We start from the raw sequence: 144,179 nt of genomic DNA, 5'->3' as shown, positions 1-144,179 counted from the left end.
CCGCACGAGGGGAAGCCGAGGCCGTGTGGGGCCTCCTGGAGGAGATGCGGAGCGCCGGCGTCGAGCCGAACGTGATCACCCGATCGTATCGTTCGGAGAGAGCTCAAACCTTTGCATCCTTGCATCATCTTTCTTGGTTGTTATTTGGATCTTATCCATGTGATGTTTTAGAGCGTGTGCTTATTCTCATGACAAGCTCTAGTTCATCGAAAACGGATTTCGCATAGATCACTTGTTGAGTTTTCGAGTTTGGTTCATCATCATCTTTCTTGGTTGTTATTTGGATCTTATCCATGAGGTGAGTTAGAGCTTGTGGTTATTCTCATGACAAGCTCGAGTTCATCGAAAACGGATTCCGCATGAATCACTTGTTGCGTTTTCGATATTGGAGTTTTTCTCGGTTTCTCGTATTGAGAGGTTTCATTCTAAAATACATAGAAAAACCTACCCCACTTGTTCTTACGCTTTTCACTCTTTGTGGGATAGCTCTTGTCATCTTCTTTACAACAAAATTGGTTTCACCTAAATCCGAGTTTCCTAACTCAAGTTGTTGCATTTTCGAGGATGGAGGAGAGCTCGAGCGCCCCTTTCCGGCGAAACACCATCGTCGTTGGTCACCTTGAAGCCCTCAGGGACGAACCACTTGGCGGCATCGAGGCGCCGAGCTCCAACAAACAAGACGGAGAGAGGTGAAAGTGCATGGAGCCCCCATGTGTGGTTTTGGTAATTAATGACAATCCCTATGGATTAATGTTTGCCTTGAGTTACATTTGTAGGTGTTGTCCATAGGCAATGCTTGAACCATATGTTGGCTTCAAGATTGCAAGAAGAAGAAATTGATGAAGGATATCAAGTGTCAAGTATGTCTTGAAGATGAAGATGAAGTGAGCTCTCAAGGTTAACTTCAAGACATCAACGAAATGAAGTGCAAGTTCAAGATGAGCCATCTCGAAAGATATCCTTTGCTTGAGTCTTGCCATCCTTATGGTGATCATGGATATGTGAAGATGCGTCGAAGAAGAAGCTCTCTCATGGTGGATTATGGGGGAGCAATGATCCTTATGGTGATCATGGATATGTGAAGATGCGCCGAAGAAGAAGCTCTCCCATGGTGGATTATGGGGGAGCAATCCACAAGACTTCGTTATGCAAGCACAATCAAGAAAGGCGTTCCATCTTGTTGAGGTCAAGATCGTCGTCATCGAGCTCAAGTGGAATGCGCAAGTATAATGTTTGCTCTTGATAGGGTTTCTTTCTCACCGGTCTCATAGTGTAGCGCGCAACAGAACTATGTCGGTATGCAGACTCCTCCACCAGAGCCCACACAGGAGACGCAGTACGGCCCCGAGTCCGGGTCCTGGATCCCTGCTTGCATCACCAGGGCCCCGGACAGGTTCGGTTGGACACCCCGTGTTACACCGCCTCCACGAAACCCCAGACGCCATCCATAGTCTCAGACATTTATGTATCTATGTATCAGACATTTATGTATGCATCACCTATGTATCAGACATTATGTATGAACTATGTATCAGTATGTTCTAGCGTTTAAATGTGCTGCAAACAAAACAAAACGCATGCATGCAAATAATCGGATGACCCTAGGCCGGTCGGACTGTAGGAGCCCAATTGGTCTCTAGCTGTCCAGTTGGTCAGCTATCGACCAACGAGTTTGGGTCAGCCATCCAGCCGACACCCTATCGGTCTGCCCATGTCTGATCGGACTACTACAGTCCGACCGAGTCACACTTTTGTAAATATTTCAAAACACGTGATAGTCCTGGAATTAAATAATTAATTCGTATTATTTTAAAAAAATCACTCATATACTAGGCCGTATATGGGGCGACACTTGGACTTTGCTTGGTAGGGCATATTTGAAATTAGTAATCGTGACTAGATTGAACATATTGCATGTAATATCTTCTGCTATTTGTATGTCGGCCCCGGCGAGGCATGGCCCGCACTCAGACGTTGAAAATATCTAGCAACATATCCATGGTCAAAAAATCATTAGAATGTCATTTATTGAACCTTACGCCAGGCTAATTTGAACATCTAATGTTTGTATGAACCATCCTATTTTGCAAATTGTTTTGGGGGGCCATGCCCCCACTCCCACCACACACTAGCTTAGTCGATCCGTCTTTGTATGGATTTATGGGGTCGCCGCCTCCTCCCTACCTGTCGACCTATTCGTTTATCACAAGCAGGATTTGTTGTTCTCCTTCGGATTTTGGCCACATATGAAGGTGGCAAATTAGGAATTTTTCGCGTCTTTGGAACCTTCCATGGACCTGTGGCGGCAACATATGTTTTCCTATTTCCAGAGCAAGTACGTCGTGAGTCCTAGCCATGCCATAGTGTGAGGCGGCACACTTCCTTCTCCCAACACAACCAGTATTGTATGATCGTTGATGAGTCCATCATGTGTATGTGTTCATGAAACACGATAGTGCATGCTAACAAACTAACTTAACCAAAATAAGTCATATTTGGGCTACATTTAGAATTTATGGGGATTCCGACAATCAAGTTTTTTAAATCATATATTTTTCCTATTTTAAAATTTGGTAACTAAGTTTTTATGTGCCTTTACTCCTGGCAGATTGTGTTATCTTTACGAGTGATCTAAGTTTTTTTTCTTAAGTGAGAGCATAGTTATAAAAATATATTAATTACTGAAAATAGAGTTGGTGTTTTAAGTTTTGATAGACTAAACTAAACATATATAACTTAGATGCAAGTAGTAATTTCTTCGAAAATTGTCCATTCGGCTATCAAGTCTGTGGAAGTCATTCAAAAAATATAATTAAGAGGATTTTTTGTTTACTTAGTTATCTATTAGATAATGATTTATATAGATGTTAGATTATATTAAACTAGTGATATAATGCATCTCTCAATATATAATCCTCGACAACTGCACCAATTTGTCTCTAACAAATATATATTTCTCTTATTGTTCTTCCACAAAGATCAAATTAGTAGCATCCACGCTTTCTAACCGCTAGATCAACAAAAGAGGGGAATTTTCTTGCGAAATCTCAGGATTTTCTTACCACAAACAAACTTTGCAATTCACTGGATTTTGCCTAAAACTCCTCCAAGCATAGATATTGCATGTAGGGAAAAGAAAATACACCAAACTAAGATTAAGTCAAGAAATCGGTGTTACTGCTGCTTAAACAAACATGCAAACCACAAGTTTAACCCAAACATCATTCATAGTCACAAGATTTAGCCTACAAGAAAATAAATAGCTAGGAGACCGGGAAAGTGACAAGTGAAAGTGCATAGAGCCCCCGTGTGTGGTTTTGGTAATTGATGATAATCATATGGACTAATGGTTGCATTGAGTTATATTTGTAGGAGTTGTCCATAGGCAATGCTTGAACCATATGTTGGCTTCAAGGTTGCAATAAGATGAAACGAGGTGCGAGTTCTAGATAAGCTAACTTGGAGAGATCATATGCTTGAAGCTTGCCATTTGTATCGTGCTCATGGATATGTGAAGATGTACCAAAGAAGGAACTTTCCCATAGTGAAGTGTGGGGGAGCAATCCGCAAGACTTCATCAAGCAAGCACAATCAAGAAAGGTGTTCCTTCTTATTGCGGTCCAGGTCGTCATCATCAAGCTCAAGTTGAATGCGCACGGTTAAGTTTTGGTCTTGATAGGGTTTCTTTCTTACCGGTATTGTGGTTTAGTTGGGAGATCGGGTTATAGGTTAGTTGCCGCTCTATCAAGGGGCTCTCGAGTGAGTAACTCGGTCGTATCATTCGGAGAGGGAGGTTAAACCTTTGCATCCTTGCTTCGTCTTTTCTGGTTGTTATTTAGATCTTATCCATATGGGGTTTTGGAGCTTGTGCTTATTCTCATGACAAGCTTTAGTTCATCGAAAACGGATTCCACATGAAATACTTGTTGCGTTTTCGATATTGGAGTTTTTCCTGGTTCTTTGTATTGAGAGGTTTCACCTCTGAATTCATGGAAAAATCTATCCCACCTATTCTTAAGATTTTATCTTCTTGTGGGTTATCTCTTGTCATCCTCTTTCCAACAAAATTGGTTTCACCTAAATCCAAGTTTGCTAACTCAAGTTGTCGCACTTTCCCTATTGGAGGTGTGACCGATTTGGCTCTTATAGATAGGTTAAACATTTCCCCATTTTATATTATTCTACATGGTTGGAATATGATGGTTATCTGCATGATCTTGTATATCTCTTTACTGTGATTCCAACGAGTCCAAGTTCATCGAAATTGGAGTTCGTGTGTGAAAATGGCGACATTTTTGGTGTGCGGTGCGCTGCCGGCCGAGTGGTCCGACTACGGGCCAGACTCAGTCCGCCCGGATTACCGCGAGCACGAAAATTGTGCCCGAAATGGTCCAGACTTGGCCGGACAAGTCCGGCCAGCCAGAGTGGTCCGGCCAAGCCCGGAAGGTGCAGCTGGGGGCTGTTTTTAGGTGCGTTTTCAACGGTTAGATTCCATTTTGGAGGCCATATATAACCCCCTACTTCCCCATTGAGTTGGTTGCTTCTCCTACTCTCTCTATCTACTCCATTGTTGACTTTGAGAAGCTTCCTCTCCCTCTAATTCCTCTATGATTCTTGCTCATATTTGAGGAAAAGGTAGAGTAGATCTAGATCTACATCTTGACCAAACAAATTCCTCTCTTTGTGAGGGAAATCCACTAGATCTAGATCTTGGAGAAATTTGGTGTTCCTACCTCATATTTGTTCTTCCTCTCTTATTCCCCAGTAGCTTTTGTATCTTTGTTGGAATTTGAGAGATAAGGACTTAACCATCTTTGTGGTGTTCTTGTCATTGCATTTGGTGCATAGGTTTGACTTCTCCGCGGTGATACGTGGAGGTGAAAGTTCGTGAGATATACACTTCGGGAGCTTGTTCCCGGAGCTTGTTTCTCTTGGGTCTTTGGACTCTAGACGGCTTAGTGGTCTTTGTGGTGTTCTTGGGGCCTCCAATTAAGTTGTGGTGCCTCAAGCTTTGTGCTTTGTGGTTTAGTTGTGTTCTTGGGGCCTCCAATTAAGTTGTGGAGATTCCTCAAGGGCAGACCTTTGTGGCGATTTATTGGGAGCCTCCAATTAAGTTGTGGAGATAGCCTCAAGCTTTGTGCGGTCCGGTGACCACCATAATGGTCCATAGTGGATCGAGGTCTTCCCCTTTGGTGAGAAGGGTCGAGGAGAATACAGTGGACCTTCGTGTCGTTTGGAGTGACTTGTCCTACACACCGCTCCAAGGAGAGTAGCACTCGTAAGAGTGTGAACTTCGGGATACATCATCGTCTCCGCGTCACCTCGGTTATTCTTATACCCGAGCTATTTACTTATGCACTTTACTTTGTGATAGCCTTCGTGCTTGAAGTTATATATCTTGCTATCACATAGTTGCTTATCTTTCTTAGCATAAGTTGTTGGTGCGCATAGGTGAAACCCTAGTTATATAGATTTTGTGCTTGACAAATTAAATGCTAGTTTTATTCCGCATTTGTTAAGCCATATTCGTTAAAGTTTTAAACCGCCTATTCACCCCCTCTAGGTGGCATTCGTGTCCTTTCAACAAGGACCAACTTTTTTCATGTTGCTAATAAGTAGTTATCAAAGGGGAAGCAGACGAAGTAGAGGAGGTGGACTAGGACACAAGTTTAGAAGAACTGCTTATTGCTCTTCGTCTGTTAGATCTCGCAGCGTTGAAGAGGAACCCTCTAACTCTTCCTCATCTCTTCTTCTCCTAGCTTTGGTGTGTGGCGGTGGTTGTGAGATGCACACTGCCTCGTGTGTTCTCCTCTTTATCTCTACCCTCCTCTTGATGCCCCACACCCATCGTGTAACAATGCCTTTTTTTTCTTTAGACTTCAACTTCCTTTTGCATTGATGTCCATGTTTTTTCCTTATTTGTACGCAGCTGGCCTATTTGTGCACTCTATTTGAGTATTTTGACGCCTTGTCGCATTGATTATGTAAAATAATGGAGATCAAATGTAATTGATCCTTTATTGCAACCGACTGATATGAATCAGGTCAACAGTAATGTTAAGTTCATAAAGATTATGCAAACACACTCATGGTAAGTAGTCACAAATCATCTTCAGTAGGCACTCAATTTTTGCTCCGCACCACAATGGGATCTTGGCTTGCTTTATCCATGCATCACACAACAACATATCCTCCTTTTGCATGTATGCCGATCCTTTTATTTGGAAACTCGTCCTGTATGTGTGATCTCGACATCAACATCAACAATGTGCATGCCAATCATTACCGTTGTTGATCGCTTCCGTCATGCCCTCATTATGCCAGTCCTATATACATTCGGAAAGTTTTTCAATAAGAAGATATGCATCAAACAAAGCAACATTAACATTTAATCCAATATGCAAAATTCATCGAACAGGTACATTAACAATGATTCATCAAACACACTCATAATGGTTCATCAAGAAAGCGCAAACACATCCATAAAGAATCGCCAAAAAATTGTTTGAAAATATTTACAAAGCATAACTTGTTCCAACATGGAATTTCATCGAACATGTTTCGTTCCTCCGGAACACCGCTGGCCAGGAATGCCCGTGGATATCGTTGGTGCACCAACGACACTCGGCGGTGATGTATGCATGCATTGTTGAGGTCCATATCAATGACATAGCCACAATGATGGGAGTAGCCTGGAATGGCATTTTTTGAGATACACATGCCAATGGACGACATCCCAAACTGTAGCCAGGGGAAAAGCGCAAAGGCGGTATGGGTGCGGTGGACATGCCGAAATATAGGGAGAACATACGCACCGGCATACTCGAGGGCGCCATCGACATGCACCTTGGAGGGTGGCTCCTCAAGGCAGCCAAGCTTCCATGCTCGTCGAGGCCGCCCGTTACTTGCTCGCTCCCTTGTTGGTGATGGCCATTTCGACAGGGGGCGTTGCACACACCTCTTTGCGACGTAGCGAGAGCCCATGTCGCACCCTCAGGATTCGACTGTGCTTTCTCCTCGAGTGTCTATGGCTTCTCCTCCATCGTTGACAGCAGCGAACAAGAATAAACGCTCCGGATGAAAGGATTTTCTGATGAGTGACACGCTTTAATTAATAACTCCATTTTTGGTGGTAGTGTTGCCATAAAGGTCAATGATGACATCGGTAAATACTTTCAGATGAAAAAAGGGTTGAGGCAAGGTGGTCCATTATCCCCAATGCTTTTTAACATTGTGGCAGATATGCTTGCAATTATAATTGAGTGCGCTAAGTTCGATGGCCAAATTAAAGGTGTGGTTCCCCACTTAGTTAATGGGGGCTTGTCTATCCTTCAGTATGCCGATGATACAATTCTATTTATCGATCATGATTTGGCAAAGACACGTAATCTGAAATTAATTATTTCATCATTCGAGCAATTGTCAGGTCTTAAGATTAACTTCCATAAAAGCGAATTGTTTTTTTTTGGCGATGCCACAAACGACGCCAACCTTTATGCCGAGTTATTCGGACGTGGGATTGGTTGTTTTCCAATTAGCTATCTTGGTATCCCGATTCATCATCGGAAGAACGACTTCAAAAATGTCTTAGTAGCTGGAAAGGAAAGCTACTATCTCTTAGGAGGGAGATTAGTTCTCATAAATTTAGTACTCACAAACATGGTATTGTATATGATTTCGTTCTTCCAGTTACCCAAAGGAGTTTTGCACAGATTGGATTACTTCCAATCAAGATTCTTTTGGCAAGGAGATAGTGAGAAGAAAAAATATTGGTTGACAAAATGGAGTGTTGTACGCTGTCCAAAAGATCAAGGTGGACTTGGTGTTCACGATCTTGAAGTTAAAAACAGGGCCTTGCTAGGAAAATGGCTGACCAAGTTATTGACGAGGATGGTGTATGTCAACAACTACTGCGGAAAAAGTATGTAGGCTCGAAGGCGATCTCCCAGGTTATTTGGAAACCTGGTGACTCGCACTTCTAGGCTGGCATTATGGCAAAAAAAACATGTTTTCCCATTTGGTTCCTTCTCCATTAGGAATGTGTCGGAGATACGGTTTTGGGAGGATCGATGGTTGGGAACAACCACACTTCGTGAACAATATCTAGCCTTGTATAATATTGTTCGTTATAAGGGGTACACCTTGCAAAAGGTGATGGAATCTTCTCCACCCTTGGTAACATTCAAACATGACCTTATTGGTTCCCGACTAGACTCTTGGAACGAACTGCTTCAGTGGTTAGATTCAACACAGTTGGCTACAGGGACCGATGAATTCCAATGGAGTCTTACCAAGAATGGTCTATTCTCGGTAGCCTATATGTACAAAGCTCTCTGCATTCCTACTCAACCGATCTTAAATAAAAAATCCATCTGAAAGATGAAGATACCACTGAAAACAAAGGTCTTTACGTGGTATCTCCGTTGAGGTGTGATTCTTGCTAAAGATAATCTTGCAAAACGCAACTGGTAGAGTTGTAAGAAATGTGTGTTCTGTCACGAAGAAGAGACAATAGAACACATTTTTTCAATTGTCGGGTAGCTAGATCTATATGGTCAATCATTCAGATAGGATCTACCTTGTACCCATCCCGTAATATTGCTAATGTTTTTGGCAATTGGTTAATAGGGTGGATTCAAGGTATAAAACGATTATCCGAGTGGGAGCGATTGCAGTTGTATGGTCGCTTTGGTTGTGTAAAAATGAAAAGGTTTTTAATGACAAAAGATTACATGTGTATATCTATGCTCCGTTCATGGTCGCCGCTTCAACGCTTCGAGGACCGAGGCTTATTTATGGAGGTGTCTACACGGTTGAAGAATATAGCTAAGGACTTTATTACCCAACATGGGTGGCTGCATAGCCGTAGGATAGAAGCCAATGGAGCTATGAGTAGTTGGCTTTTTTCCATTTATTCTTTGTGTACTCCTTTTGGTTGGATACCGGATTCATAAACGGTTGTGTGCATCTTAGCTATGCATAGGCTGAATGTAATGCTTAAAACTTCAAGTAATAAAGCGCAATTTATCGAAAAAAGAAAAAAAAAGTGGGGAGAGAGACATAGTGGATAGGGTTTTCACCTATCCTAATGCCAAGCAAGTTTGGTGGGTAGCACTTCCTACGTGGTATGCATGCCTAGGTATGTACGAACAATTTCAACCTCCCGAAAATTGATGGAGCAATAGGGTGCCCGAAACAATTTCAGATAAAAAAAAGTGTTGGGAGACGGTTTTGTTCGAATCCCAAACAAACACTTGGGACATGGACGTGGGCTCCCTTCCACATTTGAAATACCCAAAGTCCCAAACCCAGCTACCTGCCTACTAGATTGGAAGCATGATTTCGTAGACTTTGCTGCAACATACGATTATCGTTCCTTTGGCTTTATATGTAGGAGGAGGCGTAAGGACATCTCCAACGGAGCGACGCTAATCTGACGCTGAAAGTGGCCATGCGCTTTTGTTTGCGTCAGCTAAAAGGTCGAATTCAACCGCGCGTCCGTTTGCGGCGAGGTGCCTCCAGCGGCACGACACATATTTTTTTTATGATTTTGCATTATTTCAACATAAACATAATTTACATAATAAATAAAAGAAAATAAGAAATATAATACTAAAAGGGCGCATGTTATACGTACACCTTTAGATAAATTTGCACGACACAGAGTATTTCAGATGGAGTAGTAGATTTCTCTCGTCTCCGTGTAGCTGGTTTGAGGAGCCGCGCCCGGCTCGACGTACGTTAATTGCGCAGACATCCGTGCTCTTCTGGCCATGATGATTCGCTATCATAATCGAAAGCATCGATGATCCTGTCATTTCACGTGTTGAATGGCTTCGATCCACCCGTAAAGATTCTCGCTCTCTCTTCTTCTCTTGTCCGGTGGGATATCATTTGTGCATACATTTCCTTTTTTTCAGTGACAAAACAATAGTCTTCGTGGATTCCGCACACAGTACACTCCAGCTAGCTATCGGAAATCTGATTTTAAGCCAGGAGTAATTAGTCGTGCGACTGTCGGCAGCCATCCTCCCCCGTTTCCAAAGTACATGCAGGTACCCTACGACGGTCCACGTACAATCCTACCTGAACTGCAAAAGATTCCTGGCAAGTCAGGTCGATGGATCCCTCTTGTCTCAACGGAACTAGCGATTATCGCGCGCGCTGCGTTAGTATTTTACACGTACGTTGCACGGCCTCCCTTGGATTCTTGAGCGACGACACAGCTTGGATTCGCGTCGATCTGGAGCCACCCGCGGCAATCAGTCGTGCCTCGGTGCATGGCATTGGCACTACACGCCGTGCAAGCAGGACGCCGCTACAGCAAGAGATTAAAACGTCGAGCTGGTACTCCACTGCTTGTCCCCGTGCAGTTTGTCTCAACCCTGCTCCCCTGATCTCTGCCGTCAAAAAGTATATATTGGTTTATTGTCAGTTACCACGAAGTTTTCCTGGTGATACCTAGGGGTCTAAGGGCCACTTCTTTTGGGCTTATGCTTATAGAGAAGCCGGCTTATGAATTTCGGTGGGGAGAAACACCGGTGGGGAGAAGCTCCGAGAAACTATCTTGGACACTTCTTTTCGGCTTATGAAAATTGAGCTATCTTTTGTGTAGTGTTGTGTAAAGACTATAAAGCCCCCAAAATTCAATTGTGCCTTTGTCAATACTTAATATTGTATCGTTGCTTGTTCTACACACATGTAAGCAAGAAAATGAGAACCAGACCATTCTTGTGATGCCATTCAATGTAAAATGGTCATAACAGAACAAAGTTGCAATGCTTACACTGTAGTTTGCAAAATAAAATTATCAAACAACGACATGTGCAGGTTTCTGAGTTTTATAACACAAGATCAAATTGTATGCATCAAAAATGTCACAAAATCACATCTCCACATCATCAAAACAGTGAGGCACCGGCCCAAATTTTGCACTCCACGCATCACAAATTTCACAAAATAAGAGTCGGAGTGACGATGTACTAGCAGGCAGAGGGATGCAGCTTGTGTGGTCGAGTTTACTGGAGGGCGGAGCTCCAAAGATGGACTAGCCGGCGGCAGCGGCGGCGGATGGAACTTGTCCTCGACAGCGGCACCAGTCCGTGCTGCAGGTGGAGATGCGGTCGCGAGCGGGTGGGGGACTGTAGCGGCGATATGCGGAGAGGCTGTGGGCGGCGCCGGCTAGGGCTCGTCATCAACTGGCCGAGGTGTCAACTGGCGGCGGCGGATCCTTGCTGCGGGAGGATGGCTCGCGGCGAGTAGCTGTGGGGCGGATCCGGTAGCGGCTAGTGCGGGGCTGGCTGCGGCCGTAGAGGACATCGGCGGGGCGGGTGCTGGTTGCGATGGCAGGGCCGGGCCGGCGGCGGCGGTGGTGGAACCCTAGCGAGCACGGGCACGGGCTCGTCCACGATTTGGGATATGAGCGATAGGGAGAGATTGTTCCGTTTTCTTTTTCTTTTTTTCCTTTTCGTTCGGTAACCAACAACCCCTTCGGGGTGGCATTTCATGTAAAATGAACTCAACTCCAGGGGGACATTGACATACCGGTTCAGCTAACATTCGGAGAAGCTCGGGAAACTGGTCCAGAGGAGTTTCTGGATTTGCACTATGGGCTGGCTTCTCGGCCAGAATAAGCAAGACAGAAGCTGGACACTTCTTTTGGGCTTCTCCGGTTTGGCACCTAGAAGCAGATTTAGAAGCCCAAAAGAAGTGGCCCTAAGAGGCGCACACAATTCCAAAGGTAACAGCGCGCTGCCACTTGGATCTTGAAGCTCTTGTAAAATTTCTCAAAAAAGTTATATCGAAGCACCACAAAACTTACTCCTATACACAGCAAACACGAGAGTGTTGGTAAATGGGGTACCGGAAGAGCGCATTGTGCATGGTAGGGGTCAGGGGGATCCTACCTCGCCCATGTTGTTTGTGGCCGCCATGGAGGTCTTGTCGGCAGTCATAAAAAAGGCGGTGGAGGGAGACATGTTCTCCAACTTGGCGGGTATCTCACCGCTACAGAGAATATCCATCTATGCGGATGATGTGGTGCTATTCTTCGGACCAGAGAGACGGGAGTTGTGGACAACAAAGCACATACTACAAATCTTTGGAGAGGCTTCTGGACTCAAGGTCAACTTCAGAAAGACCACGACGACGCTCATTAGAGGGAGCAAGGAGCAGGAGGAGGAGATTACTGCAATCCTGGGATGTGAGATGGCCCAGTTCCCCATTAAATACCTAGGGTTGCAGTTAGCTCTAAGGCCCCTCACAAAGGCGGAGTGACAACCTCTTCTAGACCAAGTTATCAAGTGTGTGCCAGCATGGCAAAGAGGGCTAATCAAGAAGGAAGGGAGGTTCGTCCTAATCAACTCCGTGGTATCGGCGAGGGCGGTACACCAGTTGGTAGTTGTGGAGGCTCCGCTGTGGTTACTTGAGGAGATCAATAGATGGATGCGAGCCTTCTTTTGGGCGGGAAAGGACAAAGTAAACGGAGGCCAGTGTTTAGTGGCTTGGAAGAATATTTGTAAACCCAAGGAGGCGGGCGGGCTAGGCATAAAGTGCCTACGGTTACAGTGTCTTGCCCTGCGTGTGAGATGGCATTGGCTGAGACGAACGGATCCCGAGAGACCTTGGCAATGGTTGTCGGGGCTGCTTGATAAGGAGGCGGAAGAGGTTTTCAGGAGTCTGGCAAGCTTTAGTATCGGAGACGGTCACAAAACACTTTTTTGGCGGGATCGGTGGATCAATGGGTTCACGGCAGAGGAGTTGGCCCCGGAAGTGACCGCCAAAGTACAGACAAGGCGGAAAAACACCAGGACAGTCGCGGAGGACATGGAGAACAACCAGTGGCTCAATGATATTAGGGGGTGATACGCGTACAGCACGCGTCCGTTGGGAACCCCAAGAGGAAGGTGTGATGCGTACATCGGCAAGTTTTCCCTCAGTAAGAAACCAAGGTTTATCGAACCAGTAGGAGCCAAGAAGCACGTTGAAGGTTGATGGCGGCGAGATGTAGTGCGGCGCAACACCAGGGATTCCGGCGCCAACGTGGAACCTGCACAACACAACCAAAGTACTTTGCCCCAACGAAACAGTGAGGTTGTCAATCTCACCGGCTTGCTGTAACAAATGATTAGATGTATAGTGTGGATGATGATTGTTTGCAGAGAACAGTAGAACAAGTATTGCAGTAGATTGTATTCGATTAAAAGAATGGACCGGGGTCCACAGTTCACTAGAGGTGTCTCTCCCATAAGATAAATAGCATGTTGGGTGAACAAATTACAGTTGGGCAATTGACAAATAGAGAGGGCATGACAATGCACATACATGATATGATGAGTATTGTGAGATTTAATTGGGCATTACAACAAAGTACATAGACCGCTATCCAGCATGCATCTATGCCTAAAAAGTCCACCTTCAGGTTATCATCCGAACCCCTTCCAGTATTAAGTTGAAAACAACAGACAATTGCATTAAGTATGGTGCGTAATGTAATCAATAACTACATCCTCGGACATAGCATCAATGTTTTATCCCTAGTGGCAACAGCACATCCACAACCTTAGAACTTTCTGTCACTGTCCCAGATTTAATGGAGGCATGAACCCACTATCGAGCATAAATACTCCCTCTTGGAGTTAAGAGTAAAAACTTGGCCAGAGCCTCTACTAATAACGGAGAGCATGCAAGATCATAAACAACACATAGGTAATAGATTGATAATCAACATAACATAGTATTCTCTATCCATCGGATCCCAACAAACACAACATATAGCATTACAGATAGATGATCTTGATCATGTTAGGCAGCTCACAAGACCCGACAATGAAGCATAATTAGGAGAAGACGACCATCTAGCTACTGCTATGGACCCATAGTCCAGGGGTGAACTACTCACTCATCACTCCGGAAGCGACCATGGCGGTGAAGAGTCCTCCGGGAGATGATTCCCCTCTCCGGCAGGTTGCCGGAGGCGATCTCCTGAATCTCCCGAGATGGGATTGGCGGCGGCGGCGTCTCTGGAAGGTTTTCCGTATCGTGGCTCTCGGTACTGGGGGTTTCGCGACAAAGGCTTTAAGTAGGCGGAGGAGATAGGTCAAGGGGGCACACGAGGGCCCCACACGCTAGGCCGGCGCGACCAGGGCTTGGGCCGCGCCGCCCTAGTGTGTCGCCAGCTCGTGGCCCCACTTCGTATCATCTTCGGTCTTCTGGAAGCTTCGTGTGAAAATAGGCCCCTGGGCGTTGATTTCGTCCAATTCCGAGAATATTTCCTTAGTAGGATTTCTGAAACCAAAAACAGCAGAAAACAACAACTGGCTCTTCGGCATCTCGTTAATAGGTTAGTGCCGAAAAATGCATAAATATGACATAAAGTATGCATAAAACATGTAGATATCATCAATAATGTGGCATGGAACATAAGAAATTATCGATACGTCGGAGACGTATCAGCATCCCCAAGCTTAGTTTCTGCTCGTCCCGAGCAGGTAAACGATAACAAAGATAATTTCTGGAGTGACATGCCATCATAACCTTGATCATACTATTGTAAGCATATGTAATGAATGCAGCGATCAAAACAATGGTAAATGACATGAGTAAACAAATGAATCATATATCAAAGACTTTTCATGAATAGTACTTCAAGACAAGCATCAATAAGTCTTGCATAAGAGTTAACTCATATAGCAATAATTCAAAGTAAAGGCATTGAAGCAACACAAAGGAAGATTAAGTTTCAGCGGTTGCTTTCAACTTATAACATGTATATCTCATAGATAGTTGTCAATGTAAAGTAATATAACAAGTGCAATATGCAAGTATGTAGGAATCAATGCACAGTTCACACAAGTGTTTGCTTCTTGAGGTAGAGAGAGATAGGTGAACTGACTCAACAATAAAAGTAAAAGAATGGCCCTTCGCAGAGGGAAGCATTGATTGCTATATTTGTGCTAGAGCTTTGATTTTGAAAACAAGAAACAATTTTGTCAACGGTAGTAATAAAGCATATGTGTTATGTAAATTATATCCTACAAGTTGCAAGCCTCATGCATAGTATACTAATAGTGCCCGCACCTTGTCCTAATTAGCTCGGATTACCTGGATTATCATTGCAATGCATATGTTTTAACCAAGTGTCACAAAGGGGTACCTCTATGCCGCCTGTACAAAGGTCTAAGGAGAAAGCTCGCATCGGATTTCTCGCTATTGATTATTCTCAACTTAGACATCCATACCGGGACAACATAGACAACAGATAATGGACTCCTCTTTTATGCATAAGCATTCAACAATTATTAATTTTCTCATATGAGATTGAGGATATTTGTCCAAAACTGAAACTTCCACCATGGATCATGGCTTAGTTAGCGGCCCAATGTTCTTCTCTAACATTATGCATGCTCTAACCATTCTAGCGCTAAATCTCCCTTACTTCAGACAAGACGGACATGCATAGCAACTCACATGATATTCAACAAAGAGTAGTTGATGGCGTCCCCAGGAACATGGTTATCGCACAACAAGCAACTTAATAAGAGATAAAGTGCATAAGTACATATTCAATACCACAATAGTTTTTAGGCTATTTGTCACATGAGCTATATATTGCAAAGGTAGAGGATAGAAATTTTAAAGGTAGCACTCAAGCAATTTACTTTGGAATGGCGGAGAAATACCATGTAGTAGGTAGGTATGGTGGACACAAATTGTAACACCCCAAATTTCAATAAAAAGAAAGTTAGAGAATTCCAGAAAGCAAAATTTCAAACCAACAAAAACTTTTTAATTTGCATATAGTACCATGCATAGGACTTGTGCATTTGAGTGATATGCCATGATGATTGTTATTACTTGTATTTGATATGCTCTAAAACCCTAATGTGATCATATTAAGATCACCAACCAAATAAATCAAAGAAGGAGAAAATCCATTAAATGAAAAACCCTAAAAACCCTCACATATGCCCTATGGCATTTTTATAAATGTTGACCCTAGACCTATTTGGTCTTCACCAATAGTTGAATAATGTTATTAAACACTTATTTAAACTTTTGGAATCAAAGAATCACAATTCAAATGAAATTCAAACACAAAACTAGCTCACATATGATAATGGTCAAAATTGACAATTATAGTCTGATCACTACTTTGAGCCATTGCCATTCAATTTTCCCAAACCAAATCTTGCTAACTCTTTGCACCATTTCAAAGTCAACATCAAGGTGAACAACTTTGGTAATGATCATCATGCCAAAATCATCTTGGATCATGAGCCATGCTCATCCAAAGTCACAACTTTTTAACATATGGAACATTCTCCACTTAGCCATTTTTGCCAATTCTTGAATTCTAACTTTCTACCACCACCTCTAATAACCTCTGGTCAAATACAACTTATATCAACACTCACATTTCAAAAAGATTCACCATTTGAATTATTTAAAATTTGGATATTTTTGCAATTTGCAAAATCGGGCACTATTTGCAACTATTGCAAATAGTGATCTACACAACCTAATCTACTCCAAATACAATCTACATGGTCCCCTGGTCCCCTTAAACCAAATTAATGTCAAATAGCATGCTAGGGAGAGAGAGGGCAAGCTAGGGCATGGTCATGCCGGCCATGCCACACACGTCGAGCTCTCCCCTCCCTTTCTTCTTCCCTGGCCGTGGCCACCTTGCCAAACCGCACCAGCACGCCACCCTAGCGCCGCCTACACTCGCCGTTGTCGAGGAGGACGACGACACACGCCGGACGACGCGCGCCCTAGACGCGCTCACCATGCCGATGACGTCGCGCATGGACATGCGCGCGGACGTCACAGTACACGCGCCGCGCCGCCACCTCGCTCTCGCCCTGGACCCGCTCTCGACGCATTGCGCATCACCACGACACCTGGACGCCGCCAGACAACGCCTCGACCATGACCCGCACCCACCGCCGCCGGAGAAGGAGACCCTGCTCCGCCGCGGGCGCGATAGACCTGGAAGCAATGCGACACAACCAGGCCCTCCCCGACCGAGCTGTCGCTGCCATTCGCCTCGCCTGGACACGAAGAACACCGCTACACCCTCGCCTAGCTCAACCAGCCACCGGAAGCGCCACGCCATGGTCGACCGCCACCCTGCCCCGCAGCACTCAAGCAACGCTATAAAAGGAGAGCTCCCCTTGCTGATCCAAGCACACCACCAGACTCCTCACCTCTCCCAACCACTCAACCACCCCACCGTTCATCTGATTCACGCCGGAGAAGGGCCAATTGCAAGATCGCCGCCGCGGAAGCCCTGCAGAAATCGATGGCGAACCAGACCACCTCGAGCTCCGCCACTGCTACCAGCCGCTTCGCCGTCGTCCACCACTTCCCCGAGCATATTGCCAACCCTAGCTGGAGCCACCGTAAGCCCTCCGACCCCCTACCTGAGCCGCCGGTGAACTCCTCTCTCGCCGGCGGGACGATGAACCACGGCCGTTAGATTTCGATCTAATCCAACGCACCACACTCGCCCATACCGATTCGGGTTTAGTGAGTCACTGACGCGCGGACCCCACCCTGTCAGCGCGCCGCGCGTCTGTGGACCGTGGTTGGGCTGGACTGGGTTGGTTTGGGCCGTTTTTAAATCTTGCAGCCCAATTAGTTTTCCCGTCGGCCTGTTAATTCAAATCCAGTTTAAATAATTACAAATGAATTTCAATACTGCTGCCACTTTGAAATTCAATAGATTTAAATTGGCTAAACCAAATTTGATGAACTTTATATTGTTGGAAAGCTAGAGAAATTATCTACAACATGCCACTGGTCCCATGACCAGATTCCTTGTAGAATTAATGTGATAAAAATAACAAGGCAGGGACTTTTCCCTATTCAAATAATTGTTAAAAATCAACCAAAATAGATATTAAGTTAATTCCAACTCTAATAGCTCACATTTGACTTACACTAGTTGATATTGTCCAAATAGATATTAAAATGGTGTGGTCACTTTGCATGATCATGCCCTGGTTTAATTAATGGATCATTTGACTAGTTTAACTAGTTGATATTGTCCAAAACTATTAAAGTAAATTATGTGGAGTCTTATACTTCATTTAAACTTGTCTCACATGAATTCATGAGATGTTTGGACCCCTGGTCCCAAACTCTCTTATATGAATTACTTGAGATTTAAATCATATGTAGTGATATTAAATGATATGAGGTGATCTACCTCATTTAAATCATTTTCCCAAACGATGATGATGAACATTTGACTTAGGTCAATATGAGTTCATACATGATTGTTTGAGAAATTAAATCTTAAGAAGATTTCAATGAGAGGAAATTATTTCTCAAAGAACCCTATGGAAACTATCATTTACATATTAAATACAAAGAAGTGAATTCAATTTAAACAACACAACCCATGCACCTAAGTAGATTTTTTTGTGTGCATAGAATAGTTGTGTGTTTATATGTGATGTATGGAATAGCCATTGAATTAGTGAGTAATTATACTCGTATTCAAATTTAGACGGTAGCACCGGAGAGTACGCCGAAGAAGAAGGTTGCTACCAAGAGGAGGAGGAGGAACAGTTTGAGAACTACCAAGGCAAGCTAATATTCTTGCAAAGTGCAAAGCCCCCTTGGGGCAAGGCACCATGACTCTTACCTTTTCTTACATGAGCCTATCCCAAGTTTTTACTTTACAAGTTTTACTTGTTTTCTAAATGAGTTACTTCTATAGTTAACTTTGGTCAAAGTACAAGTTGGTTACTAGAGTAGTGGAGTTAGTCTCTACCAAGCAAAGCAAGATAGCACCCCTCATGATTTAGAGCTAGTGCTAATGAAATAAAACTTGACTACTCTAGATGGGAACAAATGTGAATTTGAAATGAATTTGAAACCTTGGAATGAAGATGCATTCCATTGAATGATTTTTGAAGGTGAATATGACCAAGAGAAGATGGTGATTTTTGATAAACAATGATGTTGGTTTGAATGCGATACCTTTCCAATTATTAAGTACCCCACAATACCTGATTATGGGTAGGGCTTAACTGGAAGTTTATGCATCTTAGTATGGGTTCCCTCTGAACACAGGTCATAGGGGTTACGCTTGAGGCTGCCTCCGTGGTTGAGAAATGATGTGAAATTGAGGTGAATTGTACGGCCAAGCCTGTGCGGTTCCTGTTGCTGATTGGTCTTCACTGGGAGGCCAAGCTCATGGGGAGAGGTGCTCATACTAGGATTCGTAAGTGAAAGGTTATGGTTGATGATCCGCGTACTGTGTTACGATGATTCGGGGTAATCCCGACGGATGAAATCAAATGTTGTGGCACAAGTGTGCAACCTCTGCAGAGTGTAAACCTATTCGAATAGCCGCATCCACGGTTACGGACGGTTGGAAAGGCCATACAGTTTCCGATGTCATATCTTTGAAAATTGATGTTGAAAGGTGATGGTGAAATGACTTGTGGTGAATTGAATTGAAATCACCACTTGAATGGTGGGAATGACACTAATGTTCCCTCTTGAGTTAGTTAGCACTTGAATAAGCTTTTCTCAAATATTGTGAACTAAAACTAGCTTTATGCAAATAAACTAGAGCTTAGCGAACCATACTAGAATGTCTAGTACTTACATTAGTATTAGTTTGCGAGTACTTAAAGTACTCACGGCTTTGTCCCTGGCTATTCAAATGGCCAGAGTATGAAGATGAACAAGGAGACGACCAGCAGGACGCCTACGACAACTAGGAGTCTTCTGACGTCAAGCGTTGGCCTGTGGACTAGAGAGTCCTTGTATCTTACACTTCCGCTATGTTGAACTATGAACTTGTGATTGTTCGTTGATCAATAGATCAACTATTCGTGTAATATGGATCATGTGATTCCAAATTTGTAAGACCTATGGTTTGTAATGAATGATGACTGTGATACTTAACTATTATGCCTCGCAACAACAATATTCCTGGGATTGCGATGTATGACATAATAGGCATTCGGACTTAAAAATCCGGGTGTTGACAAGTTGGTATCAGAGCCATTGTTTGACCTTAGAAGACCTTAGTTAGAATGGGCGTTCTGAAAAACTTAACTTTGAAATCAAATGAAAGAAAATATTTGTGAAAATTTACTACACTCTTGTCTTTGAGACTTTGCCAAAATTTGATGAATCATGTTATATCTTATTTGAATCAACTTAAAATTTTGCCACACTTTGCACTCTCTAACTTACTCCTCCAATTCTCTTTCAGATGGAGCCGAATGAACCCATCAACACCAAGTTTTACCAGCTTGGGAACGGAGGGAGCTTGATCTTCGAGCACGACCTCAACGCCGTCTCTGACTTCCTTGGGCGCCCACACCCCGAGTTCCACGGGGTTCAGCTGGACGACACGCCCGGAGGAGAGTTGCAGTGGGTGATCACTGCCGACTTGAGGGGCAAGATGGAGCCTCCCACCTCGGAGAGGATCCTCTTCTCCTTCCGCGAGAGCAACTGGCTCGACGGACTCGCACGTGGCCTTCAGGAGGCACTTGCGCGCCTCTGTGGACAGAACGTGGTGCGCATCCTCGCCTCTCGCTACGCCCACCTGGTGAGGCGTGATGCTGCGGGAGTGCCCATGGAGTTGCAGCCGCACCCGGAGTTGAGGCACCATGCTGAGCACCTGGACTTCATGCTCTACCAGACTCAGAGGGACCTCGACGCCACTCGCGCTTACGCGAACCAGACCCATGCTCACATCACCGAGCAGGGTGAGGCGATCAAGCTACTCAACAACGACCGCAAGAGCCTTCGCCAGCAGCGTGCCAAGAAGGACGCTACGATTCGTCGCCTTCGCGCCCGGATCGCGTCACTTGAGGCCACTGTCAAGGTCCAGGAGGATCAGATTCGTTAGCTGGAGGATGACGACGGAGGCATCGACATTCAGGGAGGAGACGCCTTCCTGAGCGACGACAACGACTTTGAGGAGGACGAGAACACCGAGGAGGAGGACTACGAGTTCCTGGAGGCAGGACCCGACGACTACGTCCCGATCGATGTCGAGGATGAGGAGTAGTTGCACTAGTCTCACTTATGTAGGTCTGAGTTGTATCCCGTCCCTTGTATCGTAGCATGAGAATGGTTCTTAAAACCATTGGAGTATGTGTGTGTTAGTTTGTATCATGTGTTGAATGAATGAATGTTATGTTTGTCATGAAAAGATTACAAGTGTTCAAATAATTTTTCAAACTTAACCAAAATGAACCATAGAATGTTCCCTCTTATCTCATGATCTTCTATATCTTCAGATGGCCCCTCCAAATCGCACCAACGACGCGATGCTGCAACTGCTGCAAACCATGCTTGCCGACCGGGAAACCGAAAGAGCCGAACGCCAAGCCAACCTCATCGCCTTGCAAAACATCGCCAACCAAGGCCAAGGAAATCATGACCACCCCGGATCCAAGCTCAAGAACTTCCAAAACACCAATCCCCCGGTGTTTAGCAAGACCGAGGAGCCCCTCGACGCCGACGATTGGCTCCAGACTATGGAGAACAATCTGGAGGTAGCCGGAGTGGAAGCCAACGAGAAAGTTTTGTTCGCCACCCACTATCTCGCTGGACCAGCCCGCGCTTGGTGGACAAGCACCCGTGCCATGAACGGAGGTCAATTCATGACTTGGGAGGATTTCAAACTCAAGTTCAGCAAGTACCATGTACCCCCAGGTCTTATCAAGAAGATGAGGGATGAGTTCCGTGAACTGAAACAAGGTCGCATGACGGTGGTTGAATACCGCGACAAGTTTCTCACATTGTTGAGGTATGCCCCTGATGAGACCGACACCGTTGAGAAGAGGAAGGAGAGATTCCTGAACGGACTGCATGATGAGATGCAGACTGTCCTCGTCAACATCCCCTTCGCCGACCTCGAAGCCCTTGTTGACTCCGCTATCCAGATGGAGGGCAAGTTAAACCAAGCCAATGAGAACCGCAAGCGCCGCATGGCGAATCAGAGTGGATCAAGCCACCCCCAGAAGTTTCGCCCTAGCTCAAGCGGAGGTTTCACTCCGAGAAACAACAAACCCCAGATGCAGAACTCTCGCCCCGGTTATCAGAACCGGAGTGGAGGAAACTCCAAGCCAGGAGGCTACAACAACAACAACAACTACAACAACAACAATAACTACAACCGCGCTCCACCCCGAGCCCCTAACAACAACAACAACAACACCAACACCGCTCCCAGAACCGGAAGCAATGCCGTGCCTGTTGCGAACAAGCAGGACAAGACCACTATCACTTGTTATGAGTGTGGTGTAGTGGGGCACTACTCCAACGAGTGTCCCAAGCGTCTTGCCAAGCTCGCCGGCAACACCGCTGCACCTGCTCAGCAGCAACGCCGTGTCTCCACCGGCAAGAAGTTCGCCCCCAACAACCCCAATAACCGCAACGGCCGCCTCTACCACATGAACGCCGAAGAAGCCCAGGAAGCACCAGATGTTGTACTGGGTATGTTTTCTGTCAACCACATCCCTGCTAGAGTATTGTTTGATTCCGGAGCATCTCATTCTTTTGTCACGGAAGACTTTGCATCAACAAGTAAAATTCAACCCCTCAGTTTGAAGCATGTTATGATAGTTCAAATCCCCGGATCAACCACCAAAGCCAGAAAATTTTGCAAAAATGTACCAATCAAAATCCATGATGTAGATTTCTTTGCAAATCTAATCATACTTGGAACCAAAGGTTTGGAAGTTGTCCTAGGAATGGACTGGATGTCAAAACACAATGGATTGATAGACTGTGCCAAGAAAGCCATAACCATGACTAGCAGCACCGGTATAGTAGTAGAGCACGTCTCTGAAAAACTACCCAGAAAATTCACCTGCAACCAAAGTGTATCCAAGCCAACTCTGGATCAAATCAGGGTCGTTTGTCGCTACCCTGATGTGTTTCCAGATGATCTACCCGGTATGCCCCCGGATCGGGATATCGAGTTTATCATCGAGTTAATTCCCGGAACTGGACCCATAGCCCAGAGAGCCTACAACATGAACGCAACCGAGCTTGTGGAGCTGAAGAAGCAGACAGATGATATGTTGGCCAAAGGTCTGATTAGACCAAGTGCATCCCCCCGGAGATCACCCGTCTTGTTTGTGGACAAGAAGGATGGTGCAAATCATTTATGCACGGACTATCGTAAGCTTAACGATGTTACCATCAAAAACAAATACCCCCTATCCAAGATAGAAGACCTGTTCGATCAACTCACCGGATCCAGAGTTTTCTCCAAGATAGATCTTAGAACTGGATATCATCAGCTGAAGATCCGAGCCACCGACATTCCAAAAACTGCCTTTACCACCAGATATGGGTTGTATGAGTACAACGTCATGTCGTTTGGACTGACCAATGCCCCCGCTTATTTCATGAATCTCATGAATAAGATCTTCATGAACTTTTTGGACAAGTTTGTCGTTGTATTCATCGACGACATCCTCGTCTACTCCAAGTCCGAAGAGGAACATGAACAGCATTTGGAGATTGTCCTAGAAACCCTTAGACAGCACAAGTTGTATGCCAAGTTCAGCAAGTGTGAATTTTGGCTGGAAGAAGTTGGATTCCTGGGACACATCTTGTCTGCAGGAGGAATTGCCGTAGATCCCGCCAAAATCAAAACTGTTATGGAATGGCAAGCCCCAACCACCCAAACCGAGGTCCGCGCTTTTCTTGGATTAGCCGGATACTACCGCAGATTTGTAGAAGGTTTTTCGAGCATCGCTCGACCAATGACCCAACTGCTGAAAAAGGACAGAAAGTTTGAGTGGAACGACAAATGCGAAGAGAGCTTTCAACAGCTCAAGAGTAGACTGACAACAGCCCCAATCCTGATCATGCCAGATATCGCAAAGCCCTTTGACGTATATTGCGACGCCTCCAAGACTGGACTTGGATGCGTGCTTATGCAAGAAGGCAAGGTTGTATCCTACCTTTCAAGACAACTCAAGCAACATGAACAGAACTACCCAACCCATGACCTCGAGCTTGCAACCGTGGTCTTAGCCTTGAAAGTTTGGTGTCATTACCTCATGGGTAATCGATGCGAGATCTACTCCGACCACAAAAGCCTCAAATATATATTCACCCAGAAAGAGCTAAACATGCGACAACGCCGATGGATCGAATTGATCAAGGATTACGACATGGAGATTCACTACCACCCCGGCAAGGCCAATGTGGTAGCGGATGCTTTGAGTAGACTGCCGTGTCAGTTAAACTCCATGCTCGCAACTGAACAGCCCAGCTTGCATCAAGAGTTTGAACAGTTCAGACTTGAACTTGTTAGTGAAGGATTCCTAGCCAGCATCGAACTGCAACCCACCTTGGTTGGTCAAATCAAGGAAGCCCAGAAAGACAACGCTAGCATTGACGGAATCAAGAAACAGATAGCCGCAGGAAAAGCCCCCGGATTCACCGTAGACGAAGCCGGAGTTCTTTGGTACAAAGAACGTCTCTGTGTACCATCGGACTCTGACTTGAAACAAGTCATCCTGCAAGAAGCCCATGACACCCTTTATTCAATCCACCCCGGAGGTACCAAGATGTACCAAGACTTGAAGGAACAATTTTGGTGGCACGGAATGAAGAGAGAAATCGGTAGCTATATCGCCAAGTGTGACATCTGTCAGAGAGTCAAGGCAGAACATCAACGACCCGCCGGACTGTTACAACCCCTCCAGATTCCAGAATGGAAATGGGACTCCGTAGGAATGGACTTTATCACCGGACTGCCCAAATCCAGCAAAGGCAATGATTCAATATGGGTAGTGGTCGATAGATTGACCAAAGTCGCCCATTTCATCGCCGTCAAAACCACCTATCAAGGCCCAAAGTTAGCTGAACTTTACATCTCCAGAATAGTCGCCCTGCACGGAACCCCCAAATCGATAGTGTCAGATAGAGGATCACAGTTCACCTCAAGGTTCTGGCAGAAAGTGCATGAAGGACTAGGCACCCGCCTGAATTTCAGCACCGCCTATCACCCTCAGACCGACGGACAGACTGAGAGAGTAAACCAGATACTGGAAGACATGCTTAGAGCATGCGTACTGGAATACGGATCCAAATGGGAAGACTGCTTACCTTACGCAGAATTCTCTTACAACAATAGCTACCAAGCCAGCCTACAGATGGCCCCCTTTGAAGCCTTGTACGGAAGGAAATGCCGTACCCCCCTTAACTGGTCGGAAGTCGGAGAGAGCCAAGTTTTTGGCCCAGAGGTTCTTCGTGAAGCCAAAGAGAAAGTCCACAAGATCCGAGAGTACCTCAAGACGGCGCAATCGAGACAGAAGAGCTACGCCGACAAGAGACGTCGGGAGATGACCTTCGAGATCGGAGACTTCGTCTATCTCAAGGTATCCCCCTTGAAAGGAATGCAGAGATTCCAACTGAAAGGAAAGCTCGCACCCCGATATGTCGGACCTTTCAAAGTCCTCAGCCGCCGAGGAGAAGTATCTTATCAACTGGAGTTGCCAGAAGAGCTGTCAGCTGTGCATGACGTGTTTCACATCTCACTCCTCCGGAAGTGCCTTGAAGTCCCGGAGAAGACCGAAGTGTTGATACGTCCAATTTGCATCACTATTTTATATCATAATTTGCTGTTATTCATTGATATATTTCATATTGGAACACAATACTTATGTTATTTCATCTATTTTGCATGTTTCATCATTATTGGGAGATCAAGCACCGGAGCCAGGATTCTGCTGGAAAAAGCACCGTCAGAACGCAATATTTCGGAAGATCAACTCTGGAAGGAAATTATACCAAAAATCCTATTTTTCAAGATGACGGAGGAAGCCAGAAGGAGGAGCCGGGGAGGAGCCGGGTGGGCCCACACCATAGGGCGGCGCGGCCCAGGCCCTGGCCGCGCCGCCATGTGGTGTGGAGGGCCCACGGCCCCTTTCGCCTCCTTTTCTTCGCCAAACCCTTCGTCCCGAAGACCTAAGCCACAGGGGGTACCTCGCGAAGAGTTACAGCCGCCTCTGCGGGGCGGAGAACACCAGAGAGAAAAGAGCTCTCCGGCGGGCAGGAATCCGCCGGGGAAATTCCCTCCGGGAGGGGGAAATCGACGCCATCGTCACCGTCATCGAGCTGGACATCATCACCATCACCATCATCATCATCTCCACCATCATCACCGCCGTCATCACCGCTGGACACCGTCACCGCCGTAGCAATTTGGGTTTGATCTTGATTGTTTGATAGGGGAAACTCTCCCGGTATCGATTTCTACTTGTTGTTGATGCTATTGAGTGAAACCATTGAACCAAGTTTATGTTCAGATTGTTATTCATCATCATATCACCTCTGATCATGTTTCATATGATGTCTCGTGAGTAGTTCGTTTAGTTCTTGAGGACATGGGTGAAGTCTAAATGTTAGTAGTGAACTATGGTTGAGTAATATTCAATGGTGTGATATTTAAGTTGTGGTGTTATTCTTCTAGTGGTGTCATGTGAACGTCGACTACATGACACTTCACCATTTATGGGCCTAGGGGAATGCATCTTGTATTCGTTTGCTAATTGCGGGGTTGCCGGAGTGACAGAAACCTAAACCCCCGTTAGTATATCGATGCAGGAGGGATCGCAGGATCTCAGAGTTTAAGGCTGTGGTTAGATTTATTCTTAATTACTTTCTTGTAGTTGCGGATGCTTGCAAGGGGTATAATCACAAGTATGTATTAGTCCTAGGAAGGGCGGTACATTAGCATAGGTTCACCCACACAACACTTATCACAACAATGAAGATTATTTAGCCGTATGTAGCGAAAGCATTAGACTAAAATCCCGTGTGTCCTCGAGAACGTTTGGTCATTATAAGTAAACAAACCGGCTTGTCCTTTGTGCTAAAAAGGATTGGGCCACTCGCTGCAATTATTACTCTCGCACTTTACATACTCGTACTTTATTCATTGTTACATCAAAACCCCCTGAATACTTGTCTGTGAGCATTTACAGTGAATCCTTCATCGAAACTGCTTGTCAACACCTTCTGCTCCTCGTTGGGATCGACATTCTTAATTATCGAAGATACTACAATACACCCCCTATACTTGTGGGTCATCAAGACTATTTTCTGGCGCCGTTGCCGGGGAGTGAAGCGCTATTGGTAAGTGGAATTGGTAAGGAAAACCTTTACTGTTGTGCTGATTTTATTTACACCTTTCTGCTATAAGTCATTATGGAGAGATCTTCTCTTCAATTTCTATTTGGGAAATCTACTACTACTGCAACGGTAGTGGATGAAGCGCCGGTGAGGAAGTAATACCATATAAAATACCTATGAAAATTATTGAACGTGTTATGGATAACCGCTATGAAGGGGATGGAGCTGTCCACCCCGGTGATCATTCTTGTTTTTGCATGAATTATGCGGGTTATTCAAATGTGCAGGTAATGATATGGAAGAAGTTAGGAAGAAACTATACTCTTTATCGTTATGCAGGTAAAGCGGCGCATTGGTATAAATTACTGGATAATGGGGATTCTCTTGAATGGAATGATATTGTGCCCCGGTTTTATTCTAAGTTCTATCCTCCAAGTGAAATTCATAAAGATCGGAATCGCATATATAATTTTTGGCCTCATGATGGAGAGAGTATTGCCCAAGCTTGGGGGAGATTGAAGTCTTTAATGCTCAAATGCCCCATTCATGAGCTTCCTGGTAATGTTATTATTGATAATTTCTATGCAAGACTTTCTTTTCAAGACAAGACCTTGCTTTGGATACTTCTTGTTACGGATCATTTACACGCAACAAAGAAGAGTTTAAAAGGGACCTTCTTGATCGGATCCAAGAAAATACTGAAGGATGGGAGAATGACAAAGATCGAGAATCAGGTATAATTTATGATTATAAATGCATTGAAGCTTTTATGGATACTGATAAATTTCGTAATATGAGTGCTACATATGGTCTTGATTCTCAAGTTGCTGTAAATATTTATAAAGCTTTTGCCTCTCATTATGAATTGCCAAAGAAGAATTTTGATAAGTATCATGAACCGTATAAAGATAAAATTGATTCATCTATTAATAAATGCGTGGTAGTTGAGCTGCTGATCATGTTATTCCTGAAGCTTATATTGAAAAAACTCCTTTCCCTGCTAAAATGAAGGAGTACTCTGTTATAAATAGTGCGGTTCATAAAAGTGAAAAGAAACTGTAGAACACGAAGAACAAATAAAAGTTGAACCTGCTGTTGCAATAGTTAAAGATCTTGTGACTGAAAATGTGGAGGATGGTCATATTATTTTCTGTGAAGATGCTTCTAATATTGTTTCACATCCTAATAAACCCAAACAAGCTAGTGTTCCTATGCTATCTGTTAGAATTGGTGATCATTGCTATTATGGATTATGTGATATTGGTGCAAGTGTTAGTGCTATTCCGTATGAGCTTTACACGGAGATTATGCACGAAATTGATTCTTGTGAACTTGAAGATATTGATGTGGTTATTCAGCTGGCTAATAGAGAAACTATTTCTCCAATTGGTATTGTTCGAGATGTGGAAGTTTTATGCGGTAAGATTAAATATCCTGCTGACTTTTTGGTACTTGGTTCTGCTGCTAGCGATTATTGTCCTATTATTTTTGGTAGACCTTTTCTAAATACTTGTGGAGCTATTATAGATTGCAAGAAAGAGAAAATTTTGACTAAATTTGCTGGTGAATCTTATGAGTTTAACTTCTCTAAATTTACTAAAACTCCTTATAAAGCTGATTTGCCTAGTAATGATTTTAAAATGGAGCAATGTGCATCTATTGTTCTTGTTCCTAATAATCCTTTGCAGCAACATTTGGAGGATAGCGAGAGCGAAATTTTTAGGAAAGAAAGAGATGAGCTTGAGGAAATTTTTCTTCGCCAACCTATTCTCAAGCATGATTTACCGGTGGAAGATTTGGGTACAACACCGCCACCAAAGGAAGATCCTGTTTTTGATTTAAAGCCTTTACCTGATAATCTTAAATATGCTCATATTGATGATAAGAAAATATATCCTGTTATTATTAGTTCTAAGCTTTCAGAGATTGAGGAAGAAAGGTTATTGGAAATATTGAAGAAGCACCGAGGCGCCATTGGCTACACTCTTGATGATTTGAAAGGGATTTCTCCTTCTATTTGCCAACATGCTATTAATATGGAAGATGATGCAAAGCCTGTTGTTGAACCTCAGCGTCGTCTAATTCCAAAGATGAAGGAAGTGGTAAGGAATGAGGTATTACGACTCCTTGAAGCTGGTATTATATATCCTATTGCTGATAGTAGATGGGTTAGTCCTGCACCGTGTTCCCAAGAAAGGAGGTATGTTGTTGTGCCTAATGATAATGATGAGCTCATTCCTCAAAGAGTAGTTGTAGGGTATAGAATGTGCATTGATTTTCGAAAAGTTAACAAAGTTACTAAGAAAGATCATTACCCTTTACCATTTATTGATCAAATGCTAGAAAGATTGTCTAAAAATACTCATTTTTGCTTTCTTGATGGTTATTACGGGTTTTCACAAATTCCGTTAAAGCTAAAGATCAAGAGAAAACCACCTTTACTTGTCCTTATGGAACTTATGCTTATAGACGCATGCCTTTTGGTTTATGTAATGCTCCTGCTACTTTTCAAAGATGCATGTCTGCTATTTTTCATGGTTTTTGTGAAAGTATTGTAGAGGTATTCATGGATGATTTTTCCGTCTATGGGAATTCTTTTGATAGTTGCTTGCGAAACCTTGATAAAGTTTTGCGAGAGATGTGAAGAAACTAACCTTGTTCTTAATTGGGAGAAATGCCACTTTATGGTTAATGAAGGAATTGTATTGGGACATAAAATTTACGAGAGAGGTATTGAAGTTGATAGAGCTAAAGTTGAAGCAATTGAGAAGATGCCCTATCCGAGGGACGTTAAAGGTATTCGTAGTGTTCTTGGTCATCTTTGGGTTTTATAGGAGATTTATTAAAGATTTCTCCAAGATTTCAAAGCCTCTTACTAATCTTCTTCAAAAAGATGTACCATTTGTTTTTGATGATGATTGTAAGGAAGCTTTTGAAACTCTTAAGAAAGCCTTAACAAGCTGCTCCTATAGTTGAACCTCCTGATTGGAACTTACCCTTTGAAATTATGTGTGATGCTAGTGATTTTCTTGTAGGCGCTGTTCTTGGACAACGAGTAGATAAAAAACTGAATGTTATTCATTATGCTAGTAAAACTCTTGATCTTGCTCAAAGAAATTATGCTACAACTGAAAAGGAATTATTAGCTGTAGTCTTTGCTTGTGATAAATTTAGATCTTATATTGTTGATTCAAAAGTTACTATTCATACTGATCATCTTTGCAATTAGATACCTAATGACAAAGAAAGATGCTAAGCCAAGGCTTATTAGATGGGTACTTCTTTTGCAAGAATTTGGTTTACATATTGTAGATAGGAAAGGTCTTGATAATCCTGTTCTTTGATAATTTGTCTAGATTGGAAAATATTGCTTATGATCCTGTTCCTGTTAATGATAGTTTTCCAAATGAACAATTGGCTGTAATAAAGGTGAGCTCGCGAGACAGTTCTTGGTATGCCGATTATGCTAACTTTATTGTTTCCAAGTACTTGCCTCCAACCTTTTCAGCTCAGCAAAGGAGGAAATTCTTTTATGATTTGAGGCATTATTTCTGGGATGACCCACACTTATATAAAGAAGGAGTGGATGGTATTATGCGAAGATGTGTCCCCGAATATGAACAACAGGAGATATTGAGTAAATGTCATGGTAGTGCTTATGGAGGACATCACGCCGGAGAAAGAACCGCGCAAAAGGTTCTACAATCAGGTTTTTATTGGCCAACTCTCTTCAAGGATGCGAGAAAGTTTATTTTATCTTGTGATGAATGCCAAAGGGTTGGTAATATCTCCAGACGTAATGAAATGCCAATGAATTATACTCTTGTTATTGAACCGTTTGATTGTTGGGGATTTGACTTCATGGGACCTTTTCCGTCTTCGGAAGGTAACACTCATATACTTGTTGCTGTTGATTATGTTACTAAATGGGTGGAAGCTATACCTACAAAAAGTGCTGATGGTGAGACCTCTTTAAGAATGCTTTTAGATATTATTTTTCCTAGATTTGGAGTGCCTAGATATATTATGACTGATGGAGGTTCTCATTTTATTCATGGAGGTTTTAGAAAAACTCTTGCTAAGTATGGTATTAATCATAGAATTGCTTCCGCTTATCATCCTCAAACTAGTGGTCAAGTAGAACTATCAAATAGAGAGATTAAATCTATTTTGGGAAAGACCGTTAATAAAACTAGAAAGAATTGGGCTAGTAAATTGAAAGATGCACTTTGGGCTTATAGAACTGCTTATAAAAATCCCATGGGAATGTCACCGTATAAAATGGTTTATGGGAAAGCTTGTCATTTACCTTTAGAACTAGAGCACAAAGCTTATTGGGCTGTTAGAGAATTAAACAAAGATCCTAAACTTGCCGGTGATAAGAGGTTATTGCAATTGAGTTCTCTAGATGAATGGAGAAGTGAAGCTTATGAAAATGCTAAACTCTTTAAAGAGAAAGTTAAAAAATGGCATGATATGAGGATTATCAAAAGAGAATTTAATATTGGGGATAAAGTCCTATTGTATCGGTCTCGTCTCAGATTCTTTGCAGGGAAATTACTCTCGAAATGGGAAGGACCATATGTTGTCGAGGAGGTGTATCGTTCAGGAGCAATCAAAATTAGCTCTCTCCAAGGCAATGCTACGCAAGTGGTGAATGGACAAAGACTCAAGCATTATATCTCGGGTGATTCTTATAATGTTGATGTTGATATTATTCAAGTGGAAACACCGGAAGCTTTCATCAAAGGGCAAATTGACGATCCGCGAACTTCGACTTTGAATAGGTAACAGTACTGGTAATGAAAAGTACGCAATTTACTTTCCGAACAATATTTTTGCTGTTTTTGGAAAATATGAGAAATTACGAGTTCGAAACGGAGTGGAAAGGACGCACGAGGGGGCGCCACCATAGGCCGGCGCGGCCAAGCCTGGGCCCGCGCCGACCTATGGTTTGGCCGCCTCGTCGCCCCTTTCCGACTCTGGTTCGATCTGGTGCTTTCCTTTTGACGTGAAAATTTTTGCTATATAATCCCCCGGACCCCTGGAGGTCTGTATATCGTGTTTTCGACGTGTTTTGTTTCGAGCTGTTTCTGCCAGGATCTGTTTTCGGTCTAGAAGCACCATGGTCTCCAAGAACAAGGGCAAGGAGTTTCCGGATGAAGATGATCGAGATCTTGGGTGGAAAGAGGAAGACAAGGACGTCAAGAAAGAAGATGAAGAAGAGGTGGAGGAAGATTCGCGCGCACATCCGCGTGCTACCATCGCAAGCATCAAGGTGGTGGACAACCCTTTTAGTGCAAACAAGAGCGCAAGAATTCGCACTGGAGGAGCGGTTCCACGTCATTACCTAGCTCCGAGAACATCTCCATCAGGCACTCATCACCCCTTCCACAATCTAATTTTCAATAATCAAATTGAAGGGACTCCCAAGGCAGCATTGCCTAGCCAATGGGATATAGATCGCTCTAACACTGCAGGAGAGAAGGAGCCTGAGGCTGAAGAGTGGGGAAATAACTCCAAGAGCTGGGACTCGCCATCAGACAGACTCTTTAACCGCGTCGAGCACAACTCAGAGATGATTCGCAATCTCATATACAGGATTGACGAGCTTCAGGAGCTTATTGAGAAGCCTGTCAGGAATTCATCACCACCATCGCCGAAGGAGTAATTCATCATCGGTATTGGCATCCCCTTGGTTTGTTCCAAGCTTGGGGGAGTGCCGCGGTATCACATTATCACTACCTTTTACTTTTATTGTCAAGTAGTGTCATATCATGAGTAGGGAAGTTATCATATAAGATGGGTTGCGTTTGGAAGTATCTCTCCTTTAGTTGGTTATCTATGTATCCCTTGGTGTGAGTTATCGTTATGGAATATTAATGAGAAGTCTTATCATTTACATATTGCACATCTTATTTTAGTTTGCAATCTCTACTATATGATTCACCTTGTTGTTAGTATTGGTATCACTTTGGGAGCATTGAATAAATCTATTTGGTTTTGGCAAACTTAGCATTGGTCAATAGCAACAACACTTTGAGGTTTAAATAGAAAAGAGAAATACATGTAGATGTTTCATTGTCTTTCTTGTTAGCTCATAGCTTACTATTCTGAAGTTAAAATTGTTTGTGCTCACAAGGAAGATGCATGATTGTTTCTATCATATGTATATTTGTTTGTTTCCCTCGACTCTTATGCTTGCTAATTAACCTTGCTAGCCAAAGACCTGTACTGAGAGGGAATACTTCTCGTGCATCCAAACCTTAACCCAAACCTATGCCATTTGTGTCCACCATACCTACCTATTACATGGTATTTTCTGCCATTCCAAGTAAATACTTCATGTGCTACCTTTAAACAATTCAAAACTTAGTATCTCTTATTTGTGTCAATGTTTCATAGCTCATGAGGAAGTATGTGGTGTGTTATCTTTCAATCTTGTTGGGCAACTTCCACTAATGGACTAGTGGCTTCATCCGCTTATCCAATAATTTTGCAAAAGAGCCGGCAATGGGATTCCCAGTCCCAAATTAATTAAACTAAATAGACACTCCTCCATGGTATGTGATTGATGGACGGCACCCGAAGGATTCGGTTAGCCATGGCTTGTGTAAGCAAAGGTTGGGGGGAGTGTCATCATCATAATAAAGCTAAAATAAAAAGGCACTCCTTCATGGTATGAGATTGTTGGCAGGCACCCGAGGATTCGGTTAGCCATGGTTTGTGAAAGAAAGGTTGGAAGGAGTGCCACATAAAATGAAAATAATATAGGAGCCGCTCTTAGGAGGTTGTCTGGCAAGGGGGTGAGTACCACTTCTGATCGTTGACAACAACAAACACCTCTCAAAATGTTACTTTTATTCTCTTTATATGATTGCAAAATTGAAAAGCTCTAGCACATGATTTAATCCCTGCTTCCCTCTGCGAAGGGCCTGTCTTTTACTTTATGTTGAGTCAGTAAACCTATTTCTCTCCATCTCAAGCAAGCATTTGAGTAGTTGTGATCAAACCATTATATTGTGATTTGCTACATCATGTCTTTTATTCTTCCTTGTTTAGTACAAGTTTTATCTGAATGAATATAGCTTTGCAAGTTATCAATGATCATGAGAAGACCATTATGATTGAGTATGCAAGTTGTGCCTTGTAAACTTTAACATGAGAGCGCTGCTCAATGAGATAAATATAATCTGTTAATTGTTCTCTGACCAAGAACGACGTTTGCCATCACCAATTATGATTTCTCATGCACCTTTACTTGTGATTACCTTATACTTGTTTCAATATGAGTTATAAGAGGTTGTTTACTATAATGTCCTGTGTGAATGAATATGATGCTTCTTGTCCGTATTTTATTTATCGACTCTTCACTCCATAAACATGTGGTCATGTCTATCGAGTTCAGTTTCGCTTGGGGACAAGCGAAGTCTAAGCTTGGGGGGAGTTGATACGTCCAATTTGCATCACTATTTTATATCATAATTTGCTGTTATTCATTGATATATTTCATATTGGAACACAATACTTATGTTATTTCATCTATTTTGCATGTTTCATCATTATTGGGAGATCAAGCACCGGAGCCAGGATTCTGCTGGAAAAAGCACCGTCAGAACGCAATATTTCGGAAGATCAACTCTGGAAGGAAATTATACCAAAAATCCTATTTTTCAAGATGACGGAGGAAGCCAGAAGGAGGAGCCGGGGAGGAGCCAGGGTGGGCCCACACCCTAGGGCGGCGCGGCCCAGGCCCTGGCCGCGCCGCCATGTGGTGTGGAGGGCCCACGGCCCCTTTCGCCTCCTTTTCTTCGCCAAACCCTTCGTCCCGAAGACCTAAGCCACAGGGGGTACCTCGCGAAGAGTTACAGCCGCCTCTGCGGGGCGGAGAACACCAGAGAGAAAAGAGCTCTCCGGCGGGCAGGAATCCGCCGGGGAAATTCCCTCCGGGAGGGGGAAATCGACGCCATCGTCACCGTCATCGAGCTGGACATCATCGCCATCACCATCATCATCATCTCCACCATCATCACCGCTGTCATCACCGCTGGACACCGTCACCGCCGTAGCAATTTGGGTTTGATCTTGATTGTTTGATAGGGGAAACTCTCCCGGTATCGATTTCTACTTGTTGTTGATGCTATTGAGTGAAACCATTGAACCAAGTTTATGTTCAGATTGTTATTCATCATCATATCACCTCTGATCATGTTTCATATGATGTCTCGTGAGTAGTTCGTTTAGTTCTTGAGGACATGGGTGAAGTCTAAATGTTAGTAGTGAACTATGGTTGAGTAATATTCAATGGTGTGATATTTAAGTTGTGGTGTTATTCTTCTAGTGGTGTCATGTGAACGTCGACTACATGACACTTCACCATTTATGGGCCTAGGGGAATGCATCTTGTATTCGTTTGCTAATTGCGGGGTTGCCGGAGTGACAGAAACCTAAACCCCCGTTAGTATATCGATGCAGGAGGGATCGCAGGATCTCAGAGTTTAAGGCTGTGGTTAGATTTATTCTTAATTACTTTCTTGTAGTTGCGGATGCTTGCAAGGGGTATAATCACAAGTATGTATTAGTCCTAGGAAGGGCGGTACATTAGCATAGGTTCACCCACACAACACTTATCACAACAATGAAGATTATTTAGCCGTATGTAGCGAAAGCATTAGACTAAAATCCCGTGTGTCCTCGAGAACGTTTGGTCATTATAAGTAAACAAACCGGCTTGTCCTTTGTGCTGAAAAGGATTGGGCCACTCGCTGCAATTATTACTCTCGCACTTTACATACTCGTACTTTATTCAACTGTTACATCAAAACCCCCTGAATACTTGTCTGTGAGCATTTACAGTGAATCCTTCATCGAAACTGCTTGTCAACACCTTCTGCTCCTCGTTGGGATCGACATTCTTACTTATCGAAGATACTACGATACACCCCCTATACTTGTGGGTCATCAAGTGTTCAAGAACATCGATCACCGATCGGTGGATATAAACAAGGATCTGACTTACCGCGAAGTGCCGATTCGCATTCTGGAAGAAGCTTACCGAACCACCCGCACCTGAAGCATCAAGTTTCTGAAGATCCAATGGAGCAATCATACCGAGGATGAAGCCACATGGGAACGCGAAGACTTCATGAAGAAGGAGTACCCAGATCTCTTTAGTACCTAACTTTCTTTTCGATCTCGGGACGAGATCTTTTGTAAGGGGGAAGGGTTTGTAACACCCCAAATTTCAATAAAAAGAAAGTTAGAGAATTCCAGAAAGCAAAATTTCAAACCAACAAAAACTTTTTAATTTGCATATAGTACCATGCATAGGACTTGTGCATTTGAGTGATATGCCATGATGATTGTTATTACTTGTATTTGATATGCTCTAAAACCCTAATGTGATCATATTAAGATCACCAACCAAATAAATCAAAGAAGGAGAAAATCCATTAAATGAAAAACCCTAAAAACCCTCACATATGCCCTATGGCATTTTTATAAATGTTGACCCTAGACCTATTTGGTCTTCACCAATAGTTGAATAATGTTATTAAACACTTATTTCAACTTTTGGAATCAAAGAATCACAATTCAAATGAAATTCAAACACAAAACTAGCTCACATATGATAATGGTCAAAATTGACAATTATAGTCTGATCACTACTTTGAGCCATTGCCATTCAATTTTCCCAAACCAAATCTTGCTAACTCTTTGCACCATTTCAAATTCAACATCAAGGTGAACAACTTTGGTAAAGATCATCATGCCAAAATCATCTTGGATCATGAGCCATGCTCATCCAAAGTCACAACTTTTTAACATATGGAACATTCTCCACTTAGCCATTTTTGCCAATTCTTGAATTCTAACTTTCTACCACCACCTCTAATAACCTCTGGTCAAATACAACTTATATCAACACTCACATTTCAAAAAGATTCACCATTTGAATTATTTAAAATTTGGATATTTTTGCAATTTGCAAAATCGGGCACTATTTGCAACTATTGCAAATAGTGATCTACACAACCTAATCTACTCCAAATACAATATACATGGTCCCCTGGTCCCCTTAAACCAAATTAATGTCAAATAGCATGCTAGGGAGAGAGAGGGCAAGCTAGGGCATGGCCATGCCGGCCATGCCACACACGTCGAGCTCTCCCCTCCCTTTCTTCTTCCCTGGCCGTGGCCACCTTGCCAAACCGCACCAGCACGCCACCCTAGCGCCGCCTACACTCGCCGTTGTCGAGGAGGACGACGACACACGCCGGACGACGCGCGCCCTGGACGCGCTCACCATGCCGATGATGTCGCGCATGGACATGCGCGCGGACGTCAAAGTACACGCGCCGCGCCGCCACCTCGCTCTCGCCCTGGACCCGCTCTCGACGCCTTGAGCATCACCACGACCTGGACGCCGCCAGACAACGCCTCAACCACGACCCGCACCCACCGCCGCCGGAGAAGGAGACCCTGCTCCGCCGCGGGCGCGACAGACCTGGAAGCAATGCGACACAACCAGGCCCTCCCCGACCGAGCTGTCGCCGCCATTCGCCTCGCCTGGACACGTAGAACACCGCTACACCCTCGCCTAGCTCGACCAGCCACCGGAACCGCCACGCCATGGTCGACCGCCACCCTGCCCCGCAGCACTCAAGCAACGCTATAAAAGCAGAGCTCCCCTTGCTGATCCAAGCACACCACCAGACTCCTCACCTCTCCCAACCACTCAACCACCCCACCGTTCATCTGATTCACGCCGGAGAAGGGCCAATTGCAAGATCGCCGCCGCGGAAGCCCTGCAGAAATCGACGGCGAACCAGCACTACTGCAGAAACCCTCACTAGTGACAGGCACATTTTGCTCATCAGTGACATGCACATTGCCTGTCACTAGTGTGCTGTCACTGGTAACGCCTGTCACTACTGATGGAAAAATGCATGTCACTGGTAGGTAAACTAGTGACAGGCAGAAAAAATGCATGTCACTGGCATGATAAAAAGGCGCACCCATGTTGGGTTCTCTAGTGACTAGTGTATTATCCTGCCTGTCATTGGTATGAATTTTGGTACAAAAAAAATATATTTCTGACGAACATGCATAACAAGCAGGTACAAGGTGCAATATAGCACTTCGTAGAAAAAAATCTCATAATAACTTCAAAAAAGCACATTACAACGTGTATTATAGGAAACATGTCACTCCAAAGCCTTGTGTTACAGAAAAATTGAAACTAAACGGGAAGAACTCTACGGAAAATACAAGCGAACCAAACGAAACCAAACACTCGGCACTTCCACATCTTCCAATCGGCGAACCAAAAGACACCAACATTCCATCACTTCCACATCTTAATACTCTCTGCGCTCCAGCTTGAAGACCATCGGACTCGCAAAGCTTTGTCGCATATTTGTCGAAGGACTACATAGAGACAATTCATCAATCAGCAAAAATATTACATGTACCATATTCCATTGCTATGGAACTGAGTATGCATCTTTCTTGTGTTGTTGTGTCAACCCCACATATTGACACATAACATCAACCCCACATATTGACACATAACAGCTCACCAGCCTCCCCGCTTTCAGATCATTGCAACACATGGTATAATAAAATAGCACGTCTAAATGTACGTGGCAGGACTCACCAAGCTCAGCCATGACATTAAGAAGGAACTATTGTTGATCAGTTTAATACATATGACCTATCTGTGGAAAACAATAAGGTTAGTAAAGGTCATAATTTTGCATCACTATCATATATTAAGCTAAGTCTATTTTACCATAGAAACATAATTAGCTAGTTAAACAAAATCACAAAGAAGCAGTGTGCGATAAAAAAAACATTACGTAATGTTTTTTGCAGTTTGCCCATGTAAGCAAGATTAAATAATCTCCTGAAATTCAGAAACCACTTGACAAGAACCAGTTGAGAACTGATAATACATTTAAGCATGCAATAGATACGCTTACTTTGGTTTGTCAAGATGAAGATTTGTACTTGAAGCAAAAAATGATCCTATAGTGTGAGTTAATTAGCAAGTAAATGTCAGGCATGACTATGGGATGAGTAGAGTGTCTGATATTTGGAGAGAAATACGTGCAAGATAATTGGAGAGAAACATGGCAACTAAGTGAAGGCAGCAATGAGTAAAATAATTTAGACAGAAACAATAAAACAGAGATATACACTTTAAAATAAAACTAGAACAAAACTAGAAATCTGAGTTTACATTTAAGTGTTTCATGTTGCTGCTAGATTCAACTTCAGATTTCGACTAACATAAATTTTTATCTGGAACCTCTCATATTCAAAACACAAAGCCTACTTCGGAAAAAAATATGATATTCAGCTTATAAGTCAATATACATGCCAATAAGGAACCAAGGAAATTCTAGCATACTTTCAAGATGGACAATCTGATCATTGACTCTCACCGACTTTAGTGTGTTCCTAAACATCTAATAAAATGAGAGGCACCGTCACACAAAGAGGACTATTCTAAAGAAAACCGTATAGCATGTATGCAGCTCGTAAGATGTTTAGTTTGTGTGAGGCGACCATCAAATCTAATACTACATCAGTCTCCACCGTTGACACAGTTTTTTGTAGCCACGCTAAACATAGTCACATTATAAATACCATCAAATCTAACCCATCAGTGTGCACCAAATGGATTAAACACAGCTTACACACAGAACCTCCACTAGGAATAATGAGTCAGAAATCTTTCAAGGGGTTGGAAATCTCCACCTAGAACCTCCACAATGAATGGCATATTCAGGTTGCGCACGGAACCTCTACAACGAGTGGCATGTTCAGGTTTGGTTGACTAGATAGATTTCCAATCTAACATGACCAGGACATCACCGGCGGCAGACCAAGAAGCTGTAGGGCAGGTAGGGCACGAACCTGGATGAGCTCCCGATTAACGATGCAATCTCCTTCTCCGGCGCATCCACTTGCGCCGGTGTGCCTCTCTCCCCACCGTCTGAACAACTCCTCATATGGCGGCGTGAAGTCCCCGAGGTCGAGCAGGCCGAAGATCTCGTTGTAGTCGCCCGCACAGATACGGCCGTGGACGAACCCTCCTCGGCCTTTGTCACTGCCACCGGCGGCGATGGGTGGCAGGTGGAGCCATGGAGGTTAGGGATAAAGTAGGCAGCCACGCCGTCGATTTAGTGGATGGAGGGATGGAGACTTTGGTTCGGGGGAGGTGGGCTTTGGGTACGGCAGTTTAGGAGGGATGGGTAAAGGAAATTAAGGAAGTTATAACTCCCGCATATCTCTTCCACAGGGTTGAGGCGCATACGGCCGTGAACGTTGCCGAGCTCTACGCCCGATTTCGCGGTTTCCCAGCTGAAGAATGGAAAATATCATTGAAGTCAATTCCCTCTATACACGTACCGAGCTTGGAACTAGGATTGATAATCAACTTTTCAACCTTAATCACCCAGCTCCCCATCTAAATTCGTACTCACATTCCTCAAAATTTCCATACGCGATGTGAAGGTTGTGAAAACCAATCCATTAAACCGGTTAAATTACAACCATTCTTAGATTTATACTCGGCTAGCTGGCCATCGGCTAGAAAAAAAATATTCAAGTTGTGACAGGTAGTTATAGAAACCTGTCACTAATATATTTGCTCTTTTAGTTGGCCTCCACAAAAACTGCTAGTGACAGCCTTTTTTATCCGCCTGTCACTAATGTTTTGTACTAGTGGCAGGCTTATACGAGCCTGTCACTAGTGTTCGTACTAGTGACAGGCATAATTTTGCCTGTCACTAAACATCTGGCGGCTATAAGCATTTTTCCAGTAGTGCAGACCACCTCGAGCTCCGCCACTGCTACCAGCCGCTTCGCCGTCGTCCACCACTTCCCCGAGCATATTGCCAACCCTAGCTGGAGCCACCGTAAGCCCTCCGACCCCCTACCTGAGCCGCCGGTGAACTCCTCTCTCGCCGGCGGGACGATGAACCACGGCCGTTAGATTTCGATCTAATCCAACGCACCACACTCGCCCATACCGATTCGGGTTTAGTGAGTCACTGACGCGCGGACCCCACCCTGTCAGCGCGCCGCGCGTCTGTGGACCGTGGTTGGGCTGGACTGGGTTGGTTTGGGCCGTTTTTAAATCTTGCAGCCCAATTAGTTTTCCCGCCGGCCTGTTAATTCAAATCCAGTTTAAATAATTACAAATGAATTTCAATACTGCTGTCACTTTGAAATTCAATAGATTTAAATTGGCTAAACCAAATTTGATGAACTTTATATTGTTGGAAAGCTAGAGAAATTATCTACAACATGCCACTGGTCCCATGACCAGATTCCTTGTAGAATTAATGTGATAAAAATAACAAGGCAGGGACTTTTCCCTATTCAAATAATTATTAAAAATCAACCAAAATAGATATTAAGTTAATTCCAACTCTAATAGCTCACATTTGACTTACACTAAATGTTTCTGCAATAAAATGGTGTGGTCACTTTGCATGATCATGCCCTGGTTTAATTAATGGATCATTTGAGTAGTTTAACTAGTTGATATTGTCCAAAACTCTTAAAGTAAATTATGTGGAGTCTTATACTTCATTTAAACTTGTCTCACATGAATTCATGGGATGTTTGGACCCCTGGTCCCAAACTCTCTTATATGAATTACTTGAGATTTAAATCATATGTAGTGATATTAAATGATATGAGGTGATCTACCTCATTTAAATCATTTTCCCAAATGATGATGATGAACATTTGACTTAGGTCAATATGAGTTCATACATGATTGTTTGAGAAATTAAATCTTAAGAAGATTTCAATGAGAGGAAATTATTTCTCAAAGAACCCTATGGAAACTATCATTTACATATTAAATACAAAGAAGTGAATTCTATTTAAACAACACAACCCATGCACCTAAGTAGATTTTTTTGTGTGCATAGAATAGTTATGTGTTTATATGTGATGTATGGAATAGCCATTGAATTAGTGAGTAATTATACTCGTATTCAAATTTAGACGGTAGCACCGGAGAGTACGCCGAAGAAGAAGGTTGCTACCAAGAGGAGGAGGAGGAACAGTTTGAGAACTACCAAGGCAAGCTAATATTCTTGCAAAGTGCAAAGCCCCCTTGGGGCAAGGCACCATGACTCTTACCTTTTCTTACATGAGCCTATCCCAAGTTTTTACTTTACAAGTTTTACTTGTTTTCTAAATGAGTTACTTCTATAGTTAACTTTGGTCAAAGTACAAGTTGGTTACTAGAGTAGTGGAGTTAGTCTCTACCAAGCAAAGCAAGATAGCACCCCTCATGATTTAGAGCTAGTGCTAATGAAATAAAACTTGACTACTCTAGATGGGAACAAATGTGAATTTGAAATGAATTTGAAACCTTGGAATGAAGATGCATTCCATTGAATGATTTTTGAAGGTGAATATGACCAAGAGAAGATGGTGATTTTTGATAAACAATGATGTTGGTTTGAATGCGATACCTTTCCAATTATTAAGTACCCCCACAATACTTGATTATGGGTAGGGCTTAACTGGAAGTTTATGCATCTTAGTATGGGTTCCCTCTGAACACAGGTCATAGGGGTTACGCTTGAGGCTGCCTCCGTGGTTGAGAAATGATGTGAAATTGAGGTGAATTGTATGGCCAAGCCCTGTGCAGTTCCCAGGTTGACAGTTGGTCTTCACTGGGAGGCCAAGCTCATGGGGAGAGGTGCTCATACTAGGATTCGTAAGTGAAAGGTTATGGTTGATGATCCGCGTACTGTGTTACGATGATTCGGGGTAATCCCGACGGATGAAATCAAATGTTGTGGCACAAGTGTGCAACCTCTGCAGAGTGTAAACCTATTCGAATAGCCGCGTCCACGGTTACGGACGGTTGGAAAGGCCATACAGTTTCCGATGTCATATCTTTGAAAATTGATGTTGAAAGGTGATGGTGAAATGACTTGTGGTGAATTGAATTGAAATCACCACTTGAATGGTGGGAATGACACTAATGTTCCCTCTTGAGTTAGTTAGCACTTGAATAAGCTTTTCTCAAATATTGTGAACTAAAACTAGCTTTATGCAAATAAACTAGAGCTTAGCGAACCATACTAGAATGTCTAGTACTTACATTAGTATTAGTTTGCGAGTACTTAAAGTACTCACGGCTTTGTCCCTGGCTATTCAAATGGCCAGAGTATGAAGATGAACAAGGAGACGACCAGCAGGACGCCTACGACAACTAGGAGTCTTCTGACGTCAAGCGTTGGCCTGTGGACTAGAGAGTCCTTGTATCTTACGCTTCCGCTATGTTGAACTATGAACTTGTGATTGTTCGTTGATCAATAGATCAACTATTCGTGTAATATGGATCATGTGATTCCAAATTTGTAAGACTTATGGTTTGTAATGAATGATGACCGTGATACTTAACTATTATGCCTCGCAACAACAATATTCCTGGGATTGCGATGTATGACATAATAGGCATCCGGACTTAAAAATCCGGGTGTTGACACAAATGGCATAGTGGTTGACTCAAGGATTTTGGATGCATGAGAAGTATTCCCTCTCGATACAAGGTTTAGGCTAGCAAGGTTTATTTGAAACAAACACAAGGATGAACCGGTGCAGCAAAACTCACATAAAAGACATATTGTAAACATTATAAGACTCTACACCGTCTTCCTTGTTGTTCAAACTCAATACTAGAAATTATCTAGACCTTAGAGAGACCAATTATGCAAACCAAATTTTAGCAATCTCTATGTATTTCTTCATTAATGGGTGCAAAGTATATGATGCAAAAGCTTAAACATGAGCACAACAATTGCCAAGTATCACATTATCCAAGACATTTTACCAATTACTACATGTATCATTTTCCGTTTCCAACCATATAACAATTTAACGAAGAAGAAACTTTCGCCATGAACACTATGAGTAAAGCCTAAGGACATATTTGTCCATATGCAACAGCGGAGCGTGTCTCTCTCCCACACAACGAATGCTAGGATCCATTTTATTCAAACAAAACGAAAACAAAAACAAACCGACGCTCCAAGCAAAGTACATAAGATGTGATGGAATAAAAATATAGTTTCACTAGAGGAACCTGATAATGTTGTCGATGAAGAAGGGGATGCCTTGGGCATCCCCAAGCTTAGACGCTTGAGTCTTCTTGAAATATGCAGGGGTGAACCACCGGGGCATCCCCAAGCTTAGAGCTTTCACTCTCCTTGATCATATTGTATCATCCTCCTCTCTTGATCCTTGAAAACTTCCTCCACACCAAACTCAAAACAACTCATTAGAGGGTTAGTGCACAATTAAAATTTAGATGTTCAGAGGTGACACAATCATTCTTAACACTTCTGGACATTGCACAAAGCTACTGAAAGTTAATGGAATCGAAAAATCCATCAAGCATAGCAAAACAGGCAATGCGAAATAAAAGGCAGAATCTGTCAAAACAGAACAGTTCGTAAAGACGAATTTTATTGAGGCACCAGACTTGCTCAAATGAAAATGCTCAAATTGAATGAAAGTTGCGTACATATCTGAGGATAACTCACGTAAATTGGCATAAATTTCTGAGTTACCTACAGAGAATTAGGCCCAGATTTGTGACAGCAAAGAAATCTGTTTCTGCGCAGTAATCCAAATCTAGTATGATCCTTACTATCAACGACTTTACTTGGCACAACAATGCACAAAACTAAGATAAGGAGTGGTTGCTACAGTAGTAACAACTTCCAAGACTCAAATATAAAATAAAGGTACAGTAGTAAAAATATGGGTTGTCTCCCATAAGCGCTTTTCTTTAACGCCTTTCAGCTAGGCGCAGAAAGTGTATATCAAGTATTATCAAGAGACGAAGCATCAACATCATAATTTGTTCTAATAATAGAATCAAAAGGTAACTTCATTCTCTTTCTAGGGAAGTGTTCCATACCTTTTTTGAGAGGAAATTAATATTTAATATTACCTTCCTTCATATCAATGATAGCACCAACAGTTCGAAGAAAAGGTCTTCCCAATATAATGGGACAAAATGCATTGCATTCAATATCCAAGACAACAAAATCAACGGGGACAAGGTTATTGTTAACGGTAATTCGAACATTATCAACTCTCCCCAAAGGTCTCTTTGTAGAGTTATCAGCAAGATTAACATCCAAATAACAATTTTTCAATGGTGGCAAGTCAAGCATATTATAGATCTTTCTAGGCATAACGGAAATACTTGCACCAAGATCACATAAAGCATTACAATCAAAGTCATTGACCTTCATCTTAATGATGGGCTCCCAACCATCCTCTAGCTTCCTAGGAATAGAAGCTTCGCGTTCTAGTTTCTCTTCTCTAGCTTTTATGAGAGCATTTGTAATATGTTTCGTGAAAGCCAAGTTTATAGCACTAGCATTAGGACTCTTAGCAAGTTTTTGTAATAACTTTATAACTTTAGAGATGTGACAATCATCAAAATCCAAACCATTATAATCTAAAGCAATGGGATCATTATCCCCAATGTTGGAAAAAATTTCAGCAGTTTTATCACAGCGATTTAATGATTTTAGCAGTTTCAGGCAGTTTTTCGCGCTTTGCATTAGAAGTGGAAACATTGCCAACACCAATTATTTTACCATTAATAGTAGGAGGTGCAGTAACATGTGAAGAATTAGCATTACTAGTGGTGGTAATAGTCCAAACTTTATCTATATTATCTTCGTTTTCATTTTCTTCTCTTTCCCACCTAGCACGCAATTCGGCCATCAATCTTATATTTTCATTAATTCTAACTTGGATGGCATTTGCTGTAGTAACAATCTTATTATTATGATTTTCATTAGGCATAACTTTCGATTTCAAAAGATCAACATCAGCAGCAAGACTATCGACTTTAGAAGCAAGTATATCAATTTTCCCAAACTTTTCTTCAACAGATTTGTTAAAAGCAGTTTGTGTACTAATAAATTCTTTAAGCATGGCTTCAAGTCCAGGGGGTGTGTTCCTATTATTGTTGTAAGAATTCCCATAAGAATTACCATAGCCGTTGCCATTATTATAAGGATATGGCCTATAGTTGTTACTAGAATTGTTCCGGTAAGCATTGTTGTTGAAATTATTATTTTTAATGTAGTTTACATCAACATGTTCTTCTTGAGTAACCAATGAAGCTAACGGAACATTATTAGGATCAACATTAGTCCTATCATTCACAAGCATAGACATAATAGCATCAATCTTATCACTCAAGGAAGAGGTTTGTTCGACATAATTTACCTTCTTACCTTGTGGAGCTCTTTCCGTGTGCCATTCAGAGTAATTAATCATCATATTATCAAGAAGCTTTGTTGCTTCACCAAGAGTGATGGACATAAAGGTACCTCTAGCAGCTGAATCCAATAGGTTCCGTGAAGAAAAATTTAGTCCTGCATAAAAGGTTTGGATGATCATCCAAGTAGTCAGTCCATGGGTTGGGCAATTTTTAACCAAAGATTTTATTCTTTCCCAAGCTTGGGCAACATGCTCATTATCCAATTGTTTAAAATTCATTATGCTACTCCTCAAAGATATAATTTTAGCAGGGGATAATATCTACCAATAAAAGCATCCTTGCATTTAGTCCATGAATCAATACTATTCTTAGGCAGAGATAGCAACCAATCTTTAGCTCTTCCTCTTAATGAGAAAGGAAACAATTTTAATTTTATAATATCACCATCTATATCCTTATACTTTTGCATTTCACAAAGTTTAACAAAATTATTAAGATGGGCAGCAGCATCATCAGAACTAACACCAGAAAATTGCTCTCGCATAACAAGATTCAGTAAAGCAGGTTTAATTTCAAAGAATTCTGCTGTAGTAGCAGGTGGAGCAATAGGTGTACATAAGAAATCATTATTATTTGTGATTGTGAAGTCACACAACTTAGTATTTTCAGGAGTACCCATTTTAGCAAAAGTAAATAAAGCAAACTAGATAAAGTAAATGCAAGTAACTAATTTTTGTGTGTTTTTGATATAGAGTGCAAATAAGACAGTAAATAAAGTAAAACTAGCAACTAATTTTTTTTGTATTTTGATATAATGCAGCAAACAAAGTACTAAATAAAACAAAGCAAGACAAAAACAAAGTAAAGAGATTGGGATGTGGAGACTCCCCTTGCAGCGTGTCTTGATCTCCCCGGCAACGGCGCCAGAAAAAGAGCTTGATACGCGTACAGCACGCGTCCGTTGGGAACCCCAAGAGGAAGGTGTGATGCGTACAACGGCAAGTTTTCCCTCAGTAAGAAACCAAGGTTTATCGAACCAGTAGGAGCCAAGAAGCACGTTGAAGGTTGATGGCGGCGAGATGTAGTGCGGCGCAACACCAGGGATTCCGGCGCCAACGTGGAACCTGCACAACACAACCAAAGTACTTTGCCCCAACGAAACAGTGAGGTTGTCAATCTCACCGGCTTGCTGTAACAAAGGATTAGATGTATAGTGTGGATGATGATTGTTTGCAGAGAACAGTAGAACAAGTATTCCAGTAGATTGTATTCGATTAAAAGAATGGACCGGGGTCCACAGTTCACTAGAGGTGTCTCTCCCATAAGATAAATAGCATGTTGGGTGAACAAATTACAGTTGGGCAATTGGAAAATAGAGAGGGCATGACAATGCATATACATGATATGATGAGTATTGTGAGATTTAATTGGGCATTACGATAAAGTATATAGACCGCTATCCAGCATGCATCTATGCCTAAAAAGTCCACCTTCAGGTTATCATCCGAACCCCTTCCAGTATTAAGTTGAAAACAACAGACAATTGTATTAAGTATGGTGCGTAATGTAATCAATAACTACATCCTCGGACATAGCATCAATGTTTTATCCCTAGTGGCAACAGCACATCCACAACCTTAGAACTTTCTGTCACTGTCCCAGATTTAATGGAGGCATGAACCCACTATCGAGCATAAATACTCCCTCTTGGAGTTAAGAGTAAAAACTTGGCCAGAGCCTCTACTAATAACGGAGAGCATGCAAGATCATAAACAACACATAGGTAATAGATTGATAATCAACATAACATAGTATTATCTATCCATCGGATCCCAACAAACACAACATATAGCATTACAGATAGATGATCTTGATCATGTTAGGCAGCTCACAAGACCCGATAATGAAGCATAATTAGGAGCAGACGACCATCTAGCTACTGCTATGGACCCATAGTCCAGGGGTGAACTACTCACTCATCACTCCGGAGGCGACCATGGCGGTGAAGAGTCCTCCGGGAGATGATTCCCCTCTCCGGCAGGGTGCCGGAGGCGATCTCCTGAATCCCCCGAGATGGGATTGGCGGCGGCGGCGTCTCTGGAAGGTTTTCCGTATCGTGGCTCTCGGTACTGGGGGTTTCGCGACGAAGGCTTTAAGTAGGCGGAGGAGATAGGCCAGGGGGCCACACGAGGGCCCCACACGCTAGGCCGGCGCAGCCAGGGCTTGGGCCGCGCCGCCCTAGTGTGTCGCCAGCTCGTGGCCCCACTTCGTATCATCTTCGGTCTTCTGGAAGCTTCGTGTGAAAATAGGCCCCTAGGCGTTGATTTCGTCCAATTCCGAGAATATTTCCTTACTAGGATTTCTGAAACCAAAAACAGCAGAAAACAGCAACTGGCTCTTCGGCATCTCGTTAATAGGTTAGTACCGGAAAATGCATAAATATGACATAAAGTATGCATAAAACATGTAGATATCATCAATAATGTGGCATGGAACATAAGAAATTATCGATACGTCGGAGACGTATCAGGGGGAAGCTCACTGTGGAGGGAGGTGCCCAGTGCATTAGGTTATGGCAGGCGGTGGACACGGTCCAAACTGATACCACTAGGCCGGACCTCATTAGGTGGAAAGGCTCGGCCACAGGGGATTACTCCTCCAAGACCACATATGACATGCTATGCATAGGGAACACGAGTTGGAGTATGAGCTCACCTGTATGGAAGTCCTTCGCTCCGGCAAAATGCAAAACCTTCGCATGGCTTGGTTTGAAATACCGGATATGGACCTCAGATCGGAGATCGAGGCATGGCCTCCAGGAGCGCCCAGACCCATGCCATACATGCCTCCAGGAGGAGGATAAGGTGGATCACATACTCACCCAGTGCACATACGCGAGACAGGTATGGTTTGAGGTGCTGCGCAGCGCACACTTGAACATACATGCGTCGGGTTTGGATTCCAACTTGGAGAACTGGTGATTGGAGGCTAGGAAGAGAGTGAGGAAGATAGATAGGAGGAGGTTTGATTCCATGGTCATCATCACGACATGGACATTATGGAAGCAAAGGAACTCGAGGGTGTTCGGGAATGCGCGGGAGCAGAAAGACCCCATACAGATTCTGGGGGCCATCAGAGAGGAGTTCCAGATGTGGAAGATAGCTAGGAGAGGAGGGAGTTTTCAGATAGCGCGAGAGTAGGCTTTAGTAGGGAGGGCGTGGAGAAAAGTGTGAGTGGGTATGGGCTCTGATGTCTGTATCAACTGCTCTTCTTGTAACATATGTTTCTACTTCTATAAAAATAAAGCACGCTTTGCGCGTGCTCTCGAAAAAAAAGCACCACAAAACTCAAAGGATTTGAGTGAATTGTACGGAGCAGAAGAAAGTGCATCCAGTGCCCTCCTTATGGGTTTTAGATGATTGATTACAACATATTTAAGGGACCGACATCGTTATCAAGTATACACATCAACTCACTCATCTCAAAGAACAACACTAAAAAGGGTCAACGCGCAAACGCTGAGCTTGATGAACGAGCACATCTGTTGTGCTTGGAGAGCCGGCTTACCTAGGATGAAGCAACTTTGAAGACGCGCTACTCAAGTCCAAGACCTGAAACAAGATCTTTCTCAATAATCAAGCTCCATAGTTCTAAGACAAACAACATTGAGGCATACACCCAAGATAGACTCAAGAAATGTATGTCATCTTGAAGCAAACTGCAAATCAAACGCGTCAAAGGACTACAGAAGAACAATGTTGAAGCAAGGAACTAGATGAAGAATAAACGATGCAATCATCTGACTGAAGCCAAAAGCTCATATGGCGTGCTTGGAGAATCAAGGCGTAAGAAATCTCTTGAAGCTTAGTGTTGATCCGACACGCATGAAGACTCAAAGCGGAACTAGGATGAACACCATAGTATGTTATTTTATGCTTTGATTTATTGGAAAATCAGTACTATTAAGTGGGGTCTGATCTTGAAAGGCGAACACCAAACATGTTATGTGCTCAATCCAACAATCAACTACCACACCACATATACCCTTCCTTGGAAATTTCTTTAGTCATCCATCTCTATTTATTGATTGAGACACTAGCTTAAACACACATGGTTGAAGAAGAGGTCAAACCTGCGTTGAGTCTAGTGGCTTGTGTGCAAATAAGTTGATGTCCGGAAGTTAGGACTTTATAGCCACGATTGAAGTCCTAGGTGATTGATACACACTTTCATAACACCACAAGATGAGGAAAACCATAGCTTGAGGCAAAAATCTTACACGGGACTAGTCAATTCATCTATTTGTACACAACCATATTTTTGTAACGCCAAGAAATCCATAATGACTAAAAATAGAACCTACCCCCAGTGAGCGAGGTTCGTGGAACCGAGTAGAAACTTCAAGATCATTACAATTAACCTATAGAGCTTATCCCTCCCCCTCTTCCGAGTTCATTCTTACCCATTGGACAAATTGTTTGGAGTTTGGTTAGCCACCAAACAAGAGAGGGTTGCGGCCAACAAGATCAACTTGTTAACCTTGGAGATTCAACATCTCCTAGAAGGTTAGGCGTCCACCCTCGAGAGTCCAAGTTGTGGACAAGCCGAAGGTTCACCCGCGAGCGCCCAAGGTATGGGAAGGTCGAGGTGTCGTCGTCGAGCGTCTAGGGTGGGCATTGGCCGAGACGAGAGAGATCCAGAGATCACCTATAGAAGATCTGCCACTACTGATTTGGTGGAGTCTACGGGGTCTAACGGTGAAGAAGGCATAATCATCGATGGGGTGAGGTCGAATCACTTGGGTACACACGTGCACCTGCCTCTCCAAACGGAGACATGGAGCTGGTGTCGATAGCGTCGAATTGGGGAAACAAATTAGGTCTACTCGTCCGCTTTTTCTCGTTGTTTACTCTTTGTTGTTCCAGTGTTGTTTGTTCAAAAGTCATTTTGTTGAAGCATACTTTGTTGGGTCACGCAGCAAAAAAATCCTACGCTGTAACTCAATATCAGGTCGAGGAGATAGGCCACGAGTATTACCAGCAGACCCTCAGATGTGGAACTTGATGTAGCGGAGGTTCAATCTAATCCCACAAATAGCTCTCTGATCCGCGAACTACTGCGCCGTGAGCGCCAGACGTGCAACGCCTCTACCGGTATCCACACGTACAAGAGGAGCTCACTCACTGGAATGCTAGATCCATTCTTACCTAATTTATAGTGAGACTAAAGTGACAGCTAGGTTAGGGAGCCCTTCCCAAACCGTTTGGAAGTAAGGCATGCAAATAGGTTAAATTGCACCTACCCTGAGATTTCTAGAAACTTCTCTATCAACGTTTCTCTTCGTGCTATATAGCGGAGGGGTAATCCATGTTGGAACCCCGTTCTGATGAGGTAGAACAATGTTCACAAAAGGAGAACTTTGATCCGTCGACAACTCTAAAAGGTAATGGTCTAATAAGAGTCCCGCATAGCTAGAACTGGGCGGGTGAGATTAGGTAAAGGCCAACCTTTCAAAAGGGAACATTCGTGTCGGATCAACGACAGCTTGCGCGGTGAAAACACACACGTGAAGACGTGTGGCAACGCATCCAGCCTGGAACCCGGGAGGCCGGGACGAGCAAGTCACTCTTGTACATCTCTCTCGCGTGTACGCAAAGTCAAATTTCTTCACATCGTAGCTATAGAGTATACTCGTCAAAAAGTGCAAAAAGTGTGTTCAAACCCGAAAGTACACTCAAGAAGCGAAAAACCGAAGTACACCGAAATACGCCAGTAGAATACAAACTGTGCGAAATGCCGAAGTACACCCAAAGTGAAACCCGCAGTACACTTTGAAATCAAAGTACACCCAGGTGAAAATTCGAAGTACACTGAAAGTACAACTGTGCTGAAATATGAAGTACATAGTAATGGTACGAACCTGAAATACAACTACGTTGAGAACTAAGTACACCCAAAATAGAACTGTGATGATTTTGAAGTGCACTAAAAAAACTTCCATTAAATAAAAGAAAAACTGAGACAAGCCATGGGACGAGTGGCTTGCAGGGTGACTATTCTCGGGGAGTTTACTGACACCAAAATAAACCATGCGTCGGGCAAGGAGCGCGTGGTCCGACCTTGGCGAAGGTACTTTTTTTTTTAGTTTTTAGCACTCGGCAGTATTGCTTTATTTTAAACTGGGCTAACATATCAGTCAGTCCAGCCCGTTATGGTCTTTTAAGAGAATAGCCCAATAACTTTTCGGCCTATCTAGGAACGGAGATTACATTTTACTAGGCCCAAACTGATGGTATTTTCACAACTGTGATCCCAATCACCCACCGGCCCATTCTGTTCCTACCGAAGGGAAATCCAACTTTCTAAGCCAGATCTTCACTCTGAAAAAAAACTGCACTCTGAAGAAGAGCAGTAGACCTAAACCCCCTTCTCCCTTCTGGACCCTCCGGAGCCCACGACGCAGCCGCCAGCAGAGCTAGAAAACAATGGCGTCGACGGCGGGTGACGGCGGCAGCGCCCCGCCGCAGACCGCTAAGGTGGAGGCGGCTTCCGCCCCTGAGCCGCCCCCGCGAGGCCCCGATGTCATGCCGCACGAGGAGTGCCTCTCCGGCATCCGCGCGGCTCTCAATCGTGCGCACCGCCTCCGTCTCTCCCTTCCTCTAGACGTCCCTGTGAGCCCCATGTCCTGATTCGTGTCGTCAATTTTTCTGGTGGGCAGATCCGACCGTGCGGTTCCTCAGGGAGCGGATGGACCAAGCCGGGTGCCCCGTGTGGCCGCTGCTGATCCGGGCGGCGACCTGCGCCGAATCCTCCGGGGGCTACGCCAGCAAGCACGGGGTATGCTCTTCTTTCTCGTTTCATTTCTCCCTTCCAAAGAACCGGGTGCTTTACGTTGGCACTGCACTGGCATGGGCTTCTTTTTTTTTATGTTGGAAAATTTATCTGCACTGCCGCGATATTTTTGTGTTTTACCCCCACTACCGCTATTGTGTCTTGTCCTCACTGCCTCTATGTTTGGTGCAAGGAAGTAGGTGTGGTTGCTCACAAGTCATAGTATTCCGGTGCAAACCATCTCTAAGTGATGTGGTCTGCCCTTGGTAAATTACACTGCTTTAGTTATTCTCGGACATAGTTTAGCAAAATATTATGCAGCAAAGTGTTTCGTTGTCAAGATTTTGCCGTTGCTCTCATAAAAAAAGTTTTTCCAGGATGGTACATAGATGAGGAGATAATTGTCTTGCCTGGCTGGCTGACTGTAGAGAGCCTTCTCTATTAGAGCAGCTGGAAAATTGCCTTTTTCCCCTTTCCTGTTCAATATTTATGTTGCTGAAGGTGTTTGAAAGATAGATTCGTCTGTTTTATGTACGTGCATGGAGGTTTCCTTTGAAATTGTATGTGAGGCTCATTAACAGAGCTGGTTGTGTTTTCTTCATACCTGTACTCCACATGTTGACAGGATTTGCTATGAGTTCATTAACCTACTTAGTTGTTCATGCTTCATTTGTATGTTTTAGCCTAGTGGATCAATGGAACTTCAGTAGATGGGCAGCACTCTTATTATTCTCTAATGTATGAGTATCACTTCACTAAATTGGATGTGTCAAGTCCTTGGTTATCCCTGAGAGCAGGCTCCTTGTATTCCCTCAAAATTTGAAATTTTTGTTCGTACCTAAGCCAGTGCAATGGAAGCACTGTTATTATTCTGTAATGTATGAGTATCACTTCACTAAATTGGACGTGTCATGTCCTTGGTTATCCCTGAGAGCAGGCTCCTTGTTTTCCCTCAATATTTGAAATTTTTGTTCCTACCTAAGCCAGTGCAATTGCCTGACATATTATACTATTTTACTCACAGTTTGGCGATTGACCTTACACCTTTCCTCGTGGGTTTAATTTCAAGTTAACTACTAATAAGATACCTGCCCTAATATTTTCCAGTTATTTATGTCCAGATAAAAGTTTGCTGTAATCAGATGCGATTTCAAGATCAGATAAATCAGGTCTTAATTCATGAATTAATACATGCTTACGATGACTGCGTCGTCAAGAACATAGACTGGAAGAACTGCGGTCAGCATGCTTGCTCTGAGGTACCAAAGCACTTACCACATAAATTCGAGTTATCATATATTGCGAGTTATTCCCTCTGTTTTAAAGTAGGTGTCCTTTTTAGAGTTGGTCACATGAAGGATAAGAGTGAGAGTGAAATGTGAAGCCCTTTAATCATTTATATGCTCATCTCTTTTTTGCTCACCAATGCATTAAATCACACATTGTCCTCCCCAAAGCAAGGCATACAATTACGAAAAAAGTTAATTTGGGAAATGCAAGAATTAATGAGAGTTAATTAGCTCTTGTCTTGATGAGATTTATGAAGGTCATAAACTCATAATAGGGACATGAAGTATTTTGAGAACATTTTGAGATGCTAAACGACATCTATTGTGAAGCGGAGAGAACATATTACTAATTGACTTCGGTGTATTGTTCATTGTTAGATTCGAGCTAATCATCTTAGTGGTGATTGCCATTACAAACGTGAACTGTTGAAAGGCTTCATGAAGATAAGAGGGCATGAGCCAGTAAGTGTATTTTCAGCGAATACCTTTTGCTGCCTTGTTATTGAGCTCATACCAAATATGCCTTTGGTTCTTTGTTTCGTAAATCATGATGTTCTCTAGTATTTTTTTTTAGGTTCTAAATTCCCTGCATGCGTTGTCTTTGAATACATGCTTTCAGTTTAATCGTACTTCTGTTAGCAAGAAAATAGTTAGTTACATATTTAGAATTGTTAAATATGGAGAGAGCCATTAATGTTAAATATTAGACTGTTTACACTTTCCCCTTGGTTCATCTTGAGCTGTTGGCTAATTTATGTGTTTTTCCTAAATTATTGAAGTTCTATGTCTGATTTTGACCTTTCTGCATTTCTGCAGGAATGTGTCAAAAGACGATCTCTGGATTCTGTGAAGCAAAATCCTTTCTGCTCGGAAGCAGCCGCAAAAGATGCAATTGAGGCTGTGTGGGATATATGCTACAATGACACACGGCCTTTTGATAGGGCTCCATGAAGTGCAAAGCCTGTTTGGATAGTTTAGTTTCCCTTCAGATGGTAGCTTAGGCAAGCATTGCAACAGAATCTAGTAGCTTTGTGCTAGAGCTAAAATTTGTATGTCGCAATACGGGTGGAAACAATGTAACACATTATTTCACACGACATAGCGTGAAAGTTCAATAAGCTCCCCAAAGGACTTGGTGTAACTGACTAATTCATTTGTTGGTTAATGGTCTGGCATCAGTATAAATGTTATGATTTTATCAAAGGTTTCCAATTTGAAAACATCATAGTTATTTTTTTGTGACTATTTTATGACACTTTTGCTATTTCCTGGAAATCTTGTTTTTTCCATGAGCAGGCCATAAATCAGTCCATGTTGAACATATGCTTATGTTCAACATAAGCATATGTTCACTGATATAAGCTGTCCAAAATATTTTATTTTAGTGAACTGAGGGAGTAGTATATGGTCTCAAGATTACATCTCAAAAAAAAGTATATGGTCTCAAGATTTTCGTACAGCAAATGGCGACAGTATCATGCTATATCCACCCATGCAGTTTGGATCACTAATCCATTTCACTTTCGCGAAGTATCAGGGCACGAAAGTATGCATAGGCAATAACATTATTGCTGTTTCAGCTAAAGACAATGCGAGTATGGCTGATAAAACTACAATAGCATCAAGCTACAAACTAGCTACCCAATGATTCTGCATTCATGAGTGGTATGCCGATCTTGACGACAAGTAAAGGAAGGCAAAGGAAACCAAATCCCCCAAAAAATTTGCTCTGACAGATAAAAGAACACCATCGATCAAGGTACGATCCACATCCTAACCATCACTGTCAAGCTAAGCTAGCTAGCTAGCTAGCTGCTTTCACAAACTATCAGGGTACTTAAAGCGGCATCAGTAGGCAGTAGCTCTGCCTCTTTTTCAGCTTAAAAACTGCCCTGAGGACAACCAATCCCATGACCTTGAGGGATGAAGCCACTAGCAGCAGCTAGGATTAGCAAAACAATCTTCCAATGGCATGGAGAGCAAAATTTCCTATGCTGCAGGCTGATAGCAGATCGGCACGGGAATCTCGAGCAAACCAAAGCTACCTAGACCCGGAGTCATGCATGAGGCTAGTGAAAAATTAAGGTGCTCCAAGATGGTGCTACTTAAACAAAAACCATGCTTAGTTGCACCTACAGTATTATGAATTCAAAACACTTCCTAATCACGGCCTGGGAATTCGCGTGACTGCCGTGTGGTCGCGGCCGAGTGGAGGTCACGTGAGACGCCATTAAACTAGCTGATCATCAGCTCACGGCCCCAGAAAGGGCAGGGGCGAAGGAGCCGCGAGGCTAAACAAAGCAGTGGAGCTCCAGGAACTATAGATTCTTCCCATGGGATGCGAAGACCAAAGGCTGAAGAGGGAGACAGGATGGAGGTATTAAAATTCAGAGCTGTGTAAATCTCCTGTCCTTTGACTTGCGAGTTACCTTGCTCTAACACCCTTGACCAGCTATATATACACGCACTTGTACACTCTCTGCTAAATCAGTCTAAGGTGAGAATCATTACTTGGGAAGAGCACACACAGTTGAGAACTGAGAAGACACACCGGACGGCATGAGGTTGCTCTTCGGCATTGTGAGGCTCGTTGCTCTGGTGTTCATGGTGGTCGCCAGTTCATTGGTTGATCAGGCAGTAGTACAAGTTGGTAAGTCGTCCGGTCAACTTTGCTTCCGTTTGTTTTCTAATTGCTACTCGATCTTAAGTGTTTATGCTTAGTGTTTTCTTGATGATTGGTGAGTTCTGAAACTGTTGTCTAATTTCATTTCTGCTGGATTGCGAAGGTGCTATTCGGCTGCACGACAGAAGGGCACACGGGGAGCAGTGGGCGGAGGAGAGGATGCAGCTGAGGGCGTACCTGACCATGGACTACAACGACAAAAAACTCAATAAGCGGCACATCCCCAAGCACAACTGATTCAGCTGATAGCATCAGAAACTCTCGATGGCCACCTGTTGAAACCTGATGACAGACAGGCGAAAGTTGCTGATGATCCCTCTTCTGTTTCCCCCAGTATGTGTATGTATGTAGTGCGAGCGTGCAGATCCTGTGCACGCAAATTTTGCCCCCCTGACCAAATGTTATTACTAGCTTAGGATCGACATATACGTACTAAGTTATAGTACTAGTACTGTAGTAGTAGTGTTCATTTTCTTTTCTTTTGGAAGAAGAAGGTATTCTGATGCCGTTTGGTGAAGTTGTGCTTATTCTCCTGTAAGTTGGATATGCTTATAAACTGAACATGTAGGGAACCAGACAAGTCCCCTGAAAGAGCATTTATTATATACATTGTATATTGGGTTTAGGATTCATACTCGCGTTTTTCTCTCAAGACGCAAGCATTACATTCGCTTAAGTTATAGTACAACCAATCGCAATACCGTGCTACTTTTAACGAGATAAACATGTAGGCAAATTCTATGTATGCCGAATGTACATAACAACCATTCTGTCCGAGAAGATCGATGGCACATATGCTATGAAACTGCCATCAACGACGCTGTTCCATTGCCGTAGCATCGTCCATATGGCTAGTGCTTCAAATCTTCAAAGGATCAGAGACACTACATCCTACGGCATTCAGCTAAAAATTTGAACGGAACGAGCGCGTGTGCTTTTCTATGTATCAGATACACGCTGGGTGCAGGCGACAGTTTCAGGCTCAGATTTTTTTTTTGCCGAAAGGGAGGTAAAAGATTTGCTTCCATTCATTAATTAAGGAGAAATGTCATGACATGACCAAGTGTCCAAGAAACAAGTACGAGAGCAACAAAAGGGATTACTCTCCTAGAATTACAAGACTCAAATGCTTTGTGCCAGGGGCAGCCCAAAGGTTAAATTCGCTCTTAATTGATGCAAGGAGGATGGTGGAGCGTGCTATGCGCTCCTTCCAAACCTTCCAAGAAGCGAACATGGTGAGTGAAGCCACCATTTTGCGGTTACCCTTCATCATCTTGGTCCACCACGACTTGGTGGTAAGGTCTGTCGTCCACGCACTCGTTATAATAGTAGAAATCCCAAGCCACTCTTTAACAAGGCCCCAAAGCCTTGTGGTGAACCGGCAATCGGTGAAACGATGAGCCTCCGATAATCAAGTTTAATTGCAAAGCGGGCAAAACCCACAATGTTCCGTCATCTCTACTCAAGACGATCGGTCCTCCAAAGTCTATTGCGGATGGTTAACCAAGCAAAGAACTTAACCTTTGGAGGCATTCAAGCCTTTCACACCAACTTATTCATTGTAACCGTGGCTCTGAAGAATTGGGAATTAGTATAAGCTGAGGTAGTAGAGTATCCCCCACTAGCCGTGAGGTTCCAAATAGTAGTGTGATTGGTGTCTTCATGGAGATGAATATTGTTGATGAGGACCCATAACCGAGTGTACTCATGAATGTGGGGGTAGTTAAATTGGTGTCTCTTTTGATCTTTAAAATCCAAGCATTGCTTGTCATCGCTTGCTTGACGATCCATTTCTTCCTTGTGGACGCCTCATAGATGAGATGAGCAACATCCTTGGGCTTCACATCATGCATGGAGCCAAGGAGAGTCTCAGAAGAGCGCAAGGTTCCCATTCCTGATAGTGATAGTGGTGGCGGCATAAAAGAGATCCATGTGTACAACTCCGATAAAAAGCCAGGAAACGTAGAATCACATCACCATTTTAAGCTCAGCTCATGTATGCTACAAGAACAGTGACCGTTTAGTAATTGGTTTAATTAACTTTAGACAGGCCTCTTTTTTACTGCATTTACCGCGAAATTACGGAGAGGAGCACCTACTGCAGTGCTGCTACGCAATTCACACCGGTCCAGCTTTGCCACTAGCAGACCAAAAGGGTTTTCATCGATCGAAAGCAAGGATCACATGGTGATCGTCTAGGGCTCCGTGGGAACAAGAGTCCATCGACATCAGAACGGTGATTAGGCTGCTCTTTGACCGATGGTTTTGCCCCGCTGAGGCAGCTTTGAGCCTTCGACGCGCGCCCCTGCCAGCACTCTGGCACTGCTGCTTCGGGAACGTTGCCTTTTTCAGACTCTATACGGCACATGGTAAGCCATGAAGCTTGAGCTAAGCCAGGCCACTTGCCGCGCGCTCGCCCTAAAACTTGGCGAGAAAGCTCTTGTTCACCGGTGCCCAATGGCAATGGGGACACCTCCGCACCGCCATTCTTTTCACCCGAGGACGGCGCACGCGGCCGTGTCGCTGGGGTCTTCCGTCCGTACTGCTAGGCGGGTTAAACAAGAAAGAAAGACTTCACGGCGGGAGACGGCCGGTGAGAAACGTACGTGCGGAACGGTGGAGGCTTTGGCCGATCGAGGAAGACGCGCGTGCGGCTTGCCGGCTTGGCTTGGTGAAGTGCGCGCGCTAGCTGGTTGGTCGCCATGGCCGCGGAGACCGAGGGAGGTCAGGTGGCGGCGTGGGCGTGCCTCGGCTGGAGCCAGATCGCCCTCCACACGAGGACTGGCGCCGCTCGCCGACGCCGGTGCCATCGGGGTCCTTGTCTCACGTCGATCGCCCCGATAGATGCTGATGCCGCCTGCCGTCTCCGCGCCGTGGTCACGTAACCTGGCCGCCTGGGGTGTTGCGAAGTTGGAAAACGAGGGCACGGTCCCTTTGGGGACGGTGCTCACGGTCGTTAGTGGTTTCTTGTTCAAGTTTCCTTTCCTTATATATTAAATCTTTTCCGTAAAATGTCGCTTCAAAACTTAAAAGAGGGCGTATATATGTAATCAAAAGTAAAAGTCATGTAAGTTCGAACAATATATAAACATCTACTCCCACAGATTCATAATAAGTGTACATTCTTTTTTACTAAGTTAGCATAACTTTTATACTAAGTTTTTGACACTTATTATGGACCAGAGGAAGTATAATATTGAACAAATGCACTATAAGAATATATTTTATGCTGAAAATGCTAATATGTGCCATTGTAGATGTTTATATATATAAGATTATTCAAACTTGTAAGACACACTTTTGATCAAACATATGCAACTTGTTTTGTGAAAATGGATGCCTTTTTAAATTTAAAAAACGCTTTATTACTTAGAAGATTTAAACATTACACCTAACATTTGCATCTAAGATGAACACAACCATTCAATCCGGTCGAACGAAAAAGATAAAATAAAAGGAGCTAAAGTAATCCTCAAAGAAACTACATACGACGGAGGACCAATTGAAGATTGCGCTTCCATTCATGTTGGATAAAAGTATCCCTCGTCATGTCCCCAACCGTGTTGGAATCTCCATTAACAGGTCGTGGTTCCCCACATGATGTAGAGATGATTACAAACGGTGCAAAATATGACTTTACCCAAGTCATATTTCTTCGATCCTACCATCCTAAATAAAAGAGTGAATAAATTTCTTATGGTGTATGTCATTTGCTATATTATAGAAATATATTGTTTTCGAATCTACTTCTAAAATGAATTGGGCTTTCGAACATTGGTACCATTCTAATTCCTCTTCTCGCAGAAGACGAGCAATATGTGCATTGTATTGAATTTTTTTTTTTCAAACTCTTGCATAGACAGTGCGCGTACTTTTGCGATGGCCTGTAACTTATCAATAATGGATGAAAAGCAAAGTTTCTCATTTTTCATCTGCCTGACATATGCTTTGCCTATCCTCCAAGCTATTCATACATTGCACATATTTTATTGTTCCACTTTCGGATAGCACTGTGACCGGTTACAATTTTCTCCCACACCTTTTTAACCATGTCACAATATTCCTCATGTAACCATCTAAGTTTAAACTTGAATTGACATTGACACTGCGATCTAGGCATTCCCATGGATAATAGAATACGAGCATGATCCGGCAACGCCTCTATACATGTTAGGGCTCGTACCTTGACCAATGGAAATTTATATTCCCAATCTATGTTCATGAGTACACGGTCCAATTTCTCGTATATCAGCATTGGAAGGTTGTTCAGCCAACTGAATTGCCTTCTAGTCATTGAAACATCGCTTAAATCTAGACTGTCAATGGCAACGTTGAATAAGAAAGGTCAATGATTACTGTAGATCTGTACTCTTCCCATGTGGAAATCTCATCAAATTGAAATCCACTCCTATAAAAATAGGATACGACTTTTCTTTCGCTAAATTAATCAATTCACGAAAGAATGCGTGTCTAAATTCTTCCTAGGCTGCTTTGTACATGGCGACAGGACTCCACATAAAAATTGTTGGCTTTGTTGCTGATATGGAGTTTTATCTGATAATCAATCTTCTTCCGAACTAGCCAACACAATCATAGTGTCTATTCTAACACAAAGTAGTAAGACTAGAAGAGAATCTTACGTTTGCAACACCTCTTTTTTTTTGGCTGCCAGGTTTGATTCGGTCCCAAAACTGGGCGGCCTAGTATAGGTTATTTCTGTTTACTAAACGTTGTGGGCAAATACTCTTTGTTGTACTCCTAAATGTCTTGATTCGCGTGGGCATATCCATTTTTACATTGTAATTTTTTGCATGTCTATTGATACTAATAGATACATACGCAACATGAATAAGCATATATAAGATCAACAACTCATTCTTAGGCATTAAATCAGCAACAACAGATTCATCATTCATCATCATCCTATAAGAACTAATTTTAAATATTAATATCATAATGAACTTTTCTTTCAAATGCGTGCTATTCCCCAAAGACTAAAGATGAATACATATTCATCATAAAGTCTACCAAAACGTTAATAATTTTTGTATTTATTGTCCCATTATCTGTTTAGTGGGTTACAAATATTTGATTTAAAATATAAGAAAAAGATGTTTTGAAGTAAAAAAACTGATGATACATATAGAATGAACTGTGTATACAAAACATGATTTTTAGACGAATAATTAGCTTTTTAATGAATATTTAAGCTTCCATTTTTATGTTGATTGGAGCATTGACATGCAGGGCGCAAATGTCGATTTTGCTGTCAACATGGCTAGATAGTTGATTAGATGAACATGTAGTGAAATTGCGACAGATTAGAATACCACCCGGTGAAAAAATCCGTTTAAGTAGTGGTTTGTGCAACACATGTGAAAGCTGAATTTCTCGTTCGGTGCCACATTGCCGCATAGATTCTTCCCATAGGATGCATTTTCCATGCGAAAACCAAGGCCAGGGGGACAAAACGGAGGTATTAAAATTCAGAGCGGGTGTAAATCTCCTGTCCTTTGACTTGTGAATTGTCTTTGCTCCAATGCCTTTGACCAGCTCGGCCCGGCTCTACATATATACTTACAGGTGCAACAGGTTAAGGTGAGATACACTAATTGATCAGAGCGCAGGAGAGAAGACGTACACAAGACGGCATGAGGTTACTGCTTGGTATTGTGAAGCTTGTTGCTCTGGTGTTCATGGTGGTCGTCAGTTCGTCGGTTCAGCAGGCAGTAGGAGTCGGTAAGTCGTCTGGTTAACCAAACCAACTTTACTTTTTTTTTTGTTAGCTGGTAGATTTTTTCAAGTGGTACTGTGTTTGTTTAGTGATCGATGAATTCTGAATCTTGTTTTCTTTTGCTTCTGTGAATTGTGAAGGTGCTATTAGGCTGCATGACAGAAAAACAGACGGGAAGGAGTGGACGGAGGAGAGGATGAAGATGAGGGCGTACATGGCCATGGACTACGGAAAAACGAAGCGGCATCACGATCCCAAGCATAACTGATTCAGTTAGACCTTCGATCAGACGATAGCATCACAAACTTTGAAACTCTTCACGGCCATCCGTTGAAACTAGCCTGATGATAGACAGGGAGTTGATGATCCATTTTCTGTGTCCTCAGTATGTGTATGTATATAGTGTTGATCGAGCGTGCGGATCTGTGCACGCAAATTTTGCCCCCTGACCAAATGTTATTACTAGCTTAGGGTCCATGTATACTTACGTTGTTATAGTACTACTAGCAGCGTTTATTTTGTTTTTTTCTTTGTAGTAATAAGGTATTCTCATGCCGTTTGGTAAAGTTGTGCTTATTCAGTATTCTCCTGCAAGTGGGAAATGCTTATGTAGTGAACATGTTAGTCATGATGGAACAAGTAGTCCATTTTGTTTCTGGCAGTTTGATCGGTTGAAGTTTTCATGCGCTCCCTTATTTCAGGATCACTACAGCTAAGTTATGACGGCCAAACCTACGCGAATGGAACGATTAGTCCATTTTGCTTTTGATCGATATGGACTACGTACAGAAAAACGCATTAGTGCATTTTTATCGGTTTTTGGCTGCCCGCTAAATAATCATTAGTTTTCTTCTCTATCAATGAAGTCTTGCAAATGTTTAAAAAAGTGTCTTAGTTTTGTGAAGATAAAGTTGTATGTAATCCCATTTTAGTCGTAGATACATTAGTATCTAAAAAAAAGTTGGCACACTTATTTAGAAGGGAGGGAGCATACTTTAGCAGCGGCCATATACCCAAGTGCTAACGAGAAGCTCAAATAAAAGGCTGGCGTGTAAGTAGGAGGCGGCCTTTTGGCTCATAGGAGCAAATGCTCCCATTATACAAAATAATTTTAAAAATGTCAAAAATTCGAACATAATTGTTTTTGGTGTACATCGTGACATTCTATGTTAGTGCATAAGTTTTTGTGGAGAAACAACATTTTATGTGGTGTGTACAAAAAAAAAACAAAAAAAATTCATGTACATAGTCATGTTATAACATCAAAATTTATCTTTTTTACAGGAGCCACAAATTTTTTTAATTTTTTTAAGCTTGTGTACGAACATAAAATGTGTAGATGTATATGAAATATTTTATTTTAGAATTTTTTGACACTTCAAAATGTAGATTCATATAACGGGAGCAAATGCTCCTATGATCCAAAGTGAATATCCCGTGTAAGTAGATCTTCTCTACAGCGTACCGGTCAGCACTGGACACATTGCCTTTTGGCCTTTCTTAATGGGAGGTTCTAGCAACTGGTAGATTTTTTAAAATAATTCTAAGATAACTTTCCGAGCGTAACGCTTTTCAAGCCTTTCACGCAGTGATCAAGAAAGAGAAGACTTCACAGCGGCAGTCGGTGAGAAACCCAGACACATGTACGTGGTGGGCAGTGGAGGGTTGCCCCATCGAGGAAGGTGCGCGTGCGGCCGGCCTGGTTTGTTGAACGCGCGCGCTAGCTAGCTGGTCGCCGTGCCCGTGGAGGCCGAGGGAGGTGGCGGCGTGGGCGCGCATCGGCAAGTGCTAGATCGCCGACGACTGGCTCCTTCCGGCTTCCGGCCTCCGACTTGCCTCTCCAAGATTGGCCCGATGGAGGGTTGCTTTCACACTAGTTATAGCGGGAGTAAGAGCATCTCCACTGTTGGCGCTCCCCACGTTCAAATTCGGTGAAAGTTTCGTTCGGATTGGAGGAAAATTAGGCATGTGAAGCGCCGAAGTTCCAGCCGTCCCCCCGGCAGGACACCCCCAACTTGGGGCATTTGACATATTTCAAAAAAAATCGACATAAAATTTAACAAGTTCGGCAAACAAGATTCAGAAAATTGCTGAAACAAATTCGGCGAAAATCAGTACAATGTTTAACAAGTGCTGAAACAAATGAAGCACACAATTTCACAAGTTTTGAAACAAATAAATAAAGACATACTAGTTGGCGTTGGCAACCCGAGCCAACCCGAGCCGCGAGCGACGAGGAGTAGGCCAACGTCGGAAAACAGGCCGGCGGAGGAGCAGCCAGATAGGGCTTCGTCGACAGACGGCGGAATATAGGCAGGTGGAGAAGGAGGGAGGGCGGAATCTGGGCAACAAGCCGGCGGGGTGGTGCCGGCGGCGAGAGAGATACGAGGGCTGGGGGAGATTTTGAGCGAGGTGGCGGTGGGGTTCGTGTGTCTAGTCGCCGACAGATCGGGTCCTTCCCCGCTTTTCACTCGTCCGGAGTCCCCGATAGATCTCCGGGGGACCGGGGATGGCGTGGGCTCGCCGGATGGATGAAGGGCCAAATCCGGACGAAAACGAGGAACCAGGGGCGCGACTGGGCAGAATTTTGCCGCCCGGATGAAAAAAACGTCGCTCGGGGCCTCGTCGGGGAGACGAGTGGAGATGCTCTAATAGAGTAGTAACATGCACATGGGAGGCGGCGTTTTGCCTCGTAGGAGCAAATGCTTCCATTATACAAAATAATTAAAATATAATTTTAAAAATGTCAAAAAATTCCGACATAATTTTTTTGGTGTACATTGTGACATTCTATGTTAGTGCACAAGTTTTCGTGGAGAAACAATATTTTATGTTGCGTGTACAAAAAAAGAGAAAAAAATGTCCTGTGCGTAGTCGTGTTATAGCATCAAAATTTGTCTTTTTTACAGGAGCTACATAATTTTTTAATTTTTTTTAAAAACTTGTGTACGAACATAAAATGTGTAGATGTACATGGAAAATTTTATTATGCTCCTATGAGCCAAAGTGAATATCCCCATACACATGTTATTGCTCTATGTTACTACAGCCGTTTTAAAAATAAGGTGTCTTCGTTTTACGAGTTTTTGGTTTGACTAAAAATTATTTTAAATAGATAAAAATTGTTTGTATGAAATTAGTATCATTAAACAGTTCTCTTCAGTACGAATTGAACGATACTAATTCCATATAATATAATCAAGATTTTATTGCTCAATTTGAATTTGTATAGTTAAAGTTCATCTTGAAATATGCGTGTGTCTTATTGTATTATGTAAGGTCATATTTATTAGACTGTAGACTTAGCTTGTATTGGGAAGTGTAGTGTCGGTGCTAAAACAAAAATAGGGGCTGGGTGGCTCCTAGTTGCGGCCCTATACTAAAAAAATTAAACTTTCAAAAGATAACACAATTCATAGAAATAGTAGATTCATTGATAGTTCGACCATAGTTGACCAATATTTGTACAAATTTAAAAACATAGGCATTAAAAAAATCCTAAAAAACTAGTAACCGTCGTTGCCGCCACGCCCTAGGCCTAGGCGGTGGTACATCGCTGCCGCATAGTCGTCCTCCTCGTCGATGGGCTCTTCCTTCGGCTGCGTGAGGTAGCTGCAATCCCTTGCGCGGCCTGCTGAACTGGCCGACGTCGTCGTCGTCCAGGTTGATGACGAGGCCGAGGCGACCGCGGCGGTCCTCCTCCTCGCGGCGGTGATCGGGCGCCGTCCAGGCCTCGACGAACTCGTCCGTGGCCTGGAACGACTCCAGCTGGGTGCGGCGCAGCGCAGCCCCATGAACTCCTCGGGGCCGTCCTCCGCCTTGACGATGGACGCCGCCGCCTTGTACTCCGGTGGCGGTGTCCACTCCCGCTGGATGGGCTGGAGCTGGCGCGGCGGAGTAGGCTGGCGCCGTTCGCGGATGACGACACCGCCATGGTGGCGCGTGCGAGTAGGAGGAGCCTCCTCCGGCTCGTCCTTCACCGCCGCCAAGAAACGTGGCGACGGTGTGTTGTATGGCGAGTACCTCGCTGAGGAGCGCGAAGAGGATGAGCGCGGCGAAGACGGTGTCTGGCACCGCGTCGCCCATTGGCCGTTGCCCCGTGAGGGCGCCAACTGCAACTGACGTGGCGTCATTTGCTGCGGGGGGTCGTTCCCCTCGACGATGTAGGTGAGGACCCACGTGAGGCTCCTCCCGGGCGCGCTCCACCACCGCGTCGTCCACTGATGTTATTGTTCGTCGTTACCGTCGTACGCGGCGAGACGATCCTCGCGCTGGCGCTGGAAGAAGGCGTTCCAGCCGTCCTTGCCGTCGGGGGACCAGCGCGGGTCGTTGCGCTCCTCTGGCGTAAACTGGCCCCAAAAGTGGTCGTAGATGGCGACGGCGCGCACCGACCCCGTCGGCACATGCGGGTGCCCTCGCTGAGCGCACATCGCAATGGACAACGCATGTCCATAGGGACGGGGTAGCCCGCGTTACACAACGCGTGCGCCTCGGCGACTTGAAGCCAACGACGGCCGGAGTCGTTGGCGGCGACGCCTTCTTGTTCTTGGCGGTCCATGGCGAGGGCGTCAGTGCTGGAGAAGATGGACGAGGTCGACGGTTTTGGAGGAGATGGAAGAGGGCGCTGGCTGGAATGAGGCGACGAGGAAGCGGCGCAGGAGGTTTATATGGCGTCGAGGGGGGCGTTGACGAGCATTAACGGTGCCGCTGAAAACGAGCAGGCGTTGACGAGCAGAATTAACGCCGCCGATGAAAGCAAATTGTCGCTGAAGACGGGCAGCCTTTGACGGATGCGGAAGGCGAGGAGAAAGACGACTCCGCCGACACTAACGAGGCGGGTCCACAGCTAGGAGGCGTTTCCCGCGCCTTCTTCCCACTTCGTTCCCGCCAACACGTGACGCGCCGGCGGCCCGCTGGCCTCCCTTTCTACTGGGTTTGGTCTGAGGACGTCGGATGGATAGTTGGGCCGCGTCGGCTAAAAAACTACTACCTCTGTTTCAAGGAATAAGGCGCCCTCGTTTTATGAGTTTTTTGTTTGACCAAGAATTACTTCAAATACATAAAGATTGTTTGTATGAAATTAGTATCATTAAACAGTTCTCTTCAATACAAATTCAACGATACTAATTTCATATAATATAATTCAGATTTTGTTGCACAATTTTTATGGTCAAAGTTCGTCTTAGAATACGTGTGTGCCTTATTCCTTGCAATGGAGGTAGTATTTTAGAGGCCGCACAGTGATTTTTGGCACTTGCATTCTTCAAACTAGAAGGATACCCCGCGCATTGCAGCGGGAACTCTCCGATAACTCTATTTTGTAAAAAACAAAAGGGTATAAGTTGATTGAAATAGGATACTATTATAGGAACATGCAGGTTACGTAAATATTCAAGAGACTAACTTAAAAAACTGACTTAAAATGGTTATGTAGTTGGCGGCTAAAAATTAATAATGTGAATAGTTGGATGGCTTAAAAAATAGATGATGTGGCTTACATGTAGAGTATCAATGAATGTTAGTGGAAGATGACATGGACAATTGGATGGCTAATCGAATGGATGATGTAGATAACTTGCATGTTGAGATAGATAACTTAAATAACTTTATAGTGAGATTTTGCTTTATAGTAGTAAGAGATATACTGCCTCCGTTCTGAAATAATCTACATTCTATACCTAAAATTTGTTCGGAGTAGATAAGCGAGACGACTGAAGATGCTCTAAGGCTGGTCATAGTGGGGAGTAACTTAGACTAGTAACATATGCCATGTTACTAGTCTAGGTTACTACATTCATAGTGGGTAGTAACTTATATGTGGTGTCATGCATTGTATTATTTATTATGTTATAGACTCATCTTGCCTTGAGGTGTGTGATGTTATGGTAACATAGCTAATTACCACCTCACTCTCTTTCTTCATTTATTAGCATGCTATGTCACAAAAATGCCTTGAGATGTGTGATGTTACTAGCTATGTTACTCCCACTATGAGCAGTCTAACCTGGCCGGCTGGGGCCTGGGCACGGTTGTTCTGACGTTAGTCGTTTCTGGTTATTGTTTTATTTTGTAGGATCGGGTAGAGATTAGACGTTGAGGGTTCTCACAGTCTCACCCTGGTGACTGAAGCCGCTGGTAAGGTCTGGGTTTTTATTTTTATTTTCTTTTCGCTTGTGAGGGGAGGCAGCTGGGCTGGGCTAGCATTTTCTTGGTGTTCTAGGCTTCTTCTGTTGAGCCGAGGGGTGGTCTCCGTTTTTTTTGTTTACTCGGCTCTACGGATGATAGTGGAATTTGCACGTCTCACTTAAAAAAAGGATGCCTTGTTGAGAAAATAAACATGTGATCAATTGTATTGAGGAATGCTTTTTAGGAAGTGTCTGTTGGGTGAAAGGTGTCATTCAACATATTCATTCAACATGTATATAAATAGAGGTCTCTCACGAGTTTTTCGATAAAGAAAATATATTAATATCGAGATATACCAATTACACTCAGCCTCTGTAACAACGTAACACCCTAATGATACTAAAGATGCACACATCAAATAAATAAAAATAGAAACTAAGAACATCTCTAGTGGCCTCTCTAAACCCTCCTCCAAACACATTTAGATGGTCGTGAGTCAAAAAACGCCACCAGTGGCTCCTCTATAGCGTTGTCTAAATTTAGAGGAGCTCCAATTTTTTCTACCCATCCTCCATATCTAGAGGACGGAGCCACGACCATCGAAGGAAATCGATTCCTCGCGCTCTCGTTCCCGCGCGCATCTGGAGAACAGAACAAGGAGGCGGGAGTGTCTCCCGCGAGGTTTGCCTTCGCGCCGGCTACATGTACCTAACTTTTCCCGTGAAACGGTGAGAGTGAGAGAGTAATTAGTAGGGTATTTGATTGATTTCAACCCAGGCAGCTGAAATCGAGGGAGGGTGGCGGAAATCGAGGTAGGGCGGCGGAAATCGAGGTAGGGCGACGACCGAAATCGAGGGAGGGTGGCGGTGCTGGGCGGGGGCACTCGCTGGGCGGTCGCTGGCGGCGGCTGCGGCGGAGGCACCGATGTCTGCCTCCTCCATTCGCGCGTCCTTGGACGCGGCCAGCGTCACAACGCCCTCGGCTATGTCGGTGGCGTCGATTAGGAGAAGCGTGGCTCGCTTTTTTTAACAGCTGTTTAGTGGAGTCTGTACTCTGGAGTGGTAGTAGCCCCCTATACGTATTGTTGCATGTACCAAAAATTTTAGATAAACACAGATGATTGAATTGTCTATACTGAAATATGTCATGCTAGTTTCGTCTCTGCTATTTCCTTTAGAAATTGTTGTTTGCATAAATATTGTTGCTCTTGGAGGCTGTTGTTTGTAGACTAAATTGTTGAATGAATTTTGACATGCTGTTTTACTAGATAAATAGACAACTCATAGATGGACAACATTGGGTTCAGGGCCGGCCCATAGGCCGGGCAAAAGGTGCGCCCGCACTGGGCCCTAGCGAGCAAGGGGCCCCAGCTGTAGTTCTATTACTAGTAGTTGGAATTGGAATTTCTGAAATTTTTAGTTCTCCAAATAACGCAAAGGCCCATGTGCTGAAGTGCAGCCCACCTATCTTAGCATGTACGGGATGGGAGCACCCAATTGATCCAGGAATTGATCGATTCGCTCGGTCTCTGTTCTCCACTTATCCTTTGTACTCTCGACTCTCCAGTACCCAGACGAGAAGGCTCATTCTCCTCGACTCCTCCTCCGGTCCTCCCCTAAGTCTGAGGTTGCTGCCCTCCATTAATGGAGGCCAATGACGCAGCTCATGCCTCCATCATTTCCCAAATTTCCCCTTCGATTCCGAACCTATCCGGATTAAATAGCCATTTGAGACTTGATTTTAGGGATGGTGGGTATGGGTTGATGCATACCTGCCAGCCTGGGTTCGAGTCTCCGCACTCGCAACTCAGGTTCTACTCACTAATTCCTCTATAAAACTGCCAAAGGGGCCTCTTCCCCCTGTTAGGCGTCCTTTTTAGACTTGATTTTAGACAGAGGTAATTTTTTCCTCCCTTAGCGATGCTCTCATACCTCAATCCACTGTTAAACAGCTCCCTTCTTAATCTGTTCTTCAGCTCAAGCAGTCAAGATCTCCATAGGCAAAAAAAAGTGATGGTTTGTGGTCTTGATTGGGTCTGAGAGACCGAGAGTGCTAGCCGGAAGGGGGGAAATCGTTTAGTTCATGAAGGTGTGGTCTTCTTATTCATACAAATTGACCTCATTCAGGTGCTTCCGTTCCCTCTCTTGACCTTTTCTATGCAAATTATATTAGTTATTATCTGTCGATATGTCTTCTAAAAAGGAGTTATCCGGTTGTGCAAAAATAAATAATGAAAACATAGAGATGCGTTGTTAAACTCTGTAAGAGGAGATATTCAGAAGGGAGAAGTTTCTTAGAAACCTGTCTGATTTGCCAAATCTAGAAAGTCTAAGTATTGATGAAAAACAGCCTTTCATTGCTAATATTTTGATCCGCGTGAATTGGATTATCTGGATAATTAGGATAGGGATATTTTAGTTGAGAAGGAGCCATAAGAGAACTAAATGTTTTCTTTCTTAGGTTCGTGTGTGTTATTCTGAAATATACTGTTTTGATCGTTTGTGTGTGTGTGAATACGGGGCCCTTTCTGTCATTTTGCACTGGGTCCCGAAAAAGTATGGGCCGGCCCTGATTGGGTTTTTAAACATGATGAATGTGGGATCAGGTGAAGTGTATTGGAGTGGCCCAAATATTCCAGCCAAATCAGTCCGGATGTTTCTATTGTTTCTGCATCTGCATTTGCAAAATCAAAACAAAAGAAGGCAAAAGCACCGTCCACGAAAGGGAAAAATTGGTCTAGCGATGAAGATAAGGTGTTGATAGCAGCATGGGCAAACACTAGTTTGGATGCGGTGATCGGGATAGATCAAAACTCAAGTTATTATTGGATTAGGATTTTAGATTACTACAACTTGCATAAGCACTTATAATGCACTCAATTGCCGTTTCACTGTTATTTCAGCAGCCACGAGCAAGTTTTGTGGACGTCTTCAGCAGATATTAACAAGAACGAAAGCGGAAGGACTCTCATGATGCTGAACTCATGTACATGTCTTTGGATCCTGAAAAGAAGCCATTCAAACTAATGCATTGCTATGTAGAGTTTGAGAAGTACCCAAAGTGGGGGACACGTATAGTTTCTTAGAAAAAACAAACGAAAACCTCCAATCCAAGTCCAGGTTCAACCTCCAATGATGAAGATTTTGTGGTATGCACAGATGCTTTAGAAGAAGAGAAAAGACCTCGTTGTACCAAGTACGCGAAAGAACAAAGAGGTAAAGCTCATGCTTCCGATGGTAGTGCTGTCAAGCTATCATTAGAAACCGTATGGGCACAGAAGTTAGAGAAAGAGGATATCAAAGAGGCTGCGAAGAGTGCTCGCTATGCACTAGCATTTGAGTTGCAAAAAAAGCAGACTGAATTGAAAGAGATGGAGGATGCAAGGCAAGAGAGGGAGGATGCACGAAAACATTTTGAATTGGAAGAGAAAATCATGTTCACAGACACTACTCGTATGAGTGTTGCACAACAGCAATTCTACTAAGGCAAGCAGGATGAGATCATCGCTCGCCTCCACCACACATCTGGTTAACCTTAGCTATGCCAACTTATAGTTTATGTATGGCGTCTTGGATGCTACTTGTTTTATGAATTACTTTTTTGTATGAACTCTTGGATGCTACTTGTTGTATGAACTCTTGAATTATATTGATAAAATTGTATTACGCAAGAGTAAATTGAGTACATGATAGCTTCCTACTACATTATTATTACAAGAGCAAATTGAGTATATAGTATTACATCACACGTGTCCAAACTTTTGCCAAAGGTGCTCAATTATATCATCTTGAAGCTGAAAATGATCATGTTGGTTTCTAATTTGTTAATGCATCTGAATGAACACACTCAACTCTTCTGCATGAGTACGAGATACTCTGACTCTTTCTCCCATTGCCTCATAAGTGTAATTTTGGCGACCAGTGTGCCGCTCCTCTTCAACTATCATATTGTGCATTATGACACAAGCTTTCATGACATCACCGATTTCTTTACATTTCCATCCTTTCGCAGGTCCTCGAACAATGGCAAAACGGGCTTGGAGAACTCCAAAGGTTCGTTCCACATCCTTTCTAGCCACCTCTTGCATTTGAGCAAACAATTTCTTCTTTCTAGTTGATGGAGCTGGTATGGTCTTCACAAGTGTTGCCCACTTTGGATATATGCTATCTGCAAGGTAATACCCCATTGTGTACTAATGACCATTGATGGTATAATTCACTTATGGAGCTTTACCCTCTGCTATATTTGCAAGCACATGAGAACGGTCAAGAACATTTATATCATTGTTTGACCCTGGTAAACCGAAGAATGCATGCCAAATCCAAAGATCCTTTGAAGCAACTGCCTCCAAGATCATTGTGAGCTCTTTCACATGGCCTTTCAACATGCCATGCCATGTTTTGGCAATTTTTCCAGCCCCAGTGCATGCAATCTATACTCCCTAACATACCAGGAAATCCTCTTTCCTCCCCTACTGCAAGTAATCTTGCAATATCATCTTCATTTGGAGGCCTCAGGTATTCGTCCCCAAAGATTTCACAAATTTTGATCACAAACTTCTTGCAAGCCTCTAGATTAGTAGCTTTTGCGGACCCGATGTACTCATCGGTGATGTCTACGGGTGCTTCTATTCTTGTAGACAGTGTTGGGCCTCCAAGAACAGAGGTTTGTAGAACAGCAGCAAGTTTCCCTTAAGTGGATCACCCAAGGTTTATCGAACTCAGGGAGGAAGAGGTCAAAGATATCCCTCTCAAGCAACCCTGCAATCACGATACAAGAAGTCTCTTGTGTCCCCAACACACCTAATACACTTGTCAGATGTATAGGTGCACTAGTTCGGCGAAGAGATAGTGAAATACAAGTGGTATGAATGAATATGAGCAGTAGTAACGGCGCCAGAAAAGTGCTTGCTGGCGTGCAGTTGATGGTAGTAATATTGCAGGAAGTAAAGATGCAGTAAACAAACATGTAGCAGAACAGGAAGTAAGCGGTGTTTGCAGTATTTGGAAACAAGGCCTAGGGATCATACTTTCACTAGTGGACACTATTGATCACATAATAAATAAGTTCTCTTTCTTTGTGCTACATATACTCTTGTTTGATAATGAACACCATTCGTTGTGTAGGGCTACAAGAGCTCCCTCAAACCGGAGTTAACAAGCGCCACAACATTCGGCATTCATATTTAAGTAACCTTTAGAGCATAATAGATCTTTGCAATTTAAACCGAGTACTAACATAGCATACACACTGTCACCTTTACACTATGAAGGGGGAATAAATCACATCAATACTATCATAGTAATAATTAACTCCATAACCTACAAGAGATTATGATCATAACCTACGCCAAGTACTACACGATGCACACACTGTCACCATTACACCGTGAAGGAGGAATAGACTACTTTAATAACATCACAAGAGTAGCACATAGACTAATAGTGATACAAAGCTCATATGAATCTCAATCATGTAAGGCAGCTCATGAGATCATTGTATTGAAGTACATAGGAGAGAGATTAACCACATAGCTACCGGTACAGCCCTTAGCCTCGATGGAGAACTACTCCCTCCTCATGGGAGACAACAGCGGTGATGAAGATGGCGGTGGTGTCGATGGAGATGCCTTCCGGGGGCACTTCCCCGTCCCGGCGGCGTGCCGGAACAGAGACTTATGTCCCCCAGATCTTGGCTTCACGATGGCGGCGGCTCTGGAAGGTTTCTCGTACCGTGGCTTTTTCGTATCGAAGATTTAGGTCAGGGACCTTTATATAGGCAAAGAGGCGGAGTCGGAGGGGGTACGGAGCCACCACACAATAGGGCGGCGCGGCCAGGGCCTGGGCCGCGCCGGCTGATGACCCACAAGTATAGGGGGTGTATCGTAGTATCTTCGATAAGTAAGAATGTCGATCCCAACGAGGAGCAGAAGGTGTTGACAAGCAGTTTCGATAAAGGATTCACTGTAAATGCTCACAGACAAGTATTCAGGGGGTTTTGATGTAACAGATGAATAAAGTACAAGTAAGTAAAATGCGAGAGAAATAATTGCAGCGAGTGGCCCAATCCTTTTTAGCACAAAGGACAAGCCGGTTTGTTTACTTATAATGACCAAACGTTCTTGAGGACACACGGGATTTTAGTCTAGTGCTTTCGCTACATACAGCTGATTAATCTTCATTGTTTTGATAAGTGTTGTGTGGGTGAACCTATGCTAATGTACCGCCCTTCCTAGGACTAATACATACTTGTGATTATACCCCTTGCAAGCATCCGCAACTACAAGAAAGTAATTAAGATAAATCTAACCACAGCCTTAAACTCTGAGATCCTGCGATCCCTCCTGCATCGATATACCAACGGGGGCTCAGGTTTCTGTCACTCCGGCAACCCCGCAATTGGCAAACGAGTACAAGATGTATTCCCCTAGGCCCATAAATGGTGAAGTATCGTGTAGTCGACGTTCACACGACACCACTAGAAGAATGACACCACAACTTAAATATCATAACATTGAATATTACTCAACCATAATTCACTACTAACATTTAGACTTCACCCATGTCCTCAAGAACTAAACGAACTACTCACGAGACATCATATGGAACATGATCAGAGGTGATATGATAATGAATAACAATCTGAACATAAACCTTGGTTCAACGGTTTCACTCAATAGCATCAATAACAAGTAGAAATCAACACTGGGAGAGTTTCCCCTATCAAACAATCAAGATCAAACCCAAATTGCTACAGCGGTGACGAGGTGCTGCGGTGGAGATGGCGGTGATGATGATGAAGATGATGGTGATGGCGATGGAGATGATGTCCAGCTCGATGGCGGTGACGATGGCGTCGATTTCCCCCTCCGGGAGGGAATTTCCCCGGCGGATTCCTGCCCGCCGGAGAACTCTTTTCTCTCTGGTGTTCTCCGCCCCGCAGAGGCGGCTGTGGCTCTTCGCGACGTACCCTCTGGAGCTTAGGTTTTTGGGACGAAGGGTTTCACGAAGAAAAGGAGGCGAAAGGGGCTGTGGGCCCCCCACACCACAAGGTGGCGCGGCCAGGCCATGGGCCGCGCCGCCCTATGGTCTGGGCCCACCTTGGGTCCAACTGGCTCCCCCTTCTGGCTTCCTTCGTCATCTGGAAAAATAGGATTTTTGGTATAATTTCCTTCCGCAGTTGATCTTCCGAAATATTGCGTTCTGGCGGTGCTTTTTCTAGCAGAATCCTGGCTCCGGTGCTCGATCCTCCAATAATCATGAAATATGCAAAATAGATGAAATAACATAAGTATTGTGTCCCAATATGAAATATATCAATGAATAACAGCAAATTATGATATAAAATAGTGATGCAAATTGGACGTATCAACTCCCCCCAAGCTTAGACTTCGCTTGTCCCCAAGCGAAACTGAACTCGGTAAACAGGACCACATGTTTATGGACTGAAGAGTCGATGAATAAAATACGGACAAGAAGCATCATATTCATTCACACAAGACATTATAGTAAACAACTTCCTCATATAACTCAATCTTGAAACAAGTATAAGGTAATCACAAATAAAGGTGCATAAGAAATCATAATTGGTGATGGCAAACTTTGTTCTTGGTCGAGAACGATTAATGATTATACTTATCTATTGAGCAGCGCTCTCATATTAAAGCTTATGGTAAACTTGCATACTCAATCATATTAATCATTGATGACTTTCAAAGCTATATTCATTCAGGTAAAACTTGTACTAAACAAGAAAGAATAAAAGACATGATGAAGCAAATCACAATATAATAGTTTGATCACAACAACTAAAATGCTTGCTTGAGATGGAGGGAAATAGGTTTACTGACTCAACATAAAATAAAAGACAGGCCCTTCGCAGAGGGAAGCAGGGATTAAATCATGTGCTAGAGCTTTTCAGTTTTGAAATCATATAAAGAGAATAAAAGTAAAGTTTTGAGAGGTGTTTGTCGTTGTCAACGACTGGTAGCGGGTACTCTAACCCCCTTGCCAAACAGACCTCCAAAGAGAGGATCACATGAAGCACGTTATCTCCACCAAAGAAGGTAGATCATCCCTCTTCTCTTTTGTTTACACATGTATTTTAGTTTATTTAAGGATGACACTCCCCCCAACCTTTGCTTACACAAGCCATGGCTAACCGAATCCTCAGGTGCCTTCCAACAATCTCATACCATGGAGGAGTGTCTATTGCAAAATTAAGTTGCTTACTGATGAATCAGGGCAAAACATGTGAAGAGAATTATTAATGAAAGTTGATTAATTGGGGCTGGGAACCCCGTTGCCAGCTCTTATTGCAAAATTATAGGATAAGTGGATGAAGCCACTAGTCCATTAGTGGAGGCTGCCTAACAAGACTGAAAGATAAAACACCACATACTTCCTCATGAGCTATAAAACATTGACACAAATAAGAAGTAATAAATTTTGAATTGTTTAAAGGTAGCACATGAAGTATTTACCTGGAATGGCAGAAAATACCATGCAGTAGGTAGATATGGTGGACACAAATGGCATAGGTTTGGGTTCAGGTTTGGATGCACGAGAAGTATTCCCTCTCAAGATCTGGTCTTTGGCTAGCAAGGTTAAATAGCAAGCATAAGAGTTGAGGGAAACAAACAAATATACATGTGATAGAAACAATCATGCATCTTACTTGTAAGTACAAACAGTTTTAACTTCAGAATACTAAGCTAAGAACTGATAAGAAAGATAATAACATCTTCTACATGTATTTCCTCTATTCTTCTTAAACTCAAAGTGTTGTTGCTATTGACCATTGCTAAGTTTGCCAAAACCAAATAGATTTACTCAATGCTCCCAAAGTGGTACCAATACTAAAATCAAGATCAATCATATAGTAGAAATTGCAAACTAAAATAAGGTGTGCAATATGTAAATGATAAGACTTCTCATTAATATTTCATAACGATAACTCACACCAAGGGATACATAGACAAACTAAAGGAGAGATACTTCCACACTGCAACCCATCTTATACGATAACCCCCCTACTCATGATATGACACTACTTGATAGTAAAAAGTAAAAGGTAGTGATGATGTGATACCGCGGCACTCCCCCAAGCTTGGAACAAACCAAGGGGATGCCAATACCGATGATGAATTACTCCTTTGGCGATGGTGGTGATGAATTCCCGTCTTCAGACTTCCAAGATAGAGGCTCTCCATCAACAAATGACATCTTGGTTTCGGGAATCCTGAAACTAGCAGCATGGCTTATGTGTTTAAACCTGTTTTCATACTCACAGTTCTGATTATGAACGTCATAGAGTTGAGCTTGGAGTTTGTTGGTGGTGTCGTGAAGTGAGAGGATGTCGCCCCATAGCTTTGCAGTTTCCTTCTCGTGTTCAGCAATGAGTTCAGACACAATCTTGTGGAAGATATCCACTTCACGCTCGGCCATATTCTTGTAATTGAAGACCTCTTGTTCTAGCTTCTCCATCCTGTCTTCCAAGCTTCCTTCTCCTTTGGGACCCTGAACATCTTTGATCTGCAGTTTTCCCTCGACGAGCATCAACTCCTTTGGGTGCATCCTCAGCTCCTCCATGTTCAAGTTGCCAACATCCTTGCAGGAGCTGTCCTTCGGAGTTCCCGACGAAGACATGATGGCTCTAGATCCGAAACAAATCCTGGCAGAAACAGCTCGAAACAAAACACGTCGAGAAAACGATATACGGACCTCCAGGGGTCCGGGGGATTATATAGTAATTTTTTTTAGAACAAACGGAAAGTACCAGGTCGAACCAGAGTCGGAAAGAGGCGACGAGGCGGTGTCCTCATAGGGCAGCGCGGCCAGGCTGGGGCCCGCGCCGGCCTATGGGGGCACGCCCTCGTGCGTCTCCTCCACTCCGTTTCGATCTCGTAATTTTTCATATTTTCCAAAAACAGCAAAAATATTGTTCGGAAAGTAAATTGCGAACTTTTCATTACAGATCTTGTTACCTATTCAAAGTCGAGTTAGTGACCGTCAATTTGTCCTTTGATGAAAGCCTCCGGTGTTTCCACTTGAATAATATCAACATCAACATTATAAGAATCACCCGAGATATAATGCTTGAGTCTTTGTCCATTCACCACTTGCGTAGCATTGCCTTGGAGAGAGCTAATTTTAATTGCTCTGAACGATACACCTCCTCAACAACATATGGTCCTTCCCATTTCGAGAGTAATTTCCTGCAAAGAATCGAGGCAGAGACCGATACAATAGGACTTTATCCCCAACATTAAACTCTCTTTTGATGATCCTTCTATCATGCCATTTCTTAACTTTCTCTTTAAAGAGTTTAGCATTTTCATAAGCTTCACTTCTCCATTCATCTAGAGAACTTAATTGCAGCAACCTCTTATTACCAGCTAGTTTAGGATCTTTATTTAGTTCTCTAACAGCCCAATAAGCTTTGTGCTCTAGTTCTAAAGGTAAATGACAAGCTTTTCCGTAAACCATTTTATAAGATGACATTCCCATGGGGTTTTTATAAGCAGTTCTATAAGCCCATAGTGCTTCTTTCAATTTACTAGCCCAATTCTTTCTAGATTTATTAACGGTCTTTCCCAAAATAGATTTAATCTCTCTATTTGATAATTCTACTTGACCACTAGTTTGAGGGTGATAAGCGGAAGCAATTCTATGATTAATACCATACCTAGCAAGAGTTTTTCTAAAACCTCCATGAATAAAATGAGAACCTCCATCAGTCATAATATATCTAGGCACTCCAAATCTAGGAAAAATAATGTCTAAAAGCATTCTTAAAGAGGTCTCACCATCAGCACTTTTTGTAGGTATGGCTTCCACCCATTTAGTAACATAATCAACAGCAACAAGTATATGAGTGTTACCTTCTGAAGACGGAAAAGGTCCCATGAAGTCAAATCCCCAACAATCAAATGGTTCAATAACAAGAGTTTAATTCATAGGCATTTCATTACGTCTGGAGATATTACCAACCCTTTGGCATTCATCACAAGATAAAATAAACTTTCTCGCATCCTTGAAGAGAGTTGGCCAATAAAAACCTGATTGTAGAACCTTTTGCGCGGTTCTTTCTCCGGCGTGATGTCCTCCATAAGCACTACCATGACATTTACTCAATATCTCTTGTTGTTCATATTCGGGAACTGTCGTGGTATCGTCACGGCATATGCCATAGGGTGGCTAATCGAAGTGGTTCCTGAGGGATCTCACGGCGGTATCCGGATGCGAGTATGGGCACGAGCGACACGGCGACGTACCCAGGTTCGAGGCCCTCCGATGGAGGTAAAACCTCTACTCCTGCTATGAGTATATATGATGATCACACAATACAATGGTGCTCCTAGAGCTGTGTCCGGCTGCTCCTGAGAAGCTAAGGGAGACGATGGTCTCTCTCGCAGGGCAGCTCTGTAGGTGGGTGAGAGCAATAAATGATCGATCGTCCCTGCACTAGAGGGGTAGTGCGGCTTATATAGGCACCGGCACTTTACATATAAGACCCTATAGTCTACTGGCCGGCTCGGCCGGCTCCGGCTTCCGCTCCTTCCCGAGGCGGTGACGTCAGGAGTGGTTGAGGCTTCGTGGCCTGTCCCATCCGGCTGCCACGGTCAGCGGTATGGAGAGGAGGTGTCCCTGTCGCCGTCAGCCACTGTAGCCAGTACGGATCGTTCGTCAGCCCTGACGGCCTGTCCGGCGCGTGGCACTATTGCTCCACAGTGTCCCGCGCTTTACGGAAGATGGAGTCAGCGTGGACTTTGGGAACCCGGATCACCAACCCGGTTCCTTCCAGTGCAAGACTCGCCAGCCTCGAGTCGGTCTGAGGTACAAACCCCAGTCGGATATGGCTTGTAGAAGCCGGCCCAGCTACAGCATTGGTGGCCGCAGCCAGGCCGACTAGGACCTAGAGCCAACCGGCTTCCGGACCAGCCGGCCACGGCGCCAGCCGGCTGCTCCTCAGCCGGCCTTTGCCGCGAGCCGGCCAGTGGCCAGCCGGCTGCTCCGCATCCATTGCCCTATCCGGGGTCTTCCCCCCGACATTAGCCCCCGAAGCTGGCAAGGTCCTGCGTTTAGAAGGACCTAGGCAGGTTTTCCTGGCTTCTCGAATATATTTAACGGCACTTGGAGGGGCCGACTGAGAATTTTCATTCAGCCGGCTGCGCCCTCATCCGGCTCGTTCCTGCCGGCTGCGTCTAGCCGGCCGCTTTTTACACTTGTATAGTTTTTGCTTTCTCGCAAGATCTGGTGGCGTCTCCGCCTTGCTGATGAATTTTGGTTCGACTGGAACTTATCGTCCGGCTCCGGCTTGCGGCGCGCCGGAGTCTCCGCCGCCTCGGGTCCTGCGCCCGACTTGACGGGTCTGACGCCTGGCCCGGCGGTCGGTTCGTCTGGTCACATCAATGTCCCTCCGGATCCGGTGCGGTAGTGGGCGACGTGGTGTGGCCGTTTCCGATAACCGTTGTGGACGTGGGAGAAGTTACGGCGCAGTAAATCCGGGGAGTTACGGCCCACGACCGCCACTTGGAGGCCAACCGCCCGCGGCAGGAGGCTATAAATGCCGCGGGGGAGGCATCGAGGCGGCCACTTGCCACTTCTTCCTCCTCACGCTCCTGCTTCCATCGCCCTCTGCGCGCTCGAGCCCGCTGCTGCTCCGGCGAACTCCTTCCGCTGGCGAACTCCGGCAGGCGAATCTCCACCGATCCGCCGCCGCCACTCCGTCAATCCGGCGCCACGGGGCCGCGCATCTCGACGGAGCGTCCTCAGCCGCCATTGTCGCCGCCGCGGTCGCAAGGTTCTTCCTCGCCGTTCAGCCTCTCCTGGTCATCTTCTTCCTCGACCTCGTCAATGGCGTCCCCCAGCGGATCGTGGAGGGGCTCCTACATGCGGGAGGACGACGTCGAGCGCCTGGTGCGCCTCCGACGGATCCCGCAGTCGGTCATCACGCGGGTGCCCGGCGAGGAGGTGGAGCCCAACCCGGAGCCCGGCGAGCGCGTCGTCTTCGGCGCGCACCTCGATCGCGGACTGGGCCTGCCGGCTTCAACGTTCTTCCGGCAGTTCCTCGACCACTTCGGCCTGCAGCCGCACCACCTGCCGGCCAACGCCATGATCCTCCTCAGCTGCTACGTGGCCTTCATGGAAGGCTACGCCGGCTTGTGGCCCGACATCGACTTCTGGAGCCGGCTTTTCTTCTTGAAGGCGCAGACCAACGACGGCCGCCTGCGAGCCTGCGGCGCCGCCTCGATCTACACCCGGCCTGGTACGCCTTTCCCCAAAATCCCCACCGTCGACTCGGTGAAGAATTGGCAGATGTCATTCTTCTACGTGCGCAACGAGGGGGAGCTCGTCGACCGGATCAACCTGCCGGAGTTCAATCCGGCTCCTCCAGTCGGCCGGATCAACTGGAGCCACAACGCCCGCTCGACGGATCAGAACGCCGAGGTGAACTTGCTTTGGGACTTCCTGGCGACAGCCACCGATGGCGGGCTGACTGCCGAAGATCTCCTCTGCACCATCGCCGAGCACCGGGTGCTGCCGCTTCAGATGCGCACCCACAAGATCGGGCACATGTCCGGCCGGTTCGACCCGAACCGGACGTCCAAGGCGCCGCTCACCAAGGCCCAGGTGGCCAGCCGGGTGAACCACATCACCAAGGCGAACATGGCGGAGGACTGGAGCTACGGGCTGGTGCCTTGCGACAGGGACCACCCACCGGCGCGGGTAAGCTTCGTGTCTTTGCCATTTTCCGGCTTGCGGCTGCGAGGCCGACTTCCTTTTTCTTCTGCCGACTTCCGGCTTGTCATATGCTCATGTTTTTTCTGTCTTTCTAGCTTTTTGAGCGCCAGAACGCCGAGGACGGCGACCTGGCGACGAGGAGGTGGACGCCGGATCATGTCGATCCGGCTGACCAAGCCGGCGACCATGCCGGCGACGACGACCTGCCGCAGGCGCCTGATCTAGGCGGCCAGGGGGAGCACAATCCGCCCCCTTCACCAGAGCACCAGGAGGAGGAGGAGCCGGCGACGTCCGGCACGGGGCCAATCCCCGCCGTGCCTCTGCGTTCGAGGCCGCCAAGCACCACGGCGACTTCGGCGCCCAAGGGCACAAAGCGAGCCGGCTCCACCGCCGCCTTGGAGGCGAAGGCGAAGAAGCAGCGCCGGCAGCAGCCGAAGAAGGTCCCGGAGCAGGCCGGGTGAGTTCTCTCTCTCTTTCTTGTTTGATTCCTTTTCTTTCCTTACTTTTATGCTTATTATCTTTCTGTTTATCCGGCTAGGGCCCCTATCAAGTTTGCCCAGGGCGGCGGCTCCCGGCAAGCTCCGCGCGTTGTGTCGCCGCTTCCGCGCCAGAGGAGGGAGCAGACGCCGCAGCCTTCCTCGCGCGCACCTACGCCGCCGCCTGCGACAGGGGCTTCTTCCTTCGCCGTGCCGCTGGCCTCAGCGCCTGATCGCGGCACGCGGGTCGAGCCGACGCGGCAGCCGACGCTAGACGACATGTTCCCGCGCCGGACACCTCTTCTGGACCCAGCCCGGGGCCGGGCGGGGCATGCCGCCTTCGATCGGAGCCGGAGCCGGCAGGGCTGCTCTAGAACCGGCGCGGCGGGCCGCGCCTGCGGCCGGAGCCGGCAGCAGGCCCACCGTGGTGGAGCTGGACGAGAGTCCGGAGGGCGCCTGTGCGCCGGAGATGACCGGGCCGGCTGGGCCATCCGCTGCGCCGGAGCGACGCCGCCGCCGCATCCGACGACAGAGGAGCCGGCCAGGCAGGAGCCGGCGAGAGACGAGCCGGCGCGCACGGAGGGCGCCGACTCACGCGCGTTGGTGAGGACGGGGACCTCATCGGCGTCACCGCAAGGCCTGCACGTGGCCAAGGGCGCACTTCTTCTCCAGGTGCCGTCCGCCTCCGACTCCAGCCTCGGCTCGGCTGCCACCATGGGGCAGGCGTGGCTTCGCGCCGACTCCTATGAGGTGACCAGCCGGGAGGGGAATCCCGGCCAAGCATCGGTGGAGATGTTCTTCTCCAGCCTGCAGGCCAATCTCAAGGCCAGGGCAGCCGAGGCCGCGGCTAACGTTGCCAAGGTGGAGGAAGCCGACAAGGTAAGCTTCGTTTGTTTTTGATCTGATTATTATCCTGGTAGCCCTCCGAGGCATGGGCCGGCTGCTTGGAGCCGGCACGGGTTTCGCCTGATCGACTAACTTTTTCTTTTCTTTAGGCTGTGATGGACCGGCGCACCACTTTGTATAATCGCGCCGTCACCCATTACCACAAGGCCAAGTTGGACCGGGCCGACCTGGCCCGCGAGCTGGAAGCCGTCAAGGGTAAGCTCTATGCTTCTTTCGACTTGATGTCTTATTCTCTTTTTAATCTTGGTTGGCTGACACTTCTTTCTGGCCGCCTCGCAGTTGAAGCCGCCAAGGTCCCGCAGCTGGAGTCGGATCTCCGAGCCGCTCGCGCGCAGTGCGCCGAGAGCGAGGAGGCGGGTCGATCCGCCGCCGGCAAGCTCAAGCTGGCTGAGCAAGAGCTGACGCGGCTGCGCCTGCTGGAGCAGAACCACCTCACCGAGCTCAACTCCCTCAGGACGGCGGAGAAGGAGAAGGTGGATGATCTGAGCCGCCGGCTGACGGAGGTGGAGAAGCAGCGGCTTGCGCTGCAGGAGGAGGTCACCGCCAAGTCCACCGAGCTGACGGCTACCGCCAAGCGTTGGACTGATGATTTTAGCGCGCTTGATCGCGGCTTGGTGGGTGAGTGCATCTTTATGTTCCTTTCCCTTTGCCGGCTTTCGGCTGTCGACTGCCGGCTTTTCGTTGGCAGCCGGCAGCAGAAACTTCTGATTTCTTCGCTATCCTCATCTTCGAGCTGGCGACAGTCGGTTCTTGCCGGCTGCCGCCAGGCTTTTCCTTTTGGCTTAGGACTTCGAAAATTTGCATTTTTCAGCTTATTTCGGCTTTGATGGTTTCTGACTTGCTTCTTCTTCTTGCAGCGGCCTTCCCGGAGACGCAAGACGCAGCTTTGGCAGCCGTTGGCGCCGCGCGCGACTCCAGGAGGCAGGAGACCGGCGAGGGCAGCTCGGAGTACTTCTCCATGGAGGACACCTGGCGTCCATGGCTGCCCGCATCGAGCCCGTCACCAAGCTCGGCTGGGAGCTGCGGAAGGCGGCTGAGGAGCTGGTGCCCATGCTGTGGCCTGGAGAGGCGGCGCCGCAAGATATCTCCGGCCTCATCTCCTCGATGGAGCAGGCGCCGGACCGCTTCCTCGACTGGAAGGAGTCGGCCACGCGCGCCGGTGCCGATATGGCGCTGTCCTTCGTCCTCTCCTGGTACAACGAGGTGGACCTGGGGCAGCTTGAGTTCCGGCGAGCCGGCGTGGAGGACAAGCTCCCAGCCGACTTCAAGGCCGCCCGCCTTGCTCGAGCCAGCACCATCGCCGACTTCGTCGACAAGACGCTCTTCGTCGCGGACCCGAACCCTCCTCCATCCGATGGAGAATACATGGATGATGAGGAGGCGGAAGACGTGCCTGAGGACGACCCGGCCGCCGGCTCCACTGATGCCCCTCCGGCTTAGATTTCCTGCTTTTCAGTTATTCTTTTGCAAGACAATTTATTAAATCCCCGGGATGCCGGGTGCAGATGTATGAATATTACCGCCTTTTAATTAAGTCACACTTTAATGTGTTTGTTAATCATTTGTGTGCCGAGTTGCTTTCTTTCGACTCGTTTGCTTTTTCCCATCCGCCCCACTCTTTGGCTGTGCCCTTGCCGGTCGTACGTCCGACTTGCGATCCGTCGCCGGATCAAGAGCGGGCCGCTGGGTGAGGCCGACAGTATTTCAGTCGAACGAGCTGAACTCGGCAATCCGGCACTTTTATGAAAAGTTGCAAGTCAACTCGCTTTTACTCTTTCTCTTAGTCGTTTTTCGCGTGCCGGCTCCCTAGGCCTTACTCCCGCCAGCCGGACAGCCGGGTTGCGGTCTGTAGCTGGATCGGAAGCCGGCTGTCGGAAACCGGATCACGTTACTGAGCCGACCGCGTGAGAGGGTTCAAGCCAATTGGCGAAACAAGTTAAAGCACGCGAAAAACTTGTCGGAAACGGCGCTCTTGGCGCAAGCTTTTTCATAACTCACGAAAGGGATACAAGGGATACATACATTCCTGCTCTCATGTGTAAAATGGGCGGAGTAACCTGACATTCCAGGGACGTTTAGTCTCCTCGTCAGCCTTGTCCGGCTTGTTTTTCTTAGCCTCTTGGGCATCTATGAGATAGTAGGAATCATTGCCTACTGCCTTGCTCACGATGAAGGGACCCTCCCATGGGGATGATAGTTTATGCTGTCCGGCTGTCCTCTGGATCAGCCGGAGCACTAGGTCTCCTTCTCGGAATGCTAAGGGCTGGACCTTCCGGCTGTGATAGCGTCGGAGGCTTTGCTGGTAGATGGTAGATCTAGACTCAGCCAGCAGCCGGGCCTCTTCGACCAGGTCAACTCCGTCTTCGCGAGCTTCTTTGGCCGGCTTACGTGGTAGAGCTTGATCCTTGGCGCATCATGCTCGATATCAGTCGGCAAGACGGCTTCGGCCCCGTATACGAGGAAAAATGGTGTGAAGCCGACTGAGCGGTTTGTCGTTGTGCGCAGGCTCCACAGCACATTGGGCAGTTCTTCAATCCAGCAGCCGGCTGCTCGCTCGAGCGGCTCCACCAGCCGGGGCCGGATGCCGGCTAGGACTAAGCCGTTAGCCTTTTCCACTTGTCCGTTGGACTCTGGGTGTGCCACAGAAGATAGGGCCATCCGGATCCCCATTTCCCCGCAATAGCGAGAGAAGATGCCTTGGGAGAAGTTGGTGCCGTTGTCGGTGATGATGGTGTGGGGGTAGCCGAACCTCACGATGATTTCCTTGAGGAATGTGATGGCTGTGGACCCGTCCAGTTTCTTGATTGGCTTGGCTTCGATCCACTTGGTGAATTTGTCAATCATCACCAAGAGATGTGTCATGCCGCCTCGCGCTGTTCTGAATGGGCCTACCATATCCAAGCCCCATACGGCAAATGGCCATGTGATGGGGATGGTTTTCAAGGCGGAAACCGGCTGGTGTCTCTGCTTTGCGAAGCGCTGACAGCCGTTGCACTTCTTCACCAAATCTTCTGCGTCTCTGAGCGCAGTCGGCCAGTAAAAACCGTGCCGGAAAGCTTTGGCCACTATGGCTCTGGATGAGGCGTGATGTCCGCACTCTCCTTGATGGATTTCCCGTAGGAGTTCAATCCCTTCAGCCGGCTCGACGCACCGCTGGAACACCCCACTTACGCTGCGTTTGTACAGCTGGTGGTTGATGATGGTATAGGCCTTGGCCCTTCTCTCAATCTGCCTGGCCTGGACTCTATCATCAGGCAGCACATCGTCGGTGAGGTAGGAGAGGAATTCTTGTGCCCATGAAGGTACGCATCTTATCTCGAATACGCTGACCAACAGGGCCTCCTGCGTGGGAGCTTCCGGATTCGACTGCATGGTCGCCGGGTTCGGCTTGCTAGCCGGCGGGTTCGGCTTGCTAGCCCCCGAGTTGGGCGATGAAGCCCCCGGGTTGGACTGAGAAGTCCCCGGGTTCGGCATGCTAGCCGGCGGGTTTGGCTTGTTAGCCCCCGACTTGGGCGATGAAGCCCCCGGGTTCGGCTGAGCAGCCCCCGGGTCAGCCGGCACGAATATTGAATCCGAGTCCGGTGACGGTATGATGGACGGCTTCTTGAGAACCGCCAAGGCGACACCCGGCGGAATGGCTTGCCGGGTTGAGCCAATCTTGGATAAGGCATCAGCCGCTTCGTTGTTTGCTCGTGGCACATGGTGGAATTCACAGCCGTCGAAGAAGCCGGATAGTTGCTGGACATGGAAGCGGTATGAGGCCATGTTGGCGTCCTTCGCGTCCCAGTCGCCAGATGCTTGCTGTATGACCAAGTCGGAGTCGCGACGAGTATGCGACGCACGCCAATCTCCTTGGCCAGCTTCAGCCCATGAATGAGCGCTTCATACTCCGCCACATTGTTGGATGCGGCGAAGTGGATCTGCAGGACGTAGTCCAGTCGGTCTCCCTTGGGAGAGGTGATGACGATGCCGGCTCCCAAGCCGTTGCGCATCTTCGAGCCGTCGAAGTGCATCTTCCAATGTGTGGAATCCGGCACAGGCGGCAGGTATTGCATCTCAGCCCAGTCGACGAAGAAGTCCGCGAGGATCTGCGACTTGATGGCTGTGCGTGGCTCGTAGAGGATGGTGTGGGCGGCTAGCTCCAGGGCCCACTTGGCAACCCGGCCGTTGGCATCCTTGCTGCCGATGATTTCCGCCAAAGGTGCTGTGGCAACCACCCTGATGGGATGTTCTTGAAAGTAATGCTTGAGCTTCTTGGCTGCCATGTAGACGCCGTAGGTGACCTTCTGGTAGTGGGGGTAGTTTTGCTTCGACTGGGAGAGCACTTCGCTGAGGTAATAGACTGGGCGCTGGACCAGCTTCTCTCTGTTTTCGGCTTCTTTGCGCTCCACCACCAGGACAACGCTAACCACTCAGTTGGTGGCTGCGATGTACAACAGCATCGGCTCCATTGAAGCCGGCGTTGCAAGGATTGGCGCGGTTGAGAGCACGCGCTTTAAGTCACGGAAGGCTTCATCCGCCTGTGGTGACCAAACGAACTTGTCCGCCTTCTTCATTAGTTGATACAGGGGCAGTGCCTTCTCCCCCAGCCGGCTGACGAAGCGGCTCAAGGAGGCCAGGCAGCCAGCAAACTTCTGGACGTCCTTGAGGCACTGCGGCAGTTCCATCTTCTCCAGGGCACTGATCTTGTCCGGGTTGGCTTCGATCCCTCGCTGAGAGACGAGGTAGCCAAGGAGCTGGCCAGACGGCACGCCGAATGTGCACTTGGCCGGGTTGAGCTTCATCCGGAATCTTCTCATATTGGTGAAGGTTTCTCTCAGGTCATCAAGGAGGGTAGGCATCTCCTTGGTTTTTACAACGACATCATCCACATATGCGTGAACATTTCTGCCGATTTGATCCTGCAAACACTTTTGCATGCACCTTTGGTAGGTGGCGCCTGCATTTTTCAAGCCGAACGGCATAGTCGTGTAGCAGTAAGCCCCGTACGGGGTAATGAACGAAGTCTTTATTTGATCATCCGGATTCAAAGGAATCTGGTGGTAGCCTGAATAGGCATCTAGGAAAGACAACAGTTCACAGCCGGCAGTCGAGTCTATGACTTGATCTATGCGCGGCAGGGGGAAGGGATCCTTTGGGCACGCCTTGTTCAGGCTGGTGTAGTCGATACACATGCGCCAGGAGCCGTTTTTCTTCAAAACCAGGACCGGGTTCGCCAACCAGTCCGGGTGCAGCACTTCCATGATGAAGCCGGCAGCTAGGAGCCGGGCGATTTCTTCACCGATGGCCTTCCTTCGTTCTTCGGCGAAGCGCCTGAGAGGCTGCTTCACCGGCTTGGCTTCAGGCCGGATGTGGAGGTGGTGCTCAGCCAACTCCCTCGGCACACCCGGCATGTCTCTTGGAGTCCATGCGAAGATGTCCCGATTCTCACGGAGGAAGCTGGTGAGCTCGCTTTCCTATTTCTTGTTCAAGCCGGCACCGATGGTGACGAACTTGTCCGGCTGCGCCGGGTCCAGCAGGATCTTCTTGGTGTTGTCGGCCGGCTGGAAGTGAGTCGTCCCAGCCGGGTTGCCCGCAGCCGGCATGTCTGTCTGCGCGGCTTTGGCGAGGGCGACGGCGTCGTGGATGAGCTGCTTCTCGGTGGCGATGACCAGCGTCTGGGCCATCTTGGAGCTCTGCGTGGCGCAGTCCAGGGGGCGGCGAGAGTCGCCGGCTACGGTGATGACCCCTTGGGGCCAGGCAGCTTCATCTTCGGTACCCATAGTGGGGCACCGCCATGAACTTGGTCGGGCCGGCCTGCCCAGGAGCGCGTGGTAGGGACTCACGAGGTCCACCACCTCGAACTCGATTCTCTCGGTGCGGAAGTGGTCCGGCTTCCCGAACATCACCTCCAGCGTGATCCGGCCGATCGGCTGGCAGCAATGGCCTGGCACGATGCCATGGAAGACGGTGGGGGTGGGGCGCAACTCGGCCTCCTGGATGCCCAGCTTGCGGGCGGTGTCGCGGTAGAGGATGTTGATGCTGCTGCCGCCGTCGATGAGGACGCGCGAAAAACGCACGCTGCGCCGGGTTGTGCCGATGGTGGGGTCGAGGACCATGGCGTAGCTGCCCGGCTTCGGCAGGACAGCCGGTGTGTCGCGGCGATCAAAAGTGATGGCCTGCTCTGACCAGTTTAGGTACTGGGGGACCGGCGGTATGACCGCGTTGACCTCGAGGGAATGGCGCTCTTGGCTCGTCCTGTCCTCTGGCTCGGAGGTGAAGATGATGTAGGTGGCGTCTTCGGCCAGATATCGGCCGCCATGGTGCACTTGGTTAGCCTCGTGGTGCTCGAGGTTGGCGTTCTCTGCGCCGGCTTGGCCACCCGGCCCGCCGGCTGGTGGAGGCGGGGGTGGAGGCGGGAGAGGTTCACCGCTTGTTAGCCGCTTCATGAAGTGGCAGTCGCGGGTGGTGTGGTTGGAGGGGTTCTTGCCGCTGTGGTACTTGCACGGCGAGTCGAGCATCTGCTCGAAGGTGTACTTCGGCTTCCACTGCCGGTCTGTTTGCTTCTGGCGGCGGCTGCCGCCTGCCGCGTTGTCTGCCACGGCGGCTACGTGGGCGGAGCCGTATCGGCGGTCCGGCTGGTCGCTGTGACGCTTGCCGCGGTAGTTGTCCTGCCGGCTGCCGTGCGAGGCGCCCTCGGCCGGCTTGTGGTTGTCCCTTCTGGCGGGGGCCGGCAAAACGTCAGCCGGCGCCTTGCCGGCTTCCTCAGCCAGCGCGTACTTGTCGGCGATGGCCATCAAGGCGGCCATCGACTTGGGGTCACTGCGGCGCAACTTGTGCCACAGCATGGTGTTGGGCCGACAGCCTCCCATGAAGAAGCTGATGGCCTGGATCTCGTGCACGCCCTCGCAGGAGTTGCGCATCTCGCACCAACGCGTCAGGTACGCGCGATCCGTCTCGTCGGGGCCCTGCTTGCACATCTCAAGCTGCTGGGGGCGACCCGGCCGGCGATAGGTGCCGGTGAAGTTGCTGATGAAGGCCGCTTCGAAGTCGAGCCAGCCGTTTATGCTGCCGGCTGGCAGGTTGTTGAGCCATGTGCGGGCGGAGCCGACCAGCATCAGGGGGGAGTAGCGTACGGCCCAGCGCTTGTTGCCTTTGGCGATGCCGACTGCGGTGGAGTAGTCCTGCAGCCAGTCCTCCGGCTTGGCGGTGCCGTCGTACTTGGGGGTGTCGCGGGGGAGCGTGAAGCCTTCGAGCGTGGGCTCGTTGGCGATGCGGGGCCCGAAGCACTTTGGGCCGGCTGGAGCTTCTTCTTCCGCAATGCGGGATTCGACCAGCCGGTCGAGGCGATCTCGGGCGTCGGCGGGCTCGATGCGCGGGCCCAGCCGGGAGTGTGCCGGCTGGCGCGCGCCGCCTGCTTCTGGAGCCGGCCGGTGATGACGGCGGGGCCCGGAGTCTTGCTCCTGGTTTCGGCTCGGAGGGCCGGCTGCGGCACGCCGCTCGGGCTGGTGGCTTGGCCGGCCCGAGCTGTGCGTGGCTCGGGAGTCATGGCGCCGGCTTGGTCTGGGGAGGCGGACTCGGCCGTGTCCCCGGCGCCTTCCTGTCGTTGCACAGCTCCACGAGCGTGAGAAGCTCTGGGGCATTGACATACACAGGGTCGGCGATCCGCTGTTGGCTGCGTTGAGCAGCTCAGTCCACCCGCCCGGTCCGGCGGCGTAACTCTTCGCCTTCGAGGCGGTTCAGCTCTTCTGCGGCGGCTTCTGCCGCGCGCACGTTCTTGTCGGGGGTGTTGTAGACGGGGAGCTCCATGGACGGAGCCGGCGAGGGAGCGCCGTCGCGGGCGATCTCAGCGCCAAGGTCGCGGCCCCTGCGGCGGATATGGCCGGCTCGGCTTGGCTCGTCGCCGCCTGGAGTGAGGCCGTGGGCGCGGTTGTACTCGCGCTGGGTGATCTCGATCTGGCGCTTAGCAGCAGCCAGTTCTTCGGTTTGCTTGAGGAGAAGCTGGCGGTGCGCCTCCAGGTCCGCTTCGATGGCGGTGGGATCTCCGCCAGGCGTGAGCGGGGTGCTCAGTTTTGCCCGGACTGCATCCAGCCGAGACGGTGGTGGTGGCGCTTTCGGGCCCGAGCCGGAGGCGTTGGGGTCGATGTTGCGCTCCAAGTCGGGGCCACGCATGCGCGGGTTCTTGGTGGGGAGCTCGTCGCCAGCCATCATGACTTGCACGACGGCGGGGCTGGCGGGAGCACTGCTGCCGGCTCGCGGAGGAGGGCTAGCGCAGCGCAGCACCTGCCGCGGGTAGCGCGGCGGTGCGACGGTGGCGACGTAGACGTCGAAGCCGCCGAAGGAGATGACGCTGCCGCTGGCCGGGAAGGGCCGGTCAGCGAAGCAGCCAGCGTTGTCGCTGACGCAGTTGAGGGAGCCGAATCTCCAGATCAAGCCAGAAGCGACTCGCTCGCCGGTGGTGATGGTGAGGCCCGTCCGGATGAAGACACCGGCCGAGGATGCTGAAGGCCCCACGGTGGGCGCCAAATGTCGTGGTATCGTCACGGCATATGCCATAGGGTGGCTAATCGAAGTGGTTCCTGAGGGATCTCACGGCGGTATCCGGATGCGAGTATGGGCATGAGCGACACGGCGACGTACCCAGGTTCGAGGCCCTCCGATGGAGGTAAAACCTCTACTCCTGCTATGAGTGTATATGATGATCACACAATACAATGGTGCTCCTAGAGCTGTGTCCGGCTGCTCCTGAGAAGCTAAGGGAGACGATGGTCTCTCTCGCAGGGCAGCTCTGTAGGTGGGTGAGAGCAATAAATGATCGATCGTCCCTGCACTAGAGGGGTAGTGCGGCTTATATAGGCACCGGCACTTTACATATAAGACCCTATAGTCTACTGGCCGGCTCGGCCGGCTCCGGCTTCCGCTCCTTCCCGAGGCGGTGACGTCAGGAGTGGTTGAGGCTTCGTGGCCTGTCCCATCCGGCTGCCACGGTCAGCGGTATGGAGAGGAGGTGTCCCTGTCGCCGTCAGCCACTGTAGCCAGTACGGATCGTTCGTCAGCCCTGACGGCCTGTCCGGCGCGTGGCACTATTGCTCCACAGTGTCCCGCGCTTTACGGAAGATGGAGTCAGCGTGGACTTTGGGAACCCGGATCACCAACCCGGTTCCTTCCAGTGCAAGACTCGCCAGCCTCGAGTCGGTCTGAGGTACAAACCCCAGTCGGATATGGCTTGTAGAAGCCGGCCCAGCTACAGCATTGGTGGCCGCAGCCAGGCCGACTAGGACCTAGAGCCAACCGGCTTCCGGACCAGCCGGCCACGGCGCCAGCCGGCTGCTCCTCAGCCGGCCTTTGCCGCGAGCCGGCCAGTGGCCAGCCGGCTGCTCCGCGTCCATTGCCCTATCCGGGGTCTTCCCCCCGACAGGAACACACCTTCGCAGAATACCATCCACTCCTTCTTTATATAAGTGTGGGTCATCCCAGAAATAATGCATCAAGTCATAAAAGAATTTCCTCCTTTGCTGAGCTGAAAAAGTTGGAGGCAAGTACTTGGAAACAATAAAGTTAGCATAATCAGCATACCAAGGACTGTCTCGCGAGCTCACCTTTATTACAGCCAATTGTTCATTTGGAAAACTATCATTAACAGGAACAGGATCATAAGCAATATTTTCCAATCTAGACAAATTATCAGCAACAGGATTATCAGCACCTTTCCTATCTACAATATGTAAATCAAATTCTTGCAAAAGAAGTACCCATCTAATAAGCCTCGGCTTAGCATCTTTCTTTGTCATAAGGTATCTAATTGCAGCATGATCAGTATGAATCGTAACTTTTGAATCAACAATATAAGATCTAAATTTATCACAAGCAAAGACTACAGCTAATAATTCTTTTTCAGTTGTAGCATAATTTCTTTGAGCAGCATCAAGAGTTTTACTAGCATAATGAATAACATTCAGTTTTTTATCTACTCGCTGTCCAAGAACAGCGCCTACAGCAAAATCACTAGCATCACACATAATTTCAAAAGGCAAATTCCAATCAGGAGGTTCAACTACAGGAGCAGTTGTTAAGACTTTCTTTAGAGTTTCAAAAGCTTCCTTACAATCATCATCAAAAACAAAAGGTACATCTTTTTGAAGAAGATTAGTAAGAGGCTTTGAAATCTTGGAGAAATCTTTAATAAATCTCCTATAAAACCCAGCATGACCAAGAACACTACGAATACCTTTAACATCCCTCGGATAGGGCATCTTCTCAATTGCTTCAACTTTAGCTCTATCAACTTCAATACCTCTCTCAGAAATTTTATGTCCCAATACAATTCCTTCATTAACCATAAAGTGGCATTTCTCCCAATTAAGAACAAGGTTAGTTTCTTCACATCTCTGCAAAACTTTATCAAGGTTTTGCAAGCAACTATCAAAAGAATTCCCATAGACAGAAAAATCATCCATGAATACTTCCACAATACTCTCACAAAAGCCATGAAAAATAGCAGACATGCATCTTTGAAAAGTAGCAGGAGCATTACATAAACCAAAAGGCATACGCCTATAAGCATAAGTTCCATAGGGACAAGTAAAAGTGGTTTTCTTGATCTTTAGTTTTAACAGCAATTTGTGAAAACCCAGAATAACCATCAAGAAAGCAAAAATGAGTATTTTTAGACAATCTTTCTAGCATTTGATCAATAAATGGTAAAGGGTAATGATCTTTCTTGGTAACTTTATTAACTTTTCGAAAATCAATGCACATTCTATACCCTACAACTACTCTTTGAGGGATGAGCTCATCATTATCATTAGGCACAACAGTCATTCCTCCTTTCTTAGGAACGCAATGCACAGGACTAACCCATCTACTATCAGCAATAGGATATATAATACCAGCTTCAAGAAGTTTTAATACCTCATTCCTTACCACCTCCTTCATCTTCGGAATTAGACGACGCTGATGTTCAACAACAGGCTTTGCATCATCTTCCATATTAATAGCATGTTGGCAAATAGAAGGAGAAATCCCCTTCAAATCATCAAGAGTGTAGCCAATAGCTCCTCGGTGTTTCTTCAATATTTCCAATAACCTTTCTTCCTCAATCTCTGAAAGCTTAGAACTAATAATAACAGGATATATTTTCTTATCATCAATATGAGCATATTTAAGATTATCAGGCAAAGGCTTTAAATCAAAAATAGGATCTTCCTTTGGTGGCGGTGTTGTACCCAAATCTTCCACCGGTAAATCATGCTTGAGAATAGGTTGGCGAAGAAAAATTTCCTCAAGCTCATCTCTTTCTTTCCTAAAAACTTCACTCTCGCTATTCTCCAAATGTTGCTGCAAAGGATTATTAGGAACAAGAACAATAGATGCACACTGCTCCATTTTAAAATCATCACTAGGCAAATCAGCTTTATAAGGAGTTTTGGTAAATTTAGAGAAGTTAAACTCATAAGATTCACCAGCAAATTTAGTCAAAATTTTCTCTTTCTTGCAATCTATAATAGCTCCACAAGTATTTAGAAAAGGTCTACCAAAAATGATAGGACAATAATCACTAGCAGCAGAACCAAGTACCAAAAAGTCAACAGGATATTTAATCTTACCACATAGAACTTCCACATCTCGAACAATACCAATTGGAGAAATAGTTTCTCTATTAGCCAGCTGAATAACCACATCATTATCTTCAAGTTCACAAGAATCAATTTCATGCATAATCTCCGTGTAAAGCTCATAAGGAATAGCACTAACACTTGCACCAATATCACATAAACCATAATAGCAATGATCACCAATTCTAACAGATAGCATAGGAACACTAACTTGTTTGGGTTTATTAGGATGTGAAACAATATTAGAAGCATCTTCACAGAAAATAATATGACCATCCTCCACATTTTCAGTCACAAGATCTTTAATTATTGCAACAGCAGGTTCAACTTTTATTTGTTCTTCAGGTTCTACATGTTTCTTTTCACTTTTATGAACCGCACTATTTATAACAGAGTACTCCTTCATTTTAGCAGGGAAAGGAGTTTTTTCAATATAAGCTTCAGGAATAACATGATCAGCAGTTTCAACTACAACGCATTTATTAATAGATGAATCAATTTTATCTTTATACGGTTCATGATACTTATCAAAATTCTACTTAGGCAATTCATAATGAGAGGCAAAAGCTTTATAAAGATTTGCAGCAACTTGAGAATCAAGACCATATGTAGCACTCATATTACGAAATTTATCAGTATCCATAAAAGCTTCAATGCATTTATAATCATAAATTATACCTGATTCTCTATCCTTGTCGTTCTCCCAACCTTCAGTATTTTCTTGGATCCGATCAAGAAGGTCCCTTTTAAACTCTTCTTTGTTGCGTGTAAATGATCCAGAACAAGAAGTATCCAGCAAGGTCTTGTCTTGAAAAGAAAGTCTTGCATAGAAATTATCAATAATAACATTACCAGGAAGCTCATGAATGGGGCATTTGAGCATTAAAGACTTCAATCTCCCCCAAGCTTGGGCAATACTTTCTCCATCATGAGGCCAGAAATTATATATGCGGTTACGATCTTTGTGAATTTCACTTGGAGGATAGAATTTGGAATAAAATAAAGGCACAATGTCCTCCCAATCAAGAGAATCACCATTCTTCAGCAATTTATACCAATGCGCCGCTTTACCAGACAGCGATATAGAGAATAGTTTCTTTCTAACTTCATTCATAGCAATACCTGCACATTTGAATAACCCGCATAATTCATGCAAAAACAGTAAATGATCACCAGGATGGACAGTTCCATCCCCTTCATAGCGGTTATTGATGTCTACGTTCCCCCTCCTTTCCTGTAGACAGTGTTGGGCCTCCAAGAGCAGAGGTTTGTAGAACAGCAGCAAGTTTTCCCTTAAGTGGATCACCCAAGGTTTATCGAACTCAGGGAGGAAGAGGTCAAAGATATCCCTCTCATGCAACCCTGCAACCACAAAGCAAGAAGTCTCTTGTGTCCCCAACACACCTAATAGGTGCACTAGTTCGGCGAAGAGATAGTGAAATACAGGTGGTATGAATAAGTATGAGCGATAGTGGTGCCAGAAAATAGCTTGGCGGCATGTAGTTGATGGTGGTAGTATTGCAGCAGTAGTAACGCAGATAAAACGAAACAAGCAGCGATAGCAGTATTTAGGAACAAGGCCTAGGGATTACACTTTCACTAGTGGACACTCTCAACATTGATCACATAACAGAATAGATAAATGCATACTCTACACTTTTGTTGGATGATGAACACATTGCGTAGGATTACACGAACCCTCAATGCCGGAGTTAACAAGCTCCACAATAATGCTCATATTTTAGTAACCTTATAGTGTAAGATAGATCAACAGACTAAACCAAGTACTAACATAGCATGCACACTGTCACCTTCATGCATATGTAGGAGGAATAGATCACATCAATATTATCATAGCAATAGTTAACTTCGCAATCTACAAGAGATCATGATCATAGCATAAACCAAGTACTAACACGGTGCACACACTGTCACCTTTACACACGTGCAGGAGGAATAAAACTACTTTAATAACTTTGCTAGAGTAGCACATAGATAGTAGTGATACAAAACTCATATGAATCTCAATCATGTAAAGCAGCTCATGAGATCATTGTATTGAGGTACATAGGAGAGAGATTAACCACATAGCTACCGGTACAGCCCCGAGCCTCGATGGAGAACTACTCCCTCCTCATGGGAGCAGCAGCGGTGATGAAGATGGCGGTGGAGATGGCAGCGATGTCGATGGAGAAGCCTTCCGGGGGCACTTCCCCGCTCCGGCGGCGTGCCGGAACAGAGACTCCTGTCCCCCAGATCTTGGCCTCGCGATGGCGGCGGCTCTGGAAGGTTTCTGTGGATTTCGTCGAACGTATCAGGGTTTTCGATCCAGGGGCTTTATATAGGCGAAGAGGCGGCGCAGGAGGGTCGAAGGGCTGGCCAAACCATAGGGGGGCGCGGGCCCCCCCTAGGCCGCGCCAGGGTATGGTGTGGTGGGCCTGTGCCCCCCCTCTGGTCCCTCTCGTGTGTTCTGGATGCTTCCGGGGATTCTAAGATCTTTGGCGTTGATTTCGTCCGATTCCGAGAATATTTCGTTACTAGGATTTCTGAAACCAAAAACAGCAGAAAACAGAAGCGGCACTTGGCATCTTGTTAATAGGTTAGTTCCAGAAAATGCACGAATATGACATAAAGTGTGCATAAAACATGTAGATAACATCAATAATGTGGCATGGAACATAAGAAATTATCGATACGTCGGAGACGTATCAGCATCCCCAAGCTTAGTTCTGCTCGTCCCGAGCAGGTAAAACGATAACAAAGATAATTTCTGGAGTGACATGCCATCATAATCTTGATCATACTATTTGTAAAGCATATGTAGTGAATGCAGCGATCAAAACAATGGTAATGACATGAGTAAACAAGTGAATCATATAGCAAAGACTTTTCATGAATAGCACTTTCAAGACAAGCATCAATAAGTCTTGCATAAGAGTTAACTCATAAAGCAATAATTCAAAGTAAAGGTATTGAAGCAACACAAAAGAAGATTAAGTTTCAGCGGTTGCTTTCAACTTGTAACATGTATATCTCATGGATATTGTCAACATAGAGTAATATAACAAGTGCAATATGCAAATATGTAGGAATCAATGCACAGTTCACATGAGTGTTTGCTTCTTGAGGTGGAGAGAAATAGGTGAACTGACTCAACAATAAAAGTAAAAGAATGGTCCTTCAAAGAGGAAAAGCATCGATTGCTATATTTGTGCTAGAGCTTTGATTTTGAAAACATGAAACAATTTTGTCAACGGTAGTAATAAAGCATATGTATCATGTAAATTATATCTTATAAGTTGCAAGCCTCATGCATAGTATACTAATAGTGTCCGCACCTTGTCCTAATTAGCTTGGACTACCGGATCATCACAATGCACATGTTTTAACCAAGTGTCACAAAGGGGTACCTCTATGCCGCCTGTACAAAGGTCTAAGGAGAAAGCTCGCATTGGATTTCTCGCTATTGATTATTCTTCAACTTAGACATCCATACCGGGACAACATAGACAACAGATAATGGACTCCTCTTTTATGCATAAGCATGTAACAACAATTAATAATTTTCTCATTTGAGATTGAGGATATATGTCCAAAACTGAAACTTCCACCATGGATCATGGCTTTAGTTAGCGGCCCAATGTTCTTCTCTAACAATATGCATGCTTAACCATAAGGTGGTAGATCGCTCTTACTTCAGACAAGACGAACATGCATAGCAACTCACATGAAATTCAACAAAGAATAGTTGATGGCGTCCCCAGAAACATGGTTATCGCACAACAAGCAACTTAATAGGAGATAAAGTGCATAAGTACATATTCAATACCACAATAGTTTTTAAGCTATTTGTCCCATGAGCTATATATTGTAAGGTGAATGATGGAATTTTAAAGGTAGCACTCAAGCAATTTACTTTGGAATGGCGGAAAATACCATGTAGTAGGTAGGTATGGTGGACACAAATGGCATAGTGGTTGGCTCAAGGATTTGGATGCATGAGAAGTATTCCCTCTCGATACAAGGTTTAGGCTAGCAAGGTTGTTTGAAACAAACACAAGGATGAACCGGTGCAGCAAAACTCACATAAAAGACATATTGAAAACATTATAAGACTCTACACCGTCTTCCTTGTTGTTCAAACTCAATACTAGAAATTATCTAGACCTTAGAGAAACCAAATATGCAAACCAAATTATAGCATGCTCTATGTATTTCTTCATTAATGGGTGCAAAGCATATGATGCAAGAGCTTAAACATGAGCACAACAATTGCCAAGTATCACATTACCCAAGACATTATAGCAATTTACTACATGTATCATTTTCCAATTCCAACCATATAACAATTTAACGAAGAAGAAACTTCGCCATGAATACTAAAAGCTAAGAACACATGTGTTTATATGCAACAGCGGAGCGTGTCTCTCTCCCACACAAGCATGATGTAATCCAATTTATTCAAACACAAACAAAAATAAAAGCATACAGACGCTCCAAGTAAAGCACATAAGATGTGATGGAATAAAAATATAGTTTCAAGAGAAGGAACCTGATAATGTTGTCGATGAAGAAGGGGATGCCTTGGGCATCCCCAAGCTTAGACGCTTGAGTCTTCTTAATATATGCAGGGGTGAACCACCGGGGCATCCCCAAGCTTAGAGCTTTCACTCTCCTTGATCGTAGTATATCATCCTCCTCTCTTGACCCTTGAAAACTTCCTCGATCCCAAACTCGAAACAACTCATTAGAGGGTTAGTGCACAATAAAAATTAACATATTCAGAGGTGACACAATCATTCTTAACACTTCTGGACATTGCATAATGCTACTGGACATTAATGGATCAAAGAAATTCATCCAACATAGCAAAAGAGGCAATGCGAAATAAAAGGCAGAATCTGTCAAAACAGAACAGTTCGTATTGAAGAATTTTAAAATGGCACCAGACTTGCTCAAATGAAAATGCTCAAATTGAATAAAAGTTGCGTACATATCTGAGGATCATGCACGTAAATTGGCTTAATTTTCTGAGCTACATACAGGGAGGTGGACCCAGATTCGTGACAGCAAAGAAATCTGGAACTGCGCAGTAATCCAAATCTAGTACTTACTTTTCTATCAACGGCTTTACTTGGCACAACAAAACACAAAACTAAGATAAGGAGAGGTTGCTACAGTAGTAAACAACTTCCAAGACACAAATATAAAACAAAGTACTGTAGCAAAATAACACATGGGTTATCTCCCAAGAAGTTCTTTCTTTATAGCCATTAAGATGGGCTCAGCAATTTTAATGATGCACTCGCAAGAAATAGTATTTGGAGCAAAAGAGAGCATCAAGAAGCAAATACAAAACACATTTAAGTCTAACATGCTTCCTATGAAAAGGAATCTCGTGAATAAACAAGTTCATGAAGAGCAAAGTAACAAGCATTGGAAGATAAAACAAGTGTAGCTTCAAAAATTTCAGCACATAGAGAGGCATTTTAGTAACATGAAAATTTCTACAACCATATTTTCCTCTCTCATAATAACTTTCAGTAGCAACATGAGCAAACTCAACAATATAACCATCACATAAAGCATTCTTATCATGAGTCTCATGCATAAAATTATTACTCTCCACATAAGCATAGTTATTCTTATTAATTGTAGTAGGAGCAAATTCAACAAAGTAGCTATCATTATTATTCTCATCATCAAATATAGGAGGTATATTGTAATCATAATCAAATTCATCCTCCATAACAGGTGGTAACAAAAGACTACTATCATTATAATCATCATAAATAGGAGGCAAAGTATCATCAAAGTAAATTTTCTCCTCAATGCTTGGGGGACTAAAAAGATCATGCTCATCAAAACCAGCTTCCCCAAGCTTAGAATTTTTCATATCATTAGCAACAATGGTATTCAAAGTGTTCATACTAACATGTTCCATGGGTTTTTTAATTTTCGCATTAAACCATTCATGTCTTGACTCAGGAAATAGAATAAAAAGCTCACAGATGTTTTCCATTATGCCTTACTAGTGTAAACAAGAAACAAAAAGATGCAATTGCAGGATCTAAAGGAAATAGCTTCGAGTACTTACAGCGCCGGGAAATAGCTTGGTAGCCGAGGTCCGGAGTGTGAGTACCTTTTACCTTTCCTCCCCGGCAACGGCGCCAGAAAAGTGCTTGATGTCTACGTTCCCCCTCCTTTCCTGTAGACAGTGTTGGGCCTCCAAGAGCAGAGGTTTGTAGAACAGCAGCAAGTTTTCCCTTAAGTGGATCACCCAAGGTTTATCGAACTCAGGGAGGAAGAGGTCAAAGATATCCCTCTCATGCAACCCTGCAACCACAAAGCAAGAAGTCTCTTGTGTCCCCAACACACCTAATAGGTGCACTAGTTCGGCGAAGAGATAGTGAAATACAGGTGGTATGAATAAGTATGAGCAGTATGCGGTGCCGGAAAATAGCTTGGCCGGCGTGTAGTTGATGGTGGTAGTATTGCAGAAGAGTAACGCAAAGAAAAACAAGAAACAAGCAGCGATAGCAGTATTTAGGAACAAGGCCTAGGGATTACACTTTCACTAGTGGACACTCTCAACATTGATCACATAACAGAATAGATAAATGCATACTCTACACTTTTGTTGGATGATGAACACATTGCGTAGGATTACACGAACCCTCAATGCCGGAGTTAACAAGCTCCACAATAATGCTCATATTTTAGTAACCTTATAGTGTAAGATAGATCAACAGACTAAACCAAGTACTAACATAGCATGCACACTGTCACCTTCATGCATATGTAGGAGGAATAGATCACATCAATATTATCATAGCAATAGTTAACTTCGCAATCTACAAGAGATCATGATCATAGCATAAACCAAGTACTAACACGGTGCACACACTGTCACCTTTACACACGTGCAGGAGGAATAAAACTACTTTAATAACTTTGCTAGAGTAGCACATAGATAGTAGTGATACAAAACTCATATGAATCTCAATCATGTAAAGCAGCTCATGAGATCATTGTATTGAGGTACATAGGAGAGAGATTAACCACATAGCTACCGGTACAGCCCCGAGCCTCGATGGAGAACTACTCCCTCCTCATGGGAGCAGCAGCGGTGATGAAGATGGCGGTGGAGATGGCAGCGATGTCGATGGAGAAGCCTTCCGGGGGCACTTCCCCGCTCCGGCGGCGTGCCGGAACAGAGACTCCTGTCCCCCAGATCTTGGCCTCGCGATGGCGGCGGCTCTGGAAGGTTTCTGTGGATTTCGTCGAACGTATCAGGGTTTTCGATCCAGGGGCTTTATATAGGCGAAGAGGCGGCGCAGGAGGGTCGAAGGGCTGGCCAAACCATAGGGGGGCGCGGGCCCCCCCTAGGCCGCGCCAGGGTATGGTTTGTTGGGCGTGTGCCCCCCTCTGGTCCCTCTCGTGTGTTCTGGATGCTTCCGGGGATTCTAAGATCTTTGGCGTTGATTTCGTCCGATTCGAGAATATTTCGTTACTAGGATTTCTGAAACCAAAAACAGCAGAAAATGTGAATCGGCACTTCGGCATCTTGTTAATAGGTTAGTTCCAGAAAATGCACGAATATGACATAAAGTGTGCATAAAACATGTAGATAACATCAATAATGTGGCATGGAACATAAGAAATTATCGATACGTCGGAGACGTATCAGTTATCCATAACACATTCAATAATTTTCATAGGTATTTTATATGGTATCACTTCCTCACCTGGCGCCTTATCCACTACCGTTGCAGTAGTAGTAGATTTCCCAAATAGAAATTGAAGAGAAGATCTCTCCATAATGACTTATAGCAGCAGGCAGAAATAAAATCAGTACAAACAGTAAAGGTTTTCCTTACCAATTCCACTTACCAATAGCGCTTCACTCCCCGGCAACGGCGCCAGAAAATATTCTTGATGACCCACAAGTATAGGGGGTGTATCGTAGTATCTTCAATAAGTAAGAATGTCGATCCCAACGAGGAGCAGAAGGTGTTGACAAGCAGTTTCGATAAAGGATTCACTGTAAATGCTCACAGACAAGTATTCAGGGGTTTTGATGTAACATATGAATAAAGTACAAGTAAGTAAAATGCGAGAGAAATAATTGCAGCGAGTGGCCCAATCCTTTTTAGCACAAAGGACAAGCCGGTTTGTTTACTTATAATGACCAAACGTTCTTGAGGACACACGGGATTTTAGTCTAGTGCTTTCGCTACATACAGCTGATTAATCTTCATTGTTTTGATAAGTGTTGTGTGGGTGAACCTATGCTAATGTACCGCCCTTCCTAGGACTAATACATACTTGTGATTATACCCCTTGCAAGCATCCGCAACTACAAGAAAGTAATTAAGATAAATCTAACCACAGCCTTAAACTCTGAGATCCTGCGATCCCTCCCGCATCGATATACCAACGGGGCTCAGTTTCATCACTCCGGCAACCCCGCAATTGGCAAACGAGTACAAGATGTATTCCCCTAGGCCCATAAATGGTGAAGTATCGTGTAGTCGATGTTCACACGACACCACTAGAAGAATGACACCACAACTTAAATATCATAACATTGAATATTACTCAACCATAATTCACTACTAACATTTAGACTTCACCCATGTCCTCAAGAACTAAACGAACTACTCACGAGACATCATATGGAACATGATCAGAGGTGATATGATAATGAATAACAATCTGAACATAAACCTTGGTTCAACGGTTTCACTCAATAGCATCAATAACAAGTAGAAATCAACACTGGGAGAGTTTCCCCTATCAAACAATCAAGATCAAACCCAAATTGCTACAGCGGTGACGAGGTGCTGCGGTGGAGATGGCGGTGATGATGATGAAGATGATGGTGATGGCGATGGAGATGATGTCCAGCTCGATGGCGGTGACGATGGCGTCGATTTCCCCCTCCGGGAGGGAATTTCCCCGGCGGATTCCTGCCCGCCGGAGAACTCTTTTCTCTCTGGTGTTCTCCGCCCCACAGAGGCGGCTGTGGCTCTTCGCGACGTACCCTCTGGAGCTTAGGTTTTCGGGACGAAGGGTTTCGCGAAGAAAAGGAGGCGAAAGGGGCTGTGGGGACCCCACACCACAAGGTGGCGCGGCCAGGCCATGGGCCGCGCCGCCCTATGGTCTGGGCCCACCTTGGGTCCAACTGGCTCCCCCTTCTGGCTTCCTTCGTCATCTGGAAAAATAGGATTTTTGGTATAATTTCCTTCCGCAGTTGATCTTCCGAAATATTGCGTTCTGACGGTGCTTTTTCTAGCAGAATCCTGGCTCCAGTGCTCGATCCTCCAATAATCATGAAATATGCAAAATAGATGAAATAACATAAGTATTGTGTCCCAATATGAAATATATCAATGAATAATAGCAAATTATGATATAAAATAGTGATGCAAATTGGACGTATCACCGACCACATGTGTGGGCCCCCCAGGGCTCCTCTCTGGCGGCTCTCGGGTGTTCTGGAAGCTTCGTGGAATTCTAAGATGCTGGGCGTTGATTTCGTCCGATTCCGAGAATATTTCCTTACTAGGATTTCTGAAACCAAAAACAGCAGAAAACAAAGAATCGGCCCTTCGGCATCTCGTCAATAGGTTAGTTCCGGAAAACGCATCAAAACGATATAAAGTGTGAACAAAACATGTAGGTGTTGTCATAAAACTAGCATGGAACATAAGAAATTATAGATACGTTTGAGACGTATCAAGCATCCCCAAGCTTAGTTCCTGCTCGCCCTCGAGTAGGTAAACGATAACAAGAATAATTTCTTAAGTGACATGCTACCAACATAATCTTGATCATACTATTGTAAAGCATATGAGATAAATGAAGTGATTCAAAGCAATGGTAAAGACAATGAGTAAACAACTGAACCATATAACAAAGACTTTTCATGAATAGTACTTTCAAGACAAGCATCAATAAGTCTTGCATAAGAGTTAACTCATAAAGCAATAATTTCAAGGTAGAAGGCATTGAAGCAACACAAAGGATGATTAAGTTTCAGCAATTGCTTTCAACTTGTAACATGTATATCTCATGGATAGTTGTCAACATAAAGCAATATAACAAGTGCAATAGGTAAACATGTAAGAATCAATGCACACAGTTGACACAAGTGTTTGCTTCTAAGATAGAAAGAAGTGGGTAAACTGACTCAACATAAAGTAAAAGAAAGGCCCTTCGCAGAGGGAAGCATGGATTACTATTTTTGTGCTAGAGCTTTTCATTTTGAAAACATAGAAACAATTTTGTCAATGGTAGTAATAATTCATATGTGTTATGTATAAGACATCCTATAAGTTGCAAGCCTCATGCATAGAATACTAATAGTGCCTCCACCTTGTCCTAATTAGCTTGGATTAACACGGATAATGGACTCCTCTTTTAATGCTTAAGCATTCAACAACAGATAATATTCTCATAAGAGATTGAGGATTTGTGTCCAAACTGAAACTTCCACCATGATTCATGGCTTTAGTTAGCGGCCCAATGTTCTTCTCTAACAATATGCATACTCAAACCATTTGATCATGAAAATCGCCCTTACTTCAGACAAGATGAACATGCATAGCAACTCACATGATATTCAACAAAGGTGTAAAAGTTGATGGCGTCCCCAGAAACATGGTTACCGCTCAACAAGCAACTTATAAGAAATAAGATACATAGCTACATATTCAATACCACAATAGTTTTTAAGGCTATTTTCCCATGAGCTATATATTGTAAAGGCAAAGAATAGAATTTTAAAGGGTAGCACTCAAGTAATGTACTTTGGAATGGCAGAGAAATACCATGTAGTAGGTAGGTATGGTGGACACAAATGGCATAGTTTTTGGCTCAAGGATTTGGATGCACGAGAAGAATTCCTCTCAATACAAGGCTAGGCTAGCAAGGTTGTTTGAAGCAAACTCAAGTATAAAAGGTGCAGCAAAGCTCACATATGAACATATTGTAGGTATTATAAGACTTTACATCGTCTTCCTTATTGTTCAAACACCTTAACCAGAAAATATCTAGACTCAGAGAGACCAATCATGCAAACCAAATTTTAACAAGCTCTATGTAGTTCTTCATTAATAGGTGCAAAGTACATGATGCAAGAGCTTAAACATGATCTATATGAGCACAACAATTGCCAAGTATCAAATTATTCAAGACATTATACCAATTACCACATGCAGCATTTTCTGTTTCCAACCAAATAACAATGAACGAAGTAGTTCAACCTTCGCCATGAACATTAAGAGTAAAGCTAAGAACACATGTGTTCATACGCAACAGCGGAGCGTGTCTCTCTCCCTCACAATCATGAATTTATTCAGAGAATGAAAATAACAAAATGAAAATAAAAGCACACAGACGCTCCAAGTAAAGTACATAAGATGTGACCGAATAAAAATATAGTTTCAAGAGAAGAAACCTGATAAATTGTTGATGAAGAAGGGGATGCCTTGGACATCCCCAAGCTTAGACGCTTGAGTCTTCTTGAAATATGCAGGGATGAACCACGGGGGCATCCCCAAGATTAGGCTTTTCACTCTTCTTGATCATATATCATCCTCCTCTCTTGACCCTTGAAAACTTCCTCCACACCAAACTCGAAACAAACTTATTAGAGTGTTAGTGCATAATCAAAATTTCACATGTTCAGAGGTGACACAATCATTCTTAACACTTCTGGACATTGCCCAAAGCTACTGGAAGTCAATGGAACAAAGAAATCCATCCAACACAGCAAAAGAGGCAATGCGAAATAAAAGGCAGAATCTGTCAAAACAGAACAGTACGCAAAGACGGATTTTTAAGAGGCACTGGACTTGCTCAGATGAAAATGCTCAAATTGAATGAAAGTTGCGTACATATCTGAGGATCACGCACGTAAATTGGCAGATTTTTCTGAGTTACCTACAGAGAACCCTGCCCAAATTCGTGATAGATAGAAATCTGTTTCTGCGCAGTAATCCAAATCTAGTATCAACATTACTATCAAAGACTTTACTTGGCACAACAATGCAATAAAATAAGATAAGGAGAGGTTGCTACAGTAGTAACAACTTCCAAGACACAAATATAAAACAAAAGTACTGTAGTAAAATAAACACATGGGTTATCTCCCAAGAAGTTCTTTCTTTATAGCCATTAAGATGGGCTCAGCAGTTTTAATGATGCACTCGCAAGAAATAAGAGTTGAAGCAAAAGAGAGCATCAAGAAGCAAATTCAAAACAAATTTAAGCCTAACCCACTTCCTATGAAAAGGAATCTTGTAAATAAACAAGTCATGTAGGCATAATGCAACAAGCATAGGAAAACTAGACAAGCGCAACTTCAAGATTTTCAGCATATAGAGAGGTATTTTAGTAACATGAAAACTTCTACAACCATATTTTCCTCTCTCATAATAACTTTCAGAGGCATCATGAACAAACTCAACAATATAAGTATCACATAAAACATTCTTATCATGAGCTATATGCATAAAATTATTACTCTCCACATAAGCATAATCAATTTTATTAGTTGTAGTGGGAGAAAATTCAATAAAGTAGCTATCATTATTATTCTCATCATCAAATATAGGAGGTATAGTATCATCATAATAAACTTTATCCTCCATAGTAGGCGGCACCAAAAGACCACTATCATTATAATCATCATATATGGGAGGCATATCATAACCAACATAAACTTTCTCCTCAATACCCGGAGGACTAAAGAGATCATTTTCATCAAAACCGACCTCCCCAAGCTTAGAACTTTCTATAGCATTAGCAACAATAGTGTTCAAAGCATTCATACTGATAACATTCCCATTAGCATGCATATAAAGTTCCATGGGTTTTTTAATTCTCTCTTCAAACACATCATGTCCTAATTCAAGATAAAGTTCATAAAGATCTCTCATTTTATTGTTGTTTTCCATTAAGCCTAACTAGTGTAAACAAGAAACAAAAAGATGCAATTGCAGGATCTAAAGGAAATAGCTTCGAGCACACACACAACGGCAACAGAAAAGTACTTAGTTACCTGGGACCGAAGTATGAGTGCCTTTTACCTTTCCTCCCCGGCAACGGCGCCAGAAAAGTGCTTGATGTCTACGGGTGCTTCTATTCTTGTAGACAGTGTTGGGCCTCCAAGAGCAGAGGTTTGTAGAACAGCAGCAAGTTTCCCTTAAGTGGATCACCCAAGGTTTATCGAACTCAGGGAGGAAGAGGTCAAAGATATCCCTCTCAAGCAACCCTACAATCACGATACAAGAAGTCTCTTGTGTCCCCAATACACCTAATACACTTGTCAGATATATAGGTGCACTAGTTCGGCGAAGAGATAGTGAAATACAAGTGGTATGAATGAATATGAGCAGTAGTAACGGCGCCAAAAAAGTGCTTGCTGGCGTGCAGTTGATGGTACTAATATTGCAGGAAGTAAAGATGCAGTAAACAAACATGTAGCAGAACAGGAAGTAAGCGGTGTTTGCAGTATTTGGAAACAAGGCCTAGGGATTGATCACATAATAAATAAGTTCTCTTTCTTTGTGCTACATATACTCTTGTTTGATAATGAACACCATTCGTTGTGTAGGGCTACAAGAGCTCCCTCAAGCCGGAGTTAACAAGCGCCACAACATTCGGCATTCATATTTAAGTAACCTTTAGAGCATAATAGATCTTTGCAATTTAAACTGAGTACTAACATAGCATACACACTGTCACCTTTACACTATGAAGGGGGAATATATCACATCAATACTATCATAGTAATAATTAACTCTATAACCTACAAGAGATTATGATCATAACCTACGCCAAGTACTACACGATACACACACTGTCACCATTACACCGTGAAGGAGGAATAGACTACTTTAATAACATCACAAGAGTAGCCCAAAGACTAATAGTGATACAAAGCTCATATGAATCTCAATCATGTAAGGCAGCTCATGAGATCATTGTATTGAAGTACATAGGAGAGAGATTAACCACATAGCTACCGGTACAGTCCTTAGCCTCGATGGAGAACTACTCCCTCCTCATGGGAGACAGCAGCGGTGATGAAGATGGCGGTGGTGTCGATGGAGATGCCTTCCGGGGGCACTTCCCCGTCCCGGCGGCGTGCCGGAACAGAGACTTCTGTCCCCCAGATCTTGGCTTCGCGATGGCGGCGGCTCTGGAAGGTTTCTCGTACCGTGGCTTTTTCGTATCGAAGATTTAGGTCAGGGACCTTTATATAGGCGAAGAGGCGGAGTCGGAGGGGGTACGGAGCCACCACACAATAGGGCGGCGCGGCCAGGGCCTGGGCCGCGCCGGCCACATGTGTGGGCCCCCCAGGGCTCCCTTCTGGCGGCTCTCGGGTGTTCTGGAAGCTTCGTGGAATTCTAAGATGCTGGGCGTTGATTTCGTCCGATTCCGAGAATATTTCCTTACTAGGATTTCTGAAACCAAAAACAGCAGAAAACAGCAACTGGCCCTTCGGCATCTCGTCAATAGGTTAGTTCCGGAAAATGCATCAAAACGATATAAAGTGTGAACAAAAAATGTAGGTATTGTCATAAAACTAGCATGAAACATAAGAAATTATAGAAACGTTTGAGACGTATCAATCAGCACCATCAGCTGCTATTCCATAAGTTAGCATCCGCATTGCTGCAGTCATCTTTTGCAATGGATGCAACCCAAGAAGTCCACAAGCACTCCTTTTTTTGCGTGAAATAACCATCATAATCATGTTCAAGTATAGTATCGGCTATGCGCTTAAACAAAGTACTAGACATCTTAAACCTGTGCGTAAAGAAGTAAATGAGATAGGGAGGTGAAAATAGGAAAAAACAGAGAGTTATGGAGTATTGCGAACCTTCGCCGAAAAAAGTGTTCGGGATAGCGAGGATTTTCTCTGAAGTAGTCATTCCAGAGGAGAACAAATCCGACATCTCTTGCTCGGTCAATTGTCTGACGCCCATGCTTGGAACCGCCATGGCGTCGAGCGTTCCTCTTCTCTTCCTGCTCACGCTCTCCAAATGCTGCAAGAATGAGTTCGTCGTCGTCAGATGAAGACGACGACGAATTCATGAGCATATCCAACGAGGAAAATTCTCCATTCATCATTTTGTTATGTGGTAGAGGACAGAGGAATTCAAGAGAGAGATGAGAGAAGGCACAGCAAGGAGTGCTGGATGAAAGGTGGGAGGGGTGGTATATATGGACCTGAGAATATAGCCGTTGAAAATATAGCCGTTTGAAATATTACTAAATTATAGGAGAGGGAATTTAGACGTCCTAGATATAGACGTTCTACTGAAAAATTAAGATCATCTAAAAGAGGCAGAAAACCAAAACTGATCATGGGTGCATATGCACCCTGTATGTATAAAACATATTTTAAAAGTAAAAAATTTAGGAATTTTTTTTAGCATGTAGAGGAATACGTATGAGTACACGTAAAGTTTCACATAAAACCGACAATTTTGTACCCTGTGTAAAAAGATAATTAATGCCTCGAGAAATAGACTATTTTAACACCAAAAATTTGTGTTTTTAGTACAAGGCATAAAACATATGGGTTTTTGCTGAAACAACTTTGTGAAGATGTAACATGTCAAGGTATACATAACATGAGGCATTTTTATTTGTATTTTTTAACATTTAGAAATATATTTAATATGCATTTCAAATAAAGGGTGCATATGTACCCGGGTGCAGAAACACCCTATTTTAAAAGAGGACCACATTTAGAGTAACCACTAGAGATTCTCTAAGAAACAAAAAAAAGCCCGCTACGGTCACAAAATGTCCTTATTGCAAAAAGGCCCGCGTACGGAAATGATCAGTTTTCTCGAGAGAAAATGGAGGAATCGTTCTAGATTGATCCCTCGAGTGTTTGTTTTTTCTTTGATTAAACAACTATGCTAATCAACTCTGTTGCTACTTCTACATGCATCAGTTGAACAAGAGAAACAGCATGTGGGTGTTGCCATCAGAAAAATCACGAAGAGATGCAAGTATAAGAAACGGCGATGCGGCGCTCCATGTCACAGGCGACTGCAGCGGCACCCACAACCAAGACCATCCGGCGTCTGTGGCGATGCATGGACAAGTTCGTCCAGTTCGACTCCTAACGCGGAGGCCCAGCGGTGCGGACGACGCGCTCCAGCCTGAAGCGATGGCGCCATGCACGCGTGCTTCACACCGGGCGGTGCTAGTGGCCGCGGCCGCGACCCTCCCGCAGCGGAGGAGGCTTCCTCGTGGCAGTTCCAGCGACCTCCAGAATGTCCTGCTCTCCGGCTCGGCCCCCGGACGGCACAAGCGAGGAGTTACCTTGCGCCGGAACTCAGCCTAGCGAGAGTCCTCCAGCCGTGGTGACAGCGGACAGCAACTCGGCGCGGGTGCTCATGCCTGGCGGCAGCCAAGGACCTGTGCGGTGCTGCTCGGTCCCTTGGTCAGTGGCGGCTCGACACAAGGCCTGGCCGGGGGTGACGCCCCACCACGGCGGCCGAACGTGAGGCACGGCCAAGTCGACGTGCTCACCACGGCGGTTATTCCAAAGGAATTAGTAACTACACAGGATAAGAAAATTGGGACATTGGTGATTTTGCATCAATGCCCTTGGGTACTATGCAAAGCCTGCCTAAGTCCACGTGTTTCAACCCACGGGCTTACTAAAATTACATTATAGTAAAGCGATGGGACTTGTTGGACTTAACACAACACTTCGATCATTAGGTTATTATTATTTGCAAAGGTTGAGAGAAAATATACATGATAAACTATAAGATCCAGCTGAATTGCATCATTTTACACATGTAAAATGGTGTTTGTATTACATGAGTAATACTGTTGCAAAGCAATGTGTTGACTCCATCATTTTATAGAATATAGAATTTGCTTGCAAATTTGGAAAATATCAGGTAGCACAGTGTATGCCACTTGCATAACTATGTCAATTTATACTTATGAATTAGAAGGTAATTGATAAGTTGCATCTACTACTTAACTGTAGATTATGTACCCTTACCTTAAAGTTTAAATTATGTCATTATGATATAATGACTCCTTTAATTTTGCACATAACTTATAGATTGCATGATGGCAACGAATTTATTTCGTTCACGACTGCGAGGTCTACACCGCCATGTGGTGATTACCTTTAATGTGTTTTAGTTAACACAAGGTTGGAAAAGCTCCATAAGAGTGAGGTCTACACTACTTAGTAGTGATTATCTCTATGTGTTTCAAGCAAAAGTGAAGGAACCATAGTTATGGCATGGCATCATAGCAACAAAATAATTTTCGTTTGCAACTATGATGTCTACATCGTTGGTGGCTACCTTGATGATGTTTTCCCAAATACTTGGCAACTTCATAGGATTTGTCGTTGGTTGTGACTTTAGTGTCACACACTTCCATCAGAAGTGGAATCCAAGACATTGGTAGCGGTAACATCGCATGATATGTGATACGTCTCCAACGTACCTATAATTTCTGATGTTCCATGCTTATTTTATGACAATACTTACATGTTTTGCTTGCACTTTATAATGTTTTTATGCATTTTCCGGAACTAACCTATTAACAAGATGCCGAAGTGCCAGTTCCTGTTTTCTACTGTTTTTGGTTCCAGAAAGGCTGTTCGGGCAATATTCTCGGAATTCGACGAAACGAAGACCAAACATCATAATTCACCGAGACGGACCAGGACACCGAAGGGGAGTCAGAGGGGAGGCCTGGGGCCCCCACACCATAGGGCCGCGCGGGCAGGCCCCTGGCCGCGCCGGCCTATGGGGAGGGCGCCCTGGTGCCCCTCCTGCGCCGCCTCTTCGCCTATATAAGCCCTTTCGACTTAAAAACGCGATACCGATTGACGAAACTCCAGAAAGACTCCAGGGGCGCCGCCACCATCGCGAAACTCCAATTCGGGGGACAGAAGTCTCTGTTCTGGCACCCTGCCGGGACGGGGAAGTGCCCCCGGAAGCCATCTCCATCGACGCCACCGTCTCCATCATGCTCCGTGAGTAGTTCCCCCATGGACTACGGGTTCTAGCTGTAGCTAGTTGGTACTCTCTCCCCTATGTACTTCAATACAATGATCTCATGAGCTGCCTTACATGATTGAGGTTCATCTGATGTAATCGGTGTTGTGTTTGTTGGGATCCGATGGATTGTTACATTATGATTAGTCTATCTATAAAGTTTGTGAAGTTATTGTTGCTGCAATCTTGTTGTGTTTAATGCTTGTCACTAGGGCCCGAGTGGCATGATCTTAGATTTAAGCTCTATACTTATTGCTTAGATTGTATCTACAAGTTGTATGCACATGTCTATGTCCGGAACCAAAGGCCCCAAAGTGACAGAAATTGGGACAACTGGAGGGGAAGGCTTAGATATGAGGATCACATGTTTTCACTGAGTGTTAATGCTTTGCTCCGGTGCTCTATTAAAAGGAGTGCCTTAATTTCCAGTAGATTCCCTAGAGGCCCGGCTGCCACCGGCTGGTAGGACAGAAGATGTTGTACAAGTTTCTCATTGCGAGCACGTATGACTATATATGGAAAACATGCCTACATAATTAATAATCTTGATGTTCTGTCTTAATGCTATTTCAATCCTATCAATTTCCCAACTGTAATTTGTTCACCCAACACTTGTTATTGGAGAGTTACCACTAGTGTAGATAGCTGGGAACCCCGGTCCATCTCTCATCATCATATACTCGTTCTACATGACATTGGAAGTAGTATCAACTATTTTCCGGTGCCATTGCTCTCATATTACTGCTACTGCTGCTGTGTTACTGTTACTATTGCTCTCATATTACTGCTGCTTTCACATCACCCCTGTTACTAGTGCTTTTCCAGGTGCAGCTGAATTGACAACTCAGTTGTTAAGGCTTATAAGTATTCTTTACCTCCCCTTGTGTCGAATCAATAAATTTGGGTTTTACTTCCCTCGAAGACTGTTGCGATCCCCTATACTTGAGGGTTATCAAGACTATTTTCTGGCGCCGTTGTCGGGGAGGCATAGCTCTACTCATAAGTTCACCTGGGGAGTACACTCTACCTCTCTCTCTGTTTTATTTTATTTTGTTTTACTTAGTTTACTTCTGTCTAGTTTATTTGTGCTTAGTTTATTTCTGTCTAGTATTATTTTGCTTAGTTTACTTTTGTTTAGTTTCTTTTTGTCTTGTTTTATTTTTCCTATATACCCGAAAATCCATAAAAATTTGAAAAACCGAAAAATTAAAAACTGTTGCTATGGGAGAACCTACAACTTATTTGGAACTTACTGAATTATATAATAATTATAGAGAATCAAGAACAGGAAAAATTATGAGTGCTGTGATAGAAAAACTGAATACAATTGCTAAAATCTTGCTTAAACGCCATGATATAAACTGTTGCTCTCAACAGGATACTAAACATCTTAAATTTCAATGTGGCTTTAGTGAGGAAGTTTTAATTAAGAACTATAATTGGAATAACTATATTCATTTTGGGTTCGAAGAGGTAGAACAATTTGTCATATTTATGGGAGCCTCTGAGATAGAATCCTTCATTGCTAAAAATTATGAAACTTGTGTTGTTTGTAAGGACCTTAAAGATTATGTCTCTTCTATCCTTAATTTTTGTATAGAAAGTTACAGCAATAATCCTTATATCATTGATTATAAAGAGAGACTCATTAATGCACAAGAATGCACTCACAATTTGCAGGAACCAGTGGAAGAAGAAATTGATGAACCTGAAAGCTCATTGGATGAAAAAAAGGAGGAAATTGATGAACCTGAAAGCTCATTGGATGAAAAAGAAGTGGAGAGTGATGAACAAAAGGAGGAATAATGGATTAGCTACCCATGCCAACCTTCTAATGAGAGTAACTCTTTATCTCTTACACTATTTGATTGTCCTCCATGCTTACCAAAGGAGGATGAATGTTATGTTCTTGTGGATTCTCTTGAAATATTTCCTATGAGTAAAACTTGTGAGAATAATTATGCTACTTTGATAAATCTTATGATAATGATTTGTTTATGCCTGATGTCGAAATGCATGGTACTAAAGAGTTTTGCTTAGCAAATGTTTATGATAAATCTCTAGATGATGGTCCTATGTTACTTGATAAATTTAATTGTACTACTAATGAAAATGGGATTGGAGAGTTTTTGACTTTATCTATGAGTCCCATATCTTTTGAGATTGATCAATCATCTTGTTATATTATTGATAAAAGTGGGTTTGAAAGTTTTGATCCCACTATTTTTGAGCTTGATAAAAAATATGTGTTTATGGATCATGAAAAGCATGCTTCATGTGATAGTTATGTTGTTGAGTTTGTTCATGAAGCTACTGAAAATTATTATGAGAGAGGAAAATATGGTTGTAGAAATTTTCATGATACTAAAACACCTCTCTATATGCTGAAAATTTTGAAGATGCTCTTGTTTTATCTTGCTATGATTGTCACTTTGTTCTTCATGAATTTATTTGTATACAAGATTCCTATGCATAGGAAGTGGGTTAGACTTAAATGTGTTTTTAATTTGCTTTTTGATGCTCTCTTTTGCTTCACCTCTTATTTCTTGCGAGTGCATCATTAAAATTGCTGAGCCCATCTTAATGGCTATAAAGAAAGAACTTCTTGGGAGATAACCCATGTTTTTATTTTGATACTGTTTTGTTGTATCTTGGAAGTTGTTACTACTGTAGCAACCTCTCCTTATCTTTATTTTATTGCAATGTTGTGCCAAGTGAAGTCTCTAATAGAAGGTTGATGCTAGATTTGGATTTCTGCACAGAAACAGATTTCTTGCTGTCACGAATCTGGGTATGATTCTCTGTAGGTAACTCAGAAAAATCTGCCAATTTACGTGAGTGATCCTCAGATATGTACGCAACTTTCATTAGTTTTGAGTTTTCTGATTTGAGCAACGGAAGTACCTCTTAAAAATTCGTGTTTACTGGCTGTTCTGTTTTGATAGATTCTGTCTCTGTTTTTTGCATTGTCTCTTGTGGACTTTAAGCAAAGCTTTCTAGACGTGGAGAGCTGTAGCTAATGTTTTATTGAGTTCTTGCAATGTGTCACTACAGGGCTAAAGTGGATTAAAGTTTTTTTGAGTACTAACCCCTCTAATGAAGTTTATGAGAAGTTTAGTGTGAAGGAAGTTTTCAAGGGTCAAGAGAGGAGGATGATATATGATCAAGAAGAGTGAAAAGCCTAAGCTTGGGGATGCCCCCGTGGTTCATCCCTGCATATTTCAAGAAGACTCAAGCGTCTAAGCTTGGGGATGCCCAAGGCATCCCCTTCTTCATCAACTTATCAGGTTCTTCTATTGAAACTATATTTTTATTCGGTCACATCTTATGTGCTTTACTTGGAGCGTCTGTGTGTTTTTATTTTTGTTTATGTTTGAATAAATTCGGATCCTAGCAATCCTTGTGTGGGAGAGATACACGCTCCGCTTTTTCATATGAACACTTGTGTTCTTCGTTTTACTTTTAATGTTCAATGACAAAAGTTGGAAGCTATTGCATTTATTGCTATTTGGTTGGAAACAGAAAATGCCTCATAATGTCTTGGATAATTTGATACTTGGCAATTGTTTTGAGCTCTCAAGTAGATCATGATTAAGCTCTTGCATCATGTAGTTTAAACCTATTAGTGGAGACATACCGTAGAGCTTGTTGAAACTGGTTTGCATGATTGGTCTCTTTAAGGTCTAGATATTTTCTGGTAAAAGTGTTTGAGCAACAAGGAAGACAGTGTAGAGTTTTATAATGCTTACAATATGTTCTTATGTAAGTTTTGCTGTACCGGTTCATACTTGTGTTTGCTTCAAACAACCTTGCTAGCCAAAGCCTTGTACTGAGAGGAAATGCTTCTCGTGCATCCAAAACCTTGAGCCAAAACCTATGCCATTTGTGTCCACCATATCTACCTACTATGTGGTATTTCCTGCCATTCCAAGTAAATACTTCATGTGCTACCTTTAAACCTTCAAAATGCTTCTCAATTTGTGTTGATGTTTTATAGCTCATGAGGAAGTATGTGATGTTTATCTTTCAATCTTGTCATTTACTCCTGACAGACTTTCATAATGGACTAGTGGCACATCCGCTTATCCAATAATTTTACAAAAAGAGCTGGCGCGGGATTCCCAGCCCCCAATTAATCAACTTTCATTAATAATTCTCTTCACATGTTTTGCTCTGATTCATCAGTAAGCAACTTAATTTTGCAAATAGACACTCCTTCATGGTATGTGAATGTTGGAAGGCACCCGAGGATTCGGTTAGCCATGCCTTGTGAAAGCAAAAGGTTGGGAGGAGTGTCATCCATAAATAATGAAACTAAAGTACATGTGTAAACAAAAGAGAAGAGGGATGATCTACCTTGCTGGTAGAGATAACGTCCTTCATGGGAGCCGCTCTTGAAAGTCTGGTTGATGAGGTAGTTAGAGTGCCCACTATCATTCGTTGACAACAACAAACACTTCTCAAAATTTTACTTTTATGCTCTCTATATGATTTCAAAACTTAAAAAGCTCTAGCACATGATTTAATCCCTGCTTCCCTCTGCGAAGGGCCATTCTTTTACTTTATGTTGAGTCAGTTTACCTACTTCCTTCCATCTTAGAAGCAAACACGTGTTAACTGTGCATTGATTCTTACATATTTGCATATTTGCATTCATGATATTACTTTGTGTTGACAATTATCCATGAGATATGCATGTTGAAAGTTGAAAGCAACTGCTGAAACTTAAATCTTCCTCTGTGTTGTTTCAATGCCTTTACTTTGAATTTATTGCTTTATGAGTTAACTCTTATGCAAGACTTTTGATGCTTGTCTTGAAAGTACTATTCATGAAAAGTTTTGCTATATGTTATCTATTTGTTAGAAACTATAGATCATTGCCTTGAGTCACTGCATTCATCTCATATGCTTTATAATAGGATGATCAAGATTATGTAAGTAGCATGTCACTACAGAAATTACTCTTTTATCGTTTACCTACTCGAGGGCGAGCAGGAACTAAGCTTGGGGATGCTTGATACGTCTCCAACGTACCTATAATTTCTGATGTTCCATGCTTGTTTTATGACAATACTTACATGTTTTGCTTGCACTTTATAATGTTTTTATGCATTTTCCGGAACTAACCTATTAACAAGATGCCGAAGTGCCAGTTCCTGTTTTCTGCTGTTTTTGGTTCCAGAAAGGCTGTTCGGGCAATATTCTCGGAATTCGACGAAACGAAGACCAAACATCATAATTCACCGAGACGGACCAGGACACCGAAGGGGAGTCAGAGGGGAGGCCTGGGGCCCCCACACCATAGGGCCGCGCGGGCAGGCCCTGTTGGAGATATGCCCAAGAGGCAATAATAAAAGTGGTTATTATATATCTTTATGTTTATGATAAATGTTTATATACCATGCTATAATTGTATTAACCGAAATATTGATACATGTGTGTTATGTAAACAAACAATGAGTCCCTAGTAAGCCTCTTAACTAGCTTGTTGATTAATAGATGATTAGTTTCATAATCATGAACATTGGATGTTATTAATAACAAGGTTATATCATTATATGAATGATGTAATGGACACACCCAATTAAGCGTAGCATAAGATCACGTCATTAAGTTATTTGCTATAAGCTTTCGATACATAGTTACCTAGTCCTTATGACCATGAGATCATGTAAATCACTTATACCGGAAAGGTACTTTGATTACATCAAACGCCACTGCGTAAATGGGTGGTTATAAAGGTGGGATTAAGTATCCGGAAAGTATGAGTTGAGGCATATGGATCAACAGTGGGATTTGTCCATCCCGATGACGGATAGATATACTCTGGGCCCTCTCGGTGGAATGTCGTCTAATAGCTTGCAAGCATATGAATGGTTCATAAGAGACCACATACCACGGTACGAGTAAAGAGTACTTGTCATGAGACGAGGTTGAACGAGGTATAGAGATACCGATGATCAAACCTCGGACAAGTAAAATATCGCGTGACAAAGGGAATTGGTATCATATGTGAATGGTTCATTCGATCACTAAAGTCATCATTGAATATGTGGGAGCCATTATGGATCTCCAGATCCTGCTATTGGTTATTGGTCGGAGAGAAGTCTCAACCATGTCTACATAGTTCGCGAACCGTAGGGTGACACACTTAAGGTTTGATGTCGTTTAAGTAGATATGGAATATGGAATGGAGTTCGAAGTTTTGTTCGGAGTCTCGGATGGGATCCAGGACATCACGAGGAGTTCCGGAATGGTCCGGAGAATAAGATTCATATATAGGAAGTCACTTTCCAAGTTTGGAAATGATCCGGTGAATTTATGGAAGGTGGTTTCTAGAATTATCCGGAAATAAATCACTATGGAAAGAGGAGTCCCGGAGGGACTCCACAAACCCTAACCAGCCAACCAAGTGGGAGGGTGGAGTCCATGGTGGACTCCACCTCCTTGGCCGGCCAAGAAAAGGGGAAAGGGGAGAGTCCCTGTCCCTCTAGGTTTCGTCCATAAGGCAGTTTTTTCTGTTGGGGTCTTATTCGAAGACTTTGGGCAAACCCTTGGGGTTCCACCTATATAATGAGGAGGAGAGGGAGGGGGCAGCCCATGGCTTGGCTGCACCACCCCTGCCCCCTTGAGGCCGGCGCCCATGGCACCCCCTCTCCCCAAACCCTAGCCTCCCCTCCTCCACATACAAACTCCCGCAGCGCATAGGCGAAGCCCTGCCGGAGTTCTCCACCACCACCGCCACCACGCCGTCGTGCTGCCGGGATTCTGAGGAGGATCTACTACTTCCGCTGCCCGCTGGAACGGGGAGAAGGACGTCGTCTTCATCAACACCGAACGTGTGACCGAGTACGGAGGTGCTGCCCGATTGTGGCACCGTGATCAAGATCTTCTACGCGCTTTTGCAAGCGGCAAGTGATCGTCTACCGCAGCAACAAGAGCCTACTCTTGTAGGCTTTGGAAATCTTCAAGGGTGAGTCTTGATCATCCCCTCGTTGCTCCCGTCTTCTAGATTGCATCTTGGCTTGGATTGCGTTCTCGCGGTAGGAAATTTTTTGTTTTCTATGCAACGAATCCCTACAGTGGTATCAGAGCCGTGTCTATGCATAGATGGTTGCACGAGTAGAACACAATTGTTTTGTGGGCGTTGATGCTTATGTTGTCTTTAGTTCGAGTACTTTGCATCTTTGTGGCATGGTGGGATGAAGCGGCTCGGGCTAACTTTACATGACCGCGTTCATGAGACTTGCTCCACGTTCGACATGCAACTTGTATTGCATAAGTGGCTTTGCGGGTGTCTGTCTCTCCCACCATAGTGAAGATTCAATTTACTCTTTCTATTGGAAACACTAGTATCACCGTTGTGGTTCATGTTCGTAGGTAGATTAGATCTTACTCGAAAACCCTAAACCACGTAAAATATGCAAACCAAATTAGAAGCGTCTAACTTGTTTTTGCAGGGTTTGGTGATGTGATATGGCCATGATGTGATGATGAATATGTATGAGATGATCATTATTGTATTGTGGCAACCGGCAGGAGCCTTATGGTTGTCTTTAAATTTCATGTTGAGTAGTATTTCAAAGTAGTTGTAATAGTTGCTACATGAGGTGAACAATCATGAAGACGGCGCCATGGACCTTGACGCTACGCCGACGATGATGGAGATCATGCCCGTTGATGATAGAGATCATGTCCGTGCTTTGGAGATGAAGATCGAAGGTGCAAAGACTAAAGGGCCATATCATATCACATATGAATTGCATGTGATGTTAATCCTTTATGCATCTTATTTTGCTTAGATCGCGACGGTAGCATTATAAGATGATCCCTCACATTAATATCAAGATAATAAAGTGTTCTCCCCTCGTATGCACCATTGCACAGTTCGTCGTTTCGAAGCATCTCGTGATGATCGGATGTGATAGACTCAACGTTCACATACAACGGGTGTAAGCCATGTTGCACACGCGGAATACTTGGGTTTGCTTGACGAGCCTAGCATGTACAGACATGGCCTCGGGACAATGGAAACCGAAAGGTTGAACACGAGTCATATGGATGATATGATCAACATGTTGATGTTCACCATTGAAGCTACATCATCTCACGTGATGATCGGTTTTGGTGTAGTGGATGTGGATCGTGTACCACTTAACAACTATGAGGGATGTTGTATTAAGTGGGAGTTCATTAGTAATTAGATTAAAACATGAACTAATTATCATAAACATAGTCTGAGTAGTATTTTGAATTAATTTGTAGTATTGGCATCCGTTTTCTACCAAGCGCTAGTCTTGTAATTGAGATAGAAATACTGTTAAAATCTGACAAGAAACTTTACGGACTGGTACCGTATTGTTAAAGAATCAAGAAATGATTAAGTCCTATTGCAAACTTTTAGTAAACCTCACATTGTTGATTCAAAGAGCTATGGTTTCAATTAGTACCTAAAGTTATCTTGTCTCCGTGAAACTTGAAGTTCAAATCTGTTTGAAAAGTAAGGAGCTGAAAATTTTGTTTTCAGAAATAATCAAGGTATGAGATATATATGATATCTAAGACCTTATTGCAAGATGATAGAATATAATTTGGTGAGACTACATAAACTCATAAGTTTTATGGGAATGTACGAAGGTTGAAGACGCAAGGCGTCCCAATCCTCCAACTATTGGGGCACTAATAATATTCGCATATCCATGAAGTTATCGTCCTTAGTATGCACCGTTGCTAAGACTCGTCGTTTCGAAGCATCACGTGATGATTGGGTGTGATAGATTCTACGTGTACATACAACGGGTGCAAGCCAGATTTGCACATGCGAATACTAAGGTTAAAACTTTACGAGCCTAACATGTACAGACATGGTCTCGGAAAGTCGTCATGATATAATGGATAAAATTATGAGTGAAATTGTTCATCATATTACAAAGCTACTAATAGTGAAATCTGAAACACTTGTCATATGATGATCAACTTCAAAGTAAGAACCTCAAGGTTATTGGTATTTGACCAACAAACCTAGAAGTTATTGAAGGTGAAGTATTTTCTGAATAATGAGGAAAGCTAAAAGAGAAACTACAAAAGATATTTTGGCAGAAAGAAAAAGACTAGAAAGTCTAGCTCAGGTGTATATACATGATATACATGTTATGGTTGTATTCCTAGTTTGGTCACACAATGAAATTCTTGGGTATTAGTACCATATTGGTTGGTATGAAATGTCATACAAAACAACGCAATACAAGAATACAATGGCCTAAGTGACTGACAAGGAATATGATAGGAATGCACTTCTGGAACAAAAATAAAGTGTTATTATGTTCGTCGTTGGCATCCTATCTAGCCCTTAGAATTTATAATAAAGAACTTAATAATTGTTATTTTGCTCTGGTCAAATGAAAACAATGAGTTGTTCAAATTATGACATTACTCCATGTACGATGGATAAGTTATTATAAATCTTAATGGTGAAACACACATACATAATACTGACGCTAAAATGCCATAAGGCAAATGATTTGAATTCCACTTATTTGTGGAACCGCAATTTAGGTCATATTAGAAAGGAACGCATGAAGGAACTCCATGCAAATGGATTTTTGGAGTCATTCGATTTTTGAATCGTTTGGCGCTTGCAAATCTTTTCTAAAGAGAATGACTGAAATACCGTTCATAGGCCAAGAGTTGAACGGGCAACTAACTTAGTGGAAAAATACATGATGATGTATGTGGTTCACTGGGCATAGGTTGTGCGGGAGATTCTTCTACTTCATGAAAACTTCCAACAATGAATTGAGTATATATATATGTGGATATATTCGATAATGAAGAAGTTTGAAACATTTGAATGGATTCAAATAAATTTCAGCATGAGGTGGAAATCATCGTAATAGAAAAGTCAAATATCTATGATTGGATCATAGTGGAAATATTTGAATTACGAGTTTTAGCGAACATCTAAGAGAGTTATGAAATTGTTCTACAACTCACGTTTCTTGGAGTATCATAGTGATGATGGAGTATCCGAGAGATGTATCCAAACCTTGTTGGGTCAATGATGAGATAAAATATTGATGCTATTACATTTTTGTGGATTATGCTTTAGTGACTACCGCTTTTACACTAAATAGAGCATCATCATGATCTGTTGAAATGACACCATACGAGTTATGGCATGGGTATGAACCCTAATAGTCCTTTCTTAAATTTTGGAATGCTTAGCATAAAGTAAATAAGTTTACAACCAAAATCGGATGAATGTCTTTGTTGGTTATCCCACAGAATTGATTGGGAATTCTTTCCACTATGGAGACAAAGACAAAAGTGTTTGTCGATGTTTCTTACTAATTTTCAAGAAATTGTTTTTAGCGAAGTATTTGAGTGGGAGGACAATAAAACTTGATAAGGTTTATGAACCTGAGCATAATGATCAGAGTAGCGCAGCATCGGAATTGGTTCCGGAAGCGGCCACGACGATTGATACGTCTCCGACGTATCGATAATTTCTTATGTTCCATGCCACATTATTGATGTTATCTACATGTTTTATGCACACTTTATGTCATATTCGTGCATTTTCTGGAACTAACCTATTAACAAGATGCCGAAGTGCCAGTTCCTGTTTTCTGCTGTTTTTGGTTTCAGAAATCCTAGTAACGAAATATTCTCGGAATCGGACGAAATCAACGCCCAGGTTCCTATTTTGCCCGGAAGCATCCAGAACACCCGAGAGCCGCCAGAGGGAAGCCCTGGGGGGCCCACACTACACCCTGGCGCGGCCAGAGGGGGGCCGCGCCGCCCTATGGTGTGGTGGCCCCAGGCCCCCTCCGAGGCTGCCCTTCCGCCTATTTAAAGCCTCCGTCGCGAAAACCCTATTACATTCGTCGAAACCCACAGAAACCTTCCAGAGCCGCCGCCATCGCGAAGCCAAGATCTGGGCGACAGGAGTCTCTGTTCCGGCACGCCGCCGGAACGGGGAAGTGCCCCCGGAAGGCTCCTCCATCGACACCACCGCCATCTTCATCACCGCTGCTGTCTCCCATGAGGAGGGAGTAGTTCTCCATCGAGGCTCGGGGCTATACCGGTAGCTATGTGGTTCATCTCTCTCCTATGTACTTCAATACAATAATCTCATGAGCTGCCTTACATGATTGAGATTCATATGATGATGCTTGTAATCTAGATGTCGTTATGCTAGTCAAGTGAATTTTACTTATGTGATCTCCAGAGACTCCTTGTCCCACGTGTGTAAAGGTGACAGTGTGTGCACCGTGTGGGTCTCTTAGGCTATATTTCACAGAATACTTATTCACTGTTATGAATGGCATAGTGAAGTGCTTATTTATATCCCTTTATGATTGCAATGTATTTTGTATCACAATTTATCTATGTGCTACTCTAGTGATGTTATTAAAGTAGTTCTATTCCTCCCGCATCTGTAATGGTGACAAAGGTGTGCATCCGTGTTAGTACTTGGTTTATGCTATGATTATGATCTCTTGTAGATTATGAAGTTAACTATTGCTATGATAGTATTGATGTGTATTATTCCTCCTACATAGCATGAAGGTGACAGTGTGCATGCTATGCTAGTACTTGGTTTAGTCGAATTGATCTTTCATGCACTCTAAGGTTATTTAAATATGAACATTGAATTGTGGAGCTTGTTAACTCCGGCATTGAGGGTTCGTGTAATCCTACGCAATGGTGTTCATCATCCAACAAGAGTGTAGAGTATGCATTTATCTATTCTGTTATGTGATCAATGTTGAGAGTGTCCACTAGTGAAAGTCTGATCCCTAGGCCTTGTTCCTAAATATCGCTATCGTCGTTTGTTTACTCGTTTTTTATGCGTTACTACTGCTGCGTTACTACCGCTTGTTTATCGTCTGGGCAAAGCACTTTTCTGGTGCCGTTGCCACTGCTCATATATATTCATACCACCTGTATTTCACTATCTCTTCGCCGAACTAGTGCACCTATTTGGTGTGTTGGGGACACAAGAGACTTCTTGCTTTGTGGTTGCAGGGTTGCATGAGAGGGATATCTTTGACCTCTTCCTCCCCGAGTTCGATAAACCTTGGGTGATCCACTTAAGGGAAACTTGTCGCTGTTCTACAAACCTCTCGCTCTTGGAGGCCCAACACTGTCTACAGGAAAAGGAGGGGGCGTAGACATCAAGCTATTTTCTGGCGCCGTTGCCGGGGAGGAAAGGTAAAAGGTACTCACACTCCGGATCTCGGCTATTAAGCTATTTTCGCCGTTGTAAGTACTCGAAGCTATTTCCTTTAGATCCTGCAATTGCAACTTTTTGTTTCTTGTTTTACACTAGTTAGGCATAATGGAAAACAACAAAAAAATTGGTGAGCTTTTTAATCTTTTTCCTGATTTAGAATTGTTTGATGCAAAAATTAAAAAACCTATGGAACCTTATTTGCATGCTAGTAGCGATGTTATTAGTATGAATGCAATTACTGCTAATGCTATGAAGAAGTCTAAGCTTGGGGAAGCTAGTTTTTGTGATATTTTTAGCTTCCCATCTTTAGGGGAGAAAATTTGCTCTGATAATACTTTATCTCCCGTATGCGATAACTCTAATGATGCTTGTGATATTTTAAGTGCACCTACTGAAAGTATTCCATATAAAATACCTATGAAAATTATTGAACGTGTTATGGATAACCACTATAAAGGGGATGGAACTGTCCACCCTAGAGATCATTTACTGTTTTTGCATGAATTATGCGGGTTATTCAAGTGTGCAGGTATCTCTATGGATGAAGTGAGGAAGAAGCTATTCTCTGTTTCGCTGTCTGGTAAAGCGGCGCATTGGTATAAATTGTTGGAGAATAGTCATTCTCTTGGTTGGGAGGAAATTGCATCTCTCTTTTATTCTAAATTTTATCCTCCTCATGAAGTGCATATTGATAGGAATTATATTTATAACTTTTATCCTCGTGATGGAGAGAGTATTTCTCAAGCGTGGGGGAGATTGAAATCACTAATGCTCAAATGTCCCATTCATGAGCTCCCCCGTAATGTTATTGTTAACAATTTTTATGCGAGGCTTTCAGGACAACATAAGGACTATCTGGAAGCATGTTCGGAGGGATCTTTCACAAGCAAGGAGGTTGAAGCTAGGTGGGATCTTCTTGATCGGATTGAGGACAACGCTAAAGGATGGGAGAGAACGGCACAAGGTAAAGAGTCGTATAAATTATGATTATGAATGCATTGAAGCTTTTATGGATACCGATAAATTTCGAAATATGAGTGCTACTTATGGTCTTGACTCTCAAGTTGCTGCAAATCTTTATAAAGCCTTTGCTTCTCATTTTGAATTGCCTAAAAAGAATTTTGATAAGTATCATGAACCTTTTAAAGAGGCTTGCATGAAGAATGAAATTGTTGTTAATTATTGCAATAAGCATGCTCAAACTCCTAAGAATACTATTTCATATAAGCATGTTAATTTTTGTGGAATACATAGACCTTGTGGAATTAATCAAATCAAAGATGAATATTGTATCCATCATGCTAATGAAAAAACTAGAAAGTGGTTTAGGGCTCTAGATGATCTTGGTAAAAAAGTTTGTGCCCTCTATCCTTTTATTTGTGAAGTTTGCCATGAAGTGGGTCATTTTAATTTTCAATGCTCCTCCAATGATAATTTGAACCCAATGAGTGCTGCAAATTTGTATTGTGATGATGAAATTACTCCTAATCAGCATGATGAACTTACTTTATTTTTGTGGTGTGAAGAGTTATCAAGAAAAATTTCTTTGTTAGATATTAACGATCTTGATGTTGATGATGTCCTGCATGGGTGTTTTTCTTATTGCATTGATAATTGCCATACAAATACTTACATACAAAATATTTTAGAAGATGACACCTTGCCAAAATATGATAGGACCGCTGTGTGTTTCAAACTTATTAATGAAAAGGAGGAATCCTCCCAAGTTTCTTCTATTGTTTCTGGAAATAAAGCAGGTTATGTGGAGAAGCCTCTCATCAAGCCTCTCCCTCCTGAAGAAGGGAACGAGGAAAAGGAGAAGGAGAAGAAGAAGAAGGGAACGAAGAAGAAGAAGAAGAATAAGGGGAATAAAAAGAAAGAGGTAACATCGTATCCCCGCGTGAATGAGATAACACTAGGTAACCGTAAGTATGTTGCTCCTAACGATTATTGTGATAATGAATCTGAATACGATGATCTTCCTATGCCCTTTACATACATTAGTGATCATGATTTGAATGAGCACACTACTTTTGATATTGCAAATCTCTGGGAAACTAATTCTGAAAATGATGATAATAATTGCCATAGTGTCAGTACTATCCATGCTTCCTCCCATAATGATATAGAAAGCTCTAAGCTTGGGGAAGAGGTGTTTGCAAATCCTTTAGCTACTGGTCATTATGTTCTTGATACATCTCCTTCTAATAACAATAATGGTGTGGACACAGATAAACCGATTGTGAAAGATAACTATTCTATTTCTTATGATGACACTGTGCCTCCGATCTCTAATGATTATTATAAAGAATGCTATGATATAGGTTCTAATTATCCTTATGAAACTTGTCATAGTCATGATTGGATTACCAAAAACAATTCCCTTAATATGCAATTTGTTTACAATGTTCAAATTCTTGATAATAATCTTGCTCCAATTACTATTAATGAGAATAACTCTTCTTATGCCAAATTTAATGATACTTCTATGCATATGAACCATGATAAGAATGTTTTAAGTGATGGGTATATTGTGGATTTCATCAATGATGCTACTAAAAGTTATTATGAGAGAGGGAAATATGGTTATATGCATCTTAATAATATTAAGTTTCCCCTCTTTATGTTGAGAATCTTGAAGTTACTCGTGTTTTATCCTCTTATGCTTGTCACTTTGTTCTTCATAAATTCATTTGTGTACAAGATTCCTCTGCATAGGAAGCATGTTAGGCTTAAATGTGTTTTGAATTTGCCTCTTGAAGCTTTCTTTTGCTTCAAATACTATTTCTTGCGGGTGCATCACCAAAACTGCTGAGCCCATCTTAATGGCTATAAAGAAAGAACTTCTTGGGAGATAACCCATGTGTTATTTTGCTACAGTACTTTATTTTATATTTGTGTCTTGGAAGTTGTTTACTACTGTAGCAACCTCTCCTTATCTTAGTTTTGTGTTTTGTTGTGCCAAGTAAAGTCGTTGATAGAAAAGTTCATACTAGATTTGGATTACTGCGCAGAAACAGATTTCTTTGCTGTCACGAATCTGGGCTAAATTCTCTGTAGGTAACTCAGAAAATTAAGCCAATTTACCTGAGTGATCCTCAGATATGTACGCAACTTTCATTCAATTTGAGCATTTTCATTTGAGCAAGTCTGGTGCCCTTTTAAAATTCGTCTTTACGGACTGTTCAGTTTTGACAGATTCTGCCTTTTATTTCGCATTGCTTCTTTTGCTATGTTGGATGGATTTCTTTGTTCCATTAACTTCCAGTAGCTTTGGGCAATGTCCAGAAGTGTTAAGAATGATTGTGTCACCTCTGAACATGTGAGTTTTTGATTATGCACTAACCCTCTAATGAGTTTGTTTCGAGTTTGCTGTGGAGGAAGTTTTCAAGGGTCAAGAGAGAGGATGATACAATATGATCAAGAAGAGTGAAAAGTCTAAGCTTGGGGATGCCCCGGTGGTTCATCCCTGCATATTTCAAGAATACTCAAGCATATAAGCTTGGGGATGCCCAAGGCATCCCCTTCTTCATCGACAAATTATCAGGTTCCTTCTCTTGAAACTATATTTTTATTCGGTCACATATTATGTACTTTACTTGGAGCGTCTGTTTGTTTGTTTCTATTTTTGTTTTTGTTTGAATAAATGCTTGTGTGGGAGAGAGACACGCTCCGCTGGTTTGTATGAACACATGTGTTCTTAGCTTTTAATTTTCATGGCGAAGGTTGAAACTGCTTCGTTAATTGTTATATGGTTGGAAACGGAAAATGCTACATGTAGTAATTGGTATGATGTCTTGAATAACTTGATATTTGGCAATTGTTGTGCTCTTGTTTAAGCTCTTGCATCATATACTTTGCACCTATTAGTGAAGAAATACATAGAGCTTGTTAAAATTTGGTTTGCATGAGTGGTTTCTCTAGAGTCTAGATATTTTCTAGTGAGGTGTTTGAACAACAAGGAAGACGATGTATAGTCTTATAATGCTTGTAATATGTCTTTTATGTGATTTTTGCTGTACTAGTTCGTGCTTGTGTTTGCTTCAAACAACCTTGCTAGCCTAAGCCTTGTATCGAGAGGGAATACTTCTCATGCATCCAAAATCCTTGAGCCAACCACTATGCCATTTGTGTCCACCATACCTACCTACTACATGGTATTTCTCCGCCATTTCAAAGTAAATTGCTTGAGTGCTACCTTTAAATTTCCATTCTTCACCTTTACAATATATAGCTCATGGGACAAATAGCTTAAAAACTATTGTGGTATTGAATATGTACTTATGCACTTTATCTCTTATTGAGTTGCTTGTTGTGCGATAACCATGTTCCTGGGGACGCCATCAACTACCTTTTGTTGAATTTCATGTGAGTTGCTATGCATGTTCGTCTTGTCTGAAGTAAGAGCGATCTACCACCTTATGATTAGAGCGTGCATATTGTTAGAGAAGAACATTGGGCCGCTAACTAAAGCCATGATCCATGGTGGAAGTTTCAGTTTTGGACATATATCCTCAATCTCAAATGAGAAAATTAATTGTTGCTACATGCTTATGCATAAAAGAGGAGTCCATTATCTGTTGTCTATGTTGTCCCGGTATGGATGTCTAAGTTGAGAATAATCAATAGCGAGAAATCCAATGCGAGCTTTCTCCTTAGACCTTTGTACAGGCGGCATAGAGGTACCCCTTTGTGACACTTGGTTAAAACATGTGCATTGTGATAATCCGGTAGTCCAAGCTAATTAGGACAAGGTGCGGGCACTATTAGTATACTATGCATGAGGCTTGCAACTTGTAAGATATAATTTACATGATACATATGCTTTATTACTACCGTTGACAAAATTGTTTCTTGTTTTCAAAATCAAAGCTCTAGCACAAATATAGCAATCGATGCTTTCCTCTTTGAAGGACCATTCTTTTTACTTTTATGTTGAGTCAGTTCACCTATTTCTCTCCACCTCAAGAAGCAAACACTTGTGTGAACTGTGCATTGATTCCTACATACTTGCATATTGCATTTGTTATATTACTCTATGTTGACAATATCCATGAGATATACATGTTACAAGTTGAAAGCAACCACTGAAACTTAATCTTCCTTTGTGTTGCTTCAATGCCTTTACTTTGAATTATTGCTTTATGAGTTAACTCTTATGCAAGACTCATTGATGCTTGTCTTGAAGTGCTATTCATGAAAAGTCTTTGCTATATGATTCACTTGTTTACTCATGTCATATACATTGTTTTGATCGCTGCATTCACTACATATGCTTTACAAATAGTATGATCAAGGTTATGATGGCATGTCACTCCAGAAATTATCTGTGTTATCGTTTTACCCGCTGGGACGCAGCGTAACTAAGCTTGGGGATGCTGATACGTCTCCGACGTATCGATAATTTCTTATGTTCCATGCCACATTATTGATGTTATCTACATGTTTTATGCACACTTTATGTCATATTCGTGCATTTTCTGGAACTAACCTATTAACAAGATGCCGAAGTGCCAGTTCCTGTTTTCTGCTGTTTTTGGTTTCAGAAATCCTAGTAACGAAATATTCTCGGAATCGGACGAAATCAACGCCCAGGTTCCTATTTTGCCCGGAAGCATCCAGAACACCCGAGAGCCGCCAGAGGGAAGCCCTGGGGGCCCCATACTACACCCTGGCGCGGCCAGAGGGGGGGCCGTGCCGCCCTATGGTGTGGTGGCCCCAGGCCCCCTCCGAGGCTGCCCTTCCGCCTATTTAAAGCCTCCGTCACGAAAACCCTATTACGTTCGACGAAACCCACAGAAACCTTCCAGAGCCGCCGCCATCGCAAAGCCAAGATCTGGGGGACAGGAGTCTCTGTTCCGGCACGCCGCCGGAACGGGGAAGTGCCCCCGGAAGGCTCCTCCATCGACACCACCGCCATCTTCATCACCGCTGCTGTCTCCCATGAGGAGGGAGTAGTTCTCCATCGAGGCTCGGGGCTGTACCGGTAGCTATGTGGTTCATCTCTCTCCTATGTACTTCAATACAATAATCTCATGAGCTGCCTTACATGATTGAGATTCATATGATGATGCTTGTAATCTAGATGTCGTTATGCTAGTCAAGTGAATTTTACTTATGTGATCTCCGGAGACTCCTTGTCCCACGTGTGTAAAGGTGACAGTGTGTGCACCGTGTGGGTCTCTTAGGCTATATTTCACAGAATACTTATTCACTGTTATGAATGGCATAGTGAAGTGCTTATTTATATCCCTTTATGATTGCAATGTATTTTGTATCACAATTTATCTATGTGCTACTCTAGTGATGTTATTAAAGTAGTTCTATTCCTCCTGCACGGTGTAATGGTGACAGTGTGTGCATCCGTGTTAGTACTTGGTTTATGCTATGATTATGATCTCTTGTAGATTATGAAGTTAACTATTGCTATGATAGTATTGATGTGTATTATTCCTCCTACATAGCATGAAGGTGACAGTGTGCATGCTATGCTAGTACTTGGTTTAGTCGAATTGATCTTTCATGCACTCTAAGGTTATTTAAATATGAACATTGAATTGTGGAGCTTGTTAACTCCGGCATTGAGGGTTCATGTAATCCTACGCAATGGTGTTCATCATCCAACAAGAGTGTAGAGTATGCATTTATCTATTCTGTTATGTGATCAATGTTGAGAGTGTCCACTAGTGAAAGTCTGATCCCTAGGCCTTGTTCCTAAATACTGCTATCGCTGCTTGTTTACTGTTTTATTGCGTTACTACTGCTGCGTTACTACTGCTTGTTTACTGTCCTGGGCAAAGCACTTTTCTGGTGCCGTTGCCACTGCTCATATATATTCATACCACCTGTATTTCACTATCTCTTCGCCGAACTAGTGCACCTATTTGGTGTGTTGGGGACACAAGAGACTTCTTGCTTTGTGGTTGCAGGGTTGCATGAGAGGGATATCTTTGACCTCTTCCTCCCTGAGTTCGATAAACCTTGGGTGATCCACTTAAGGGAAACTTGCTGCTGTTCTACAAACCTCTGCTCTTGGAGGCCCAACACTGTCTACAGGAAAAGGAGGGGGCGTAGACATCAACGATCATGGCTCCCATGTCTACAAAATGTTATAGTCATGGAGATCGAAGTACTTATTGAACCTTGTAGGTATGGTTTACTTTGTGATCAAATAAATGATTTGTGAACAAAGGATTGTTTTTTGAACAATGATAAACCAACTACATACAAAGAAGTTATGATGGGCCCTGACTCCATTAAAATGGCTATACGCCATGAAATCCAAGATAGATGAATACTTTTTGAAAGTAAACGGATCTATAAAATTGATGGACTTGGATGGAATATCCTTGAATAAGCTCGACTTGTCGAAAAGTTGTTTACGACAAAGTTCAAAGAGTTGACTACGATAAGATTAGATCTTCCGTAGCAATGCTTATAGTCTATGTGGATTATTCTAGTAATCGCTACATATTTCTTTCATGAGATATGATAGTAGGATGGCAAAATACATTACTTAACAGAAGTGTGTATTAAAGGTGTATACAAGATACAACCAATTGTTTTGCTAGTCCGTGGAAAACTAGATAGGTAAACGAACTTCAATTGGATGAAGTGAGTATCACGGAGTTGGAATCTTCACCGGATGAAATAGTCAAAGAGTTTTTGATTTCATCAGAAACGATGAAGAGGCTTGCATTTGCAAGAAATTAAGTGGGAGCGATGAGACATATTTATAATACTTTATGTAGATACATATAGTTGGTTATAAATGATGTAATTATATACTTGATTATAAAAGGTTTCATTGAGAATTAACTTCAATGAAAGGATATGGACTGAAACATATTTAGTGTCAAGATCTATGAAGATAGATTGAAACACATAATAAGTTTAAGTCAAAGTACATAGAAAGGATATTGAAGTAGTTCAATATAGAAATATTGAGAAAATGTTCTTGTCATGTGAAGTTTTAACAAAACTTGAGTGTATCTGACACTCAATGAGTAAAAACACATGAGTGATTTAGATCACAATTAATATGTACAAAATCAGATGTCCTGTGCTCTAAAATGTTAGGAGCATATACCAGAATGATTCATGTGATGATCATTGGACAAACAGTAAGAATATCCCTGTGTACTTTAGAAGAACCAAGGATATATAAATAGTTTTATATGGAGAAATGACAAACAAATCGCTGTAAGGTATTGCACCGATATTGGTTTTGTCACATATAAAAATAAAATTTCAATCTCAAATTAGGCTAAGTGTTGTTTAAAAGGTAGCATAATGCTAGATTTAGAAAAGTTCTAAATATTGTGACGGATTCTACAAAAGAAGGTAGAGTATGTCATTGTTTTGACAATGATTTAGGATGTTAAGTCAAGAAGTTCTTTGAGAACTTGGTGTAGTTCCGATAGTGTCAGAACTTTGAAGCTATATTGTGTATGACAATATTAGTGACATATTTCAGACCGCGGAATTAAGGTTCCACCAGAAGACCAAACATATTAAATGCCGACTCATTTGGAAAATGAGTGATGCGTGAAGACGCAAATTGAATTGCAAAATACATACGTTTCTGAGTGTGTCAGAACCGTTGACTAAAACCTCTCCCATGAGCAAAACATGATAAAGCACCAGAAGGCCAAGGTGTTATATCTTTACAAATGTAAACTAGATTATTGACTCTAGTGCAAGTGGGAGACTGTTGGAGATATGCCCAAGAGGCAATAATAAAAGTGGTTATTATATATCTTTATGTTTATGATAAATGTTTATATACCATGCTATAATTGTATTAACCGAAATATTGATACATGTGTGTTATGTAAACAAACAATGAGTCCCTAGTAAGCCTCTTAACTAGCTTGTTGATTAATAGATGATTAGTTTCATAATCATGAACATTGGATGTTATTAATAACAAGGTTATATCATTATATGAATGATGTAATGGACACACCCAATTAAGCGTAGCATAAGATCACGTCATTAAGTTATTTGCTATAAGCTTTCGATACATAGTTACCTAGTCCTTATGACCATGAGATCATGTAAATCACTTATACCGGAAAGGTACTTTGATTACATCAAACGCCACTGCGTAAATGGGTGGTTATAAAGGTGGGATTAAGTATCCGGAAAGTATGAGTTGAGGCATATGGATCAACAGTGGGATTTGTCCATCCCGATGACGGATAGATATACTCTGGGCCCTCTCGGTGGAATGTCGTCTAATAGCTTGCAAGCATATGAATGGTTCATAAGAGACCACATACCACGGTACGAGTAAAGAGTACTTGTCATGAGACGAGGTTGAACGAGGTATAGAGATACCGATGATCAAACCTCGGACAAGTAAAATATCGCGTGACAAAGGGAATTGGTATCATATGTGAATGGTTCATTCGATCACTAAAGTCATCATTGAATATGTGGGAGCCATTATGGATCTCCAGATCCCGCTATTGGTTATTGGTCGGAGAGAAGTCTCAACCATGTCTACATAGTTCGCGAACCGTAGGGTGACACACTTAAGGTTTGATGTCGTTTAAGTAGATATGGAATATGGAATGGAGTTCGAAGTTTTGTTCGGAGTCTCGGATGGGATCCAGGACATCACGAGGAGTTCCGGAATGGTCCGGAGAATAAGATTCATATATAGGAAGTCACTTTCCAAGTTTGGAAATGATCCGGTGAATTTATGGAAGGTGGTTTCTAGAATTATCCGGAAATAAATCACTATGGAAAGAGGAGTCCCGGAGGGACTCCACAAACCCTAACCAGCCAACCAAGTGGGAGGGTGGAGTCCATGGTGGACTCCACCTCCTTGGCCGGCCAAGAAAAGGGGAAAGGGGAGAGTCCCTGTCCCTCTAGGTTTCGTCCATAAGGCAGTTTTTCTCATTGGGGTCTTATTCGAAGACTTTGGGCAAACCCTTGGGGTTCCACCTATATAATGAGGAGGAGAGGGAGGGGGCAGCCCATGGCTTGGCCGCACCACCCCTGCCCCCTTGAGGCCGGCGCCCATGGCACCCCCTCTCCCCAAACCCTAGCCTCCCCTCCTCCACATACAAACTCCCGCAGCGCATAGGCGAAGCCCTGCCGGAGTTCTCCACCACCATCGCCACCACGCCGTCGTGCTGCCGGGATTCTGAGGAGGATCTACTACTTCCGCTGCCCGCTGGAACGGGGAGAAGGACGTCGTCTTCATCAACACCGAACGTGTGACCGAGTACGGAGGTGCTGCCCGATTGTGGCACCGTGATCAAGATCTTCTATGCGCTTTTGCAAGCGGCAAGTGATCGTCTACCGCAGCAACAAGAGCCTACTCTTGTAGGCTTTGGAAATCTTCAAGGGTGAGTCTTGATCATCCCCTCGTTGCTCCCGTCTTCTAGATTGCATCTTGGCTTGGATTGCGTTCTCGCGGTAGGAAATTTTTTGTTTTCTATGCAACGAATCCCTACAGGCCCCTGGCCGCGCCGGCCTATGGGGAGGGCGCCCTGGTGCCCCTCCTGCGCCGCCTCTTCGCCTATATAAGCCCTTTCGACCTAAAAACGCGATACCGATTGACGAAACTCCAGAAAGACTCCAGGGGCGCCGCCACCATCGCGAAACTCCAATTCGGGGGACAGAAGTCTCTGTTCCGGCACCCTGCCGGGACGGGGAAGTGCCCCCGGAAGCCATCTCCATCAACGCCACCGCCTCCATCATGCTCCGTGAGTAGTTCCCCCATGGACTACGGGTTCTAGCTGTAGCTAGTTGGTACTCTCTCCCCTATGTACTTCAATACAATGATCTCATGAGCTGCCTTACATGATTAAGATTCATCTGATGTAATCGGTGTTGTGTTTGTTGGGATCCGATGGATTGTTACATTATGATTAGTCTATCTATAAAGTTTGTGAAGTTATTGTTGCTGCAATCTTGTTGTGTTTAATGCTTGTCACTAGGGCCCGAGTGGCATGATCTTAGATTTAAGCTCTATACTTATTGCTTAGATTGTATCTACAAGTTGTATGCACATGTCTATGTCTGGAACCAAAGGCCCCAAAGTGACAGAAATTGGGACAACTGGAGGGGAAGGCTTAGATATGAGGATCACATGTTTTCACTGAGTGTTAATGCTTTGCTCCGGTGCTCTATTAAAAGGAGTGCCTTAATTTCCAGTAGATTCCCTAGAGGCCCGGCTGCCACCGGCTGGTAGGACAGAAGATGTTGTACAAGTTTCTCATTGCGAGCACGTATGACTATATATGGAAAACATGCCTACATAATTAATAATCTTGATGTTCTGTCTTAATGCTATTTCAATCCTATCAATTGCCCAACTGTAATTTGTTCACCCAACACTTGTTATTGGAGAGTTACCACTAGTGTAGATAGCTGGGAACCCCGGTCCATCTCTCATCATCATATACTCGTTCTACATGACATTGGAAGTAGTATCAACTATTTTCCGGTGCCATTGCTCTCATATTACTCATCGCTGCTGTGTATTCGTTACTACTGCTCTCATTTTATCTTTGCTTTCACATCACCCCTGTTACTAGTGCTTTTCCAGGTGCAGCTGAATTGACAACTCAGTTGTTAAGGCTTATAAGTATTCTTTACCTCCCCTTGTGTCGAATCAATAAATTTGGGTTTTACTTCCCTCGAAGACTGTTGCGATCCCCTATACTTGTGGGTTATCAATATGCTACGAAGAGAATTGTGCAAAATATTTGCATATTATAGTGATTACCTTCCATGTATACACAACTTATGAGACACCATCATAGCTATGAATTAAGTTTCATGCACAACTGAGAGGTTTTACACCATTTTATTGTGATTACCTTCATGTGTTATAAATAACATAAGGTTGTGGAAGCTATGATCGATGCAAAATGTCCAGAAGAGTGAGGCACCACTAGGTGGTCAACTACATCCATGTGTTTTTAAGGAAATTAAAGGTTTGTTACTTTTGAGGTGACTAACTTTAATTTGCATTGTGGTGTTCTTGTGGAAGGCTTGACCTATGGGTCACTAAGAATCACAATGACCATGATTATGCTCAGCCATAGCATTTTCATCCTACTTAATTTACTAATGGTAAATTAATGCATGAATATTTCATGCATCATATGGATGGCCTTTCTCGAAAGGAAGTGCGATGAGATGACATTATCCCAGAGTAATTATTTAACATGGGTCATGGATACTGATGATAATGTCTACCAGTGGCCTTGTCGCCACACCAACTCCATATGTAGATAATGTCACGACTATTTATAAGATAGCATAATCGCAATGACTCGATTCTCAAATTGATTATTTAAATAGATGATGAATATCCATTTTACATTTTGGGACCCCCTTAAGGAGATATATTGTTATAAGAATCACACGAATGACTATTGATTCGTGTTTGGGACTTCAAGTCCGTTGAGGCTTATAAGTCTTTTGTCTATAAATCAACATCAAGTTGAGATTATATGATAAGGCAATTTTAGATACTTATTTGATTGTAAGACCTTAATGCATTTCACGTTCTCCTATGATGGTATATATAAATACCATTTTATTTCAGGGTAAAAATATGACAAACTTATTATGAAGGATCGTCACATTCAATGGGTGTGATACCATTGCCTAAAATTCATGCTTGCGCCCCTAGTGCTAAGAAATCTAGTGGTTAGAGAACCACGAAGAGTTGAATGTAAAGTGAATGACAAATGACAATAAAAAAGGAGCATATCTCTCAAAAGGGCATGGATCATTTAGAATAAATGATCACAATGACAACTCTCAAGTTTTTCAAAGGGGTGGTAGAACGGAATATCGTATCAATGGTTACCAATTTGTCAAATATTGGACTGAATCACACCACCAACTCCTTATTGGATAAGGCAAATGATTTCAATGGGATAAGATTGAAGTTGAACTTCAAAGGAACAACCAGAAATTATTCTGGTACTATAGAAGGAAAATTGGTCCGCTACAGTGACGATATGCTTGTGGATGATTATTCTCAAGATGTTCTGGAGATCTCGTGTAGTCTCCTGGTTATCCCAAATATCATTATCCTGTGATTATACTACTACATGTAGTATAATTTGCAACATCATGTCCCGAGGACATAATAGTTGAGAAAAGTGAGTGTATGAATCATTTCATACTCAATTTTGTTGCGTACACAGTAATTTTTCCTCCTTTATCACCATGGTATGGGAAGTTAGAGAAATTATCGACAATTACGTTGGCCAACACTTAACTGTTGCAATATTCTCAACAATCATAAGATTTTATGTGCACTGGGACGTGTCATAGGGGAATTAATTTTAAGGCACTCTCACCTTAAAATTTGATATGAGCTAGCATTATTCTTGAAAGCATTCAAGAATATATGTGTATTACTCAACCATTGTGTGGATTATGTTGGTGCTTCATGGTTTGCAGAGATGCATCATCTTCGTTGGTCTTACGTATGTATCATTCACACAAAACCATGTGTTTACTAACTAAAGTGCTCAAATAGATGAATTTAGAGCAAAATTATCCTAACGTGGGATAATACCATTGGAATGAAATTATCGTTGCTTTTGATTCACGAACATTCAATGGTCATATTCAGTATATTTTATACATACGCACAATGGTTTGGCTAGATCTCTTCTGAAAGAGAGTCAAAGTTGCATGACCAATGTTGCAGAATTATGATTTGCCAATATTTTTTTGGTGGTAACATGCGGAATCACACGTCGCATATTTAATAGTGCATCCCCATGCAGTTTGTACGTGGAAATAGGATTTTCCATCTGCAGTATTCGATTGCATCCGATATCACCACCCCGGATTATGTCATGGGCCCTCTTATATATTTGGGATCTATGTGAGGAATAACCATGCTATGATTGTTAATTCGTCACATACCTTAACCCTGAAAAGGGAGTTACTTGTAGCATGTACGCTGATTGCTTTTGCAATAAGGACATTTTCTAGCATTAGGGAGAGATGTGTACCACACAGAATGTCAGGAAATGGTTAAGATGTGTCGTAGACATTTGGTCCACGTGCTTATGAATTTGAACTAGAGTTCAGGTTATGAGAAATTTACATTTTATTTCAAATAATATGTCAATATATTTACAAGTGATAAAGGTGTCATTTTGGTCATGTATTGGATTGAGTGGAGTTACCTAATAAACCACCTGTCTCCCGATATGAGAGCAAGAGGAGAAGAATTCTGATCTTATGAGACTAAGTTCTCTTTGTTTTGTTGGAACAAAAAAGATGGTCTCCCAATCACTAGATGTGGTTCAACCTAAGGTTGAATGACACCTATAGGATGTGTATCATCTAGTATCCATCACAGATGTGCACACGTTCTTGTGTGCTGGGATATCAAAACGCCTTGACTTTGTTGCTATGGAAAGTCACAATGAATTGAGAGGCATAATGACAATTTCACAAATGATATTGATTCATGAGAATTGTATATGAGAAAGTATACATATGTCGACATATAAATCTTTCTGGGAATTGCTAAAATCCTTTTGGACCTTGAACCAAAATCCACAAAGAGTGTTGTTCCACTTATATTGGTTTAAATTAGGCTTGGAATTAAAACTTGAAACTCGCGAGCTAAATGAGTAACTCGTGACTCGGCTCGCTTCGACTCGAACTCGGTGTATAACAAGCCGAGCCGAGTTTTAAATTTTGACAGTAAATGAGTTCAAGTTAAACGAGCCAAGTTCATCGAACTAGCGAGTAGCTCATTTAGCTCGATAAAAATGAATGGTAGGTTGTATAATATGATGAAACAAATTAATCCAGCCTAAAATGAGCAAGTAGAGTCGTGTCGACCAAAGCCCATCATAATGGGTTGGTATATTTGTGCTTTCTCAACATGGCGATCTTATGCTCATGATATATTGATTTTTGTAGTTTATATTGTTCTGATATCATAATTATAATGATTGTTGTGCATAATTCATGCCCAAATATTCAGGAACAATGCATTATACCATTTACATATTTTATTTGACAATTCTAAACGAGCTACTCGTGAGTTACTCGTGAGCTTTGCGAGTCGAGCCGAGTTTTAAATTTGGATTCGATTGTTAAATGAGTCGAGTCGAGCTAACTCGATGGTTGAACGAGCTTTAGCGAGTTGAGCCGAGCTGGCTCGGCTCGGCTCAAATTCCAACCCTAGTTTAAATGAAAGGAATCAATTGATAAAGAGTAGCGCTCGCACATCACAGAGATGTATTTACGATAGCAAAACCTTCTACTCATAAGTATCTTCCATATGGAAGAGAGAATGAGGTAGTGATAAAGCGAGGTTTTTGTAGCGCAAGGGTTTTTTTTCCGTAGAAACCTGACATCAGTCATGATGTGACATACCTTCATGGTATGAGTGGAATTATGTTTCGATACTAAATGTCATTGGCAGTACCACTCAGTTTGGATTTATATATTGAAGTCTTGATGAACTTAACAATCTGAATCCAAAGGAAAATCACAACATGTGTGTGTGAAACTTCTGGAGTCATTCTATTACTTGAAGTAGTCAGAGATAATTGTGTGGTACAAGTGACTGTGTGAGTTCTTCCTCGATAAGGATAAATCTAATATCAATGATTGTTGATGTGTACTCATGGATAAATTCTTAATTGGATTTTACGTCACCTAAGTGGTGTTGATGATCTTATCATCAATCTCTTTATGCGAGACATCTGAGATACACACAATCATTTTAAGACGGAGATTTGGGTCAAACCAAATCGTGCTTAAGTTTTTAACTTGAGTTGTTCCCCAGGAATAAATGTATATCAGTCTGCATATATCCATAATAATTGAGAAGTTAGATATGGATATATAATATCAAATACACATATGGTCATATATATTAAGCCTAATATGGGATGCAAATCCTTTGAGAGGCAGTGAAGATGGTGAAGTGATAGTTAGAGCTGAAGTTCCATATCTACCATTGGAGCAATAAGATATCTTGCAAAATGCGTCAGGCATGACATTATGTTTGTTAGAAATTTATTGAGAGTGCAATCCCCGAAAGGTATAAGGTTTGTGTATGGAATATTATAAGATATATCCAAGGCACAAAAGTCTTGATTAATTATAGTATGAAAATCAGGATGGGACAAAGGTGTGATATATGATAGTGGCTAATTATGTGATCCCAATAGTGACATATCAAAGACCGGATTTACTGGAAGAGCATTCAGAAGAACATCTTCAGAATATACTGTAAATGGGTCCTTCCGGTGATCATTATGCAGAAATTATATGAAGCATCACATGATGTGTATAGCTTTGTAGTATGATTGGCCACATGTGAGTTCATGTGAAGATTCATTGGAATCATTATCTACCAAGGTAATGTCACTTGTATTTCTTATGAGTTATATTTATCCTCATAAAATTACAGAATTGTAAGAAGGTGATTTGCAAACAAAATTTTGTGATATTCGCAGTATCTCTAACAACAGTTGTATTCCATAATTAAGTTTGTAGAATTGGTATGAGACAACCTTTAGGTTTGCAGTGTTGGGGGAATAAAATCCCTAGTTATAACTCGTTGATGATCTTCTGATCACCGATATTGTACAGTTTTTCCCTTTATGAGTTTTTCCTAAGGGTTCTCATACAAGGTTTTTAACGAGACAATATAAATACAAGTGTGAGTGTATGCCATATGATTTCTCCTTAATTTTTCCCACTAGGGTTTTAAAGGAGTTTTCGGTGGCATGTCGTTATAATATTTTTCCTCAATTTTTCCCACGGGGTTTTTTAGGAGAAGTTTTTGGATTGCAATATACATATGACGAATTGATCCAGGGAGAGAGTGTTGATAAATAAACATGAGATCAATTGTATTGGGAGGGATGCCTCTCAGGAGGTGTCTGTTGGGAAAGAGGTGTCTCCCCAACACACCCTTCAACCTTCATATAAGTAGGTCAACCACGTTGCAATCAAATAAGAGTGTCATTTGGTATATTCCTTTGCGTCTCTTCCTTCTATACTACAACACTAGATTCGCGACGTGTAACAAATAACATCATTTGAAGAAAGTAATACTAAAAAAAATGGTTAGACAACTTTATTTGGCTAGATATTGATTTACAACAAAAATCATCAACAATTTTAATAAAGAGCACAATAAATTACAACAAAAATCATGTGTTCATAATAATAATAATGTTAAACAGCAATTTTTCTCTACACATTTATTTACAAAAAACACCAAATATTTCAACAAAAACCACAAGCTTTTGCACCAAATATCTCGATAACAACAATTTGAAACAACATGTGCGCAGTATACGCGGCAAAGGCAGCCCAGAACAAGGTAAAACAAGGTCTTCAGATTTATTGTTAATAAGTTTAGGGCATCTCCAAGGGGTGACGCAAACGGGACGTTTTTCATCCGTTTGCGTCTGTGCGGATAAAAAACGCGCTCCAGCGGCTAGACGCAAAATGTCCGCAGCGTTCGTACTGACGCAAACATGGACCAAATATGCGCCAGGAATGCGTCTGTGCGGACGCATCCACGCGTCCGTTTGCGTCCGTTTGGTCTGCATGCAGCCCTCTCTCTCCTCCTTTAATCACGCATGCGGTCATTCCTAGCCACACAAATATAATCTTTCCCTCTCTCTCTCCTCTCTAATCACGCATGCGGTCAAATAAATGCGTCCCTGCGGCTGGAGAAGGGGAAGAAGCATGCGGACATGCGGACTTTTTTTTTGTGTCCGTGCCCGACGCAAACAGACATAAATATGCGTCACCCCGTTGGAGATGCCCTTAATCTGGGACGGGGCTTGCCTGCTCCCCACTTTTGCTCCCATCCCGTGCTCCGCATCCAAATCGCCACGATCAAACGCCTCCCCGCGTTTCTCTCTGCAGGTTTTCAAAACGGATCTCAAGTATCCCTTTCTCTAAAAAATATATTCCATATGTACTCTCTCTTCCCCAATATGAATACGGGCCAACGCCATGGCGCCAGACGGAGAAGTCGCCACCAGGTGCTCCGGCCATGCACCCTTTAGC

The 144,179-nt window shown here is 43.7% G+C and overlaps 2 protein-coding genes, 1 long non-coding RNA gene and 1 pseudogene across 3 annotated transcripts; 2 read left to right on the top strand and 2 right to left on the bottom strand.

Annotated features, from left to right (window-relative positions):
* Positions 1 to 38,297: 38,297 nt before the first annotated feature.
* Positions 38,298 to 40,381, bottom strand: LOC127330521 (uncharacterized). The gene is made up of 3 exons (XR_007869307.2): positions 40,066 to 40,381; positions 38,801 to 39,171; positions 38,298 to 38,571 (listed from the first exon to the last, which is right to left on the bottom strand). It is a non-coding gene; the product is annotated as an uncharacterized lncRNA (long non-coding RNA).
* Positions 40,382 to 52,825: 12,444 nt separating this feature from the next.
* On the top strand, positions 52,826 to 55,758 carry LOC127335294 (mitochondrial inner membrane protease ATP23). The gene is made up of 5 exons (XM_051361913.1): positions 52,826 to 53,065; positions 53,154 to 53,272; positions 54,388 to 54,525; positions 54,934 to 55,017; positions 55,372 to 55,758. Exons 1-5 carry the CDS (start codon positions 52,921 to 52,923, stop codon positions 55,504 to 55,506), a joined length of 621 nt encoding a protein of 206 aa, XP_051217873.1. The 5' UTR covers positions 52,826 to 52,920; the 3' UTR covers positions 55,507 to 55,758.
* Positions 55,759 to 62,814: 7,056 nt separating this feature from the next.
* LOC139835294 (uncharacterized) lies at positions 62,815 to 63,294 on the top strand. The gene is made up of 2 exons (XM_071825178.1): positions 62,815 to 62,977; positions 63,113 to 63,294. Exons 1-2 carry the CDS (start codon positions 62,890 to 62,892, stop codon positions 63,238 to 63,240), a joined length of 216 nt encoding a protein of 71 aa, XP_071681279.1. The 5' UTR covers positions 62,815 to 62,889; the 3' UTR covers positions 63,241 to 63,294.
* Positions 63,295 to 72,840: 9,546 nt separating this feature from the next.
* On the bottom strand, positions 72,841 to 110,930 carry LOC139835764 (uncharacterized; annotated as a pseudogene).
* Positions 110,931 to 144,179: the final 33,249 nt, after the last annotated feature.

The sequence above is a fragment of the Lolium perenne genome, chromosome 2 (genome assembly GCF_019359855.2).
Source record: "Lolium perenne isolate Kyuss_39 chromosome 2, Kyuss_2.0, whole genome shotgun sequence".
Lineage (NCBI taxonomy): Eukaryota > Viridiplantae > Streptophyta > Magnoliopsida > Poales > Poaceae > Lolium > Lolium perenne.
This window is presented reverse-complemented; position numbering and strand designations above follow the sequence as displayed.

Bases quoted from the DNA above. Each gene is read 5' to 3' on its own strand.
- LOC139835294 (XM_071825178.1), top strand. From the start codon at position 62,890: ATGAGGTTACTGCTTGGTATTGTGAAGCTTGTTGCTCTGGTGTTCATG. The intron at 62,978-63,112 runs GTAAGTCGTCTG...TGAATTGTGAAG, and splicing joins TCAGCAGGCAGTAGGAGTCG to GTGCTATTAGGCTGCATGAC.
- LOC127335294 (XM_051361913.1), top strand. From the start codon at position 52,921: ATGGCGTCGACGGCGGGTGACGGCGGCAGCGCCCCGCCGCAGACCGCT. The intron at 53,066-53,153 runs GTGCGCACCGCC...TCTGGTGGGCAG, and splicing joins CATCCGCGCGGCTCTCAATC to ATCCGACCGTGCGGTTCCTC. The intron at 54,526-54,933 runs GTACCAAAGCAC...GTTCATTGTTAG, and splicing joins GTCAGCATGCTTGCTCTGAG to ATTCGAGCTAATCATCTTAG.